At 46.3% G+C, this 143764-nt stretch overlaps 4 protein-coding genes across 4 annotated transcripts; 2 read left to right on the top strand and 2 right to left on the bottom strand.

The window, feature by feature from the left end:
- Positions 1 to 33440: 33440 nt before the first annotated feature.
- Positions 33441 to 39947, top strand: PSCA (prostate stem cell antigen). The gene is made up of 3 exons (XM_084847941.1): positions 33441 to 33492; positions 38876 to 38983; positions 39733 to 39947. The coding sequence occupies exons 1-3, from the start codon at positions 33441 to 33443 to the stop codon at positions 39945 to 39947; spliced, it is 375 nt and encodes a 124-aa protein (XP_084704067.1).
- A 19472-nt stretch (positions 39948 to 59419) lies between these two features.
- Positions 59420 to 62520, top strand: LOC146346515 (secreted Ly-6/uPAR-related protein 1-like). Its single transcript, XM_084847940.1, has 3 exons — positions 59420 to 59663; positions 60350 to 60469; positions 61607 to 62520. The coding sequence occupies exons 1-3, from the start codon at positions 59609 to 59611 to the stop codon at positions 61816 to 61818; spliced, it is 387 nt and encodes a 128-aa protein (XP_084704066.1). The 5' UTR covers positions 59420 to 59608; the 3' UTR covers positions 61819 to 62520.
- Positions 62521 to 101189: 38669 nt separating this feature from the next.
- Positions 101190 to 124413, bottom strand: LOC146346514 (ly6/PLAUR domain-containing protein 2-like). The gene is made up of 4 exons (XM_084848606.1): positions 124324 to 124413; positions 109024 to 109211; positions 103398 to 103517; positions 101190 to 101746 (listed from the first exon to the last, which is right to left on the bottom strand). The coding sequence occupies exons 2-4, from the start codon at positions 109100 to 109102 to the stop codon at positions 101535 to 101537; spliced, it is 411 nt and encodes a 136-aa protein (XP_084704732.1). The 5' UTR covers positions 109103 to 109211; positions 124324 to 124413; the 3' UTR covers positions 101190 to 101534.
- Positions 124406 to 130056, bottom strand: LOC146346513 (uncharacterized). Its single transcript, XM_084851407.1, has 3 exons — positions 129851 to 130056; positions 128141 to 128290; positions 124406 to 124726 (listed from the first exon to the last, which is right to left on the bottom strand). Exons 1-3 carry the CDS (start codon positions 130008 to 130010, stop codon positions 124521 to 124523), a joined length of 516 nt encoding a protein of 171 aa, XP_084707533.1. The 5' UTR covers positions 130011 to 130056; the 3' UTR covers positions 124406 to 124520.
- Positions 130057 to 143764: the final 13708 nt, after the last annotated feature.

The following is a 143764-nucleotide window of genomic DNA, read 5'->3' as shown; positions in this document are numbered from 1 at the left end:
CATTCAGGAGGAAGCTGGACAGCCATCTGTCAGGGATACTCTGACTTGGATTACTGCATTGAGCAGGGGGTTGGACTCGATGGTCTTATAGGCCTCTTCCAACCCTACTATTCTATGATTCTACGCAAGATAGGCCTACAAGTTTCTGACAACTGTGGTGTGTTGATAAGTACATGAACTGTATTTTTAAAATCTATTTTAAAAAGACAGCAAATATGCTTTGTTTCCTACATATTCTCATGTAAGCTCTCACATAGATAACTTTTATGGAATTCATTGCTGTATTTCCAAAACCAATATGTGAACTGTCATTACCAATATGTCATTCACTGTAAATACCTTCCATCTTTTGTGAAGATCAAGCGAAGAGGGGAGTAAATACCTGCTCATAGGCAAATCAAGTAGAAAACTGGGTATTGGGGCGGGTGGTGTTTGAGACCCGAAAGTCACAATTCCAAAAAGAATGTAACCTAATTTGAGTTCTACATATGGCTTACCATTTCCACAAGATTCAGACTGCAATCCTGAACACAGTTACTGGGGAGTAACCTCCATTGAGCTCAATTGACTCATTTCTAAGCATGCTTATTCAGCAGTGAGTCCCATGCTGCTAAGAACATATGAACATAAGAAGAGCCACACTGGATCAGACCAAGGGTCCATTTGGTCCTGCATTCTGTTCACACAGTGGCCAACCGGCTGCCCACGGGAAAGCCACAAGCAGGACATGAGTGCAGCAGAACCCTCCTGAGTATGCATGCTTAGAATTGCACTTTATTTATTGACTTACTTATGTATTAAAACGATTATAGTTCCTCTCTCAGTCAAAGATTCCTGAGGGCCTAACAACATACATCAAACTATAACATAGTAAAATCCTTAAGCCAAACATATTTTTATTTAAAAGACATGCATATGCACTAGCATTAAGATCTAATACTATTAAAAGCCAACAAGAATGAAATGTCTTTACCTGTCACCTTAAAAACCCTCAAGGGATCAGAGAGAGGAGCCATAGCTCAGTGGTAGAGCACATACCTTGCATGCAGAAGGTTCCAGGTTCTGGCTCTGAGCTCAGTTCCCAGATGATGAAAAATCCTATGGCTGTCTGGCCACTGTCTAGTGGCCATAGGATTGTGCTCTTACAAATACAGTTTCCTCCTGGAGAAGATAAATGCATAAGGTATTACTGGGGTTCCTTACTCATCAGCTGTTTCTTCTATACTTTTTCCCTCAAGTCCAACACCATAAATACCCAGAACACACATGCAAGGGCAGGAAAAGTTGTGGATGGTAGGGAGAGTGCACAGTTCAAGCTGCAAGTGATGGAAAGGAGATAAAATAGAGCAGCCTTCCCCACTCTGCTGGCTAGGAATGATGGGAGCTGCGGTCCAACATGTCTGGAGGACACTGGGTTGGAGAAGGTGATACAGACCTAGTTCACATGAAACAACATCCCACCATGGCTTAATTTACCCACGGGGGCTGTCAAGTCATGGCGGGTGCCCATGGGTGCCAATTTTCCATGGCGCTCATGGGCGCCAGGATTGCTGTGGCTTGTTGCATCATGTGAACCCAAGCGGCAGAAGTTGTTTGAGGTTTCGACAACCCTCAATTAGCCCATGGGTTGTTTTAGGGTTATTTGAGGCTTGTTGAACCCTCAAAGAACCCTGCTGCTTGGATTTGCATGACAAGTTGTGGAAAGCTGGGCACGCAAGGGTGCCATGCAAAGCTGGTGCCCATGGGCATCCAGCACAACGTGACAGCCCCTGTGTGTAAGTTAATTCATGGTGGGCTGTCGTGACATGCAAAAAGGCTCATAGAATGAGAGACCAATGGTGCTGTTTTCTGCAACTTTATGGCAACCAGTATTGAGCACCAAGCCTGGTGATCAGCATACAACTGAGGCATGCTGAAGCTTTTCCAACACACACACACACACACACAATTTGTCGTTTGATCCTTTCAGTGAATCCTCCAGTTTGTGCTAACATGGCAACAGAAATTCAACAGAAGTGGAGTGCAAGATTATTGCTGCTGTTTATTATTTCCATACAGATGTCTGCTGCAATCCTAATTTTAATGTTCAGTTTTCAGTATTTGGAAACTGAATCCCAGGCACACATGTGCACATGCTCACACTCAGGCTTCCTCTTCCTTAGGACTTAGGAAACTCAGGGACTAGCTCCTCTGTGTCCAGAGGAGGTTGTGTTGCCATCCTTGGATTCTGAGGACTCCAGCCATGAAGATACAACCACCTCACAGCCACTTCCATGTTGTCAGAGCCCAGGGCTTCCAAAATAGACCTGGGCCCTTTAAGGGAGAAGGCTTTAGTCAATAGGGAAGTGCAGCTAACCACTGTAAAGGAAGCCAAAACCATACTTAAGACTCAGTCACAATCCGCTGCTTGTTGGAGCAACACAGAGACAAACTTGTCTGGCTTTCAGACCCAGCATCGCTCTGAGCTCTCCATGGTGTTCCTCTATTTCCTGTCTCTCTGGGAAGCCTGACTGCTATTTGGTTAGAATCCACTGAACCTGACTTGCTCCAAGTCCTCAGTGTGAACCGGGCCTCATACTGCCCAACAATGCAAGGCTCTAGGGATGTCAGAGAATTTAGAATCCAGCCCCCCAGAATCCATTGTGGTATGGCTTCCCACCCACCCCCACCCCACGGAATCCCCCCGGGACAGAGCTTACCTGGGGCGGATGCGGCAGTGACGGCAGTGGCTCTGGCGGCGGCTCTGGCAGCGGCTCCGGCAGCAGCTCCAGCTGGTCTCCCGACTGGCCACTGCCAGGCTGCTGTGGCCACAAATGGCGGCCGTCGTAGCAGCCACCATTTGCATGCTTGCAGGCAGCCGTGATAGGCTATGTAAGTATTTACATAGCCTATCACGGTAAAGGCGGCCACACAAATGGTGTAGAAGCAGCCATTTGCGTGGCTGTCTTTACAATGATAGGCTACGTAAATACTTACGTAGCCTATCACGGCAAAGAGCAGGGGCACAAATGGTGTAGCGGCCGCCATTTGCGTCCCTCCTTTAGCCGTGATAGGCTACGTAAATATTTACGTAGCCTATCACGGGCTACCGTAGGGACGCAAATGGCATCCCCTACGCAGGACGCCATTTGCGTCTGCACCAGCCTGGCAGCGGCTGGAGGCCCTGCTGCGGATTGGCCTGGCCAGTGGCTCTGCCACATGGCCGCAGAGCGGAGCCAGCCAGACAGGATTTCGGGGGGGGGGAGGACTGGATCGCCTCCCCCCGCCCCAGCGGATGCTCCAACCAGAACCAGGTAAGGGATTCGTACATCCCTACAAGGCTCTAACTGCAGCAATGGGGCTTGCTGAGTGAAACAGAAAGAGGGCTCCCAACTAGGGGAGGGCCCAGAAGCAGGAAACAGTCATGTGCAAAGCAGCACACATGGCAACGGTGTGCAAGATGTGAGGGTTACTGGTTTATGCCCTCAACATTGTGAAAATTCAGATTGTTGTTTTTAATTTTGGCAACATTCCTTTTCGGTTTTCTTATTTACAGTGCAATCCTAAGCAGGTCTACTCAGAAGTAAGTTCCACTGAGTTCAATGGGACTTACTGCCAGGTAAGTGTATAAGATTGCACCCGTAGCCACTGAATGGTTAGATTTTGTTTATGTTCTTCTAGCAATGAAGAGAGCACTCCTGCTCTTTGCATTTTGTCTTGAACAGAGATGAAATAGCCCCTGTCCTCCTCTTGCCCTGCCTGGCTCTTACTGACAGGGCATAAGTAGGCGGAGGGCTCCAAACCTATGTCTGCGTTGACTGGTGGTGTCTCTCTAGGGTTTCCGACTGGGCCAATGGAGGCACTGAATCTGCTCAATGGAGGCTGGTGGCTCCAGTGTCAGTGGGGCAGTAAATCTGCCCTGGGTTTCAGCCAGAACTCTAAGGTGCAGAGCACTTTGAACAGCTCCTTTAGAGTTCTGCCTGGTTCTGACTGAAACCCGGAATGGATTCACTGCTCCACTGACATTGGAGCCACCAGCCTCCACTGGACTGGGTTCTTTCTCAGCCCTCCCTAGAGATGTGAGTGACTGAACCTTTGGTCTTTTACATGCCAAGCATGTGTTCAATTGTACATCTATGGCTCCCCCAACCCCGAAATCCACATGGTTCCTTGCAGCAAGTGTGTAAACACAAAATCACAGGTGGCTCAATTCCCAAATCCACACAACCAACCACAAGACGATAGCCATGCATGTTGATTGGAAAACTCACTCTTATTCTCCAGGCCTTCCTCTCCCTTCCTATAACCCCCAGTTACAAAACTAAAAATAATAATTCCAAAATATTTGTAAGCCTGGACATTGGAAGTAAATTATATCATGCAATGTAAATACGGATGCTTTGCTGCAGGAAGTAATTTGTGCCAACCCTCCCACCTCTATCAGATTGGCACAGCAAGGTTTCGAGCCGGCTCCCAGGGGTGCCTTTGTGGCGATGGATTGCTCACTGAGTCAGCAAACAGGCTAAATGTAGAAAATGACAATATGAACAAGCAGAAGAGGAAAACTCATTAAACAGCAGGGGGAAGAGAAGCGTCGGCCTTCTCCATACTAGTGCAAAATGATTAACATTGTCCAAAAGGAAACGGCGACTCACTGGAATGAAAACAACCCAATTGGCATTTTAAGAATTGAGCTACAACATGTCTCCCTTGTGCCTACTGCAGCCAAGCTGCAGGAAATTAACTGACTGGAACAAGAATGTCCAGGGTGTAGAGGAGGTCCTGAACCCGCTCCCTGTGGATGCTCAAGAATCAGTGTGTGTCCCCACTGGAATGCAGCCATGCCACCTTATGCAAGCGGTAGGGTAGTGTGTGAGCAAGGGGGAAAGGCTGGGGGAATAGCTGGATGGTCCTGAAATCAAGCTAGAAAGAAAAGGTGGAGTCAAAGAAACAAGAAGTATGGAAGAGCGAGTAGAGAATTCCTGGAGGAAAAGGCTCTCAATGGCTACCAGTTCCGATGGCTATGTGCTACCTCCAGTACCAGAGGTAGTGAGCCTATGCACACCAGTTGCTGGGGAATGTGGATGGGAGAATGCTGTTGCACTCATGCCCAGCTTGTGGGGTCCCAGTCGACAGCTGGTTGGCCACTGTGTGAACAGAATGCAGGACTAGATGGACCCTTGGTCTGATCCACCAGGACTCTTCTTATGTTCTTATGTAGAATGAAAGGATGAGAAGCAAGAAGGATGAACTGAGACACTGGCTCTTTGGCAAGAGCAGTGGGTGCTAAGCATGGAGTGACAGTGCTCTAGGATTCTGCTACCCCATTCTGAGGCCATCTTTGCTTTGGTTCTGCTTTGGTTTTCTACAGGGATGTTTTGTCCTCTGATCACCTCCCATTTGCCAAGGGTGGCTTTATCTGACCCCTGCAACAACCATAAGTCAGGGACGAGGCAGATTTAGGGGCAGGTGACTCAAGCAATTACCAAGGTCTTGGAGGGCACATCTCACAGGCTAGCTACTCAGCCATTGGCTCCACTGTTCATCTTCTCTTGTCAAGCTGTCCAACAGTGACTTGCATGGCCAGCAATGTAATAACCTCTTTTTTTAATGTATAGGGAAATGTGCAACATCAATGCCCATTCAGTAAGCTGTGCGTATGTGAATGTTTGCAGATCAATATGTGCAAATTTATCATGCTATGATAGGGAGAAATCATGTCTACACATTGTGTATCAGAGCTGTGAACTGGGCTATGAATGCAACACCAGAATAACCTGTTCAAAAGTTGAACGAATGGATCTGTGTGCTGAATGGATTCCTCGCCTAAGGCAGCATTTGATCTAGGGCAGGGATGTGGAACCTCAGGCCTGTTGGCCAAATCTATCCCTCTGGGGTTCTCCAGATGCCCAGGCCTCCTTCCCCTGGCTCCAGCCCTTTCCCTCAACCACCAACAGTTTTGTAGTTTTTTGCATTCCCCCCCCCATTCTAAAGGGTTGAAATGCCTCTTCTGAGGCTTCTTTACTGGCAATAAGAGCTTTAACCTAAAATATGCTGGAATTTGAGGCCCACTCATTTTGGTATTGCCCCTGCACTAGGCCTCTTAATTTAGAGGTGCCAAGATAGTGATAAATCAGATCCAGGTTTAGTTACAAAGAGTACTTTATTGAGTACCATCATCACACAGGCATACCCAATGGTTGGATCAGACAGCTTCTCTGAACACAGAGCCAAGGGGTACAATGAGTTTTATACCATACATGTTAGCAGTGAGGCAGCATGACAGCAGCAAGTGTTAATTAGCATTAATTCCCAGCATAGACTAACAGTGCTTGTTCAGAAGGAAAACAATCAGAACTTTTCCAGCACAGCCACCTGTAGCTCGGCATAAACATAGCTTCACTTCTCAGACACATCCTAGGCCCTGATAAGATACTAGACTTCGTCAGCATGGAATGTGCTGATGCCGCGCTATCGACCTTTGACTCATCTCACATGCTCAGAGGCCCACTAGCAAGGGAATTGCACTAATAATGAACCTAAGCAAAGCATTATGGATCTCCTGGCCCCTCTAAAACTACAAGTGACTTGGTTACAGGCCTGGGCCAATAAACCCCTTTTGCCTTCAGCTCCACCCACCACCGGGATGCAGCCCCTGAGAGCTTTTCTGAACTTGATTTTGGCCCTCAAGATGTTCAACACCTCTGGTCTAGGGCCATCGCTGAGTAAAGGCAACTTACTCACTGCTTCCCACTATCATTTGGGTTGTGTGCTGATGGTCTAGCCTAGTCAAGGACACTCTTGGTTTGTGTTGTGCTGGAAGACATATCAAAAGTAGGGATGTCAGAGAAATCCACTGTGGATTCAAATGAGGCCGGATTCCTTGGAATCCAGCCTCAGGAATCCACTGCAGATCGGAACCACTTACCTCCACTCCAGGAGGACTGGAGGCAGAACAGCACTTGGCTGCTTCTTGCCAGTCAGAGCCATTCGCCTCCTCCCTGTCCCTGCCGATTGCCATGTCTTTAAAAAAAAAAAAAAAGGCAATCAGGAGGATGTGCCCATAGATTTATACACAAATAGAGTCATGAATCTTGCATATAAGTCTGTGTGTTCATGGGCTTATACGCAAGATTCACAGCTCTATTTTGCATATAAGTCTATGAGCACATGTGTTCAGCAGGTTGTGCCCATAGACTTATACACAAAATAGAGCCGTGAATCTTGGAGATAAGCCTATGGACACATATATGCAAGATTCATGACTCTGTCTGCATATACGTCTATGGGCACATCCTCCTGATCACCTTTTTTTTAAAAAAAAAAGTCATAGCAATCGGCAGGGACAGGGAGGAGGCAAACAGCTCTGCCTGGCAGGAGGGAAGGTAAGCACCCCCCCCCCCAAGCCAGTTCCCCTCACCCCCAGAATCTGAGCAGAGCAGAAACACTCTGGAAGATTCAATGGGGGGAGGAACAGATCACCTTCCCCATCCACGAATTCCCCACCAGAACAGACGGTGGGGAATCCGTACACCCCTAATCAAAAGGTGCTATTCTGTGTGGTGTGTTCCCCATGCCAAACACATGTGCCTTGAAATGTATTGTGTTGGATCACAGAGGGCTTTTTAACATCTATGTATCTGAAGTAACTTCTCTAGAACTGCACTCTAATATTTCTTTGGCACGTTCAGCCTCGCTTCCTTTCTTCATTGGTCCCCAAGGAACCAAGGCCCAGCCTCTGCTGTGCTTGTTGATGAATCACTTTCTTGCCCAAGCTCTAATATTCTGAACCACACAAGAGCAGAGAAAGTGAACCTCGTCACATATAGAGGTGAAATGGGGTAGTTTTTAGAATAAGTCCTGCCTCTGCCTCAGCCAAGAGAGTAAGAATGCTGTGACTAGCAGCCTTTTCCTGCTTACAGTGGAGCTGAGACAGCAAAATACAAGGCAGGAAGCTAATACTCGAGCATTGTCCCAGCACCTAGTGCTTGGAACTGAAGGTTTTTAAGCCTGAGCCTTCTGAGCCCCACCCAGAGCACAGCTCCAGGCCATTACTGCCAGCTGAGGAAAGGTCTACTCATGAGCAGAGCCCTGCTCACAAATATACCTTGCCTCATGAGGAGGCCTTATTCCTCAGGCACACAGTTCTGCATCTGGTAGCTGACCGAGCCATGAGTTTTGGATGCCTATGCCTCCTGAGGCTAGGTGGTCACTCGGCATCTACTTCTGAGTCCAAGAGAGGGCTACCTGGGTCATGAGGGTGAGGGCCAGTGGCTGTCTCACCTGGAAGGCTGATCTGCCTCAAGGTCCCCAAACACAGGCAACTCCTCTGTGATGTTTGGCTCAGGAGATCCCAGGTCATCTTCCAGTGATGCTTGGCTCCGGGGACTCTAGGCCATCCTCCAAACAGGACTTTTCCAGTGGGGGCATGACAAGTCTTGCTTTTCTCTGTAAAGTTCTCTCCTTCCTACACCCTGAGCCAAGGAGATAAGCAATGGGATGGGGGTTGGCATAAGAATCGAAACATCCCATTCATCTCCCAGTGTTGAACGTCTCAACTGGTCATACCCACGTGCACAGGGAGAAAGCCCCAGGCTCCTCCCAATTGTGATACATACATCCTGCCTGTTACAATGCGGGCTGCCCCTTCTTTGGTCACATGGGAACTCTAGGCTAGAGGATAGGCTCTTCTTTCTGTCACCATAAGAAAAAGAAGGTCCCTTCAGCACTGCACAGCTTCTTAGCAGTGCACTGCCTTAAATTACTCATCTGTGGCTCTCCTTCCACTGACCCCCATCAAGCTGATTCATCTCTGCCTTGGATGGATGGAGAGATGGTGGATAGTGGGGACAGGAAATAATGGCAAGAGAAGTTGCAGAATCTCTTGCCTTGGACATTTCCAAGGAAACATTGGATAGACATCTGTCAAGGTTGATTTAGATGCAGGATATCCTGTCTAGGTGAGAGGAGGTAATACATGATCTACTGTTCCCATCTCACTCTGTCCATGAGCACGGAGCTGGAGGTAATGGCTCAAAGGGAGTGGTTAACCCAGCAAAGGTCTAGAGGGGACTGAGCGCCTTTATATAATCATTACCAGCCCTCTTCTTGAGGTGGTCCATTGTTTTTAGCTGGATCTTCTCCATCCCCCTGAATGGAGCAACAGAGCCTTCTGGAAGTCAAATGAGGCTCCTACAGAGACACTGACCTTCCCACCAGATCCCACTGCCACCTTTGCTCTTTAGGGCTGGGGAGTTAAGGAGGGCTTCAAATGGGACTAGAGAGGTTACTGGAACACCCAGGTGAGTCATCCCTGAGATGCGGCTCTTCAAGCTATCAAGATATGATAGCCTTCAAGTACCTGAAGGGTTGTCACAGAGAGGAAGGCTGGGATCTCTTCTCGATCATTCCAGAATGCAGGACATGGAATAATGGGCTCAAGTGACAGGAAGCCAGATTCTGGCTGAACATCAGGAAAAACTTCCTGACTGTACGACAATGGAACCAATTCCCTAGGGAGGTAGTGGGCTCTCCCACACTGGAGGCATTCAAGATGAAGCTGGACAGCCTTCTGTCAGGGATGCGTTGACTTAGACTCCTGCACTGAGCAGGGGGTTGGACTTGATGGTCTTATAGGCCCCTTCCAACCCTACTATTCTATGGTTCTATGATGCTATGAAGCTGCCTTTGGGCTACTGCAGGTTCCTCCCAGTCTTCAGTAGGAGGGAGATGCTTTGTAGAGTCCCAGGTCTCTTCCTCTGAAGAGGTTTCTCCAGGATCTCAGTCAAATGGGACCCTGTCACACTCTAACTGCTTTAGAGGGTGTCTCTAAAGCTTTGTGGGTTGTCTGAAATCCAGTGTTCTACATTGTTATGGTGGCCATACTCTCTTTTTGACCTATTGAATGAGCGCTTCAAGATCAAAGAAGCTGGGCGTTTGGAGAAACTCATGTTTCTTTGGGGGAGGGGAATGAAATGTTGTGGGGGGACAGACATCCAGCAATTGTTCTTTTTTGTCTAAGTGTGGTGCTTAGCCTAACAGCCTGTGAATATCAAGCAAACAAAACACCCACCTTGAACATTAAGCCTGCTCCCAGATGCTCGGGGGAACTGCAGTGCAAACATTTTCCTTTGTGATTATTGCATAAGTATACAGAGGAAAATCCCTGGCTCTTCCAAAAGCTTTCAGGAACTTTCATTCATATGCACAAGGAAATGAGGAGATGAAATATCTGTGCATCTTAAAAGAAATTTGCTTGTGTTTAGCAAAGAGGAGCTTCCAAGAAAGAGGAAGAGGAGTGCGGGGGCGGGGGGGGGGATGAACAACCACCCTCACCTAACAGGTTTCTTAATAGTGTGCTTAGATGAAAATTACAGTCTTGCTTGCTCATTTCTCTTTCTTCTAAACAGAAAAAGGAAACTGAAGGCCTCGCAAGCCATTAGGATAAATCAAGAGCTGTTAGGCCCAGTGAGGTATTTACAAGGCGTGTGTAATAGAAATTTTTGTCAAAGACAGTGTAATTACCTAGCAGACAGACCCAGGGCTTGAAATGGAACAGGGCAACAGGAAGGAGGGGACAACAGGAAGCATGTAACCATGCTGATGCACATCAAATAAATGGTGTACAGCTCCCAAAAGATTTCAATCCAGCTACCCAGCACCTTGCCATTTTTATCACAGGCCAGCAGACATCCAAATGGGCTTGCAAATGCAAAGGAGATCCGGAAACAACTTTATTGGGCAGAAATAATAAATACTCATGCCCCAGGCCACACATCAGTTTTGAGAGATCTCAAACATCATCATAATGAGACTACAAAAGGCAGGAAGAAACCTGCCCAGGCCAGGTTCATCCAAGTCACCCCATCATATTTCTCCCCAAGAACAGCAGTGAGGATGGCGCTGCATTTTCACCACGTTTCATGGAATTGTGAAATGTGCCATTTGCTCAGACTCCGAATCTGCCCAGTCTGGATTGCTGCTATTGGCCCCATCGGTGAGCTGTCTCATGATAAGAGTTCCCATCATGCTGTTTCCAGGCCAAACTACATGGTACATCAAATGCTTTTCATGCAGCTGACCCTAACTTTGTTTTCTACTCACAAGAAAGTGCACAGAGGCAGGATCCAGATCAGGACCACTGCACATGGATGGGAAAATTTAACCCACTCACCCCAATGCTTGATTGAGAGGCAGGACATAAATATTCTCAATAAAATCATGGTTGTACCAAAGGAACACCGCAGAGGTTCAGATCTTCTCACCCCTGCATGAGAAGATTTGGGGCAGGTGAACATGCTCAGCAGTATAGCACATGCCTTGAGTGCCAAAGATCCCAGGTTCAATCCCCCACATCTCCAGTTAAAGGGATTAACTAGCAGAGGATGGAAATGACCTTAGCCACAGACCCTGGAGCGCTGCCAGTCAACGTAGAATCTCCTACTCTAGAGTCCCCAAACTTTTTGGCTCAGTGGGCACATTTTTAATTTTGAGAGGATGTGTTGGGCACTCTCACACAATGGCTGCCATGGTGTGGGGGCTTGCCCATTCATTGAATGGCTAACATGGTGAGCATGGCTGGTCACAAAACACCAATTTCCCAGAAGGCAAACTGTTGCTGACTAAAAGAAAAGTAAGAACATAAGAAGAGCCATGGTGGATCAGACCAAGGTCCATCTAGTCCAGCATTCTGTTCACACAGTGGCCAATCAGCTGTCAACCAGGAACCCACAAGCAGGACGTGAGCTCAACAGCACCCTCCCACCCATGTTCCCCAGCAACTGGTGTACATAGGCTCACTGCCTTTGGTACTGGAGGTAGCACATAGCCATCAGGACTAGTAGCCACGGATAGCCTTCTTCTCCAGGAATTTGTCCAATCCCCTTTTAAAACCATCCAAATTGGTGTCCATCACTACACCCTGTGGTAGAGAATTCCATAGTTTAACTATGTGCTGTGTGGAGAAGTCCTTTCTTTTGTCAGCCCTGAATTTCCCACAAATCAGCTTCATGGGATGTCCCCAGGTTCAAGTATTTTGAAAGAAGGAAAAAAATGTCTCCCAAAAGTAACTTGTCCTAAATGCAAGACAGTGGAGTGATCTGAGCTCCAAAACACAAAGCCATTCTTTTTAACACAAATACAGATTGTGGGGCAGGGCAGCACTTCCCTTAGCAGCATGCTGGCTGCCCAGTTTTAAGAAAAAAGCATTTAAACATCTTCAGAAAATAAAAACAAAGTTCAGGAGCGGCAGGGATCCTGGTGGGTGCCAAGAGAGATGTCTGAGCCTCCAGGCACCACACTGGGGACTCCGGTCATGGACTGCACTGGGACAGAAGGACAAATATTTGAGCATGTGAAATTTTCCTAAACTGCACCTGATAAACATAGCTGTTAAATCATGTACAAAAAATCCCCATTTCCTCCTTTGCATCAGTCGTCATGTACATAGGCAGAAAATAATTTTTAACCATGTTGAAGGTTGGAAATGAAGCTGAATCCCAACTTTGGTTAGACTGAATAGCCCAGATCCAGCACAATCCTGTTCTCTGCCCAAGTATTCAGTATCTATCTTCCAGCACCTTTCAAAAGGCACAGACCTTTGCCCCCTTCGAAAGTCTTCTCATGGAACCCATGAATCCAGATTGATGCCAGCTCTATTCTGGTATTCAAGCAGTACCAGAAATAAACCTGTATTGTGTATCAGTGAGGCTATCAACATTCCGTGGGTTGGGCTGGATGACCTTTAGGTGGATCCCAGCTCTACTGGATAATCATTCCAACCAGAATAGTGACAAACATTGTGAGGTGCTCCTCAGCTATCTTATCAGCACTACTTTGCATTCAGTGCTCCAGTGATGTATATATCAATCAAGGTTTATTCTCCCAAATGTAACAAGACAGAGAGATCAATTACTGGAATTCAGATGAGTCTGTGAGGCTACTAACTGATCTGATTTACAGTGAATACTATAACTTACATGACTCCTTCTGTATCAAGTGTGCAGCCTTCACATCTCTAGAACCTTCCTTTTTTTCCCAGCAAACTTCTGCTGAAGCCTTCCAGACAGATTGTCCAGTTTGCCTGGTGTAGGGCTAAACCAAAATGCTGCCCCATTTGCATGTGAAAGAATAGGGGCATTTCAGTCAGTAAAGAATGGGGGGGTCAGGATGTGGGGAAAACCTGCCATCCTCCATGGATTTTCTCCCCATTCCCTCCCCAAAGGTCCCCAACAGCAGTACTACATTAGGGAAGTGTCATTTCCCCCCAGACCTCCTCATCAGAGAAACACTACATCATCATACAGCGATGGTCCCAGGGGCACTTGGGAGAAAAAATGGTAGCCTCATTCCAGCACCTGCCAGGAAGAGTGCTGTGGATAGTGGTTCATTTGGTCCACCCCCCAACTCCCACCTGCTGCTCCCAAAATTGGCTGAGAGTTTCAGCCCCTCTTTCACTCTGCCCCTAGCAAAACAAAACATTAGTCAAAAGTTCTCCATAGAGACAATTTGCCTCAGTCATTGCTTGGTGCATGTAAATGCTTGATGGTGCATGCTTGTGGGTTCCTGGTCGACAGCTGGTTGGCCACTGTGTGAACACAATTATTATTATTATTATTATTGTTGTTGTTGTTGTTATTTACATTGCTATACCTCCCCATAGCCGAAGATCTCTGGGTGGTTTACAGAAGTAAAAACATTAAATAAAATATAAAAAGTTTAAAAGCCATTTACATAAAAGCGCACAGACAATATACACAAGCAACATATAACTAAAAACAACTTTGAATTGTCAGTCATAACTAAAGGCATATCCAGAACCAATTAAAGTCATCATGTGCTGCCAAATGCCTGGGAAAAGAGCTAAGTCTTAACCTGGCACCAAAAAGATAACAATGTTGGTGCCAGGTGGACCACATCAGGGAGCTTGTTCCACAGATGGGGGGCCACCACTGAGAAGGCCCTCTCCCTCATTGCTTCCTTCCAAGCTTCCCTCGGAGGAGGCACTCAGATGAGGACCTTAGATGCTGAACATAGCGTACAGGTAAGTTCCTTTCAGGAGAGGCGTGCCATCAGGTATTGCAGTCCCAAGCTGTGTAGGGCTTTATAGGTCACAACCAGCACCTTGAATCGAGCTTGGAAGCATATAGGTAGAGTGCAAATGGGCCAGAGTCAGTCTTATATGTGTGGACCTTCTGGTCCCTGTGATCAATCTGGCTGCTGCATTTTGCTGGACTGGTGGACCCTTGGTCTGATCCAGCAGGGCTCTTCTTGTGTTCTTAGAGCAGGCTGGAGAACCACAGACTTAGGGGCAGAATTGGGGACCCATAACCTGGCCCCATCCTGTTTCCCCCTACCACTGATTGCTTAGTGGTTTCCCAGCTTTTGTGCAGTTCTTTTCTCCTATTCTAAAAGGATGAAAATCCTCTCCTAAGCCTCAGTTACTGGCACTAACAGCTTTAGTGTGTGGGCCCAACCCCCTTTTGCCTCTGGCCCCACCCACTGGAATTTGGACCTCAGGCTGAAAGAGGTTCTGCACCCCTGATCTAGAGAGAAGGCTGTAGGCAGAGATGGTAGGAAACCGATACAGGCGGCACAGCAGCTCTCCTGGTTGTTTTTCCTTGTTGGCTTTTGCTTTGCATGCAAGGAGCCGGGCGAGGGCAGAGGAAGATTGGTGGCTCATGTCGAAAAAGATGCACACTGCAGGCGAAACTGTTGTTGCTCTAACCTCAGTGCAAACAGTAAGGCAACAAAAGGGTTTGCAGTCTAAACCTTGACAGAGGGAAGACAACAAAGGGAGAGGAAGCAGACATTTTTTATTGTTGTTGTTGTTGTTGTATATTACCCATAGCTGAAGCTCTATGGGTGCTTTACACTGATTAAAAACATTAAAAATATGCAATATGCAAAATCTAAAAACGTAAAAAACACACAAATAGACAATATAAACAAAGACAACATATATCTAAAAACAACTTTGAGCAATCAACCCTAACCATAAGACAAATCCAGGATCAATTAAAGCTCATCATATGCTGCCAAATGCCTGGGAGAAGAGAAATGTCTTCACCTGGTGCCAAAAAGATAACAATGTTGGTGCCAGGTGGGGTGGTCTCTTTCACTGAGGAGATCACTCCAGAATTGGGAGGCCACCACCGAGAAGGCCCTCGCCCTTGTTGCTGTCTTCTGAGCCTCCCTCCAAGGAGGCATCCAGAGGAACCTTAGATGTTGATGGTAGTGTACAGGTATGTTTGAGCTGGGAGAGGCACTCTGTCAGGTATGGCAGTCCTAGAATCATAGAATAGTAGAGTGGGAAGGGGTCTATAAGACCATTGAGTCCATCCCCCTGCTCAGTGCAGAAATCCAAGTCAAAGCATCCCTGACAGATAGCTGTCCAGTTTCACCTTGAATGCCTCCAGCGTGGGAGAGCCCATCACCTCCCTAGGTAATTGGTGCCATTGTTGTATTGCTCTAACAGTCAGGAAGTTTTTCCTGACATCCAGCCAGGATCTGGCTTCCTGTCACTTGAGCCCACGATTCCGTGTTCTGTACTCTGGGGTGATCGAGAAGAGATCCTGGCCTTCCTCTCTGGGACAACCTTTCAAGTACTTGAAGAGTGCTATCCTATCTCCTCTCACTCTTCTCTTCTCAAGGCTAAACATGCCCAGTTCCTTCAGCCTCTCCTCATAGGGCTTTGTTTCCAGTCCCCTGAGCATCTCTGTTGCCCTCCTCTGAACCCTCTCAGGCTTGTCTGCATCCTTCTTAAAGTGTGGCACCCAGAACTGGACACAGTACTCAAGATGAGGCCTAACCAGTGCTGAGTAGACGGGAACTAGTACTTCCCCGGATTTGGAAGCTATACTTCTATTAATGAAGCCCAAAAGAGCATTTGCCTTTTTTGCAGCCACATCACATTCAGCTTGTGATGGACAACAATTCCAAGATCCTTCTCGCTTGTAGTATTGTTGAGCCAAGTATCCCCCATCTTGTAATGGTGCATTTGGTTTCTTTTTCCGGGGGAACAGAATTTGGCATTTATCCCTATTCAATTTCATTCTGTTGTTTTCAGCCCAGCACTCCAGTCTGTCAAGATCACTTTGAATTTTGCTTCTGTCTTCCAAGGTATTAGCTATCCCGCCCAGTTTGGTGTCATCTGCAAATTTGATCAGCATTGCCTGCACCTCCTCATCCAAGTCATTAATAAAAATGTTGAAGAGCGCTGGGCCCAGGACTGAGCCCTGCGGTACCCCGCTCGTTACCTCTCCCCAGTTTGAGAAGGTCCCACTGATAAGCACGCTTTGAGTCCGATCCTGTAGCCAACTGTGGATCCACCTGATAGTTGTTTTGTCTAGCTCCCTTTGAGCTAGTTTGCTCATCAGGATATCATGGGGCACTTTGTCGAAAGCTTTGCTGAAGTCCAGGTATATTATGTCCAGAGCATTCCCACAGTCCACAAGGGAGGTGACCTGATCAAAAAATGAGATCAGATTCGTCTGGCAGGATTTGTTCTTGATAAATTCATGTTGGCCTTGAGTAATCACTGCATTTTTTTCAAGGTGCTTACAGATGGATTGCTTTATAATCTGCTCCAGAATTTTCCCAGAGATTGATGTCAGACTGACTGGTGTGTCCTGAACCACGGAAGGCTTTATAGGTAAAAACCAGCACCATGAATCAGGCTTAGAAACATAGGTAACCAATGCAAGTCGGCCAGAGTAGGTCTTATATATCCAGACTTTCTGGTCCCCGTTATCAATCTGGCCACTGCATTTTGCACAAGCCGCAGCTTCTGATCCATCTTCAAGGGCAGCCCCACATAAGGGAAAGACCTGCATGAATGTGATTCTATGTGCTTAAGTTTATGTTCAGCAGAGGGAGAAGACAAATAGATTAAGTCAGCCTTCCCCAACCTCCTGCCCTCCAGATGTTTTGGGCTACAACTCCCAGCATTCCTCTCCTTTGGCCATGCTGGCTGCAGCTGATGGAAGCTGAAGTCCAAAATGTCAGTCTGGAGGGCACCAGCTTGGTGATGCCTGGGTTCAGGCAAAGAGATGGCACCACAAAGGTGTTTTGCGAGGAGGTTTCAGGTATAAGGAGCAGCAAGAGAGAAAAAGCAGAGCCATTGAATGGGCATCCTTTGAACGATCATTGGAACCCACACTCTGTTCCCAAAGCCCCGGACCCTCCTTCCCTTTCCCTGAGGCAATAGCGCTCTCTCTCTCTCTCTCTCTCTCTCTCTCTCTCTCGGAGAAGGTGGAGGTGGCAACTGATGGCACTCGCATAGACCCAGGGGGGTGACTTTTCCAGCTGAGGACTGGGACTGGGGCTCTCAGCAGAAATGTCATGCATAGAATTTGCTTTTCCACCAGGGATTCTGGGACTTGTAATCCCAGTGACAAAAGATGCTCCGCTATGTTTATGGAAACCTCTGCCTCTACTGTCTTCCCCAAGGTGAGGTGCTTGGCCTTCAGGAAGGGGGAGGGGGAGGAGGGGGAGGAGGAAGCAGCTCCCAAGCTTTCTGGAAGAATTAAGGTGGGTGCAGCAGGCTGTGCCTGCCTCAGTTCTATTTGGACGAATCTGAGGTGGGCACAGTCTGCTGTGCCCACCTAAGCAAGCACCTGCTTGAAATCTTGCAACACCAGAACCAGCACTGCTCCCGTGAGTAGGTAAGGGCAGAAGCATGGCTGATGCAAAGTTTTTGAGGGCCCCTGTCCACGGGCCCCCTACCGCAGGGAGTCCGTCTTCTTGCTGCCATCGCCTCCAGCCGCTCTTGCTCCTTCTCTTCCTCTGTCATGGCCGCCGCTTGCTTGCTTGCTTGGCAGGCAGAGAACTGGCAAGCAAGGCGGCCACGGCATCCGCGGCTCCTCCTCCTCACTGCCACCACTGTCTGGGCCGGAGCGAGAGGCAGGTGAGCAAGCAGGGTGCAGCGGGAAAGAGGAGGAGCAACTCCAGGGGACTCCTGTCCGTGGGCCCCTGCTGGGATGGATTCCAGTATGGAGGCGAGAGATTCGCTTCAGGACATAGAATCTAGGCCTGCCTGTCTTTTTCACGGTGGAACATCTCTAGTTACGCACTGGTGGGTGTGAGGGCTCCTGTGGCAAGGTTTGCTGTAGGATGATTAAAACTCACACACACTCCCTGTCTGTGCACAACTGGTAATTACTTTGCAACAAAGAAACATTTATTTAATACCCGCTGTTAGAAGCACAATGCATAGTGCCTGTTATCTATCCTCATTTTTCGATGACACCTACTGCCGTGGCATCAGTGTACCTGCCGAGGTGATAAAGCATATGTGCAAAAATATTCCTCTATCCAGCAGGGACTGCAGTGATTTTTGGGGGGGAAATGGATCTTGTTGGGGAGCTGCTCATTTGGGGAAATTAGCTTGAACAAAATAGTTTTTAGAGCTAGGGCTGAACCAAATGTTCTCCAAGTTTGCTTTTCATCTTGACAACAATGATTTCTGGCCTGGAGGTCAGTCCTACCCCCACCCATTTTCACCAAAAATGTGCCTCTTTCGTAGCTATTTGGTACTGATCACAGCCATTTCCCTCCTACTTTGCTCCTAGTTCAGTAGCCATACTTGGCACCATCTCATTCCTCCTCCAGTGATCCCAACCAACCAGGGATCATGCAGTGGACATGACAGGTCCTTTATGGAACCCCCAAGTTGACAGGTAGTATGCCACTGAATACCACTTGCGGGAGGTGAGGGTCAAATTGTAAGGATGGTCTTCATGTTCTGCTTGTGGGTTTCCCGTAAGCATCTAGTTGGCGAGTGTTAGAAGCAGGATGCTAGACTACACAGACCCTCAAGTCAATCCAACAAGGCTCTTCTCACAACCATCATTGTAGCCTGAAGAGCTAAATCATTGTCAAGGAGATCAGGCGGGGGGCGGGCAATCACAACACCAGCAATGACAGCATTTCCTTATTTGCACAAGTGTTTTATAACCATGTGGACAGGTATCCCACTTTCTGAAGTGTACTTTTTCTACACTAACGTTTAAGTAAGCTATAAGCCTCTATGACAGTCAAATGTGATAACCCTTCATGTGCACCACTTTCAGCTCCTCGAAGGAAAGTCAGTATACAAGTGTGATAGATTTATGTTCACTGTGTCTTTCATCCCCAAGCCCCCGGCACTGAACTTTGCAGCAAAAGAACTGGAGCCTGTTTCCTCTTCACTGGTGAAATGCTCCAAAGGGACTAGTGGTAACTTTATGAATTCCCAGATTCTGCAATTAGAGTAGATTGGGGGGGGGGGGTAGAGTAATGTTTTGTTCAGTTGACTTGTTGCATTTTGTGTCGTTATTTGTATTGTACACTGCCTAGAGTGGCTGGGTAGCTGGCCAGATTGGTGGAGGACGACGACAATGATGCAGTAAATGGCTTTCATGCCTTGACTTCTGTGAATTCAGCAGAGGCACAATTTGGTTTGTGGGGGTTTCATTTCTCAGAAGGCAAAGTGCCAAGGGGCTGAGCTTAAAATGTTCATGGGCGACCATTTTCAGTGCCAAAAGAGAGAGAAAGAATAAGAGAGCCCAAAAAGTTCTCCAAAAGGCCCTTGCTTCTTTACACTGTTTTATTCCACTTCGCTCCAGTTCAGTGCCCATCCTGGCAGCTGCTTCGTTGCACTGTTTTCTTCAGAAGGAGGATTCTTCTTGCTGGCTACATGACCCAGCCAATCAGGTGAGGAATCTCTGGCCTGCAGACCTGATCCGGCCGGTAGAGGCTCTGCATCTGGCAAGCAGAGGCTTATGCCGCCCTCATCAGCCCACCCCCTCATCCCCACAAGCCCTGCCCCTATCACAGATTGGCGATAACAACGAGGGTTCACTTGTGTGCCACCCCCATTCCCAGTTGAGGGAAAAACAACATGTAAGGGTTTTCCCGGGGAGGTGGGGAGAGGAATCCTTGCTGCTCTCACAGATCAAGGTAACAGCAGGGATCCCCCTGTACTGCTTTCCCAGTCAGGGAAACCCCGCACACAGCAACCCTGAGCTTGCCATTCCCCCTTCACCCCACCTCCTCCCCAGTGGGGAAAGGATGGGGTAGGCAAAGAGGAGTTGGCCACGTCCCCATCATTCCTCCATCAGAGAAGTGACAAGGACTCCACAGGCTCAGTTTCCCCAGCTGGGAAAGCCCAACACAGCAAAGCCCAGTCCCTGGATCAAGCGCGGAGTGGAGGATCCACGCAGTGCTGTGTCCAGGAGCAAATGATGTCAGGTGGGCGTGGCCATGCCCACCTGATGTCATACGGCCTGCAGAGGGCCAGGGGGCTCACCCAACCCCACGTGATTTTGTTTCTGCACCCCTGATGTAGCCAGTGCGGTGCCGATCAGAACTGGCTATGTGATGATGCCAAAAAGCCAAATCAGAGTGAGGAAAAGCTTCCTGCCCTTACTCTGCATGGGAGAACACATTTCTCTCATTTTGCAAAACCTCTGAATTAGTACTGACATGACAGGGGGCAGAGGTAATTCCACAGAGGGTGATTTTTTTATATATATGAAATACCACCAACCATTTTGGCTCAGCCCAAGGAATGTTGTAACGTTTCTTTGTGGAAGGCTATGCAAGAAGGCATTACACGCTTCGCTTGACCAAAGAGCATGAAGCTCTGGGAATTTCTCCTGCATGGGCACCATTGAAATGAATGGGAAGTAACACATTGTCTCACTTGAATTTTCATAACAGGTAGTTCACAAAGAAAACAGAACAAAACAGAACAAAAATGCACACACACAAGCATTCGGAGGGTTATTTGCTGTGACTGTGCATTGTACAACCAAAGATGGTTGCAGATCTTTTGCTTAACAGACTTGTGCTCTCCCCATGTCTACATGCGCACATCTGTATTTTTGCATGAGAAAGTACATCACAAAAACCCACTCCCAAAGGTCATGGAAGCACTTCTAGTAAAGGGTGACTGAGATCCTGAATGCAGAACTTTCTTTCTTTTTCTTTCAGCATCTGAAAAGAGTGCAGCTAATTAGCAAAATGACAAAAATGTCAAATGCCTTTTTGATGTGCGAGAGCTGCCGGGGCTTTAAACAAATCATTTTGCCATTCTGGATTGTGCTGCCCATAGAGGACTCCGAGGAGTGCATGGAAGTGCAACAGCACCACCTTTTGGGAAAGCACCAATCCAGCAAGTTCGGATCACGGCATCATGCAAAAGGATGACAAAATGGAAAACATGCAAAGGAGACCTATAAGGATGAAAAGGGGCTTAAGAACTAAGCCATTCAAAGATGCCTCCCCGCTGGAGGTTTGTGTCCCATGGCCTGGGTGAATAATGCAAGACTGGTGAAAATGCTATCAAAATGATCCATTCTAGCAAAGGCTGATTTTTGAAAAAAAAAATTCTGTTGTGGTGCTGGTGGTGATTGTGGATGAGGAGGAGGAGGATATATATTGCCATTGGTGTGTGTGTGTGGCACCTTACAGCATCACATGAGCAAAGAACAGACAGACCCCTGCCCCAAAGAGCTTACAAAATAAGATACATGGGGTTGGGGGACAGCAACAGGAGGAGAGGAAGTGGGAGGGATGAATGCTGGGAAATGTTATTACACATATGTAAGACTTACTTGAAGTTGGGAATGAGGATTACTGGGATACGCCAAAAGCCACATGGAAAAAGTGGAATTTGAGGAAGGAGGGAGGGAAGGAGGGAGGGAGATGGCACCATGTACCTTTTTCGGGGAGGGAATGCCATGCAAAGGGGCAGGGATTGTCTGGCTTTCACTGGAGCAAGCTCTAACTGCAGTGAAGTCAGGAAACCATCAAGCCTACAGTCGGCAATCCCATGGGGTTCAGGCTACAACAGAGGTGGTCTAAATCCAGGGAGAGGTCAGAACACTGTCAGTCAGACAGACAAAGAGGACCAGGCAATAGCAGGAGTGGTCAATATGACAACCAAGAGGTCGAACAGTGTAAATCAGTTGGGTACCTTATGCAGTCCAGAAGCAGGGTTGTTAGGCAGTCCAAAAGGTCAGGAAACAGAGCGTCAATCACAGGGCATGGTTCAGGAAGCAAAGTACACGGCTCAGAGGTTGGATGGACGATGTTGTTCCAACACTGGCTGGATTTCCAGTGAAGGCTTTCAAACCCAAAGCCTGCTGGACCCCGACCAGAGCTCAGTAATCAAAACTCCCTTTCCAGAGCCCTTTTTTGAGAAGTCATTTACTCCTGAGGAGACCTTTTCTGGAGGCAAACACTCCTTTGCACAGGAGCCCTATTAGCCTGTCACTTGAGGCGACAACACTCCTGGAGGTCAGGGGGTGGCTCAGCCTCAGAGTCAGAGTCCCTCTCTCCTGACAGGGATGGCCCCCAAGGGCTCAGGCTCCTGTGGGACTGGTGGCAATCCCTGGTCTGGGGTGCCCTGAGCTTCTGGGGCCTCTAGTCTTCCTCTGAGGATTCCTCCAGTTGGGGCATGACATCCAGTGGGGGCATGAAAGGGATGTGCGAATCAGCAAAATGTGACCTCACCAAAGTTCTCTAAATTCCATCTCAAAGCCCATTCCAACTTAAGTCCACATCAGATTGCAAGCTTTTTTTTTCACATTAAAATACATGTGTATTTCCATGTGCATTTTTCCAAAGGTATGCATCAGTTGTGCACATCTTTGAAATGTATGCATTCTTCTCCCAGTGATCAAAGCATATCTGTGCACATTTTTCAAAGTATACATTTTTTCATGCACATTTTTCAAAGGTATGCCTGCTGTCAAACGCATTGGGGGGGCGGGGTCCATGAATCATATTGCAGGCTTGGAAATGTAGAGAGTCGGTGTTCAGTTCAGAAGGTGCAAACGGGATAAATCCTGATAAAAAACAAATGCAAGTGAATTTCTCAAACATCCCTACAAAGGGAGCAGCAAGGGAGTACAGGCAGAATCATGACAGAGAGCAAGAGACCGCTGGGCAGCCGAGGGTGGTAAGAATTGGAAGAACAGAGGTCAAAGGCAAGACCATAACAAGAAACATGCCCAAAGGAAAGAGTGGAGCATGTCCATGGAGAGTTTTTGGGTAAGGACAAGAGGTAGGCACTGTATACATAAGGGTAGTAATAAATATTCTGCATAGACATTTGGGCTTAATTATTAAGGTGTGCTCCAGTTTGGCAGCCTTTTGGATCAAAGGTTGGAAGTAGAAATAAATGCCTGTCTGCTGAATCAGAAAGCGAAGAGGTGGGAGACGGGAGCAGAAGGAGAGCAGAACTTGGATACTTTTCAAAGATATATGCGGAGAAAGGTGAAGTTCAACAGGTGCAGCTTCTCTTGCCCTGGCCTGGCAGAATGTGCCTTCTAAAATTCTTTCCCTCTTCTATGCAGTTGTTAAGGGGCAGAATCCATCCACACCATCCTCATTTGCATTTAGGGTACAATGCTATGCATGTTTAGACAGGAAACAGTCCTACAATTCCCAGCATTCCCCAGCCAGCCATGCTGGCTGGGGAATGCTGGGAATTGTAGGACTTTTTTCTGTCTAAACATGCATAGCGTTGCACCTTTAGTCACTCAGTGGAGGGGATGACAACAGGAGGAAGAGAAGAAAGAAGAGGGAAAATGTACCATTATCCCATCCTCTGAGATTGAGGAGAGAAACCATAGTTATCACATAGAGACTGACATTCGGGAGACCACCCTAGTTTAGGAGCAGTTCAGCAACAGAACAGCTGTATGATATCTTTCTTTCAATGGCTTCCGCTCGAGTTGGTACAAACATTTGCATAGGACATTTTGGTAGGGTCTATCATGCCCAGGGGAGAGACTGGACTCCCTGCCCCCGCTGGGTCCCTTCCATCTCTATGAATTTAACAGGCTGGCACTGTGGAGTTGCTCTGTAGCAGATTTTGATCTGACCTCCACCACATCTGCTTTCCTACAAAAGCAGAGTGGCGGCTAATTCGCTGAAGGCCTGTGCATCCGGAAGGTGCTGAAATTGATTGGCAGCTGAATTCTCATGGTTCAGCATCAACAGGCATAAATAAAAAATGCCTGGGGTGGAGAATGTGGAGAGGGAGACCTTTTTCTCCCTGTCTCCTAATGCCAGAACCCAAAGGGGTCCTCCCATGAAGCTGATTGGTGGGAGATTCAGGACGGATCAAAGGAGGGACTTCTTCACACAGCGCATAGTCAAACTATGGAATTCACTTCCACAAGATGTAGTGACAACCACCAACCCCACCGTGAGCTTGAGCTAGTGGGCAGTGTAGAAATGTAATAAACAAGCAAGCAAAGAAAGAAACATGGATGGCTTTAAAAGGAGATTTAAAAAAATTATAGAGGAAAAGGCTATCAACAGTTACTAGTCATGATGGATATAAATTTCCTCCAGTTTCAGAAGTAGTGTACCTATGTACATCAGTTGCTGGGGAACATGGGCAGGAGGGTGCTGTTGCACTCGTGTCCTGCTTGTGGGTTCCTGGTTGGCAGCTGGTGGGCCACTGTGTGAACAGAATGCTGGACTAGATGGACCCTGGGTCTAATCCAGCAGGGCTCTTTTATGTTCTTATGTTCTTAGCAGCATGGGACTTACTGCTAAGTAAGCATGCTTAGAATTGCGTCCCATTGAGCTCAGTGGAGGTTACTCCCCAGTAACTGTGTTCAGAATTGCAGTCTAAACCTTGTGGAAATGGTAAGCCATATGTAGATCTCAAATTAGGTTACATTCTTTTTGGAATTGTGGCTTTCAGGTCTCAAAGACCCCCGCCCCAACACCCAGTTTTCCACTTGATTTGCCTGATATGAGCAGGCATTTAGTACCCCCCACTTTGGTTGATCTTTGCAAAATATGGAAGGTGTTTGCAGTGAATGACTGTTTTGGTTGAAATCCTGTTGGTTTTCTACTTTGTCAGATAACAGACCTTTGCTACGATCCAGCAGGCCTCTTCTTATATTCTTCAAAATGGAAGCGCTGCGGAGTTTCTTTTGTTTTCCTCTCCATATCCCCAGTTCTCTTATTTTGCTTCTGATGCCATCATTGTGATTCACTGAGGTCAGGAAGAGTTTTTCCCACATGCCGAAGATATTGAAGGAATCTGTTCTCATCCCCCTACCACCTGCCTGCCCCCCCCCCTTCCATTCCTGTTCTCAGGGGCTGCCACGGTTAAAGACAGAATGCAGGAAAGAGTCTTGTCCCCTGATAAATGCTATGAAAAAGCTTTGCTCCCTTGAACTGAGTTGGACCTTGGATCTGTCAGACCTGAGGGGGCTACTCCAGCTAGCAGCCAAGGTCGAAGGCAGAAGGTATCCTCTGCTAGGTCACCTGAGCTCCTTCCCGCCAGAGACTGGATGTCCCATGGGGCCTTCTGCATACGAACCATGTGCTCGGCCACTAAGCACACCAACTTTCCCACTTTTAAGGGGCTTGTCTACTGCTCGCTGTAGACAATGGTTTACATTGCTGGCTGGGAATTATGGGAGTTGCAGTCCAACACATCCAGAGGGCACTTGGGTGGGAAGTCTAGTTTCCGTTGTCTCGAGAGAAATCTGTATTTCTAAAAACAAGACTTGATGTAAAACACAAGAGAACCATAAACCAGAGTGATTTGTAGAAGTGCCTGACCCTGTGAGGGAGTAGAGGCAAGCATGTGTTCTACTCAGCTGAGCATACTAGGCATTGCAAAAGGCAGGGAGGATTTCAAAGAAGAAAAAGCTACAGGGCAGATGTGCATAGCTGCAGTGAAGGGTAACCGGCCGCGGCCGGCCACGTAGAACTGCTAGCAGTGCAAGGGTGCCATCCTGAGGAATCGAGGGATTATTGCACCATCCTTTAATGTATTCCAGAAGCTGAAGATGGTGTCCCAGATGACAGAATCATAGGGCTGATTCATTCATGAAGGAATCATGCATGCATGAAGCTCCCTTGATTTTACTATTCTTAATTGCTATATCCTTGATGACAGGCAACTGACCTTCTTTTTGAAAGTGTCCTCTGTTTGAATTGCTACCCAGTCCAAATTTGGTTTAAAGATTAAGAAGTGAAAGCAGGGGCCTTAACGTTGCACATCAACAGTTAGCACCTGGTCAGCAAACACCCAGGTCCCCTGGACAGCCTCCTCTAGGGACGTTGTGGGAATCCAAGAGGGGGATGGACTCCAGAAGACTCCTCCCATGCTCGGCCTCCTGGACCCCGCTCGCTGAGCTGCTGAGTGTTTACCGGGCTGTTCATTGAGCACCATGCGGTCCGCGATGACCCGGCAGCCACCTGTCCCTTTGCCCACCCGCCGTTTTGCGAAAAAATGGCAGCTTGAGTTTTTCTAGAAAAGTAATGCTGCATAAATGGTGGCCGTAAAGGGGCCATTTACTCAACGTTACAAGCATAAATGGTCCATTTACACCTGTAATGTCACGTAAATGGCCTCTTTACAGCCTCCATTTATGCAACATTACTTTTACGGAGAAATCCCAAGCTGCCATTTTTTCTCAAGGGGACAGGCAGCCACTGGGTGCTTGCTGGGCCATCCAGAGGCTCACATGGCACGTCTAGCAGGGGCAGGAGGCAGTGGTTCAGCGAGCGACCAACAAGGACAGACTGCAGTCCATCCATCCCTAGTCTTCTCTGCTGTAGTGAGATTTACTGCACTGCTATTCTAATTATACTAATTATTGCTATTTGTGCAGATATACATATAAATTAGCATATGCAATTGTATGCAAATCTGTGTCCTCTATTCTCTTTTGATGATGTGTAAGTGGCCACCCTTAAACAGGGGCATTTTTGTATGACACCTCTATCTCTCCACAGAAAGCATCACTGCCTCCGTCCCTGCCCCTTTTGAACCATAACCCATTCCTCAAAGCCTTCCCCTGCCTGCCACATGCTGCCAAGGTATTTAACTCTGCAACAGGCTGCCCTTCAGTGCCTTCTGACGCAGGTGTATGATTTAAAACTTCCTGACTGTTGGAGCAATATGACAGTGGAACCAATTCCCGAGGGAGGTGGTGGGCTCTCCCACTCTGGAGGCATTCAAGACAAGGCTGGACAGCCACCTTTCAGGGATGCTCTGACTTGGAATCCTGCATTGAGCAGGGGGTTGGACTCGATGGCCTTGTAGCCCCCTTCCAACCCTACTATTCTATGATTCTGTGAAAAAGACAAAGCCTCAAACATCAAATATTGAAAATATTTCCACTAATGAGCACCAGTTTGTCCCCACACACACACACCCCTTTCAGTTTAGTCATTGAAAACTAACCATATCAATGTCCTTTAAAAAAAAAAATAAGAATCTTAATAGAATAGGTAATCTCATAGTAGGTCTGGTTATGGCTACAAGACAATAGCAGCCGCAGCACAATTATATTCAGCAAGATTCATCCACTAGATACACTGTTATGGTGCCGTGGGAGTAAAAAAGAAGCTAGTGCACGTTTTGCCCATGGTAAGAAACTGGCATCCCCGAAACAGCCTCCCCCCAATAGCAAAACAGGGACAACAAATAACAGGAAAGGAGCTGTCCGTGGCAAATCAGGGATCTGTGGTATCTGGCTCTGTGGTTGAATCTGAGGACACGACGCTAGGCCCGTCACCATAGAAACCTGCCGAGCTGACTAAGAACACCGAACACTCTAGAAGAGCAGCCAGGTCGTATGTGTTTGTTTAGTCAAGGGAGGAGCCCTAGAGAGTCTCACCTACTTTGGGTGACGGTGAGAAAATCCTTCTGGAGGAAATCTCAAAGCCAGCCTGGGAAGTCCAGCCTTGGCAAACCCACCGCCTCAGGGGCAATTCAGAAAAAGTAAACCACAGCATCCAAGTGACTCCTTCCAGTGAACGGGGCCTTGTTAGGGTAGCCAACAACTTGTTTTGCCAGAACGGTGGCCAGCTAGCCAGCTAATATTTTATCAGTCCTACCTGTTTTCAGACAACCAATCCCGGCAACTGAAACCGAAAAGCTAATGAACCGCAGATTCTGGCAAGCTCTGTCCACACTCAACCAGATGCCATCCTACCTGTGGCTCAGCCCCATAAGATTCATCCATAGCTCTTACCCTTACCTTCTGAACTCAGTCCTGAATGCCACCACTGACCAGCTGATTTCCTTCAGGCTCCATCTCTCACCAAACACATTCAGCCCTGGCGCCACACATCAAACCCATTAGGCCCTTTATCCTGGATTTGTTCCCTGGGCCCACAAGTGGCCTTTATTTTTAAACTCCACCACTGCCATGCTGGAATAGGGGGCTAGGCCCAAACACTGTGTCTCCCTACACACGCATCTTAACAAAGCCCATTTCCCCCCTCTTGGGATGGAAACTGAAAGACCCATCCAGTATCACTCAGGGATCTGGATTTGGCCTAAGCGACAGTTGCCTGACCCCCTACCCTGTTCCTTTCCAAGCAAGGTAATGGCTGCTGAACATTTAAGAAGGTATTTGCAACACAGCTTCATGTGCTCCCAGTCCTGTACTCCTATGTCAGGCAGGACCTGCTGCGATGCCTAGAAGATATACCAGGATTCTCTGGTGACTGCTGATGTAGCCCACATCCAACCCTAGGGTTCTGCTTTGGGGTTTTCTTGTAGGGAAAGTTTATGGATCATTAGAGAGTACTTGAGCAGCATTGCCAACTTACTGGCCCACCAAACAACAATAACAACCGCCACCGCCAGCAGCTTGGTCTTCTCTGGATGCCTTTTACAGCACCTCAGTGTGCAGAAATCAGCCACCGCCCAACACAGTGATGAACGTTATCAGCTGCTAATCTTTGCAAACTAAGCAGTTGCTAAAGGCACAGCAACAGCCACCAGCTAAAAAGATGACAACCCTAGGAAAAAGCAGAGTCTGCCCATGTGTCTGCTCAGGGAAGGGCCCTTTACACGAGAGAGATCTAGGAGCTCAGCCAACACAGGAAGATACCAGCCGATGACGTTGCTGAAGGTGGGTGAGCTGTGGAAGCAGTGGGTCCTTTTCCAGGGCTGAAGGGCAATGCAAAGGCTGGATGGGGGCTCCCCCCCCATCACCACAATCTTTGTGGCCATCACAGAGGCTCCCTTTTGCTGGAGGCCACGTAGGGAGGTCAGGGTTCCTTCTTTCCAGAGGGCAGTCCTCTGTTTTGAAGAGCACACTCCTATACTGAAAGGTGTCCTCTACTTGAAGAGATGTCCAGTCCAAGTCTGGTTTAAGATCAAAGAACCAGATGGAGGGAGTGCAGAGGCCTTGAAGTTGTCCATCCACAGTTAGCGCCTAGAGAGCAGATGCAGCAGACCCACAGGTCCCATAGTCAGTGTTCCCTATTATGGTGAAATGTGTTGTCTTTTTATTGAAATTAGAGTTATTTCTAATTTTACACTGATACACATACATTTGCATATGCACATGTTATGCAAATGAGTGCCCTCTTTGGGGCTGTGATACATTTCTTCTTTTGGGGTGATGTGTAAGGAGCCACCATAAAAGCCAGCAAGGTATAGACACGGGGAAGAGCACTATCTTTGCGTGCAAAAGGTTGTCGGTTCATCCCTTCATTATCTCCAGCTAAGTGGATCTCAAGTAGAAGGGCTGGGAAAAGCAGAGTGTACTCTGTGCATGAGGAAGGGCCTGATTTAAGCAAGGATGGAAAAGTCCTCCTTCCTCCAGAGGTTTTGGAGAACCACTGCAATTTGGAGTAGACAAAACTGACTGGGCTAGACAATCCATGGCTGAACTCAGTACAGTCACAATCCTATGCATGTTTAGACAGAAAAAAGTCCTACAAAAGTCCAACCAATCAGTGTCCTACACAGTTCATTCAGAATCCAGAATTTGGAGCTTTGCTTGCTGCAGAATTTGAATGGAGGACACAGTGGAGGCTGGTGGCTCTGATGTCAATGGGGAGGTGAATCCACTCCAGGTTTCAGTCAGAACCAGTCAGAACTCCGAGTACTGAAGGAGTTGCACTGGTTACCAGTTGTTTTCTGGGCCAAATTCAAGGTGTTGGTTTTGACCTTTAAAACCCTATATGGTTCCGGCCCAGCCTATCTTAAGGAGCGCCTCCAGCAGCACCAGACAGGCCGCTTAACAAGATCAGCCTCGGATGGCCTTCTCTCTGTCCCATCAGCCAGGACAGCTAGACTGGTGGGGACGAGGGAGAGGGCCTTTTCTGTAGTGGCCCCCACTCTGTGGAACTCCCTCCCTAGGGAACTCCGTCATGCCCCCTCTTTAATGAGCTTCCGTCGTGCATTAAAAACATGGTTGTTCAGGCAGGCATTTGGGGTGGGTTAGGGTATTTTAGAAAATGTTTTTATTGTAGAATTTTATTGTTTTAAACTGTTTTGTTGTATGCTGTACATCGCCCAGGGTGGCTGGGTGACCGGCCAGATGGGCGATTAATAAATTTAATAATAATAATAATAATAATAATAATAACAACAACAACAACAACAACAACTCTAAAGGGGAATGCTAGGAATTGTTGGACTTTTCTGTTTAAACATGCATAGGATTGTGCCCTAAATGGCAACTGTATATATAAATATGACAGAGTTCAGCCGTTTCAGTTCTGAGGAAGGCAGAAATGCCACAGGCATAGCTTCTCCCTTCACAGCGATAGGAAAACTTGGCCTCCAGTTGAATGTCACTCTGCTTCTCAATTCCTACATTGGGGGAGGGGGTGGAAGCAGAGAAATTCCATATCTGAGTTCTAAAATTTGCGGCTGGGGGGAAGGGGAGATTTCCAGGTCTTGTCATCACATCTTTCCTACACGTGGCATGCATGCCCTGGATATCTGGCAACCCTGCCCTAAAGGCTGATGACCCAGGAGGCAGTATTTGTGACACTACATCCAGCACTACTGATGTCAGACCCAGCAGGCTGCTGAGCCAATAAAGTCAGAGCCCAAGAAGGACCTCCAGTGCCGGACAGACAAGCCATCAAATGTACGTCTAACACATTTGGCCACAGTTAGTTGTACAGAGCCTGTTTTTATACGTTGATAGTCCCAGGTTGCCTCTCTAGTTAAAGCAGCCTTCCCCAAGCTGGTGACCTCCAGATCTTTTGACTACAACTTCCAGCATTCCTGACCATTGGCTATGCAGGCTGGGGCTGATGGCAGTTGAAGTCCCAAACATCTGGCGGGAACCAGGCTGGGGAAGAATAAAAGAACCCAGGCCAGGAAAACCTCTGACTCACTAGGGAAAGGCAGGATAGGGCTGCTCCTTATAGAACCTGGGTTCCTGTTGTCCCTCTGCAAGTGTCCTAAGTTACAGAGAGCTGCTGTAGCTGCCATGGCTGAGTGTGAGTTAGGAAGCCGCCAATTAACATTTCACTTCATTTATGAAATCTCTATGCTGTAGCCATCTGTCTACAACAGGGGTTGTAGGAACCTCAGGCCTGGGGGCCAAATGTGTCCCTCCAGGGTTTCCCAGAAGGCCCCACCCACTTCCCCGGCCCCACCTACTTCCCCCAACCACTGATCACTTGGTGGTCCTCCAGCTTTTCCCACATCTTAAAAGGCTGACATGCCTCTCCTAAGGCTGAGTTACTGGCTGTAAGAGCTTTAAGCTACAGTATGCTGGAATTGTTTATATTTTTGGCCCACCCATTTTTCATTTGCCCCGTCCACCACTGGAATGCAGCCTCTGAGAGCTCCTCTGAAATTGGATTGGGCCCTCAGGCTGAAAGAGGTTCCTCAGCCCAACCTACAATATGGCCATACACAGACCAGCAAATTTTACAGGACTCTGTTGTGAGGATTACAAACGTAATGTCTGTGGAGAGATTTGATGCAGCTGTAGGGCCCAAAGCCCCCAGTATGATAGGCCCAATTATTCTTTATGATAGGCCTAATTATTTCATTGTTCGAGTCCCATTGAGTTATGCCTTCCCATTGGCTGCTGGTACTGTGGTGACTGGGGCATTCAGTATCCCAGTGCATATATTCCATCTCTGTACAAGTTGATGAGTCAGGTGCCTTTTACTTGTTGATGTTATCAAAACTTTTATTATATTGTTCCTGCCTTTCATTTGTAAGATGCCTTGGGAAAATGTGTTCTTAAAGGTGGGATATAGTTACTTCAAATCAATAAATCAGGGTTGCACCTGCTGGCCTTCATGCATCGGTTGAAACTTCTGCAAAAGAGCCCAGTTTGAAAGACAGAGAGATTTGCCTTTCCCTATGTGACCAGCTCTCCCAAGAACTACCAGTCCCAAGAGTTCCGTGTGCATGGGCAAGAGGGAGGTACAGCTGGTGGGAGGGGAAAAGCACCATAATCATCAGGGACATTGATCCTAAGGACAGTGGAAGCCAGCCCTGCTGATAGGATTTACAGGCTTAATTACAGACACATGCGTGTGCACACACACATATAGCATATGCCCACATCTGACTACAAATACAAATCAGCCAGCCAGAAGTGTAAGGAGCTTAAACAAAAGGATCTAAAAGAAGTTAAAAGACACCAATCAATTAGCGTTTAAAAAAATCAAAACATCAATAATACCTTTATTAGGACCAATCCAAAAGTTACAAACTAGTCCACAAGCTTTGTAGGACTCTTCTTTAGGCTGGATGTTATATTAAACAAAAATGGCAACAACAAAAAGGAGGGGGGCACTTGGAGACATGGTAGAAAAGCCCCAGTGTCAGCCATGATGTAATTTCAGAAAGGTAGAAAATGTAATTTCAGAATGAAAATAGGAACATCTCCTTCATGATTCATGAAATGGTATGTATGGGATGGTGTTGTGGTATAGGTGTGTGGAAGGGGTCTCATGTTACAAGTTTGTACTGGGCCCCTCCAAAATTATGCTTGGCCCTGGTGTGGCTTTTCTGTGCTTGTGTGGAAGCAAACATGCAACCCTGGCTTCTGATCCTAGGTCTGAACAGCTCTGGCTTTGGGTCTCTTGGCTACCAGCAGAAAGCCCATTAGCAACTAGGCCTTCCCACTCCTTTAAGGTTTCTATTTTTACAAAAACAGGCTGGGCAAATAGCTTTCTGGTGTAGATAAGGTTTAATCCATGATGGCTGAGATGCCCTCAGGCCTCCTCCAGCCCCACCATGGTATGCATACATGGAATTCAATGGACCATAATCTGCATTAATTGAAACCAGTGGACCGAGTTTACCTGAGCTTGATAGGGCTGGTTTGGATGAGCAAGAGCATGTCATCGTTTTAACCTTTGAACAGGAGAAATCTCACCACCCTCTTTGAGAAGGGAGAGGACCATTCACAAAAACTGTCCACCCCATTCCTTAGAATCTTCTTTTGGCTAATTTACACTTCCCTAAAGGGGATCAGCAGTGCAAAGAAGTTCAAGGAAGCAGCTGTTGAAAGAACAGATTTGTAGAGGAGGGGTGTTTATGTCTAACACTATTGTTGGTGTGACATAAAGAACTTGTTGATCCTGTATGGAGTTTTGGTTGAACCTCCCAGCCTCACGTGGTCATACAGTTACTTTTCAGAGCATATAAAGCAACCCCAAGGAGAGAGGATGTCCCATTCCCTGCATGACGGATTCATTTACCAACAATGAAGGTACTTCTGATCTTCGCGTTGGCTGGAAGCCTCTTCATACAGCCAAGTAAGTCTTTCAAATGGTCTTCCTGTATTCCAGCATTATCTTCCCTGGGAAATTCATCTCCAGCTGGGGCCTGCTTGTTCTTCTCCAGACATCCCTCTGGAGAATGAGGTTTTTATGGAACATCATTCTTCTGATGCCAATCTGAGGCTTTGAAGGTGGAGAAGAGGTTATAGACAATGGGAGGGCAGCTGACTCATGATGGGAGAAGGATTAGATGGCAGGAGAACACACACACACGTACCCGTCCAGCTGACCAAAAGGGTGGTTGTGAACAAGCTGAGGATGCTGTACACCCATTGGCCACTGAACTTTTATCCCCAAATGTGCATGGGAGTGTAGAATGCTGACCATGTCTGGGGCTACCCTGATAGGCAAAGTAAGGGTACAGGAATCTCCAAATGAATTTGCTCCCAAAAATCTTCTTCGAGAAGTTTGCTTTTAAACATTCCCCGGATGTTCTCTGCATATTTTAATAGTCATCAAACATTTGGAATTATAATTTTACATGCAAGCAACTTTGATTTCAATATTCAGTAATTGTCAGGGTTTTATAGTTGGCATGCAGTGGTACTCAGCATTTGGCAGTTGTTGGTATTTGGCATGCAACAGAGTTTAAAATTACCGTGTTTGTTACTTGGCATGTAACTGTATTTAGTAGTGGACTACAGTTGCTATTTGAGATACAATGCTATTCAGTATCTGACAGCACGCAAAAACTGATGTGCAGAGGCATTCATAATTGACATGAAATGGTATGTACTGAGAGTATTTGACAGTCGGCAATTTCGTATTTGGCACCTGCCAAAATCAAAACAACCAAGAGGTGCTAGCAAGTCAAAAGCATGCAGATTTCAAATGTGAAATGTTGCCAAATTCCAAGTGTTTGCAGCATTTCATTTCTGCTCCAATCCAAACACAAGCAGAGTGGGCATATAAATCAGCCCCAGGACATGAGCATGCCAAGGGAATTAGACAATGAAGGGAGAACACAGCATGGCCTTTCTCCCAAGTCTGCATTCTGAGCATGTCTGTGTGGACCATGGCCAAGAGGCAGAGCATTTGTTTGTTTGTTTATAATACTTTTATACCACTTAATATACTAAAATCCCTAAGTGGCTCACATTAAAAATAGAAGATAACAAGATAAGAACAAGATAAAATAATAACTAAAAACACTACAACAAAACAACAATAAAGCAGGACAGCAACATAATCCTTTACAGGTCAGGGAAAAGTGTGTGAACAGATATGTTTTCAAGGGAGATTTAAAAGTTGCCACCTTTTCTGCTTCTCAAATTGCATGTGGTAGAGTATTCCAAAGGGTGGATGCCACCACTGAGAAGGCCAGCTTTCCTGCCACTACCTGGCAACATTCCATTGGTTGCAGAACAGCCAGCAAGGTCTCCTCAGAAGATCTCAGACGTCAACTGGATATGTACATATTTTTATTTATTTTTTATTTACAATATTTATATACCACTCCACTTCAAAGATTTCAGAGCAGTGAACAAAAAGATAAAAGACTAAACCCCCATAATTAAAACAATTAAAACATTTAAAAAGGAACACATTCTGAATTTATTAACCACTGCTGGTCACTCAAGAAAGGCCTCTTTAAACAATAATGTCTTCAAGGGGGGCCAAAAGCAACACAACGTTGGCAACTGCCTGATCTCCAAAGGCAGGGAGTTCCACAGGAAGGGGGCCATCACACTGAAGGCTCTTTTCCTGGTGGACTCCAGCTGGGCCATAGGTCCACGTGGAACCATCAGGGACATGCCCTCCGATGACCTCAGTGACTGGGCAGGTTGGTAAAGAAGGAGGCGCTCTCTCAGGTATCCTGGTCCCAAGTTGTTTAGCGCTTTGTAGACTAGTACTAAAACCTTGAACCTGGCCCGGTAGCAAATAGGCAGCCAGTGCAGTTCCCTCAGCAGAGGAGTTGCACACTGAAAAGGGGCAGCTCCTGTCAACAGCCGAGCTGCTGCAATCTGCACTAGCTCCAGCTTCTGGTCCAGCCTCAAGGGCAGCCCCACATAGTGCGCATTGCTGTAATCCAGTCTTGAGGACTGGATTAGCGCCTGTACCACCATGGCCAAGCTTTCCCTGTCCAGGAGAGGCCACATAGGGAAAGGTGGTCGGCTTGGCAGTCATGATTGCCTTCTGAATGCTCAATAATGACTGTCTTTCTCTAGGGCCATTTTGCTCAGTGTGACACTAAGCATCCCTCCATGACCTTGACAACTCTTAGACCTGATCCTGATATACATTCCCATTCTTAGATCCCAATATGTCCTTGCCCATGATCTTCACTCCTCCACCTCCACCACCTTCAGCTGCCCAAAGATCTCCTACGTCCTCAAATGACTCTACCTTGTATCTCTTGCTGCCCCTTATGCTTGGAACTGTCTTCCAGACCACCTGTATGATGCCTCCTCTCTTACTACTGTGAAATCCCTCCTCAAAAACCATCTTTTCCAGGAAGCCTTTGCTATAGCACCTTAATCCCCATTCCCAACAAGATCTTGATAGACCCAGTGGGCTCCCATGAGTTCAAGGTCAAGAGGGATGAGATTTTTGCTGGGAGCTGGAGGTGTGACTTTTCTAGTCTTAGAATAAGATGTCTCCTCCCTTGTTTATGTGAATAGCTCACTCAAATATCTCATCTGGCTTGATGAAAGCTAGATCTTTGTGTGTATCCTTGAGAACAAAATTGCTGATTGAAAATGTAAGGGAATGTTCCTGAAGTCAGAGATTCACAGTCAGAACTTCAAAAATGAGTGGGTAAGGAGGTAAAGAAATCTCTTGTCCTTGAGCTCAGTAAACATTCAAAGACACAGAGATCTTCATGGTTTCTAACAGAAGTGTGCGTGTTTTGCAGAGCATGGTTCTTCCTGTATCCAGTCCTCAGAATATGTCCACTCTTCCTTCAGCAATAATTGCAAACTAATCCAGACGTACTGGATACAGCCACACCATTTCCAGAAAGCTGCATGTTGGTCAAGCATCACAGCATAGCACTGAATGTGCACATTTCTTGTGCTGATGGACAGCAGTGCCCAGCAGCTATCCAAAGTACCCAAAAGCCATATAGAGGAATATCAGATCTTGCATTTTTATTATCACTTTTATTTCATCGTAACTTTATGTGCCCTATTTCGGCTCATTTCCTTAGTTCTTCAACACAGCCCTCCTTTCAGAATTGCAACATGGCTTCTAATGTTACATGGTGATGGAGAGCAATGACCTAGGACAACTGCAACAGGACCTTGGGGCATGTGTACGATATAAATTTTAATCCATTTCAGAATTGTTAACAACCATGACTTCCAGGCAGAGGTCTTTCAGCTCCATATTTCTCATGATCACAAGCAACAGAATATGTTATATTAAAAAGGAGTTATTTCTTTTGCTTTCTTAGCATAAATAGAACTCCCCACTTACCAGGGAGCTGAAATTTGGGGGTGGAGGTCCAGCAGCTGATGGAGGAAGGGGATAGGAGGGAGCATCCATGGTGCTGGAGCCTTCTGGGGTGGTGGGAGGCCCACTGAGTGTATAGGTCTTGCAGTGGACAGATGTGTCTCGGAAGGAATTTTGCCTGCATTCCCCCTAGTAATAAGGACAAGGTGCAGGTTTCTTGCCTTCCCCATTGCAAGATTACTTCTGTTGTAAATAAGTCAACCTGTCCTGTAGATAAACTCTCCAAGGATGCTTCATCTGATGATGTAACCCATGTTACAACTTAGTAGGCATGGTAGGCATTGGACTCCCACTTGTGAGGGGCAGGTGGGATTGGGCTCCCCGCTCCCCCACAGTGGGGATCCCCTTAAGGAATCTTGGGGGTGTGGCAGACCAGACCTGCATGGGGGTTGCAAGCTTACCACATCCAGGGTGGTGGAAAAGGGGTTCAAATTAGCAGTCTGTGCCAGGATGAGCCCCTGTTCCCTGCCATCCACCACCAATGCTCCTGGCATGCGGGCCAGGTGAGGGGAATCAGCCAGCAGGCAGGCTGCCCGATGACAGGATCCATGTTCTGTGCCTCTGCCAAACCTGTTCAAGCTGAAAGCAATAGGAGATGTAGCCAATTTTTGTTAACCCTTCTAAGTCTGTGCGTCTGTGTTTCCCTTCCCCTCCCTTTGCCGCCTGGACCCAACCAACCAGTGCCCCACACAGTTCATTCAGAATCTAGAATTTGGAGCTTTGCTTGCTGCAGAATTTGAACAGAGGACACAGTGGAGGCTGGTGGCTCCAATGTCAGTGGGACGGTGGATCTGCTCTGGGTTTCAGTCAGAACGAGTCAAAACTCTAAAGGAGCTCTCCAAGGTGCCTTGCGCAATTCTATGCTTCACACCTATGCCACCAGCCTCCAGTGAGAGGACACATCACCCAGCCTGTGTCTTGTGTTCAATTTGTTTCTCAAGACTTGTCCTCAAGAGCTGAAAGGAAATGTCTTCACCCTTAAATGTGACATGCAGGTGTGAGGATACACACCCAAGCCAATATCAAATGTCCATTGTTAGATCTAGCTAGATTTTTCATCCTAAATTGAAAACCGATGTGGCTTAGGCATCTTGAATTACTGGGTCCAAGCTCCCACCTAAGAACAAGGAATCCCTCCATGGATTCCATCTTGTCAAGCATTGTGGGTTGGATCCAGACTTAGTAATACGTAGAGTAGACCCACTGAAATCAATGGGACCTAACTGAGTCATGACTAACTCGGGTCTGAATGATTTAATTGTGTCGGTTCTAAGCATGACTAAGGGTGCAATCTTATGCTTGTTTAGACAGGAAAAAAAGTCCTACAACTCCCAGCTAGAAGTTGTAGGACTTCTTCTGTCTAAACATGCATAGAATTGGATCCTAAGTCTGGATCCAACCCTCTGTTTCCAACAGCAGCCAGCCAGACACCACTGGGAAGCTCACACGGAGTGCGTGGAGGCACTACACTGGTTGTCCCCACCATTGGCACTCACTCCCATGTAACTTCCTCTGCACATGAATTATAGAATCATAGAATAGTAGGGTTGGAAGGGGCCTATAAGACCATTGAGTCCCTGCTCAATGCACATGGAAGTCTCTTTCTGCATCTGCAGCCCCTTGACTGTAAAATGGGAAAGGACTCGACCCACCAGGCTTCAATGAGGCCAAATGCAACCAAGACCATGATGCACGTTACAGATGAGAAATACTAGACTAGACATGGGAGATTGTAGCTTTTCTGAAGACATTTTGTTTTGAAACATCCTTGTGATCATTTGTTTCTGACAAGGCAGCTATACAACAGCTCCCAGCTGAATCACCTCTTGCAGATGTGTCTTCTTTGCTTGTAAGTTAGATTTTCCCTTCCCAGCCTCTGCCATTAAAAAATTTCCCTCTCCTGCAGCCGGCTCACTGGAGTGTCACACGTGCAGCACGCAGCTCAGCAACTCCAACTGTAAAAAACCAAAAACCTGTGATGGAAATTCGAAAATGTGCAAAACAGATGTGATTGGTAAGACAAGCTCTTGGCCTTGCCTCAGTTTCCTTCCCCTTGGTCTGTTGGGTTTTGCTGTTCCTTCATCCCTTGCAACGTAAAATGTTGGGGTTTTGTCTGTTTTCATTTTTGCTTTTCCAGAAGCTTTTATCTCCCCTTTTCAATGCAAAACTGGCAAGACACCAAATTCTTTTTCAGTTTCATTCTGTTTCCTCTATTCTTATTCATGAAAGTGTTGTTGTTTTTTAAAGAACACCCATGTCCCTTTAACCCTTGGCAACTTCTGCCAAATTATGTTATCCCCAGCAGCATGCACTTCTTTTTGTTTTCCCCTCTGTGTCCTTCTCACTCTGCCAAGTACTTTCAGTTTTTATAATTTTTAAATGATATATCTATACTTTATGATGCTGTACATGGTTATTCAGAAGTAAGACCCATTGAGTTCAGTGGGACTTACTCCACATTAAGAGGACATAGGACTGCAGCCTTAGAGATGATTTCTAAAGTCCTGGTAGACAATAAAAATTACAAATGTTTGTATGTGTCCAAACAGTCATATAAACCATTTCAGCAAATGAAGCTCCATAATTGATACCAGGGACATGACATTTACATCTGGAGGAGCCATTTCATTGTCCAGACCCACATGGTTCCTGAATCCAAATATGTCATGGAAAGAAGCCCCAGGCTGTTTCAGCTTTCATGCCAGCAGGATTGTAAGAAGCTCCCCTCATAGGCATCATCAGTTCTGCCTTTCTTCTTTTCAGCTGTCGTGGGGGTTTTCAATATCATCTCAAAAGAGTGTGCTTCAACATGTGAGCCATACCTCAAGGACTTCACCGTCGGCAGAAGGAATGTAACCTGCTGCGACACTGACCTCTGCAATGTCAACGGGGCCCACAGCTTCAGAATGAACTATGCCCAGGTGGCCTTGGCTGTTTTCACCAGCATTGCCTGCATCTTTCTCAAAGGCGGACTGTGAGGGGCAAGACAGGGGCAGGGGGCATGTAGCTGTGCAGAAGCGAAACAAAATCTAGATTCTTTCCCACCAAAGCTACATTAAAAATCACACTCTAAGATTTCACTGCATATGTCTGTTTTGTAGCATTAATGGGTTGCTATTGCTTGGAATGCTGAGAGCTTTTTAGAGCTCCTTATAAGTGATTTTAGGGGTTATTTTTGTACCCTTTGCATGCATCAGAGATGGTAAGCACCCTAGCAATGCATCTTCTCTACAGATGTTCTCTTTAATTAGATGATGGCTGATAAGGTACTGGCCATTTGGGAACATCCTTGGGGTCTGTATCAGTCAAACAAGGCCACCATCAGCACAAGCTTGCAAGCTCAGAACTGTGGGGTCAAATACCATCTAGATCAAAATGCCATTACTGGGTAATGACAATGGGCAGGGGTATTCAAGAACCAAACCAGTGCTTGCTGGGGATAGATGGCCCTGGTCAGGAGTAATTGGAAGTCTGCATACCTTCTGGCATTTCATGACGGAAGGTAGGTTTGTATTATCCACTGCTCACCATGTGAGATGGTGGCCTCCATGAGTGACACAGCCTCACCAAAGGATGCTTCTTGAGACATGCTCTTCTAAAGAACCCTTCAGCCTACAGAGCAAATTCTCACACTTAGATGTCATCACTTGGGGTTTCACACAAGCTCTAAAATATTTGGGATTGAGTACACTTTGGCAAAGTTTCCAAGTATGACAGTTCTCCAAAACAAGAGATGAGGTAGTAAACCCGTGTATTAGGGATAGGGAAGAAATTGGTTCAGTTTGCATTTTAATTGACGCTTATTTGATTTCATCATTTCAAACCATTATGCAAACTGAAACTCAGTTCTCCTTGGAAATCTGCAGTTCTCCGAATTTTGCAATGGAAAAAAATGCATATACAAATGCATATATTAGGGAAAATAACATTTAAACATGCATTATATTAGGAAAATTGCTTACAAAACATGTATATTAGACAAAGGGGCATACAAAAGAGCATGTCCTAGGAGAAATGTGCATAAAGATGCTTATGAATTTTCATGCAAACTTTTTTTTGATCTCAAAGTCTGGGATGAAATGAATTTAAGACTAGAGAAATTCTCAAAGTTTGAGATGAATCAAGCTTAAGATTGGAAAAATGAGAAGCTGAGAGAAACTGAAATTAACAGATTCATCCATTCCTACTGTGTATGGACTATACCACTGTGGACTGCAGATGGGGGCTCAAATGATCGAATACCCCTTCATGGCAGAGAGGGACTATTCCCACACACGTTGGAATGCTATAACCTTTCTCGGTGGTATCTCAGCTTTCTGTATGTGAACGATTTGTTTGTATGAAGGAGCATCCTATCGTATGTGGATAAGCATATGTGGTTGGGGCTGTGGCTCAGTGGCAGAGCCCCTGCTTTGCATGCAGAAGGTCCTAGGTTCAATCCCTGGCATCTCCAGGTAGGGCGGGAAAAACTCCTACCTGAAACCCTGGAGGGCCACTGCCGGTCCTTGTTGACAGTACTGGGGTTGATGGACCAATGGCCTCTGATTCAATATATGGCACCTTCCTATGTACCTATATTCCCATTTCCTCAGGGTAAGAGCCATAGATCCATGGGAGATGGTATGCAGGAGATCCCAGATTCAGTATCAGGCAGCATCTCTAGTGAAAAGGATCTCAATTAGTAAGGAGATCCAGGGGGGAGGGGAGCTTGCACTCACACCCCACTGGAACAGGAGTTCCAGATGGCATGGTTATTTTTCAGGCACCTCTGGTTCTAAGAGAGGATGGACTAACTGGAGCTGGAGCTGAGATCTCTAGAGCCCTACAAGGTAGTCACAGAAAGAGGAGCAGGAGTGGGGAAATGGAGAGTGAGAACTGGCTAAGAAATATTTCACAGGCATCACGAGGGGCTGAGAATTTTAGGCAAGACCATGGAGGAGGAGTCTGGCAAGGAAAGAGGTAGGCTAGCTGGGGAAATAAAAAGTAGCTTTGACAGACCTGCTTGCATCCTTGGCAACCTCTCCCAAGACAAACAGGCCATGTTGGATAAAGGGTGAGCCAGGTCTCATATGAAGAAGCTTTTACTTGCTGATCAGACTTTATGACTGATCCTGTGTTCCGTTTTTGTCTTGTATTTTTATTCTTATTGGTAGGCCATTGTGGAAGCATTTTATGTTGAAGGGCGGCATAGAAAACCTTTAAAATAACCCACGAGATTTTAAAAGATCTCCATATGCTAAAATCGTAACTATCCTTCTTTAAACAAAAAAGAACTGCATTGCTATGAACATTGTGATGAGGGGGGAAATCATCAAAAAAGCGGATGGGAATTATGGTAAGACAAAAGCATCAACAAATAACCAAAATAACCAAAATGGCGTATGTAGGTTATTCAAGAAAAACACATGCTTTAAAAAAAACCTTGTGATTTTTGACTACTAAGATTGCCAGTCTTGGATTTCGCATTGTGCAAAGGATGTGTAAAGAACTGTAAATAATAAATTGTTAAAAGTGTATGCACATGGGGTTCCATTTTGTGTGGGGTCGCCATGCCTTGCTTTCCAGAGGATTTCTGCTGTCCTTCCCACACCTTTCTACATCAGTTAGGAGGAAAATAAGAAACTGGATGGATGGATTTTTGATGTTTCTTTCAAAAGAACTGACTGTCCCAGTAGAGATTCGGGGGGGGGGGGCTTGGGCAAGGTACCCTGAGTGGGCCCACCTCCATCTGCTGCTGCCCATTCGCTTGCCCTTTTCTGGGCCCAATCCACCTGGCCACCCGAGGAGAGAGTGCAAGGTAAGTGGGAGCTGCCACCCCTCCTCACTCAACGATGGCAGGCGCATGGCAACCACAGCAAGGAGGAGCAGCCACAAGAGGGCCAGGGAAGCTCTGTTGAGGCATGGGCTGCTAGAGGTGCCCAAGCACGACCCTGGCAACAGTTTCTGGGGATTCTGGGTCTAAACCATGCCTGTGCATTTTAGAATATCTCTGTCCGAAACTGAATCTGCCAGATTCCTTAGGCATCTGGACTCATCGGTCCAACCACTGTATTTGGTTCGTCTGTGCAGTGAGCTGTACACAGCCTGCCCAAGAGTATGTCCAACTCAAGAGTGTCCTTAGAGAAAGGAAGCAGCTTTCTTGATATAAGCTTAGATATGAAGGCAGCTTAGAAAAACTTTGGCCTAGCCCAATTATCTATTGCAGCAGGCTGCCAAACGTAATGAGGGAGGCCTGTTTCCGGTGGGGGGTGGGATTACTTCAAAAACAGCCATGAAATTAGATGTCTGGCTAATGGCTGTCGATATCACCCCACCACTCCATTTTCTGGTTAAATACTCCCTCCCCCATTTTCCTGGCTCTGGAGGAGTTCTAAGCATAGTACTATCGGGCTTATTTTCCTTTGGGTCAATGAGCATGCTGGAGACATAGGCCATCTTTGTAATATTGGCTTTATTTACAAATATATAAGCAGGACATGAACAGCATCACAGACACCAGTTCTTCATTGGTTCATGCCACCAAGAGAGTCCCCCAAGGTCACTTTCACTTTCACCCAATTCACAGCTCCAAAACCTTTCTCAGTCTACCTCTCTCTCTCTCACCAAATTCAAAACTGCTTTGAACTGTTTCCCTAAAAAAAAAAATCTTTAGGGAAAAAACCCTAAGGGGGGGGAACCCCTTAAAACAGTCCTGTAAGAACTCAATATCTTGGAATGTTGAGAGACTGAGAAGGACAAAACTGACAAGTGGATGGGAGTGGGAATGGAATGGCTGGAAAGAGGAGGGAAGAACAGACACAAAGATACAAAGAGTACAGAAAGCACCATCTTATTATCTGGATAGGTCATTTCTTGCTTCACACAGAGTTGCTATATCAAAATGTCCCCAGGGACAGAAGTGACAGCCACATGGAAATCAATTAGTCCACTTCAAACCCCTGCCCCAAGAGGTAGCAACAAAGAGAAGCACTTTCTAAATCAGCTCTTGTTCTTCATATTGCAGGTTGGAAGGGGGGTTGGCTGGGAAAGAGTGGCTTATGGCAGCCCTGCAGTGTAATTCACACTGCGTATGGTGCATCAGGCTCTGCGTGGTTTACAACAGTCCTGCAGTGTTCTTCAGGGGTATTAGACCCCTATTGCAGGTTGGGCTGACCAACCATGCCTCCTGGCCCTGTGTTTTGTGTTATAATTTTATTCGTTGTAATAGGTCTTCTGTTTTAATCTAGTGTGATGCCTTGGAAGGGGTAACCCTGAAAGTTGGCCAATAAATAATGACATAAATTAAAATATATTAAAATTCGCTAAGAAAGGATGGTCAGCCAGCAATTATAACACCATCATGGGGGATGGATTCAGAATTAGGGGCGAATGCAAGCTGAATGGGGCTCTGTGTCCCAAAGAGACCAAAGCCCTATTCAGGCATTCAAAAAAGAGTTAAAATCAGCAAGTGTGGAGGAGCCTCGCCTCTCTCTACTGTTGTGTTTTCTGCCCTGGATTCCTGGAGGGTGACGGCCTGGAGAGGAGAGCCTCCGGTATCCATGAAGGCTCTCCACGTGAGCCAGAACTCTGGAAAATCTGCATTCTCCATTCGGGCACTGGGCCATCCCCGTATGCTTCCTGTCTCCCTAAAACCACGTGTATCAAAATGGTTTTCAGTTTGATGACAAATGTTCAGCTGTTTCTCTCCACATTTGGAACAACTATGGAGAACCATCCATTTGGTGTGGGCATTTTGGCTATTTGTTGTGCGGATTGTCTCCAATGATTGGGGGATTCCTTTTATTTAGCACACATCTAAGTAAGGGGAATCCCCCTGACTCCTCCCTGCCCCCAGGATCCCCCTGGCTCCTCCAGGCTCCTCCTCCTGAATCTCAGGTTCTGGGGTTCTGGAGACTTGCCAAGCCTAATAATCGCTGCTGCCTTTTCTGCCCCACCACCACCACAACTGTCACCAAGCGTGGCCAGAAAGAGGGACGGTTGCCCCACACAAGCATCCTGTTGCATCACGGCATCCCTCCAGCCCCAGCTGTAAACAACCCCGAGTCAGCCAGCAGAGTGAGTGGGGTCCAGCTGGGAGCTGGATGAGGCCTCGGCCCCCGGGGGCAGTGGTGGCACCAGAAGTATGCACAAAGTGCCATCCCCTCATAGTGGTCCAGGGACAAGTTACTTGTTTGGCCACATGTCCTACTTTATAGAGGACACTCCTGTATTCGGAGGGCTGTTAGAGGACAGTCCTCTGTGTGAAGGGCTCTCCAGCAGAAGTCCAGTGAAGAACCATAAGGAGCAGGGGCCTCGGAGTTACCCATCAACAGTCAGGACCTAGAGAGCAGACTGAGCAGATGAGCTCCCAGGCCACCCGACCACCGTCTTCCCCCACTGTGGCGAGATGTATTGCATCTCTACTGCAGTTATTTCTAAATGTGACGGACGCGTCATTCTCCAGTTCTGCACAGATAAGAGCCATCAACTGTTCTTGGTTTTTGCTTTGTTTTGTTTTAACTTTCTGTCACTGTCATAACATCTTTCTGGGGTGGAAGGGGTGTATTTTCTTTCAAGTGATGGATTCTACTGAAGGAAGAGGATCTTGTTCCTCTTGTTGCAGATTTTGGACTGTAACTGCAGTTGTTGTTGTTCAGTCGTTCAGTCGTGTCCGACCCTTCGTGACCCCCTGGACCACAGCACGCCAGGCCTTCCTGTCCTGCGCTCTCTCCCGGAGTGTGCTCAAGTCCATATTCATTGCATCCGTGATGCTATCTAGCCATCTCATCCTCTGCCGTCCCCTTCTCCTTTTGCCTGTAATTGTAGTATCTGCCAAAAATAAGATACTTATCACCTGTCTCAGCAATCCTGCATTTTAATGGCATGTTTCAGATTTTTAAAAAACCTGGTTCCGTAGATGGGCAGACAACAGAACAAAAGGCATCTGACAATCTGAGAAACACAGACGGGGGGGATTTTACACAATCCCAAGAAAGCCTGCTTACGCGCTGTTACCTGGTGACACAGTAGTTACCTGATTGGGATGACCAATCAGACGGTCTCAGGGGTCGATGTGGTCGGCTGGGCATCCTCGTCCTGAGTCAGTGAGAGCTGTGGAGTGTTGTTCAATGGATAACGCTCAGTGCAGCCTCCTCCAATCTGATGCCTTCCAGATGTTTTGGGCTACAACTCCCAAGATTCCTGAGCATTAGCTATGTCAGCTGGGGCTGATGGGAGTTAACATCCAAAACATCTGGAGGGCACCAGGTTGGGGAAGGTTGGCTTATTGTATAAGTACATATCACTCCTTCAAACATGCCAGTGGGCACAATGGAAATACACCTGCCACAGAAAGGCTGACATTTTGGTACCCCATTTTGTAGCTCTCCTCAGGGAGAGCTACAAAAGACCCTTGTCTGAAACCCTGGCCACCACAGCCAGTCACAGTAGACAATACTGGGCTAGATATAATGCAGCTTCCTGTGTATTGTGTGCTTGAAAAAAACATGGGGAAGCCCCTTTCCACTCTTCCCCCACTCTTTAACACTGATTGTGAGTACCACATAGTGATTACGGAGTAGGGATGTCAGGGACATCCATTTGTGAGGTGGAGTTTGATGAGTTTTCCCAGGTTCAGCCCCCTGGACGTCGTTTCAGTTTTGCTGCAGCACCCAACTCGATCCGCAGCAAGTCAGGCCAGTTTGCGGATTTTCTGGGAATTTTGCGCATTTCGTGTTGAGGGAGGTTCTGTAATTTGCGCAAATTTCTGAGCAATTTGTGCAAGTTGTGGCCGAATTTGTGTAAATTACGGCTGAATTTGCGTACTTTGGGCAAACTCGGTCATAATTTGCACAAATTGCTTAGAAATTTGTAGAAATTGCAGAAACTTTGCCAACACACGCACATGCAAAAAATGCTCAAAAAAGCTTCCAGAGTTCAGGGAACAGCCTACAGTTTGGCTTGCACATGCAAGGCAAGTTGATACATGCCGCAGAACTCCATCAAGCGAAAAAAGAGCCAGATTTCCCAGCAGCAGACATCCCTGTTAAGGAGTAACAAATGCATATGAAGCGTGCACTTTTTAGCCTTTTAATCTGGGGAGAGGCCATAGCGGTAGAGGCCATGTTTTGGATGCAGAAGGTCCCAGATGGAAACCCTGACTTCTCCAGTTTAAAAGAGGATCCAATGGAAGGGAATATGCAAGACCTCTCTCTGCCTAAGAACCTAGAGAGCACTGCCAGTCAGAAGAGACAATACTGGGCTGGAGAGTCAAATAGCCTGACCTAGTGTGAGGAAGCTGCCTGTGCTCTAGTCAAGTGGATCGAACCTGTCGAAGACAGCTCCAAGTTTTTGAGGGCCTTTGAGCAAGGCAGTCTTGATGGCCCCGCTCCCGCAGGGAGCCCACCTTCTCCCCACCACTGTCATCAGCCGCTATTGCTCCTCATCTTCTTCATTGCTACCACTTGCTTGCTTGACAGGCATAGAACTGGTGAGCAAGTGACCAGTGGCATCTCCTGCTCCTCCTTCTCACCACCACTGTTGCCTGGGCCAGCGCAAGAGGCAGGTGAACAGGCAGGTTGCAGTGGTGAAGGGGAGGAGCAAGCCCAGGGGGCTCTTGTCAGTGGGCCCCTGCTGGGGGGTGGGCCCTGGGCAGCTGCCCAACCATGCCTACTCTTGAGGCCAGCCGTCGTCAGAGGGCACAAACTCAATATTATTTTGCATGGTTGCATGACCCTTTGACACCTGCTTTTGACGGTTCTTTCATACTCACATTGAGTCTGGTTAAAGACTGGAGCAGGGAAGCTTTCAGGCTGAGTCACACTGCGAGAGCACCGTCTTGCATAAGCAATGAATGTTGCACACAGCCATGGGTGGTGTAAAGGAGAGGCAATGTTCTGCCTGAGAGACTTGGAAAAATACACGCCCGCCTGCAACACCCTGCCCCGGAGGGCCTTGCCTTGGCAATTACATACCCCCTGATTTGTCACCTGAACCAGCTAGGGAAGGTTCCATTGTTTCATTTCATTCTCCCCTCAGCAGAAACGGAGTTGTTTTATAGGTGCCCACCCTGCCCTTTTGTTATAAAGCTTAAGTGCAAATATCAATATCCCAGAGGCAACATCACATCACACCCAAACCCGTATGGAGGTGTCGCAGAAATACCATCACCCTGTCTTCCACCCAACCCCCTCTCTCTCCTTGTCCATTCTTCCTTCTCCTGAACACCCCCAATTCAAAAATTCTGGTAACTTCAGAAAACCCCAAAGAAGAAAACCCTGCCTTGCCCTTGAACTCGCTGCCTTACATCCCCATCACTTAAGTCAGTAAGGGAGGAATCCTATGGCTGCTAGACAGTGTCTATGTGCCATAGGATTTTTCAGTTTCTGGAAACCAAGCTCAGAGCCTGTGCTCCAAGCTCGGTTCCCAGAAACCCAACTCCCCGGCCCACCACCACCACCTCGTAGGTGGCGCAATTTGACCCTGGCTCCGTGCTTGTAAGAGCAGTGCACAGTGGCCAAAAGGAGGGAATTCCTGGCGGAGGGGAGGGGACCGTGGAAGTGCCATCACGATGTCTCCTATGCACTGTCTGCCCCCCCCCATCCTCCACTCTGACGTACCCTAGCTAGACAGCCAAAATTGGCTGTCTAGCCCCAAATGCAGGGTGGCTGGAGCATGGAGAAGATCCCCTCTGTGCTCTGCCCATTTTGCATTGGATAGTCAGCTGCCTCCAAGTTCAAAGGTGGCTGACTATCCCCATAGGATTGCGCCCTAAATGTGCATCATCGTACATACTAATAGTGATCTCGACTATCTAACTGTTGGTCCTTATGTAGCCAAAACAGCACCAATGGCTCCAAGGGTGCAATCCTATGCATGTTTAGACAGAAAAAAGTCCTACAACTCCCAGCACTCCCCAGCCAGCAGCTGGCTGGGGAATGCTGGGTATTGTAGGACTTTTTTCTGTCCAAACTTGCATAGGATGGCATGTCCAAACATGCACGTCTAAACATGCATAGGATTGCACCTTAGGGAAGAATGAGTGGGTTTCCTCTATTCCTTTGCTCTGTCTTTCCCTCGGTTTGCTTTCCTCTGTGTTTCACTCAGTTTACCAGGAGAATTACAAAACTTTCCTCTGGAATATGCGCACATATCTTCTCCTGCCGCTGCCAGTTCCTTCACATCCATCTAAGGAGATCGCTTCGTTCCTTTGCCCTTCCACCCCCTCTACAATGCTGAGAAAACCGTGCAAAGAAGCTAGAAAAAGCAACCTTAGGATATGACTGTGCACATGAAGAATTATAAATGGTGAGGTCAGAAGGAAATTAAATGCAGAAAGTGACAATCACTCACATCATTAGCATTCACAGTGCAGTTGTTGCTGATAACACAGCCATCCCGTTTGGGTTATCCTGCTTGTATTTGTGTTATTGCCAGAGGCCAGAATCCGGATAAAGGATTTTTATTTTTATTTTATCACACTGCATGTGTATTTTGGCTTACCTAGTGCTAGGATGTTTGTTGTTATCAGCAACAACTGCTGTGAATGATCTCTGTTAATAATGTCATTGTCACTTTCTGCATTTAATTTCCTTCTGACCTTACTGTTTACAAGTCTCTCCCTCCACACCCACACATGCACACACACAACCATACACACTGTTTAGAAACCAGAAAGTCGCCATTATAGCCCATACATTGGATGAAGTGAACTAATCCACAAAATCGTAAGCCAGAACGACTGTGTTCATCATTAAGGTGTCACAAGACTTGTTGTTGTTTTGCTGCAGGGGACTGACATGGCCGCCCTCTGGAAACCAATAAGCGAGAGGTTGGGAAGGACACAGATGGAAAAAAAGGAACTGAAGGCTGTGGAAAACTGTGCCACACTCTGCAAATAAGTCTGGAAATCTGGAAATAAGAAACGGAACAACATGGTAGTCCTCATCCCTCACTTGTCTTCAGAAGCAAAAAGAGAATTTCAAAGACATTCCTTACCAGGGCTGAGACCAAATGCTGCCACAATTGTGGGGGGCCATTTTGGCAATTTGCAGGAGGTGGCAAAAGGAGGGCTTTACTGTCAGTGGTGCTCCTCCCAACCACGGTAGCTGCCATCTTTTTTTTCCTACCTAGAAGTCCCACCAGAGTTGAACAGGTCATGGGAGTAATATCAGACAGGCCAGGGTGGTTTCACCAGTACCCCTTCGGAGCCCCCCAAAATCCAAGACAAAGGTCTTCAATCCATAGAGAATGTTTGACTCAGCCTCACCAAAAATAAAAGGGCAGTTGTATGACCTCCTGGCAACCTTCCATGGGCTTAATGCATCAAGCAGTTTCAGACTCCTCCGTGCCTAAGATATTTATTATTCCTCCCTGCTATCCTGTGTGATGAATTATTCAAATTACCTGAATTATAGGTAATAATATTATGGATACAAGCCCTGGAACCATAATCCTAGATAAGTCAATGTATTACCTCTCCTAAAAGAACTTTTTATATACTGGACTTATTAGAACTTGTGTGATTGTCAGTGCAACCTTATACATGACTACTCAGAAGTACATCCCACTGAGTTCAATGGGCCTTACTCCCAGGTAAGTGGACGGAGAATTGCAGCCTTAGACTTTAAGTGGCTTCTGGGGCTTCCAAGACAATCCTATTCATGTCTATTCAGAAGAAAATCCCACTTTTCAGAAAAAAAAGGGCTCCCAGGTAAATGTGTGTAGGATTGCATCCTGGAGGCATCAAGCCAGGGACTTGCAGGAAAAACAAGAAGATAATGGGCCCAGACAAGGGCATTTTGGGGAAATATGTGGCATAATGTGTGGGAAGGAAGAAAACCAAGATAAGAGGTAGAAAGTCAGCTCCAGAGATGAAGGCACATGCCTGAGCTCAGGGCGAGCCCTAAGATAACCAGCCCCCCAGGCATTTCCCTCACCCCCAGTCGGCAATATTACGAAGTTGTGCTTATAAGGCTTACAGTATTTATTGTGCTTATACAGCCAGTTAATATCACTTCAAAGTAAAGCCCTGTTCTGCTGATATTTATCTAAAGCAAATGGCATCAAACTGGAACTTTAAAGAAGTTAAAAAAACTTTAAAAAACTTTAAAAAAAGAAGCATACTTTAAAGCTAACTGATGGAAATTCAGTTTCCCACCAACAAACTGATGGAAATTCAGTTTCCCAACCATCACTAACCCAACAACCTGTAGAAGTGCGCAACAACAAAAACAAGGTTATAAACGCTTACTGCTTTTTTCACAGACAGGGCAACCGACAAACCCTGAGGCACTTGAGTTAACCTTCAGTGTGGTGCCTGGGGCAGCCGCCCAACTCACCCACCCATGAGGCCAGCCCTGCCTGAGGTTTGGCGGATTCAAAAGCACCTACGTCGATTTGAGGGCCCAAGTGACGATGGACACCCAACAGAAGCACATACCTTTGTCCGTTCATAAGAAGGCAAGGAAGTGCTTTGACTGGGGACCCAGCTTTGCCTTCCCAAGCTTTCCTCCAGTGGGAGCCACCCCAGTCAAGATGTCGGCTGGAGAAGCTTTCCCTGCTGTGCACCTTCTCCCATTGGGGAGGACAACGGGCAGGCAAAGTTCTTAATGTGCTGCTCCCCCTCCCAATTGGAATGGGGGGCAGCATTCAGGGAACCCCTGCTGGCCCTGAAGGGACCCTGGCTGAGCCCCTGCAGGGCAGACGAGCTGGCCTGGTGGGCCAAATTGGCCCGCAAGCTTGAGGTTCCCCATCCCTGCCCTAAACGGCTTGAGACCTAAATCCCTGATGGAGCACTTCCTTCCATACCAGCCTGCCTGTGCATTAATATCTTCCCTTTCTCCAAGTACCATTGGTTGGCGAAGTGCATTATGCATGTAGAAGGCAAAGAGCCTCTCCTGTAATGGCGCAGCAGTTTCACTATATTCTCCCCCCAAGCAAGTGTGACTGGTGAGGACGCTACAATCTTTTCATCACCAGGTCAAGAGATTTTTATTGTCCTGGCATTTAAAATTGGTTTTATGTCCCCCTGTCAGCTTTATAGTGTTGTTGCCTCTTTGTTTGTTGTTCGTACCAAGAATATTTTGTTTTTGTTATATTGTATTTTTTTATAATTGTATGCTTCCCTGGGATACATTTTAGAGGAAGGGCAGATTTTTTTAATAAAGAAATATATGTCCTACAGTAATTCAAAATATACCCCAGCTGTTATGGTATGTAGAACAGCTGGTGGAGTGCTCCATGCGCCTTGGGCTGCTATATTTTGCACATTTAGCAGATAGAAGGGCTGGCTGAATGCAGTGGGACTTACTTCTGAGTAACCATGCATGGGATTGCACTATTCGTGTCCATCTGCAGAGATATGACTTCTAGGGATCCAGAAGAGGGAGCTAAATTCTGAAGAGCAACAGTAGCCACTTGCGGTAACAACATTTTAAACAAGGCATCTCCAAGGAACTAGAAGAGGGACTAAAAATAGGGACTGGGACTGGCCATCAGTTAACAGCTGATGGGGCTTATGGGCGGGGGAGGACTACAGTCCAGAATATGTCTGGAGGATAAGGCCTCAGCCTCTGGAATTGGAAAATGGGACGCCAAAGATTCACTTGTAGCTTTTTACACAGCCCATATGGGCAATTCCAGTTACACTGGTTGCCACTCTAAGGCGTCTGTACATCAAGCAAAAATCCCGCATCCTTAATGGGGCTTTCTTCTTCCAGAGTCTTTCCGAGTTTACGATGGGCTCCTTTAGAAGGCGAACACATGATTTGGAATTGAAAACTTCCCTTCAGCAATGCTCTATATGTTCAATGAAAGAGCACCATCTAGTGGCTGAATTATAACGCAACAGTGGCATTTCACACTGCCAATATGGCACCATTACGGTGCACATATCGCAGCTTATCTTCAATCTTTTTGAAAGCAGGGTAAAGGGGGGAAAGCACGGGAGCTGTTCTGGAGGCTGAGAATGTCATGTAATGGACCTGCAAACCTCGGTGAGTGGCCAATTATGAGGGTGCAATAAAAGCCTCATATAGAAATGCCCTAAATGCCAATATGAAGCCAGAGCAAGAGGCAGGTGAACAAGCAGGTGAAGAGGAGGAACAGGTCCAAGGGGGGTTGTCAGTGGGCCCCTACTGGGGTGAGGGCCCTCAGCAGGTGCCCAGCCATGCCTATCCTTAACACCAGCCCTGTCAGTAAAGCAGATCTGGGCCTTCTCCCTGGAATGCACATCTAATGCCAGTCCACTTTCCCTGCTTGTGCTTCACATGCAATAACAACAACAACAGTCCATGCTTATTTGAGAATGCAAGCTGGCATAATTATTGGTGATGCTGTCTAAATGTTACTGAACAATCCTTCTGTATTTATTACTTGCTGTTGGACTGTGTGTGTTTTTAATTGACAGTTATATTCATGGTTTTAATTATGTATTATTTAGATTGTTTTGTTATTATTGTGGCTTTATATTTTGCCCAGCACATCTAGCACTACTTGCAGGAGAGAACTGCCGCCTAGCAATGCTAAAAAATAAACACATGTTGAAAAATAAAGAGTAAAATGCAACCTAATGGCCAACGACAGCTTAGACAATTTAATACCTACGTTCAGGCTTTTTCTTCTTATTCCCTTACTTAGCATGGCTCTTCTACAAAAATGTGGCTCCATGATTTTACAGTTCAATGATGGATACATTTAGGGTGCAATCCCATGCATGTTTAGACAGAAAGAAGTTCTATAACTCCCAGCATGCCCCAGCCAAAATGGCTGACTGGGGCATGATGGGAGTTGTAGGATTTTTTTCTGCCTAAACATTCATATGACTGTGCTTTTAGTGAGTCAAACATGGAGGCTGGTCCCCTCATGACCGGCAGCCACCCAGTTCTTGACAAAACCCTGCAAGGGTGACACTAGCTTGATGTGTCTAACCCATAAACTCTGGTCTGAAATGAATTTGATTCTGTCTGTTTCATAACTTCACCCCAAGGCTGCTGAGATAAGAGAGGAGTTTTATCACCACAGGACCTAGGAAATTATGACCCTCTGGTAATGCTGGAGGCCCTTTTCAGAAGATGTGGCTTGCATGGTCTCTGTCATTGATTCTTTACATGACACTTTGGAAACAGAACCCACACAGGTTATGAATCTGGGATTGGCTCTGGAATTGCCCATGCAGTGTTCAGACTATCCAGCATGTGATGGCCACATGTGAACAGCCTTGGCATGGTGTACACTGAAGAGTATGAGCACAAATTCCAGTTCTTGGGGAAACCGATGACATTCTCACAGGACGTTAATTTCTGCTGGGGCACAAACCTCCCTAAAAGTCACACCTTTTTATCTGAAAGCCCAGCTTGCTTAATCCCAGCCGTGAGTGTTACTCAGTATTGAAGGGAAAGCACTCTGCACATGTACAAAGGTCAGAGATGTGCTCAAGTCCACAAGCATACAGAAACAAATAGCTGTGGTGGCGGTACTCCAGTTGTAGAACTCTCTCTCTCCTGGGACATTCTCCAAATTGTCTAAGGCTGAATCTACACATAGCAGTTATACCGTTATTGTACCGTCATCATAACTATTGGTACACATGACACCAGTGGGCAACAACAGTTATGAAAGGTTTTCATTTGTCCAAGCTTTTATTGATTAATGATGGTGATTTCTTAGGGCATCTAAGCATTTTCTAAGTTTTATTTGTATGTTGTTCTCTCACTGTTTTTGCTGTTGTTTGTATTTTTAATGTATCAACAGTGGAGTCTCTTTTATAATTGATTATTAAGTAGAAGCCACCTTGGGGGCTTTTTAGAATGGAAAGGTGGATTAGAAATCAACAAACATGCCAACAGCAGTGTGACGGTTGGTTCAGCTGTAGCCCCTTCCCCATCTCCTTTAATCTATCACCCTTCCGCCCTGTCCTCTTGGACAGAGAGATCCTGGTCACTGTTATCCATGCTCTGGTAACGTCCAGACTAGACTACTGCAATGCATTTTAAACAGGCTGCCTTTGAAGGGTTCTCCAAAACTGCAGTTTGCCCCAGATACAGAAGGAAGCTAGGTTGCTGACTGCCAACTGGAAGACGCCACGCTGCTTTTATAACGTTCACACTGGACGTTGTTTCCAAGCATATTTCAAAGCACTGCTGTTAACCCTCCTCTGTGGCTTGAGGCAAGAGGTGGGCGAGCTACTGGTGGATTGCCCCAGATTGGGTCAAAAAGAAGCCACAGCATTTCTCCACGAATCAGGAAATGGATCTGAATTCAGCCGGACCTATCCCAAATAAGCCCCAGGGATGAGGGACAGGAAGAATGGTGGCTTTGCATATGTGTGATGATTGGCTGAGTGAGTGAAGGAGGGAGGTGATGTGTGTGTGCTATATAAACTGTGAGCTGGGCTGTGAGTCAGGCAGGGTTTAGACTAGAGCAGAGACATGATTTGCAAGGATCAGAGATAGAGAAGTGTTAAGATTTTCCAACTGAGGGGGGAGGTCTGCGGTGATTGCAGAGTGCTTGATTTGAGAGCGTGATCTGAGAGAACATACACTAGTAGTACTATTAAGAGTTGTTTATTTGTAGTTCAACAACTGATTTGCTGTAATTAATGAAAAAAATGTTTATACAAATCCTACACCTTCTACTCTTGCCTACATAAAAGGGGAAGGTAATAAAGGAAACAATACAGGTGAAAATATAAACAAGTGTGTCCTCGCAGACAGAGGACCGAGTGTGGGTTGGACCTGAGCCTGAAAGGTCCTGGTGGCAGCATGGTTGTGTGTGAGGAAGGTGTTTCCTGCTTGGAGTGAGAAAGGCCTTGGAGAAGGGGTAATCTCACTAGGAGAAGACAGGAACATCACTGTCCTCTTTCACAGAGGACCATCCTCTTTTTGAAGGTGCCCCCTATTTGAAGGGCCACCCTGTGCAATTCTAGTTCAAAGGTAAAAGACCATAAGAACTGTTGCCCATCACCACTTAGCCCCCAGACAGCAAACTGAACAGCTAAGCCACACCGGTCACCTGGCCACAGTCTTCCACACTTCGGTGAGATGCACCGTATTTCTATTTAAATTACGCTTATTTCTAAATGTTCATCTATGCGTATAAGTTAGCACATGCAAATGTTATGCAAATCACTGGCCTCTTTGATCCTCCTTTTTGGTAATGTGTCTCCTCTTTTTTGGCGATTCATACACAGCCAGCCTAATTATGAGCCCGCAAAGTGATATCAAAGCCCCAGAAGTATGAATTTTGCTTGAGACCATGTACCTGAGGGACCATCTCCTACATGAACCTGGCCAATTATTAAAACTGGAGGCGCTTCTCCCACTATCAGAGTTGAGGTGGGAAAGAGCTTCTAATTCATGGTGCCCCATTTGCAGAACACCCTCCCCCAGGAAGCTTACTTGCCACCAGCGTGGCCACTTACCTATCAGCAGAAGAGAAGACAAAAGAAGACACTGATTTTCATAAAATTGCAATGTGCTCATTGCATTGCCCATCTCAGGGAGAGGTGCAAGTTGAGAAAGAACTGCTACAATTAAAATAGAAAAAAGTATGTCTGGCCATGGTTGAGAAGACTGTGACCAGGTGAGGTGTGAGCCTGCTGTGTCTACTGCCCAGATGCAAAATGTTGATGGGCAACTTCAAGGCTCAGCTGCTCTCCCTCCTTAGGGTTCTTTATCTTTAAACTGGACTTGGGCTGGATCAATGAGGCAGTATATACACACTCATAATAAATAAAGTAAATCAAATAGAGGACTGTCCTCAGAGAGCCCTTCAAACAGAGGAATATCCTCTGTAAAATAGGACACGTGGCTATTGGCTACCCTACCTGCCACCTGGCTGAATGACTTTTAGTCATGGCGGAAGGCCCCTTCCTTTACCCAGACCTTTTAAACTCTTTGGGTAAAATCAAACCCAAGCCCTACTTAGAGTAGGCCCATTGAAAAATGGGACTTAAGTTAGCCATGACTAACTTAAATACCATTTGCTTCAATGGGTCTGCTCTGGATTTATCCTTTAACCCTACCAATGCTGCTTCATTCTTTTAAACTGCTCTCTTTCAAATGTTGTCATATTTTTCCAGGGATGATTTTAATATTATTTTATCTTGGTTGTCATAAGCTGTTGAAGAACTTCATTCAAATAAAGGGCTAGGTCCTTTTTTTTTCTTTTTTTTTAATAAGACTGCATACACACCAACCTGAGAGTAAGCCCCATTAAACGCAGTGGGACATACTTCTCAGTAGACATGTGTAGGATTGCATTATAAACCAATCCATCATGCATAATAAATATTTTGGATTCCAGCAAAGAAAGGAAAGGCAATAAGACAAAGAAGCTGTTGTTAGCTCTACGCTTCAGGCCAGGAAAACTCCCTTTTGGGTACATTTTCTGGGAGGCAGTGTGCTCCAGAGGCCACAGAGAGAGAAAAGTGCCCTACCCAGGTGAGCCACACCTGTTACACACACACCTGCCTCTTTGTTGGTGCTTTTCTGTCACAGACAGTTTCTCCTAAACCCAAGTGACAAGAGAAGGCCCCATGATTCATGATGTTCAGCATTTTTGTAAGGCCACCTCAGTGGCCTAGTAAAAATTCATATATTTTTGTGCCTGTTCATGATGATTCATGTCACAATACTGGGCTGATTTCCAAAAGCTACTGAAAATAGGATTGCAGTGCTTTGGACTAGAGCTTGCAGCATCTTCTCTCTCCCAATTTCTCCCAAAAAACTGAGAGTTGGGTATGGTCCACAATAATTGTTTAATTATTAATTTAGCTATTACAGGATGGTAAGATGTAATTAGACCTGTTCTGCATCCAGTGTTTCCCCTTTAAAGCTTTCCATGGCTTTGCCGCTACGTTCTCTGCCTTTAATTCCTGTGGCATTCCTTCCGGTGACCTTTACTCCTCAAACTCAGCCGTCCTCAGTTGTCTGAAAGACTTCTGCTCCCTCAAGCCACATTGCCCATTCTCTCTTGCTGCCCCCTATTCCTGCAGTTGCCTCCCAGCACACCTACATGGTGCCACCTTTATCTCTTTGTCTTCCTCGAAACCCACCTCTTCCATGAAAGCCTTTCGCTTAACCCTTTGATCTTATGGATTCACCTCTTTCAGCCCAAGGACTGATTTCAGTTTAGGAGAAGCTCTTGGAGGCCACATTCCAGTGAAAAGTGAGGCCAAAGGCTAGCCCTAGGAGAGGCATCTCAGACTTTTAGAATAGGGAAAGTGGGGCAAATGCCAGGAAGCCGCCCAAGAATCGGTAGTTGAGAGAAATGGGTGAGGCCTAGGGAAGGGGTGTGGCCATCTAAAGAATCCTGGAGGGCTGAATTGCATCTCCAGGTGGGCCAGATTTGACCCAGGGCCCTGAATTTCAACAACCCTGCTGTACAGCTTTATGTGCATTGATGGTCTAGACAGTGGAAGCTGGTGGCTCCGATGTCAGTGGGGCAGTGAGTCTGCTTTAGGTTTCAGCTAGAACCAGTCAGAACTCTAAAGGAGCTATCCACAGTGCTTCTGGACTGAAACCCGGAGCAGATTTACTGTCCCACTGACATCGGATCCGCCGGCCTCCACCGGTTCTAGATAAATAACAGACAATAATGATGACAACAATAGCAATAAAAGTAAGACACCTATGAGAGATGCTTCTCCAGCCTCACAGTTTAAAAGGTTCCCTTTATAATAATGTTCCCTTTCTTTGTTCATGGACACAAATTCTTGTAGACGCAACCATGTAAGCTCCTTGGGGCAGAGAGTCTGTCTTTTTTGCTCATGTAACTCGTAAAATGCCACATACGGTGACAGTGCTAGATCAATAAATATAAATAAGAACTGCCTATGCTGGATCAGGCCATGGGTCCGGGTAGTCCAGTCATCTCTTTCCAGCCCTGGCTAAGCCAGAAGAGCTAAAATGAGGACAAGGAGTGACATGATAGTGTTGTTATTTTCCACCATTGCTGCTAATACAGATAATCAGTAACTTTCAGGAGCAGTGGGAAGGCGGTGGAAAATCCATTTTCCATCACTGTTTCTACCAGGGAAAGATGTTTAACTGAAACCAGCCAAACCCACCTTTCCATGGTTCCATCAAGAGTCATCTCCCATATGAGGTTTCTTATATTGGCTCTGGTTTTGTTAGTCGCCTTGAGTATGGCAATGGGACGGCGGAATAACAACCTCACAAACAAGCAAATCTTTTTGGAGATTCTGCCTGGCATCGGATGCGACATTAACGAGCACTGCAAGTTGTTTATCATTAGAGGCAAATGGGCGTTCCAGCGGAGAGATGCATCAAACAGGCCAGCCTGCGTCATTCTCCGACAACAAGCTCTAGGCAGTCTTTGAGGGTTCAAGTCCATTTCCGTCCTGGTGCAAGCCTGGGTGCTTTTCTGACTAAAGCATCCTCTTTCCACTCTGTTCCTTCTGGGCATGTCCCTAGAAGAGCAGGGCGGGGAAGGCAAGAGGTGGGGCCCCAGAGAAGGGATATCTTCTTCTCAAGAACTGAGGGAAACTGTTCTCCTCGACTGCAGAAGATCTGCAGTCTACCAGATCAGGAAAGGGTCTGTGAATGCACAAGGCTCCAGCAGTGCTCATCAGGGCCTTGGGAAAAGGACACAGAGGAGCTGCCTGGATTAGCCAAAGCCTGCAGATTTTGTGTGCAAAATGATGAAGGCATTCCCAGCTGCTTGGCTGATTTTTGTAGCGTCCTTAGAACTTGGTAAGACTGATTTTCATCAAGAAATATTTGTGAGCTACCAGGGTTTGGCTGTGAAATTGGAGTTATTATGTAAGGGCGGGGGGGGGGGGCACTAGGGCTGAATCTTGCTCAAAGATGCTATGGCTGGTTGTGTTTATTCAATGAGTGAGAAAGGCACACTGCACTAGCTCAGAGGTAGTCTTTTCTTTACATTGATTCGACAAGGTTGAGCTCTAGTTGATGGATGCCAGTGGAGAACTCTTGGTTGGCCTCTGGAGCTGGGGACTTTGAACTGATTATGATTTGTAGTAGTAATATTACCACCACTATTGCTACTACTGTAGAGCTGGGCAGAGGGTAGATCTGGATCTATTGTTAAATCTCCGGGTGATTTGCAGTAGATCAGCAAGAATTTCTGACTCTCGGTTTTTTAACAAGAAGAGCAACAACATGATGCTCATCCACTGACCACCACCACAAGTATGCTGCTAAAATGAAGAAACCCTTGGGGTGACCATGAGTGGATTTTTATGTGCTCTGTTCAGTTCTTGTATTCAAAACAAAGGGCTAAACTCAGGAGTTTTTAATTCTACGTGTATACCCTTTGCACCAGGCTGTTTGGCCGCTCTGTGTGGAAACTGTCTCCGCCCTGAGGTGCAAATGCAGCTATGGCCTGAGTGCTCTAAAGGTGCTCTCTTCCACTGCAGTTCTCTCTCTGCAATGCTACACCTGCAAAGAACCCACAGACCTTGGCAACTGTGTGTCTGTCGCCAACTGCTCATCGGAGGAAACCACATGCAAGACGACCGTGCACTCTGTGGATTCAGGTAAGGGGGAGCCCATGCCACGGAAGGCCTAAATGCACCCCTTGTTTCTTGGGTCACTTGTATTCAAAGCCACAGTCACATCTCTCCATTGATCCCGTGGCAACAGGCTGCACAGAGTTGCTCCACTCACGTCCATGTGCAAGTTTCCATTCTCTTTGATGGGAGGGGGTGTTTGCATGCTCTGAGCAGCCACCTCCATGGAAGGGAGATTCCCAGTCACGTGGGAACCCTGGTGAACACTGCTATACCACAGGGCAGCCTTCCTCCACCTGGGGTCCTCCAAATGTGTTGGACTACAACTCCCATCATTCTCTACCAGTGTGCCCTTTGGGGAACACTGCTGTAGGAGCTCTGAACAGAGGCTAGGGAAGTGTCCCCAGTGTGAAATAACAAATTGGGGGGGGGCTTAATGTTATGACTATTCATGGTTTGCCTATTTAAGTATTTTTATCACGCTCCTCAGCCAAAAAGGCTCTCAGTCAGTTAAACAAGACAGTTCCTGCCCGCATGGCTGCAATCTAAAAAGACATGACACACAAGGAAGAGGGGATGGGGAGGGAAAAGGCAAAATGAAGCAGCCTTTCAGCAGGGTTGGTGGAATGGCCCTGCCTCCCTTCTGGTCACTCATTCCCCACTTCGGAGCAGTGAGAAGCCTTGGGACAGCACTACAGGGCTTTGTTTCCTTTGGATGAAAGAGCACTTAGCACTGACGGCTTCTCTGCAATAGCTCTTTATGTACAAGCAGGGCACTGTGGAGGCAAATATACCACTGCAAGCCAGCACTGCCAGGGCTGCACCAGGTCCCCAAAGAGAGGCCCAAACTGCACCTCGAGGATGCTTCTGCCAGCTCACCATTCTCTCTCTGTTTCTCTGCCCCTCTCCCCTGGGCATGTGGCCTTCTCAGGCTCTCATGGGCATCGCATCCCAAGGCTGGAGAGAGATTCTCAGTGAACAGTTCCCACTGGTGAAGCATCCATCAGATCATTCTGGACCATTAGCAAGCCTAGCAACATCCACAACGATAGGACCAGGTTCTGAAAATAGGATGTGCTTGTTTCGAGTGACAAGACGGCAAAACAGCATTACTGATTTTTTGTCCACCTTCTCTTACACTGTCTTCTAATAAATATCTTTCAGGATACCCCTTTTTCGGAAACATCACTGTTACCAAATTGTGTTCCAAAACCTGCGTGCCCTCTGAGCCGGACGGAATTGGCGAGAGTCACCCGGACTACTGCTGTTCCACTGATCTGTGCAACCTTGGTGCAGGGCAGCTAGCCTCTGCCACTTTCTCTGCCCTGGTCTTTACAGCTGCCGTTGCTTTTGCCCTCCTCTGGACCAGATTATAAGGCTTCAAGGAGAGGGCAGGTTGGTTTGGAGGAAGAGCATCCAGAAAAGAAACCTGTCCAGGTAATCCAGAGCAAGAAAACTGCAGAGATGTCCAGGCACTTTGGGGGGACTTCTCTACAAGTCTGTTGATGCTTTCACGTCAAATGGACATAGAGCAGGGAGGTCAAGAAATCATCCAGATTTCAACTTCATGAAAAAATGAAGAATAGGGCTATCTTATTAGGATCCAGCATGCCGTCTGTGTCCATACCTGCTTAATAGTTGAAAACAACATTTCTTTTCCTTTAATGTGTGCCAGTTGGCAGTGTGAACGTAATATTGGAGCCGTTCTTCAGAATGTACCCATCTGACTGGTAGGATATCAGGACCTTTTCCTTGGTATTGGCTCCAATCACTTGACCTGTCTATACTCATCTTTGACGTTATGAGACATGTAATATTTGGGATCTTGATGTGTAAGGCAGACAGGAAAATAGGCGTGTTTGCCCTGTCTAGATGTAAAAGATAGGACACTGGGAGATGTATGATTTCCATTATTCTTTTATGGGATGAGTCAGTCACCAATCCTTCTGGAAGTGCATGGCCTGCTATCTAATGGCCAGTCCAGTCCCTTTTCATGTTAAAAAAAAAGTATAGCTATTTTCAGTTGACAACTGAGGGATGCAGATAAACCTGAAGATCAACTTCTTAAAAATGTATTTTAAAAAAAAAATGGTTTTGCCCTCATGGCTACTGCATAAAGCGTAAAAAAATGCTGGTTGCTTTGGCTAAAACCTAAAATAGATGGTCTGTACAGGGATCCAAAAGGGTTTGAAGGAGGGGGTTGTCCTACTTTTGTCCCCTCCTAATAACACAGCCACTGTCTCCCCACCACCAATGTGGCTCCCATTCCACCTCCGGCTTTGCCCTCTGCAGCCCTGATCTATACTTGGAAGATTGCAGCAGGAATACATTGTGCCCATCAAACAGGATGGTCTAAAGCTGCAAGTTCTGAGCTCACAATTAAGGTGAGCTGAAGTAGGATCCTGGGGAGAGGGGGGCAAGAGAGGCCTGACGGAGCAGTGAATTTGGTTAGTGGCCTCGGGCAAGACACTAATCTCTCAGCCTTTGCTCCTTTTCTGTAAAATGGAAATGTTGCCTAACCTGCAGGACTATTGCGGGAGTGGCAGAGGTCAGGAGCATCACACCCCTTCATATGCTGGAAGTGCCAGAGGCATGCTGAACAACAGATCAGAATGGTGAGAGTTGTATTTATGTGCATCCTTCCTTCCTTACCAATTGGTGTCCACAGCATGCTTTAAATAAAAACAGCAACAATAACAATGCACAAGGAAGGTACATTTTACAATCTGATTTCTGAAAAAGAAAGATGGGAGGGGAAGGGAAGGGAAGGGAAGGGAAGGGAAGGGAAGGGAAGGGAAGGGAAGGGAAGGGAAGGGAAGGGAAAAGACAGAGGATCCCTGAAATGCCCCTGAAGAATTGCAGTGTTCAGCTACTTTGCCTTAAAGCAGGGGTGTGGAACGTGTGGCTCTCCAGATGTTGCTGGACTACATCTCCCATCAGCCTTCACTGTTAGCTATGCTGGCTAGGGCTGATCCCTGGTCCAGCAACATCTGGAGGGCCACACATTCCCCACCCCTGTTTTAAAGGACTGGCTTCCGATGGCCAGGGGGCGTTGTTCGATTGCAGGGTCGATGCCATGAGGATACGGTTCCAGGGGTCAGGGTGTGTCACATACACCCAGCAGGGACCACTTGGAAGACAGCCTGCCACTGAAAGCTGGGAATGACTGGGAAACTTTCAGAATGGTTTGAGGGGAAAATAAACATTTCTGCTCCAACAGCATTTGCTTCTTTCTTATCAGAGAGCATGCATGGCAAAGATCGTGCTTCCTAGAAATACACTAGCTGTCAGAGCAGATGTGGTGGAAGCAATCACCTCTGTGTCCTCATCTTGTTCACTTTCTGAGGATGGCAAAGGTAGCCGGGATAAACAGTCTGCAGTAACACTCTCAGTGCCAGGTCTGTACTCCATCTGGTATGTAAAAGCCAACAGTTTAGCAGACCATCTGGTAATCCTCATTCCTTGCCCTCCCCAAGCCTTTAGTTGTAAGCAAGGTAGCCCATGGATTGTGATCAGTACGCAATGTGAATGCGCAACCCCACAAGTAGGTCCGCCATTTCTCTGTAGCCCATACACATTCCAGTGCTTCCTTTTCTACCGTAGAGTATGATATTTCTGACCCTTGCAATGTTCTGGATGCGAAAGGAACTGTCCCTTCACTCTTGTCTCCATGAACATGGGTACGTACAGCCCCAAGACCACAGTCAGAGGCATCTGTAGTCACAAGGGTAAGTGATGCTGGGTCAAATAAGGCCAATGCTGGGCTATGTACAATCCATGATTTTACTGTCTCAAAGCTGGTTTGTGCAGCAGATGTCCACATCCAGGGTATACATCCATGAAGCGACAGACGTAGGAGTTCTAATACAGATGCATAATCGTGCACAAATTCTGCATACCAAGACATAAGGCCTAAGAAGGAGCACAGCGTCTGGATATCTTTAGGTTGCAGAACGTCTGTAACTGCCTTGACATGGTTGAGGTCAGGTTTCAATCCATTTTGTGATATAATATGCCCAAAGAAAGGTAACTCCTTCTGTGTGAACACACATTTGGCAAGGTTCAACTTTAGTCCTGCATCCATTATGCATTGCAAGACAGTTTGCTGACGTCTGCCATGTTTTGCTGGGGTCTGTCCAACTGCGATGATGTCATCCAGATAGCACTGGACTTCTGGCTGATGCTTAAGACGATCAGGCACTGGGGGAGGATGCTAAACCATATGGGACAAGTTTAAAATGAAACGAGCCATCATGGGTGATGAATGAAGCGAGGTGTCTACTATCCTCATGTAATAAGACTTGATAAGCCCTTCGTAGGTCAAGGATGGAAAGTAATGTGGCTCCCTGCAGGTCAGTAAAGATTTCTTCTATGTGAGGGAGCAGGTGGCTATCAACTACCACTGCCTTGTTTGCCTCCCTCAAGTCCACACAAAGACAGATATTTCCTGTCTTCTTTGTAATTGGTAAGCTGGTACAGAGCGCAGCGGCTTGCCTGATTAAAGGCAGCCGCCGGCGAGATCACATCACTCCAGTGCTGCAGGAGTTGCACTGGCTACCAGTTGTTTTCCAGGCCAAATTCAAGGTGTTGGTTTTGACCTTTAAAACCCTATATGGTTCCAGCCCAGCCTATCTTAAGGAGCGCCTCCAGCAACACCAGACAGGCCGCTTAACAAGATCAGCCTCGGATGGCCTTTTCTCTGTCCCATCAGCCAGGACAGCTAGACCGGTGGGGATGAGGGAGAGGGCCTTTTCTGTGGTGGCCCCCACTCTGTAGAACTCCCTCCCTAGGGAACTCCGCCATGCCCCCTGTTTAATGAGCTTCCACCGTGCATTAAAAATGTGGTTGTTCAGGCAGGCATTTGGGGTGGGTTAGGGTATTTTAGAAAATGTTTTTACTGTAGAATTTTATTGGTTTAAACTGTTTTATTGTACACTATACATCACCCAGAGTGGCTGGGTGACCAGCCAGATGGGCGATTAATAAATTTAATAATAAATAAATAAATAAATTGCAACAATTGGGGAAATCCACTCAGAAGAATCATCAGCCTCAATGATGTCATTCTGCACTAATTTTTTAAGTCCCTGTGTTACAGCACCTCCCATAGCAAATGGGAACCGGCGTAGTTTCTGTTATACTGGCCTCACATTGTGTCTAATTTTAACTTTGTGAATAAAGCCCTTTGCCCAGCCTAACTCTCCTTCTGTGTTGTCAGCTATTATACTTCCAAGGGAAATACGAGCTGTGGTATTGTTGAGTGGTATTGCGATGATCATCCCGTCCAGTACTTGCATAAGCAGTGCAGCAAAAAGATCTCTGCCCAGGATGGGAGTTCCCTCTGGTACAACGCAGAACTCCGCTGCCACACAATTTGTCTCAAATGCTACTTTGGCTGATGGACAACCAAGAACTAAAATTAGATTCCTTGAGTAACGTATGAGATGCAATTTAGGTGCTGTTAAGTGGTGAGCTACTGAAGTATTTATAGATATAGACTTGGGCAGTAAGGAGACTGCAGAGCCTGTATCTAACATCAGCTCAATGCCCTGGGGCTTCCTTGCTGCAGGGACAGACACTGTAACAACGCATGTCATTCTGTCCACTGTAGTAGCTTCAGCAAGGTAGCAATAACTTCTGGTGCAGCAACTTCACTTATAAATTGTTGAGATTGGGCACTCCGGCATACCCTAGCAAAATGTCCTTTCCTTTTGCATCATCTGCACTGAGCCCCCTTTCAGGGCAGTTAACATAATTTGCTGTGTGTTGTGTTGATCCACAATGAAAGCATGCTGTCTGTACACATTTTAAGGGCTGTGGGCACTTATTTGCACCATCTTTAAACTTGTCCAAAGACCTTGGGATTTTATTTTTTTTTTAGAGGCTGCACAGCCTGCACTGGTTCTATCTTGCCTTGATCCATTAGCTTTGCCTCTGCCACTGCAGTTTCTATCTGCTTGGCAACTGTCATGGCTTTCTGCAAGGTAAGATCCATTTCTAGCAAGAGGCGTCCCCTGATGTGGAGCACCACCATCTTCTCCACAACTGATCCCGAAACATTTCTTCTGCCGTATCTCCAAAATTACAAGTAACCATTTCTCTCAAAACAGCAATAGATCGATCTGCAGTTTCTCCTTGTTTCTGTCCCCGCTGGCGAAATTTATAGCGTTCCACCACAATATTAACTTTAGGCACAAAAAAGTTTCTTAAAGCAGACAAAGCTGTCTCATATTTATCACCCACAAGAGGAACGTAAATGATAGAAGATTCTCTGAGCTTCTGCTTGCAAGCGGAGATGAGTGATGCACACTTCCTTGCAGCTGGGAGTTCCTCATCATGAATAGCCAGCACATAGGTCTCAAACATTCTAGTTTCACAGAGGCTTGGGTTAGGAAGAGGCAGTGTGCCAAGATGAGTCCTGGAGCCTGGTCACTGTGATGAAAGCGGAGGGCAAGCTGGGGTTATCTAGATCTAATTCACACACGCTCTCCAGTTATCAGCAATCTCTCCTGGTCTCCTTCAATCAATCTTTGTTATTAATAGGCCCATTGACACTTTCTTCAGAAACTAGCTGGATCACAATGAGATGAAGATGCAGGGAATGCTGATCAAATTTGCAGATGACACAAAATTGGGCGGGACAGTGAATACTTTGGAAGAGAGAAACAAAATTCAAAGTGATCTGGATAGACTGGAGCGCTGGGTAGAAAACAACAGAATGGCATTTAATAGGGAGAAATGCCAAGTTCTGCACCTAGGAAAAAGAAACCAAAGGCACAGTTACAAGATGGGGGATATGTGGCTCAACAACACTACAAGCGAGAAGGATCTTAGAATTGTTGTCGATCACAAGCTGAATATGAGCCAACCATGTGATGTGGCTGCAAAAAAGGCAAATGCTATTTGGGGCTGCATTAATAGAAGCATAGCTTCCAAATCCCGGGAAGTACTAGTTCCTCTCTACTCAGCATTGGTTAGGCCTCATCTGGAGTACTGTGTCCAGTTCTGGGCACCACACTTGAAGAAGGATGCAGACAAACTGCAGAGGGCTCAGAGGAGGGCAACAAAGATGATCAGGGGACTGGAAACAAAGCCCTATGAAGAGAGACTGAAAGAACTGGGCATGTTTAGCCTGGAGAAGAGAAGACTGCGGGGAGATATGATAGCACTCTTCAAGTACTGGAAAGGTTGTCACAGAGAAGAAGGCCAGGATCTCTTCTTGATCATCCCAGAGTGCAGGACACGGAATAATGGGCTCAAGTTACAGGAAGCCAGATTCCAGCTGAACATCAGGAAAAACTTCCTGACTGTCAGAGCAATACGACAATGGAACCAGTTCCCTAGGAAGGCGGTGGGCTCTCTCACACTGGAGGCATTCAAGATGAGGTTGGACAGCCATCTGTCAGGGATCCTCTGACTTGAATTCCTGCATTGAGCAGGGGGTTGGACTTGATGGCCTTGTAGGCCCCTTCCAACCCTACTATTCTATGATTCTATGATTAAGATCCTGGCCGACCGGCTCTGCTCCGCAGGGATTCTGCAGAGCTGCCGGCCAGCTCCGCCAGCAGCCAGACATCCGGCCGCTGGCTAGCAGGGACACAAATGGTGGCAGCCATAGCCGCTGCCATTTGCATCCCTGAATTCAGACTTATGTAGCCTATCACTTCTGGGTCTTTAAAAAAACCGTGTATGCAAATGGCGGCGGCTACAGCCGCCGCCATTTGCATTCCTTATTTTTGGCCGTCTTAGTCTACGTAAATATTTACATAGACTAAGACGAAGACAAGAAAGGGGAACACAAATAGCGTAGCAGACGCTATTTGCGTTCCCCTTTATTTTCACTGTCTTACTCTATGTAAATATTTACGTAGACTAAGACGGCGAAAATAAGAGGGAACGCAAATAGCGGCGGCCGTAGCCACCGTCATTTGCATACGAGTTTGGTTTTTTTTAACCCAGATGTGATAGGCTACGTAAGTCTTTATGTAGCCTATCACGAATGGGTGGGGGGAACAGACTGCAAATGGCGGCGGCGGCAGCAGCCGGTCAGAAGACCAGCCGCCGCAGCCGCCGCCAAAGCCGCCGCTGGAGCCGCCATCGTCCGGAACATCCACCCCAGGTAAGTCTCGTCCCGGGGGGGATCTGCGGGGGGGCGGGGGGGCAGGCCGTTCCACCACAGAGTTCAGTGGTCCAAATGCACTGGCATTTGGCCTTACTGAGATCTGTGGCAGAATTCTCTGACATCCCTTTTCATGACTCAGAGTGATTTTGCAGAGTGAGCAAGAGCCAATGGAGGCAACTGGGGCTAACTGGGCTTGTCACACAACCAGAGAATGAGCACGGAATCCTATCTCTGTGGGGCCCCTAGGAAACCAAGTGGTTTCCGAGGAAGGTACCTGCCTTGGGTGGCCAGGCCCTAAGTCATTTCAGCAGCTTAGGGCCAGCTGGAGATCCCGTAGCAACGCGATTTCAGCAATAGTGATTTCAGCAAGTGGGATCAGCCAGAGTTACCAGAAGACTGAAAGCTTGACGCCCAGGTTTCTTATAAGGTTTAAACAAAGCTTCAAAGGGACAAAAGACTCTGAGTCTGAGGAGGACAATAAGACAAAGGGCTAGGGAGAGACTCTCAGGTTCAGTCAAAAGTGGTTTCAGATGCCTAACCAAAGAATGGAATGGCTTGCCATTCAAGCCAAAAAGGTTAACTTGGGAAGGGTGCAATCTAAAAAATGCTGCTTTGCCTCAACATTGTAATGCTCCAAAATTAGGAAATTCACAGTCAATAATTCAGCCATACCTGGAGAAAAATCACTCAGCGTTTGAAATATGCATGCATATCTTACAAGCTAATTATTGCTCAACTACTCCGAGGGCACTTGGATAAGTGGTTTGATCTGAGCGTTTTACCTAAATTTAGCCTTGCATACATGACTCGGTATTGCTTTGCTTCAGGCAAGATCACTGGGTCAATTGTCCTGTTGTGACTCCAAGCCCCGGATCTGCTCTATTTGAGGGTTGGGCCTCTTAAAGTGAACTCACCAAAGGTTGTCACATACGACGGGGGCTGGCTGTGCCTCAATCGGCTTGCCCACATGGCATAGCAAGACCCCCGGAGGCATTCCTTGACCCGTTGAAGGCATCCCTTGTAACTCTCATGCCATCGTCACAGGATGGTGTACATACAAAGTTCTGACAAGGCTTGTGTAGTCTGCTGAAGCTTGACAACAAGTTCCATGAAGGTACTGGTAACTTAACTGGTGTGTTAAACGGGGGCTATATGCTCAGTGGCATGGCTCTTAATGCAGGCCTGCAGAGGGGTGTCTCCTAGGCCAAAAGAAGATAGGGTGGGTGGAATCTGAAGGCTGGGTTCTGCTTGTGGGGACAATTCTCATTGTACCTGAAAACCACACCTCTCCTCTGGAAAGCAAGAAAAGAGGCAGCAATACAATACTACCAACACCTCTGCTCACACATGCATCAAGAAATAGTCCTTCCATTCTTTGGGCCTCAGATAATGGAAATAGTCTATTTGTTTATTATTCATGTTATGTTATGTTATGTTATGTTATGTTATTTATTATATTTTAATCTACCCAGTTAAAAAAAAGCATTATCTGGGCCGATTCCAAACAGTTAAAATAATAAAATACAATACAAATATTTAAAAGAATAAGAGACAATGCAGTACAAAATGATAAACCGTGCAGGAATAGATAAATATAAAAATACATATGAACAGCCATAAAAATCTAAAAACGAAGTCTCTAAAATGCTTTGGGGGAAAGAAAGGTCTTTGCCTGGCACCGAAAAGATAACAATGTTGGCACCAGGCAAGCCTCCTTGGGAGGAACATTCCAAAACAGGGCACTACAACTGAGAAGGCCCTGTCTCTTGTAAAAACCTGCCTAACTTCATTTGGCAAGGGCAACGAGAGGAGGGCCTTCTAAGATGAACTATGTGTCTGAGCTGGTACATACAGGCATAGGTTGACTGGAAAGGATGGGAGTTGTAGTCCAACACATCTGGAGGGCACCAACTTGGGGAAGGCTTGTTGACACTGGCTGGCAGTGACTCCCCGTTGTTTCAAGCAGGGTTCCAATCACCTGGATATGCCAGTGATTGAAACCGGGACCTTCTACATGCAAAGCACAGGCCCTGCCACTGAGCTACAGCCCTTCCCCTGACTACTGATAGGTACATTAACAAGGTGGTATACTGCTCCCTAGCAGGGGCCCTCTCTGGAAGATATTTACCAGGGTCAGGGCCTGAAAAATAGAGTTAGCCCCAGATAAACAGGGACGGGGGGGTGTATGCTTGTGGCCACTTGACTACCCCTTGAGCCATTCTTCCTGCCCCCAATTAGCCAACCATATTTGGAAGAAGAATTTCATAAGCTGTCTCTTTATTGGGAGAGGCTGTAATTAGTATGTTATAGGAACAAGGTATGCATGTTATGGGGGCTATTTCCTCTGAGATTACGAGAACTCTGTTCTCTTATCAATTTCCAGCTCCATCCTGAGGTATGAGAACCTTGTCCATTATCATACTGTTCCCGGACACCACATATTGTGGTGCTGTTCTACCCCTGGCAGCCGAGGCTTTTTCATAAGGTGGCTGCATTCCAGAAAATGGCTGGAACTTGGTTTAAACATTCTAACACACAGGCCAACAAAATGGCAATGGTAGAGATGAAGATGGAGCAAGATGGATGCACGTTGGGGCAAAAAATCCCAACTTCAGGTATAACCTTGATGGGATCTGAGCTAGCAGTGACTGACCAGGAAAGAGATCTTGGGGTTGTGGTGGACAGCTCAATGAAGATGTGTATTGGCCCCAGGAGTGTAGCCAAGTCATTTATAGTGTTAGAGGGGCCTAGAGATCCATAATTCTTGCTTAAGTTCATTATTGGTGCAATTCCCTTTTTAGTAAGCCCCTTAGCATGTGCAGATGAGTCAAAAGGCCGATGACAGCCCCAGCACCTTCAATACTAATGACTGCTAGAAGGCCGTATCAGGCCATGCCTGGGAAGTGAAGCCATGTGTTTATGCTGAGCTACAGGTGGCTGTGCTGAGAACCTAGTGCTGTTAGTCTACGCTGGGAATGAACGCTGGAGGTGCTTGCTAGTGTTGTGCTGCCTCATGGCTAACATGTATGCTATAAAAACCATTGTGCCCCATGGCTCTGAGTTCAGAGAAGCTGTCTGATCCAACTATTGGGTACACCTGTGTCCTGTAAGTTACCCAATAAAGTACTCCTTGTAAGTAAACCTATAGATCTGATTTATCACTATCTTGGCACCTCTAAATTACGAGTTCAGAGCCTACAGCTGGGGCAACACAAGATGTCAACCCAGTGTGCGGCTGCTGTAAAAAAAGGCAAACTCCATGTTAGGCATAATTAAGAAAGGAACTGAGAACAAAGCTGCAATATCATACTGCCCTTATACAAATCCATGGTGTGACCAAACTTGGAATACTGTGTACAGTTCTGGTCACCACACCTAAAAAAAGATATTATAGAGCTGGAAAAAGTGTAGAAAAGGGCAACTAGAATGATCAAGGGGCTGGAGCATCTCCCCTGTTACAACAGCTGGGATTGTTTAGCTTGGAAAAAAGGAGGGTAGGGGAGACATGATAGAGGTGTAGAAAACTATGCATGGTGTGGAGAAGGTGGATAGGGAGACATATTTCTCCCTCTTTCAGAATACTAGAACGCAAAGGGCTCATCCCAGGAAGCTGATTAGTAGGAGATTCGGCACAGATCAAAGGAAGGACTTCTTCACGCAGCGCATAGTCAAACTATGGAATTCACTACCACAGGATGTAGTGATGGCCACCAATTTGGATGGCTTCAAAAGGGGGTTGGACAAATTCCTGGAGGAGGAGGCTATCAATGGCTACTAGTCCTGATGCCTCTATGCTACCTCCAGTATCAGAGGCAGTAAGTGTATGTACACCTGTTGCTGGGGACCATGGGCAGGAAGGTGCTGTTGCACTCATGCCCTGCTTGTGGATTTCCTGTTGACAGCTGGTTGGCCACTGTGTCAACAGAATGCTGGACTAGATGGACCCTTGGTCTGATCCAGCATGGCTGTTCTTACGTTCTTATGTTCTTATACCCAGTGTTACAAAGTATACCTAAACTCTGCTGTTTGGGGGAAAGGTAGCCTGCATCCAGAAAGAAGGGCTCTATTCCAGTCTTGGAAAAGTACAGGAAGAAAATCCAGTCCAAGCACTGTATACGTGACCTCTTGCAAGTGCCTTTATGGTGAGCCTTGTGTCTTCCAATCACCTCTATCCCTCCATGTTAACACTTGCAAAACTGCAGATCTTGCAAAATTGCAGAATTTGCCTTGGAGCGACAACCACAGAAGTACCCACCAAGTAATATTTGATGTTGATTTTTAGCCTTCCTGTTTAAGCCAGATGGAAGGGGAAATGAGCAAGTTTTACTCTGTTTAAGCCTGTCTTCTCCAACATGGTGCCCTCAGTGTATTTTGGACTGGCATGTGCCTCTCCCTTCGAGAGCTAGTTTTTATTTACTGTTCTGTTCTGATCTCTGCTTGCTAGGATGCTCAGAGCTTGAACTAAAACTGTCCATGACCAACAGATGTGTTGGGGAAGGCTATAGATCAGCCTCCCCCAACACATCTATAGATTAGGGAAGGGTGGGCCTTTCGCGCTTCTTTTACACTTTTTCAGGCTCTCAAGCCCCAGTGTTATGTCAGAACTGAACTGGGAGGAAAGGGGTATGGTTTGCTTCAGAGAGTGGCACTGGGAAAAGCCTGCCATTCCAAAAGCTCGTGCCGATTACAAGCTGCTGATGTGACCGGCTTTGTCTCATTTCAGCTAAGTCCTGTCTTTAAAGTGGCAGTCGTATCCTTCCTCTCACATCAAGCACCTGTGAAAGGTTGGAAATCTGTCTCAGGCTACGGTTAGAGATGCTAATGAAAGCCCACTTCCTTTCTGTCTCCTGTCCTCACCACCCTTTCAGACTGGGAAGGAGGTAGAGGAAAAGCCATTTTTAAAAATTTCTCCCTGTGTGTCTGGAATCTTCCAACCTGATGAGCCCTCTTGAAGGGAGAACTTGGCTTTTGTTTTATTTTCTTATTAAAGCCCTGAGGTGGGCCAAAAGGAGGACCACAAGTCCCTGGGTCGCTGGGACTCTTTTACTCCAGGAGAGCTCCTCACACCTGATCTTCTCTCTCAATCTCTCCTTCTCGACCCTGAAGACGCTCAGCAGAGCTTCCTATGCACCAAATTAGCAGATGATAGAGATATTCTTCACACTGACGTTTCTTCTTCTAATTGCTCTATAAGCCAATTAGATCTTTCCTTCTGTTTACCCTAATATTCTACCACAAGTCCAGCACCCGCACAGGCAGAGTAATTTGCTTCCTTCTGTCTAGGGCTTTGGTACTTCCTCAGTTGTATCACAACTGAGCTGTTCCCTACCTCAAAATCTGCTCCCTGGCCTGGCTCTTGCTCCAATTCCTCTCTCAGACTGTTCCCTAAAAACCTGCCAGGCTGCCTTTCTTCCTCAACCAAAGCCTGAACAATTTTTGGCCCAGGGATGGGACTGGAAAGCAAATGTGATGATAAGCAGAACTCCACTCTTTATCCTGAAAAGTCTTCTGTCTAACTCAAAAGCTTGCAGATTCTTACACAAATAGAAGTTGTCCCCACAAAATAACATGACCAGGACAGTGTGCAGTGTGCAATTCTGTGCTGTGCAGCCAAAGCGCAGGCTTTGGTACTGGGGTTGGGAGAAGCACTCAGCATCCAGATAATCTCAGCTTTCACTTTTCTAGACCTTATGGCAATGGGTGTAAGCTTTAAAATTCATGAGTAGCGCCTGGTAATATCTCACAGGAGCAGGTGGGCAGGCTGAGAGGTACTTGTGACACTCAGTGGGCAGTGCTTCAGAGCCCTGCCCTACTCTGCGGTGGAATAAAGAAAAATAAATTATGGAAATTGCCCAATTTGCATAATTTATGCAGTACCCAGTAGTCTGCTCTTCTGGGTGCATTTTCTATCCCTCCCAGGCCCCCCCAACACCCTGAAAAGAGCAAGCATCTACACATAATAATATGTTTATATTCTATTTTATATCATCATAACATAAAACAGATATAGGAATGTGGGCTTTTGAAAAAGAAACCTGTCATTTGAGGAGTTCAGCCTTTAACTGAGAAACTTTATGCGAAACAATAACTGCATGTCTGTTCTTTTACATGCAGATGGTGCAAAAATACCAGGCTGGGTTGTTGCAGGTGTTTTGTTTTGTTTTAAGTTAGCCTTCCATTAGAAATAGAGTCCTGGTTTCTTTTTTTTATTTTGTGGGGCAGCAGGAACACATGGTTAAATGGTGGTAGCGATCTGCAAGCCATCCAAGTCTAAATATTCCAAAATAAAGGATGGTTTCCTCAGCCTCCCCTGCCCCCCTAAAAAAAAAAAAATGAAAAACTTTGTTTGAACCATATAACTATAAAAATAATAACAAGCAATAAATATAATAATAATCTATAATAATAACAAGCAATAAATATAATAATAACCAATAATAAATATAATAACCAATAATAATAACCAATACATATAATAATAATAGTAATAATAGCAATAATAACCAATAAATATAATAATAATAATAACCTATAATAATGATCCCCTTCATGGATCACTGCCTTGTTGTGGAGAAGAGGCTTGCGTAACTCAGTGAAGCCATAAGCTATGCCGTGCAGGGCCACCCAAGACGGACAGGTCACGGTGGAGAGTTCTGACAAAATGTGGTCCACTGGAGAAGGAAATGGCAACCCACTCTAGTATTCTTGCCAAGAAAACCCCATGGAACGTAACACAAGGCTAAAAGAGATGATGCCGGAAGATGAGCCCCTCAGGTTGGAAGGTGTCCAATATACTACTGGGGAAGAGCAGAGGGTATTTCCAAGTAGCGCCAGAAAGAGTGAAGCGGCTGGGCCAAAGCCAAAAGGACACTCAGCTGTGGATGTGTCTGGTGGTGAAAAGAAAGTCCGATGCTGTGAAGAACAATATTGTTTAGGAACCTGGAATGTCAGATCAATGAATCAAGGTAAGCTGGAGGTGGTCAAACATGAGATGGCAAGACTGAACATCGACATCTTGGGAATCAGCGAACTAAAATGGACAAGCATGGGTGAATTTAATTCAGGTGACCATCATATCTACTACTGTGGGCAAGAATCCCTTAGAAGAAATGGAGTAGCACTCATAGTCAACAAAAGGGTGGGAAAAGCAGTACTGGGGTACAATCTCAAAAACGATAGAATGATCTCAGTACGAATCCAAGGCAAACCATTCAACATCACAGTAATTCAAGTCTATGCACCAACCACTGATGCCGAAGAAGCTGAGGTTGATCGGTTCTATGAAGACCTACAACACCTTGTAGAACTAACACCAAAAAAAGATGTCCTCTTCATCATAGGGGATTGGAATGCTAAAGTAGGAAGTCAAGAAATCACCGGGATAACAGGCAAGCATGGCCTTGGTGTACAAAATGAAGCAGGACAAAGGCTAATAGAGTTCTGCCAAGAGAACACACTGATTATAGCAAACACTTTTTTCCAGCAGCACAAGAGGCGACTCTACACATGGACATCACCAGATGGTCAATATCGAAATCAGATTGATTATGTCCTTTGCAGCCAAAGATGGAGAAGCTCTATACAGTCAGTAAAAACAAGACCTGGAGCTGACTGTGGCTCAGATCATGACCTGCTTCTTGCAAAAGTTCAGCTTAAATTGAAGAACGTAGGGAAAACCATTAAACCATTCAGGTATGACCTAAATCATATCCCTTATGAATATACAATGGAGGTGAGGAATAGATTTAAGGGATTAGACCTGATAGACAGAGTGCCTGAGGAACTATGGACGGAGGTCCGTAACATTGTTCAGGAGGCAGCAACTCAATCCATCCCCAAGAAAAAGAAATGCAAGAAAGCCAAGTGGCTGTCTGAGGAGGCTTTACTAGTAGCTGAGGAAAGAAGGGAAGCGAAAAGCAAGGGAGAAAGGGGAAGATATATCCAACTGAATGCAGAGTTCCAGAGAATAGCAAGGAGAGACAAGAAGGCCTTTTTAAATGAACAATGCAAAGAAATCGAAGAAAACAGCAGAATGGGAAAGACTAGAGATCTCTTCAAGAAAATCGGAGATCTCAAGGGAACGTTTTGTGCAAAGACGGGCATGATAAAGGACAAAGAAGGCAGGGACCTCACAGAAGCAGATGAGATTAAGAAGAGGTGGAAAGAATACACAGAAGAACTATACAGGAAAGATCTTAATGTCCCCGATAGCCATGATAGTGTGGTCACTGAACTTGAGCCGGACATCCTAGACAGTGAAGTCAAGTGGGCCTTAGGAAGCATTACTAACAACAAAGCTAGCAGAGATGACAGTATTCCAGTTGAGCTATTTAAAATCCTAAAAGATGATGCTGTTAAAGTGCTGCACTCAATATGCCAACAAATCTGGAACACTCAACAGTGGCCACAAGACTGGAAAAGGTCATTTTACATTCCAATTCCAAAGAAGGGAAACGCCAAAGAGTGTTCTACCATACAATTGCACTCATTTCACATGCCAGCAAGGTGATGCTCAAAATCCTACAAGCTAGGCTTCAGCAGCATACGAACCGAGAACTACCGGAAGTACAAGCTGGGTTTCGAAGAGGCAGAGGAACTAGAGATCAAATCGCCAACTTTCGCTGGATCATGGAGAAAGCAAGAGAATTCCAGAAAAATGTCTATTTCTGCTTCATTGACTACGCTAAAGCCTTTGATTGTGTGGATCACAACAAACTGTGGCAAATTCTTAAAGAAATGGGGGTACCAGACCACCTTACCTGTCTCCTGAGAAACCTGTACGAGTGTAAAGAAGCAACAGTAAGACCCGGACATGGAACAATTGACTGGTTCAAAATTGGGAAAGGAGTGCGACAAGGCTGCATATTGCCACCCTGCTTATTTAACTTATATGCAGAGTACATCATGAGAAACACCAGGTTGGATGAATCAGAGGTCGGAATTAAGATTGCCGGGAGAATTATCAACAACCTCAGATACGCAGACGATACCACCCTAATGGCAGAAAGCGAAGAGGATCTAAAGATCCTGTTGTTGAGGGTGAAGGTGGAGAGTGCAAAAGCTGGTTTGAAACTCAACATTAAAAAAACTAAAATCATGGCATCTGGCCCCATCACTTCCTGGCATATAGAAGGGGAAGAAATAGAAGCAGTGACCGATTTTATTTTCTTAGGCTCCAGGATCACCACAGATGGTGACTGTAGCCATGAAATTAAAAGACACTTGCTCCTTGGGAGGAAAGGTATGGCAAATCTAGACAGCATGGTATGAAGCAGAGACGTCACCTTGCTGAGAAAGGTCCGTCTTATCAAAGCTATGGTTTTCCCAGTAGTAACGTATGGCTGTGAGAGCTGGACTATAAGGGAGGCTGAGCGCCGAAGAATTGCTTTCGAACTGTGGTGCTGGAGAAGACTCTTACGAGTCCCCTGGACTGCAAGGAGGTCAAATCAGTCCATCCTAAAGGAAATCAACCCTGAGTGCTCATTGGAAGGACAGATACTGAAGCTGAAGCTCAAATATTTTGGCCACCTAATGCGAAGAGAAAACTCTCTGGAAAAGACCCTGATGCTGGGAAAGACTGAAGGGAAAAGGAGAAGGGGACGGCAGGGGATGAGATGGCTAGATAGCATCACCGATGCAATGAATATGAACTTGAGCATGCTCCGGGAGAGAGCGCAGGACAGGAGGGCCTGGCATGCTGTGCTCCATGGGGTCACAAAGAGTCGGACACGACTGAACGACTGAACTTCCTTGTAGGAAACAGGCGATGCACCAGGGGGCGCTGCCGGCCAGGCCGATGGGGTTACATAATGCCGAAGGTAGGAAAGAAAGGCTGGAGCTCCGCAGAAGGGAGGGGAAGGTGGGGGAGAGCAGGACGGAACCAAAGCGCGGGCACGGGGGGAGGAAAGGGAGGGGAGGTCGCGCTTCCTGCCACCTCCGCCCCCCCCCCCGCGCTCTGCGGCTGGCTGCTCCCGATGTGGCAGAGCGCGGAAGAAGCTGGGAGCGGCGCCTCGCGTCGCATCGGAGCCTGGGCAGCGGAGGCAGGAGACGGTGGTCCTGGCCGTGGGCGCTGCCGCCGCGTTCTTCACCTTCGGAGCACCGCGGCAAACGGACAAGAAAGCAGGGCAGCGGCCCGATCCGTTGCCGGTCAGGGAGAGCCTGTGTTAACTTGTGTTTCCAAGGGGCGGTTAAAACTGGCCGCTCTTTCCGCCTCCCGAGCCGCACGTGGGAGGGGGCCACCACTGAGCAGGCCTGCTTATGTGCCGTCACCTGGCAATATTCCGTTGGGCGTGGAACGGCCGGTTGAGCCCTTGGCGGGCCATTTTCCCTCCCAAGGGCACTCAGAGGGGCTAACGCAGCGAAAACATCCAAATCCGGCAATACTACTGTCCCCAAATGAAAATTAAAACACCAAGTGGCAGAATACTTCCACAAATCCACTGTGGCAATGAAAGAAAAGATAAGCAGCCAAGGCAACGGAAACTCAAGCTCAAAGGCCTGGCAGAAGAAAAGGGTCTTTGCAGCTTGACAAGAGGCCTGTAATGATATGAATCTCCAGGGGGAAGGGGTGCCACAGCCTGGGCACTGTTCCTGAAAAGACCTTGCCCAGAATGCCTGTCAATCACACTTCAGTGGTGGCAGGATGCAGGAAGTAAAAAAAAAACCCTTCTGTATATGTAAAAAAAAGATACCCACACTGTATATGCGACTGGAGCCGCTCCTTGTGTAAATACACATGGGTGTTTCCATTGTGTCTTGTTTGGCTATGACAAACAGTGAACTCTTTAATACAGGGACCTGGGGCAGCGCTCTTATCGAAGTTCATAACGCAGTTCAGCACAGAGGTGCTTCTGGGCGGAGGGCTCCTAGCTCTAGCAGTCAAAAGGCACTGCATTTATCTTGCCTTTTCTTCCTGAAGGGCACATTCCTATGCATGTGTGGACAGAAAAAAGTCCTGTGACTCCAACATTCCCCAGCCAGCCACAGATGGAAAAAGTTATAAGACTTTTTCCATCTAAACATGCATAGGACTGCCCAAACATATTTTTTTCTGTTAAGAAAAAAAAACACAAAGCAACAGCAGGAAAATGCAGGGAAGGCTAGAAACTGATGACATCTCGACCCCCAGTAAAAGTCCATGAATGAGGCAGCGTAAGTGCACAATGAATGCCTCATGTAGAAGCACCCAGAATGCCTCCTTTCCAGATAAAGAGTTACCCCAGTTGAAATAAGTCACCTGTTTGGTCATGCTGTGCAGAAAAGTTTCAGCTAAAGTTCATGTTTAAGGAGGCACCTGTTTCATAACAGGCTCTCAAATGTTGCAGGAGAGATCCTCCTCACGCCCACATGATGCAGCTCCTGTTGTTCAGCTTGGGAAAAGCCCTCTCCATTGGTTTTTGCAGCATGATGCACAGAATCCAGGCATCATCCAGGCTGTGATATTTCAGCCCACCCTATGCTGGTCCTTTTTCAAAACTGTTGCTTTCTGGATAGGGTGGAGAACCAGGGACAGGGTTTAAACTGGACTGGGCCCAATTAAATAGGGGCTTCTCAATTTGCAGATCTTGCATTTTTAGACTGCACAAAAGATGGTTTCCCCCTCAGCTGTACATGGTAGCAAAGTTAGGAGGAAAGTCTCAAGTGCCAGAAAATGTAATGCTGGCACCTAGTGAGCAAGCTGGTATTTTACCCATCTTTGCACAAAACTGGCACCTAAAAGAGAATGAGAAAGATACCTTCCACCTGAGCTTCTCTTGGAAACATGTTTTTATTTTTTAAAAAACTTAGATTATGCTTTTCAACTTGAAATGGACATCCAAAGTGGTTAACACGTAAAACAAATACACGTAAAACAACCAGATGTGATAAGACAAACATATACAAATAATTAGAACAGCGGAGAAGTGAATTAAAACAAGCAGACAAGGCTGTCCCCTACCCTCTCCAAAAGCTCTCTGAAACAAATGAGCAAAATACGTAGTTCCAGAAGACTAGGAGAAAACAGCTCCATGGACAGTGAGCTGGGGTGGTAACAGGCTTTAGGGGAAAGCTGGTTTGGGAAGAAAAAGGTGATCCTCACACGAGAGATGGAGGAGGAACAACTGGGAACGAGGTTGGTGGAGTGTGGGCATGGACGGAGGGAGTGCAGGACAATGGAGTGAAGGCCCACACTGGTCCAGGTAGTTGTGGTTTGTGATTAAAGACGTATGAGAAATCCGTTTCAGTTAGTTTCTTATCAGTCTTTACCCAATTCACACCTTCCAGACTGAACACGGATTTAGACGCAATCTACAGTTGAAGTCCGTATATAACACTTTTCTTCAGGGTCTCTAAAGGGACTCACAGCAAAGGCCTTGTAAAGAGACAATTAATATATATCATTTCAATTTCTTAATTAAAAGCAATAATAATGCACATGTAGTAATTTTACATACATAACAATTCACTTATCACCAAAACAATAAAACAGAGCATAGCCCTCCCAAAGTTCTGTCTTTGGCTTGAGTCCACAACAAAAATAGAAATAAAACTTATCTCTGAAGCTTGATTTTTCTGCTGGCCATAGAAAGAAAACAGTCTCTACTCCGTTCACTCCAGCTCCGCAGCAATCTTCTCAAAAATGGATCGGGATCCAGCAACACAGGAACAACTTCTTGTTGTTCAGTCGTGTCCAACTCTTCGTGACCCCATGGACCCGCCTCCCAGCTGAGGGTTTCCCACCTCCCAGCTGAGCAGAGCAGAGCAAGCTGCTCCAGCTGGTCCAGGGACTACAGAAGCAGGCAAGCTCCCAGAGAGCGAGCGAACAGAGCGAGCGAACAGGGGGAGCAAACAGGAGTTGGCCAGGGGAGTTGCAGGGGTTGAAGAGACAAAGGAGACAAAGGAGACAGAGGCTAAGAGGTAAGTGGGTTGCAGGAAGCCCAGGGGGCTGCCCTTTATCCTTCTGATTGGCTGTGAGCTCACCAGGAGCTTCTGAGAGCTCCAACTGGATTGGGGGTGTGTGGCCTGAGTACTCCCAGCAGCTGACTGGGCGGGAAGCTTCAGTCTGTTTCCCGCCTCCCAGCTGAGCAGAGCAGAACAGAGCAAGCTGCTCCAGCTGGTCCAGGGACTACAGAAGCAGGCAAGCTCCCAGAGAGCGAGCGACCAGAACGAGCGGACAGGGGGAGCAAACAGGAGTTGGCCAGGGGAGGTCAAGGGGGAGGCCCCTAACATTTTTTTTTAATTATTTTAATTTTTTATTTTAACTTTTTTCCATTTATTTGTCTTGTAACACACACTTTCACACCAGTGGGACTCTGCTTTTAACCTCTACTGAGTAGAGGAACAGGCACAGGCTAGTCTAGAACAATCACAAAGCTAGACACAAAAAGGGAAAAGAGGCTATGGAAGGACAAGACTCTCCAGTGGTGGTGACCTGCAAGGTGTGTGCAATGTTTGTTTTCTTGCCGGAGAACAACATGGCCTACACCTGCAACAAGTGCAAGTTGATCACGCTGCTGGAAGAAAAAGTAAGTGGACTGGAGCGGCGACTGTCGACCCTCCGGGGAATAAGAGAACACGAAGAGTTCTTGGACAGAATAGGGGAACTACAGCAGCAAAGGGCAGACCAGAAGCTTGAAGAGCAACAGCAAGATGAGGCAGTGGGAAATGCTGAGGTGAAGAAAAATGGAATAGAGGATACTCCCTGGAAAAGGGTGACGGGAGAAGAAGAACTAGACGCCACTCTGCACCGGTGGAAGCAGTGGAGCTGTGGAACCGATTCCAGGTACTTGCAGATGAGACTGGAGGACAGCCTGCAGAGGAAGAATCACAGGGGAACCTGCATGAGAATGAGCAAGAGGCTAAAGGTCAGTCAAACAGAGGCGATGAAACCCAGGCCTACAAGAAGAAGAAGAGAAGAGTGGTAGTAGTGGGAGACTCCTTGCTGCGTGGGGTCAAGACCCAAGTATGTCGTGAAGACCCATGGACTCGCCAGGTATGTTGTCTTCCGGGAGGACAGATTAGAGACGTGACTGAAAGGTTGCCTGCACTCATAGAGCCCACTGACAGGTATCCCTTTCTTCTCATCCATGTGGGAACAAATGATACCGCCAAGCGGAGCTACGAAGAGATCACGTCAGACTTTGAAGCTTTGAGAAGGAAACTCAAGAACTGTGGGGCCCAGATAGTTTTCTCATCCATCCTTCCAGTAGTTAGAAGAGGGATAGAAAGGGAACGAAAAATACTCCGGGTGAATGACTGGCTACGAAGGTGGTGCCGACGAGAGAGATTTGGATTCTGGGACCACGGGCTATACTTCCTGGAAGATGGGCTGTTGGCTAGGGATGGGTTGCACCTCACAAAGGATGGGAAGAATGTGTTTGGCCACAGCATGAAGAACTTCATCAGGAGGGCTTTAAACTGAATCCTACGGGAAGGGAGATGTAATGTTGGGGGTAACGATGGACGTAGGCGCATGCACTGCAATGGAGAGAACAGCGCTGATAGCGCCCAATAATAGTCTTCAGACACATGTAGGAAGAAAGCCAGACTATGAAGCACATGGTCTTCGATGTCTATATACTAATGCCCAGAGTATGGGAAACAAACAGAACGAACTTGAACTCTTAATACAGGAGGGAAATTATGACTTGATAGGTATAACTGAGACTTGGTGGGATGACTCTCATGACTGGAATACAGCAGTTGAAGGATATAACTTGTTCAAAAAGAACAGGAGGAACAGAAAGGGAGGTGGGGTTGCACTGTATGTGAAAAATACATATCTCTGCACAGAAATACAGGAGGAGGAGCTTGGTAGCCCCATCGAGAGCATCTGGGTTGAAATAAATGGAGCAAAGAATAAAAGGAACCTGGTGGTCGGAGTCTACTACCGGCCACCCAATCAAGGAGAAGACAAGGATGAAACTTTTGAAAAGCAAATAGCCAATGTTTTAAGGAAGCATGATGTAGTAGTAATGGGGGACTTCAATTTCCCCGATATTTGTTGGGAGACAAATTCTGCAAAACATGGCCCCTCCAGGAAATTCCTGACTTGTGTGGCGGATAACTTCCTCCTACAGAAAGTAGAGGAAGGAACTAGAGGATCGGCTATCCTTGACTTGATCCTAACCAACAGAGATGACTTAGTGGATAAAGTAGCAGTTACAGGAACTCTGGGGGAAAGCGACCATGTTGTACTTGAGTTCTTGGTTCTAAGGGAAGCAAAATCCGAGTGTAGTCAAACGCATACCCTGGATTTTAGGAAAGCTGATTTTCATAAACTCAGAACAATGATCAGTAAGGTCCCATGGCAAGCAATGCTAGCGAGAAAAGGAGTCCAAGATGGGTGGGAGCTTTTAAAAAAGGAAATTCTCAAGGCACAATCACAAGCAATTCCAACAAGAAGAAAAGGTGGAAGACAACAGAAGAAGCCAATGTGGCTTCACAAAAAGCTTAGGGATGACCTGAAAACAAAAAAGGACACATATAGGAAGTGGAAAGAAGGCCAAGTAACAAAGGAAGAGTACAGGCAGGTAGCACAGAATTGCAGGGATGGCGTCAGGAAAGCTAAAGCTGAGAACGAGCTGAGGTTAGCGAGGGAGGCTAAAAGCAACAAAAAAGCTTTCTTCAGATAAATGTGTAGTAAAAGATAGAGGAAAGAAATGATGGTTCAGCTACTAAATAAGGATGGCAAAAAGATAACAGATGACAAAGAAAAGGCAGAAGTGCTCAGTTCCTACTTTGGCTCAGTCTTCTCCCGAAAGAGGGTCTATCAGCCCCCTGGCAAAGGCGAAGTACAGGCTGAAGGGGCAGGATTGCAGCTTGAGATCGATAGGCATATGGTCAAGGAACACCTAATTACTTTGAATGAGTTCAAATCTCCAGGGCCAGATGAGCTGCATCCTAGAGTCATAAAGGAACTGGCAGAAGAACTCTCAGAACTACTGTCTATTCTCTTTGAGAAATCATGGAGGACGGGGGAAGTGCCAGATGACTGGAGGTGGGCTAATGTTGTCCCTATCTTCAAAAAGGGTAAAAAGGAGGAACCTGGGAACTACAGACCAGTCAGTCTGACATCAAGCCCTGGGAAAATCTGGAGCAGATGATAAAGCAATCCATCTGGAAGCACCTTGAAAACAATGCCGTGATGACTCGAAGCCAATATTGATTTGTCAAAAACAAGTCCTGCCAGACAAATCTGATCTCATTTTTTGATCAAGTAACCTCCCTTGTAGACCGTGGGAATGCTGTAGACATCATATACCTCGACTTCAGCAAAGCTTTCAACAAAGTGCCCCATGATATCCTGATGAGCAAACTAGCTCCAAGTGGGCTAGATGAAACAACGATCCGGTGGATCCACAGTTGGCTACAGAATCGGACTCAAAGAGTGCTTCTCAATGGGACCTTCTCAAACTGGGGAGAGGTAATGAGTGGGGTACCGGAGGGCTCAGTCCTGGGCCCAGTGCTCTTCAACATTTTTATTAATGACTTGGAGGAGGAGGTGCAGGGGATGCTTCTCAAATCTGCAGATGTCACAAAATTGGGCGGGATAGCTAATACTTTGGAAGACAGAAACAAAATTCAAAGTGATCTGGATAGACTGGAGTGCTGGGTAGAAAACAACAGAATGACATTTAATAGGGATAAATGCCAAGTTCTGCACCTAGGAAAAAGAAGCCAAATGCACAGTTACAAGAAGGGGATACATGGCTCAACCACACTACAAGCAAGAAGGATCTTGGAATTGTTGTCGATCACAAGCTGAATATGAGCCAACAATGTGATGTGGCTGCAAAAAAGGCAAATGCTATTTGGGGCTGCATTAATAGAAGCATAGCTTCCAAATCCCGGGAAGTACTAGTTCCCCTCTACTCAGCACTGGTTAGGCCTCATCTTGAGTACTGTGTCCAGTTCTGGGCACCACACTTTAAGAAGGATGCAGACAAACTGGAGAGGGTTCAGAGGAGGGCAACAAAGATGATCAGGGGACTGGAAACAAAGCCCTATGAAGACAGCCTGAAATAACTGGGCATGTTTAGCCTTGAGAAGAGAAGACTGAGGGGAGATAGGATAGCACTCTTCAAGTACTTGAAAGGTTGTCACAGAGAAGAAGGCCAGGATCTCTTCTTGATCATCCCAGAGTGCAGGACATGGAATAATGGGCTCAAGTTACAGGAAGCCAGATTCCGGCTGAACATCAGGAAAAACGTCCTGACTCTTAGAGCAATACGACAATGGAACCAATTCCCTAGGGAGGTGGTGGGCTCTCCCACACTGGAGGCCTTCAAGACGAGGCTGGACAGCCATTTGTCAGGGATGCTCTGACTTGGATTCCTGCACTGAGCAGTGGGTTGAACTCGATGGCCTTGTAGGCCCCTTCCAGCCCTACTATTCTATGATTCTATGACCATAGCACGCCAGGCCTTCCTGTCCTGCACTGTCTCCCAGAGCGTGCTCAAGTCCATATTCATTGCATCAGTGATGCTATCTAGCCATCTCATCCTCTGCCGTCCCCGTCTCCTTTTGCCCTCAGTCTTTCCCATCATCAGGGTCTTTTCCAGAGAGTTTTCTCTTCGCATTAGGTGGCCAAAATATTTGAACTTCAGTTTCAGTATCTGTCCTTCCAATGAGCACTCAGGGTTGATTTCCTTTAGGATGGACTGATTTGACCTCCTTGCAGTCCAGGGGACTCGTAAGAGTCTTCTCCAGCACCACAGTTCGAAGGCATCAGTTCTTCGGCGCTCAGCTTTCCTTATAGTCCAGCTCTCACAGCCATACATTACTACTGGGAAAACCATAGCTTTGATTAGACAGACCTTTGTCGGCAAGGTGATATCTCTGCTTCTTACTATGCTGTCTAGGTTGGCCATAGCTTTCCTCCCAAGGAGCAAGCATCTTTTAATTTCAATGGCTACAGTCACTGTCTGTGGTGATCTTGGAGCCCAAGAAAGTAAAATCTGTCACTGCTTCCATTTTTTCCCCTTCCATATGCCAGGAAGTGATGGGGCCAGATGCCATGATCTTAGTTTTTTTAATGTTGAGTTTCAAACCAGCTTTTGCACTCTCCTCTTTCACCCTCAACAAGAGGCTCTTTAGATCCTCTTCGCTTTCTGCCATTAGGGTGGTATCGTCTGCGTATCTGAGGTTGTTGATAATTCTCCTGGCAATCTTAATTCCGACCTGTGAGTCATCCAACCCGGCGTTTCTCATGATGTGCTCTGCATATAAGTTAAATAAGCAGGGCGACAATATGCAGCCTTGTCGTACTCTTTTCCCAATTTTGAACCAATCGGTTGTTCCATGTGTGGTTCTTACTGTTGCTTCTTGACCCTCGTACAGGTTTCTCAGGAGACAGGTAAGGTGGTCTGGTACCCCCATCTCTTTCAGAATTTGCCACAGTTTGTTTTGATCCACACAATCAAAGGCTTTAGCGTAGTCAATGAAGCAGAAATAGACATTTTTCTGGAATTCTCTTGCTTTCTCCATGATCCAGCGAATGTTGGCGATTTGATCTCTAGTTCCTCTGCCTCTTCGAAACCCAGCTTGTACTTCCGGTAGTTCTCAGTTCGCATACTGCTGAAGCCTAGCTTGTAGGATTTTGAGCATCACCTTGCTGGCATGTGAAATGAGCGCAATTGTACGGTAGCTTGAACACTCTTTGGCGTTGCCCTTCTTTGGAACTGGAATGTAAACTGACCTTTTCCAGTCTTGTGGCCACAACTTGTTAAACAGCCCTTTATACAATATAAAGGAGCATAAACAAACAAGGAACTCATAGCATTTGTAAAAAAAAATCATGACCCTTTAAAAAAAAAATTCAAAAGGAAACCTCCCTGCTAACCTGTCTCAAGGGTTCAGGGTCTTACTGGGAGGAGAAAGCGCCTTCCACACTGCATTTTGCTAACTGCCTAAAATGGTGGCCTCTCCCTATCTCACTCTTTTACTGAGCATGTGCAGGAATATTCTCAGAATTCTTAAAGAATTTTATTAAAGAAAAATATACCAGTATGTGTACACGTACATTTCTGAGCTTGCAATGTGATTCATGGACCAAAAAAAATGTGTTCAACTGCACGTGTGCATTTGAAAAATGTACATACAGATTTTCATGCGAAAAGAAAAACACAAAGCTTGCAATCTGATACGGACTTGGGTTGGAATTCAGAGAACTTTGAGAAACTCAAGTTTTGTTGATTTGCACATCCCTGTTTGTGATACTTCAGTAGAAACTGCCTTGTACCAAGTGGACTAGGAACCTGCCCCCTTTTTTAAGGCAACGAAAGAAAAAAGATGGCCTTGATTCCATCAAAGGCACCATATTCCAGATCATCAATCCAGATAATTTACCATAGAGTACACATTTAACCATAATGATTTGCAGTCAAACTGAAACATAAATTTAAAAACTGAACTTGAAATTTCAAAACTTGTTTTCTGGGTTTAAATAATCTTAAACACAGGTAAGAGCTCACTATCGAGCCTACTCTGTGGCAGTGAGGGTGGCAAAGAGACGGTTCTTTTCCACCAGCATTGCATCTTCTCAGTGTCATCCAGCGGAGATTTTCCGAGTGGATTGTGGCCTGTTACATTCTGGGCCAGGGAGAGAGATGGTGGAACCCTCAGTGGCATGCTGCGATGAGTTTGCACGGCACTTTGAAGATAAAGTCTCTCAGATTCGTCATGAATTGGACACCACAATTAATTCAGTTCCATTGGTAGAGGCATTCAGAGCACCGTCTGGTCCAGTTTTATTGGATGGGTTTCAGTTATTGAGGCCTGCGGATACGGACAAGGTGCTTGGCCATGTCCGGTCGACCACTTGTGTGCTTGACCCTTGCCCTTCATGGCTTATTAAATCAAACAAGGAGGGGTTGTCCGGCTGGGTCCAGGAGGTTGTAAATTCCTCCTTGAGAGAGGGAGTGGTACCAGCTGCTTTAAAAGAGGCAGTAATCAGACCATTCCTAAAAAAGCCTAACCTGGACCCAGAGGATGTTAACAATTATAGGCCAGTGGCCAACATCCCCTTCCTGGGCAAGGTGCTTGAGCGGGTGTTTGCAGGAAAGCTCCAGGCACTGTTGAATGAAACGGATTATCTAGATCCATTTCAATCCAGCTTCAGGCCTGGTTTTGGAACAGACACTGCCTTGGTCGCCCTGTGGGATGACCTTTGCCAGGAGAGGGACAGGGAGTGCGACCCCATTGATTCTTCTGGACCTCTCAGCGGCTTTCAATACCATCGACCATGGTATCCTTCTGGATAGGTTGTCTATTGTGGGAATTGGAGGCACTGCACTGTGATGGTTCCACTCCTATTTGGATGGCTGATTCCAGAAGTTGGTGCTGGGGGATTATTGCTCTGTGCCATGGCAATTGTGCCATGGGGTTCCACAGGGCTCTGTTTTATCCCCCATGCTGTTTAACATCTACATGAAACCGCTGGGGGAGGTTATCCGGAGGTGTGGGCTGAGGTGCCATCAATATGCGGATGACACCCAGCTCTACCTCTCTCATCAAACACAGGTGAGGCAGCAGCTGTTCTGAATCAGTGCCTGGGCACGGTAATGGACTGGATGAGGGCCAATAAACTCAATCCAGACAAGACTGAGGTGCTGTTAGTGGGTGGTTCATCTACCCGGCTAGGTGATATTCAACCTGTTCTGGAGGGGGTTGCACTCCCCTGAAAGGATCACATTTGTAGTTTGGGGGTGCTCTTAGACCCAGAACTGTCACTTGAGGCACAGGTGAACTCGATGGCACGGAGCACTTTTTATCAGCTTAGGCTGGTATACCAGGTACGCCCTTATCTGGACAGAGATAGCCTAGCTACAGTTATCCATGCTCTGATAACTTCTCGACTGGATTACTGCAATGCGTTATACATGGGGCTGCCTTTAAAAATGGTCCGGAAACTTTAGCTGGTCCAAAATAGGGCAGCAAGATTGTTAACAGGAACTGGCCAGCGAACTCATATTACGCAGTACTTTTCCAGCTGCACTGGCTGCCAGTCCATTTCCAGGCCCGATTCAAAGTGCTGGTATTAACATTGAAAGCCCTTAACAGTTTGGGGCCAGGTTACCTGAAGGATCGCCTCCTCCAATCTGTGCCTGCCCGTACCTTAAGATCATCCTCAGCGGCCCTTCTCCGTGAGCCCCTGCCAAAGGAAGTGAGGCGGGTGGCTACTAGGAGGAGGGCTTTTTCTGTTGTGGCACCCAGGCTATGGAATGAGCTCCCTAGTGAGGTTCACCTGGCACCTACACTGTATTCCTTTCGGCGCCAGGTGAAGACCTTTTTATTTTCCCAGGCATTTTAGCATTTTAGCTTTCTAGACTTTTAGCTTTGCTGTTTTAAATCTGTATTTTAAATTCCTGCACTGCTGCTAGGTTTTATTGTGGTTGCATTGTTATAGCGTAGTTTTAATGTTCTATATATTTTATATTGTTTTATTGTGTGCCGTTTGGTTTTAATTTTTGTGAACCACCCAGAGAGCTTTGGCTATTGGGCGGTATAGAAATGAAATTAATTAATTAATTAATAATTTAATAACTTTAATTTTGCTGAAAAAAATTTGCTCTTGAAATGTGTGTTTTGGCAAACAAGAAATCGGACACCTTCCCACACCAAACCGCACTGGTATTCGCTGAAGATTAGACATTTTGCTATCAAATTAATTTTTTAACCTTTTTCTGCATTTAAAAATGGATATCGAGAATTGGATTGCAATGTTTTTGTTTCTCATCAGTATCAAATTTAACTTGTTCTCCTTTGATGTCTATATAAGATCTTTACATATTTTATTTTGCTTCTGTTTTAATGCAGGTGGAGTCTCCAGAACTTCCTGAAGAGGTCCTGCATTGGTTGAAATACAATGAAGCCAGCAGCCAGAGCCTGAGGGCAGAGAGTGACCTCCAGAAAAAAAGCAAAGACCAGTAACAGGATTCCTGAAAGCTGCCCCCTGCTTCATCTACGCTGGACCATACATGCACCTCAGCAGAATTGCTACGGGTTATGACACCTCTTCTTCGCTACAGCTGAAGGGAAGCCAGTGATGATCCCACCCAATGTTTTTGGCTACAACAACAACAAAGCCAGCCATATTGATGGGCAGTGTCAGCCCCAAAGGATTGGGCCTGAACTGGCAGAGCAATTAATTAATTAATTAATTCCATTGCCCCGAAAACATCAGCAGCCATTAACATTGGCATAATGTTACACTGGCACAGCTGTGGTACATAGATCCTCAACACTGGCATATCTTCAGGCTGAAACACAGGTGGATTTAATAGCAATCCTGTCCTCACCCAGCAGGCATACATTGCGGGTAGGACTGCATTATAATGCCTTTAAGCCTGACGTTAGCTTCGCAAGGCCATAGTAGAGTCCTCTTTATAGAAAGCCAACTCTAGTGACTACCATGGCCCAGACAACTTAGGAGACTTGTGTCTTAGGTCTACGAAGGGCGGTTATCCGCTTGATTTGAGGTCACCACTGATCCAGGTTCTTATAGAAACCAAAGTGTAAATAGAACCTAGTCTTACAGTGCTGGGAAGACCGGGTTGTCTGCCTACAGACAAGAATTTGGAATGATAGTCTACAGTGGTGTGATTTGCTATTGTCTCCAGTTTACGCACACGTGCCTTTATGGTAGCTTTGCTTCCTCATGGATGTGTTAAATGGAAATATAGGTGTGTGTTCATCAGTGGTCAAATGGACACACACACACACACACACACACTTCCCTACCTGCTAGAATGTCAACTGTGCAAGGAACATCCCACCCATGCCCTTGCCTAGCTGATTTTGTGTGGAATGGAGGTTAAAAAAAAAGCAACCCCATTCCAATATTCCGACTTACTCCTTTAGCACATCCTGTTCCCAAGACCTTGCATGAGCCAACATTGGTCTAATAAAGCAGAACCAGCCAGTTTGATATTCACATTGCTGAATATAAAGAATGAGCACAGAGTTCTTCCATGTTACATGGTATTTTCATTTCACGTGGATTTCTCCCATACTTCTGGTTTGACAGTATAGCAGTGAACTAGGAGCAGGAGAAATTCCCATGCAGATGGGAGCCCAGTACTGAAGATTGGCTGGTGGAGTTCAGTAACTTAAAAAGTCGAATCGGTTAGCATAGAAATATAGAAGCCTTTTGGGGAGGGAAAAAAGGAATTATCAGGAATTGTGATGCACATGTGTTATTTATTTCTGTATTTATTGATTTCACATGTATATGCTGCTTTTCTTTTACTGTGTCCGAGGGGGTTTACAATTGGAAATGATAGCTTACACTCCAGTAGGCATGATACAAAAGGAGAAGGTGGGAGAGGGAAAAGGAAAATAATTCAAGTACCAATTCTTACATAATTTGGAGAGCAATCCTGTGGTCCATGGGAGAGCGTCCCAGGAAACAGAGGGTTGCTCAGAGTCCCTCTCCCCAGGCTGCAGGCACTGCTATGAACTCAGGAGCAGGACTCTGAGTTCTGAAGCCCCACCCCCTCACAGTAGCCGTGGAAAGAGCTGCAGTAGCTGCTTCCCACGGTCATGTTCCGGTGGGCAGAGAAGGGAGGGAGAGGCCAGGATATGACAAATCCTGTGGCCTCTCCATCCCGTGCCAGCATGCCTCCTCTAGACGGGATCAAAGGCTCATCTCAAAGGACCGTCTGGAAGAACAAATATAAAAAGGAAGACGGAAAGGCGAAAATTGCACCCGTCGTCCCACTCCGCCAGGAACAACCTGCTGGGACACTGGATACTCGGAAGCCTCCAAGATCAGAGGCCTCCTTCTAAGGGGAGCAGAATCCATAGGACTCCACTTGTAAATAATAGTTACATATTGACCAGGAGTGGGATGGACACAAGTTTGGGAGGAAAGGAACCAAAGACGGACCTAGCCAAGCCGGTAGAGCAAGCCTTGCTATCCCTACTATCTCGGTGATACAGCCTGGTTGAAGCTATGTAAGCAGTAGACAACCTAACCCCAGTCTAAAGACGGGCGAGTGCTCCCATGCTCACCTCAGATTAATTTGGAAATGGTCCAAGATCTCCCCTGTCCCCATCCCCCCAAATCCAAAAAGTTTGGATAATTTTTCCAAGCCAAAGGCTTGGGAAAATGTTCCCTATCAGAACCCACCATGGTGGTATCTTTGAATAGCCATAAATAAGGGCGCAATCCTATGGGGACAGTTGGCCGCCTCTGAACTCCGAGGCAGCCAACTATCCAATGCAGGGCGGGTGGAACACGGAGGGGAGCTTCTCCTCCGCACTCCGGCCACCCTGCATTTGTGGCTAGACGGCCGATTTGGGCTGTCTAACTGGGGTGTCTTGGAGCAGGGGGGGATGCCAGACGGCACATAGGAAGCATCATACCAGTGCTTCCACAGTCCCCTCCCCACCTCCAGGAATGCCCACTTTTCAGCCCCTCCACACTGCTCTTCCGAGCGCAGAGCCAGGGACAAACCGCACCTCCTACGAGGCAGCGGGGAGGGGGGGAGTCCATTTTCTGGGAACCGAACTTGGCTCCAAGCTCCATTCCCATTAACCAAAAAATCCTATGGCCGTCTAGATGCTGTCTAGTGGCTTATAGGATTGCACCCTAAGTCTATTAAAATAAATACCTATAAATAGTTTGATCTGGTGCTACTGCATGAAAACAATGTGCTTTGCTTTGCTTCTATTTGTGTTTGTTTCGTTTTTCCAGGGCAACTTCTACTATTTTTTACCCCTACTGTACAACCTATATTTCCTTCCTCTCGAATACTTTCAAGTATTTACTTCTGGTCAGGTATATCCTATACAGAGCATCCTTATGTTGGACTAGATCTAGGCAGAGCTTTATGACATCTGTAAGAACTGCCATGCTAGGACTATGGTATAGAAAATAAAGTGGAATATTAAATTATACAGTGGCTTTGAATAATTTTGCTGGTTATTCTTTATGGGCATGCTCAATTAAGCTACTTCTCCCCCTCCCAGGAACAGTTTTTTACATTTTTTTAAGCAAGAGTGGGGACATGCACATATATGTTTTTGCCAAACAGAAGAAAAGATCTCTGGGCCTAAGAATGAATGGACAACAATTCACACTGATGCTAGGCTCAGAGCTAGCAAATTAGAAAATCCTGTCCTCACCAAAATGGTAATCCGGTTTTGAGGATAGATGCCCCAAACACACACAGCCGTTTTCCTACAAAGTGGAAATATCTGCAAAATTACCACGTTTTCACACAACCCCATAGAGCTGTGTATCCACTTTGGAGAAATCCCAATCAGCCCACTTCGGAGAGATTTGGATTGCCTTTAAGGCAACTCTTCCAAAGCAGTCCAACCTGAAATGGGCTTGTCCCAAAGCTTCAGACCCTCTTCAGAAGGTGGTTTTTTTTAGTTGTTGTTTGTAAACCCAGTTTGGCACAGTTTAGTTATGCAGTTTTCAAGGAACAGGTTTTTCTCAAAAAGGGGAGGAGACAGAAATCAGTGGCAGGACATTGCACCACCAGCAATTAGCCAAATTAGACAATCCCGTATTTAAAAGATATTGTGGTGTCCAATAGAAACGAAACAAAAGTTTTTGCTGAATATGATGCAGCTTAAAATCCATAAAAGCAACAGGTATAGACACCAAAGCAGCAATCCACTGATTTGGCAGAATGGGACAATCCTATTCCCTGTTCCATTCCTGCTTAAAACCCTGTATATTGTACTTCTTCAGCAATAACAAGTATTTATTGACATGGATCGTGGGTCGCTTTGTCTGACCAGCCTCAATAAGTGCTTCCAATAATGATGGAGACTCTGATGCTATAAGAGTGGCCAGGCCAACCAATAATAAAAGGCAAAAAAAGAAGAACGACCAGAGCACAACATAAATTGTGTGTATTTCCCTTTGCCCACTGCTTAAGGTGTTTTCCTTACAGACCTAAGAACACTCAGATTATTTTACAATAGAGGTACCCTCTAGAATTCACCTTGACTACTGAATTGGCCTCTTTCGCTGTTTTTGGCTACTGTGGTCTTTTTCAGCAGCTACCCATAGCTTATGCATTTCACAGGAAGCCTCAGTCTTATCTATGGGGCTGTGTATCCACTTCAGTGGGAGTTTGGATTTCACTTGGGCCTAGTTGACACATGCACCTGATGAAGAGCTAAACTCATATCTGGACTCTGCTACAACAGACAGCAGGTGAGGGTTCACATGACTGAATGCTCCTCCATACAAGGAGGCCCAAGAGATAAAGGTTTTAGGGGTCAAGGTAGAGAGAGAAGGGCAGAATCAGAAGTTTTGATTTGTTGGGAAAGTAACAAAAATAAATGGTGCCCCCTTGGAATATAAGAATTGTTGGAATATAAGGAGGATAGGAGAGCTATCGAACCTAACTTTTAGGCTTCAGGGGCAAATTACACGTTACATACAGATGCATGTTACAAGGTCCACACTTTAAAAAAAAAATAAAAGTAGCCTTGGGAAGTTGCAATCTGGAGTAGAAGATCAGTGGGAATTCTTTTCCCATGGACATTTTTTTCCTTACAAATTTATCCTTCAATGCTTACACACACACACAAACACACATACAAGATTATGTTCTTTGTGACAGTGACAGAAGAGGGTCGGCTTCCTCCACACTTTTAAATAACATGCCAGGGTTCGTGGGGCTACACAGGCTAGCCCAAGCTGTGCCTGGCAGCCACACTCCATGCTGTCTTTTCATTTGGAGCAAACATCACACTTCTCCACAAGATGGGGAGCCTGAGTGGTACGCTCTGAACATGCAGTTGGGTGGAAGGGACATGTCTCTAACTGAATAGAAAGTGAGGCGTTTTTAAAGGTAATTGCATAACACCATTTGTTTGCTAAGCATTCACGCCTCTCCTCATGTGGCAATCCCTTCCTCCAAATTGCAGCCTAAGCAACTGTATTTTATAAAACTAAAAAACATTCCTAAAAAGGCTCACAGAGCATGCAGTGCTGCACTTAAAAATATCCATGGAACTACACGGAATGTATAATTCTGCACTGATTTTATCATATTTTGGAACCCCAGAAATACGAACTTGATGAACTATGGGTAGTCATTAATTTAGGGCACAATCCTGTGCATGTTTAGACAGAAGAATTCCTACAACTCCCAGCATTCCCCAGCCAGCAGTGCTGGCTGGGGAATGCTGGGAGCTGTTGGACTTTTTTCTTTCTAAACGTGCACAGGATTGCATCTTTCAAAAATTCAAAAATAAAATTCTGGGGTTCACAGCTTCTGGGAGTTATGATGGTCGTGACAACAGCAACAACACCAAAGCCACCATATTTATGAGGCCCCCAAATTGGAATCTGTGCATTTTCTGAGATAGCCTTTTATTTGACAATGACTGTAAAACTGATAATTAGAGTCCTGGAAATGCTTAGCAGAAGTTTGATTAGGATCACCATCATTCCATCTAGCATGCTGAGTTTCATTCACTCCGTTCAGAAGTGCTAGATCATGGTAATAAACACACACCGCATTTCCTCCTGATCCAGGTCAATGTCAAAATGACTGCAGCCAGTATGGCAGGCTCTCTCCATTTCCATGTTCCTGAAGCCCTCACAGCCCAGCAGTTTCCCCTTTGTTCGATTCATTGTGTGCAGAAGGTTTAACAAGGAAGCTTCTGCAAGATCATTGGTTGCTGTCATCTCAGTCTTTGCTCAGAGAAACCAGTGGGACAACCTTTTCACCCAATTAGACAATGCAAATAACAGGTTGTTCCACAAAACAATGTAAAGTGCTAATGCTCTTTCATGGTGATCAATCCTTCATTCCTTCAGTGGATTTGAAGGTCATTAGTGCTTTTGTCATTAGACATCAGAGAAGGAGTGGCGCCTAAAGGGACAGTTATAAAACAAGGCTTAGCAGGAGAAGAAGCGGGGGGGGGGGAGCAGGATACTATTGCAGTAATAACAATATTAAGAGCTAAACCATCCTTTAGGGGGAACTGACCTCTTGTGACCTGCTTTATAATAAACCTTGGTTGGTGGAAGTTCACCATCTATTAAGGAGATGTGGAATCTCAGAGGAGTTCCTTATGGAGCAAAGCCCAGCTTGAAACTAGACTTTTTGAAACTAAGCTTCAAATAGATGTTGCAGCAGGTCAAGCTTCTATGATTTCAGGGGGGGGGTGTTCTTGGAAACAGCTCCCCAAAATGAGAAATTTTACCTGTTTAAACTGAATTCCCTTAGCTTAAGTAAGCACTTACTTCACTCTGCTCCCTATCAGTGGTGACTATAGTGTTTTCATGTCCTACATTCTGAATAGACTTGCCTATGTGATGTCAGGGATGGGGAGATCTTAAAGAGCAACAAAATTGTATTCTGCATATTATCATTTGTACAAAATCTCTAGAAGGCAACTCTTATGTCCCTCTTCTGAAAGATGCAGAATTGATCATCTTACCATAATTTTTTTTCCCCACTGAATAGGAATGATGGATACGTTCTTCTTAAACTGTATAATTTTCTTCACAAACTGCTAAGATTAGGAAAGGTTTTGTACATCTTAAACTAGTTTAATTGCAAAAGTGATTACATTGGTAGCATTTTGCATGAGGCAAATGATCGCCAATTGTTTTCCCAGTATATGACCTTGCCTTAGAGCGGTGCGCAAATGGCCTCTTGAAATTCTCCACCCGATCTGTGGCCAGAAAAATTGTGGTGCCAATTTCACCGAATTTCTCCAGAGAAAGGATAAATTCTCTACAGCTTCTCACGGGGAGGGCTCACATTGGCAGGGGTCGTAGCACAACTTCTTTCTTTTTTCCGAAGGGCTTTTGGGGTTTTCATGCTGCATCAACTGTGTTGGCAGCCTGGCCTCCATTTTGCATCCACCGCAATGTAGCTATGAGGGGGGTAGTGTTGTGCATAGCTCCAGGGAAGTGGTGGAGTGCGTGCTGAGCCAAAATCTGCCCTCCAATTTCCTGGAAGTTTTCTTCCTCCATGAAAGAGGCCTCTGCCTCATTCTCAGGGTGTTTCATAATTTATTTTTGCTGTGTTTTTGAGCTATCTAATCCCTGCAAGGTGGCCGAGGGTGCTGTGTGTGTGTTTTCTTTCTCTTACACGTCTCTCTATTGCAGTGCAGGCTGCCTGCGCTTCCTGATCTGAAAGAAAGGCCCCATGGGAGGAATTACCTCATGATGTCTTCCTCTGGGATTTATTGAAATATAGGAAGCTGAGGAGGCTACAGACTGCCAGAGAGATGATTGTACAATGAAAACAGGACACTTGCACTTGCTCCTCAGCCACCTCCTAAGTAAAGCAAGCACAGGAAACCCAAACTCAGCCCATCGTAACCCATAAGGATTTTTCCTAAATGTCTTCATCATTGAAATTCTTTTTTGAAAGCAATTTATTTTCTGTCAAATTGAATGAGAATGGTCTTAAAAATGTGGTCTTTGTTTTGCTAAGGGGGGGGTCTCCACAGCGATGGGTTTAGTTCGCTCTCCACTTTGCTGTGGTTTTTACTGGAGTCGAATGGGGACACACAGGGCTTGAAAGCCTGGATTATCCCAAAGCTAGAGTATCTGCAGGTCACATGACAGTTTACCATGAATTGTTTGGGTGGCTACTGGGTGGCGTTTCATCCACATCATCACCTAGAGAGCCTGTTCCCTCCCACCAACTCTCGCCTTGTTCCCCGCTTTCTGCTTCCATAGAATCATAGAAAGTAGGGTTGGAAGGGGCCTACAAGACCATCGAATCCAACCCCCTGCTCAATGCAGGAATCTAAGTCAGAGCATCACTGGCAGATGGCTGTCCAGCCTCGTCTTGAACGCCTCCAGTGTGGGAGAGCCCACCACCTCCCCTATGGAATTGGTTCCATTGTCGTATTGCTCTAACAGTCAGTGTCCGGATTCCTTTAGCCCACACTTTACTTCAAATGCCCAAACATGTGCAGACAAGACGCTTCAGTCTACATCTTTTAATCCATTACTTCACAGGGTCACACAGATGCAAATTCTCAGTGACTCTCAGTCTACAAAGGAATGCATTCAGGGGATTCAAAAGGAAGTTACGAGAGTTGCCCTCCGTTTGAAGAGGGAGGCAGTCTCACTAGCTTAACTTAAGCGGGGGAGGTCCCTCTCTTCTCGTGAGGCCGCTAAGCACAGCTTTTCACTCAACGCTAATCGAGTAGACTGTCTGAGTTCCGCCCCTGCCTTCTCTCTCTTTGCTCTGCACCTGGCGTCTATTAGGTCGTACTCTCCAAACCCCGCCTCCTCCTGTTCGCTGCCTCTCACGGGGGGTGCGGTGAAGAGGGACCTTCATCCTCAGCCAGCTGGACGTTTGTAACCTGAGAAGCCGGCCTACTATCTGGACTAGCCTGGGAACACACCTCCCCCATGTCTGGTGGTTTTCTTTCAGAATCTGAACTGCTATCCCACTCCCTGCTCTCAGAAACACTCCTGACAGTCAGGAAGTTGTTCCTGATGTTCAGCCAGAATCTGGCTTCCTGTCACTTGAGCCCATGATTCTGTGTCCTGCACTCTGGGAGGATCGAGAGGAGATCCTGGCCTTCCTCTCTGTGACAGCCCTTCAAGTACTTGAAGAGTGCTATCCTATCTCCCCTCAGTCTTCTCTTCTTAAGGCTAAACATTCCCAGTTCCTTCAGTCTCTCCTCATAGGGCTTTGTTCCCAGTCCCCTGATCATCTTTGTTGCCCTCCTCTGAACCCTCTCCAGCTTGTCTGCATCCTTCTTAAAGTGTGGTGCCCAGAACTGGACACTGTTCTCCAGATGAGGCCTAACCAGTGCGGAGTAGAGGGGAACTGGTACTTCACAGAATTTGGAAGCTATGCCTCTGCTCATGCAGCCCCAAATAGCATTCGCTATTTTGTTTTCTCTGGCCAGTGTGTGTTAGCGTCTGCCTCCGCAACCTGTGCCTGATTCCCCCATGTTTTTTTTTATTACTGTCCTTCTAAAACCGCAGTAGCTCAATAGCAGGTATAGGCACTCCTGTGCAAATGCACTGTTTTGCAATAGCACTATTTCACGATAGTGCTATAGTGCTATAGCGGCTATAGCTACTCCTGTTCAAATATGCTATTTCACAATAGTGCTATAGCGGGGATAGATATTGCTACACAAACGCTCTATTTCACTATAGTGCGATAGGGATATCTTTTAAATGCTCAATTGCGGGTTCCCCAGTAACTACTTTGGGAACTGTGATCTCCCGCAAATGGCGGAAATATTGGGGAAACTTAGGTGGGAAAAACATTGGGGAAACACTCCTTGACCGGGGTCAGTGAGGTCATGGCCGGGCAAAAAAAACACCCCTGGGCAGGGGTATCATGCTAGAGTAAATGCAGAGGGTTGGTGCACACCACAACGGAAGTGCAGACAAGCTGAATTAAGAAAAACAATTGGACCAAAGGTAGTCCCAGAAAAACTGTTTTTTCAGTGCAAGACTCCATGGTGGCTGCGGGATGGTTATGATATCATGTGCCCCAAATGACCTCCAAACACGGCAAATCACTCGTGGAGACACCCTCTTAGACATGTAACAGTGTGTGACAATTTTGACCATAGGGAAAAAAATTGCCTGGCTGACCAACTAATGATGGTGGCATTTAATCTATGATTTAAGTGTTACAAGAGGATGCCAGGCATTTCCTGTTAAGTATTGCTCAAGAAAGCCACTTGGCAATGTTATAGAGTGTGGCTATGTCTGTTCAATATGTGTTGCCTTTAAGATGTGGAGATTGCTTGCAACGGATCATAAATTTGTGCAAGTGATCTTGTACATGCAGGTGTAAGTGCTATAAATAAAAATAAAGGTAATATAACATGGCTAAATAAAAGTGGTATGGCAATAGAAAGATGTGGGGTTGGGTTGGGGAGGTTGGAAAAATCTCTCTACTCTGTATGTTCAGGCAACATAATGGCAAACAGCATAAGAACATCAGAAGAGCCCTGCTGGATCGGACCAAGGGTCCATCTAGTCCAGCATTCTGTTCACACTGTCGCCAAGCAGATGCTTATGGGAAGCCCACAAGCAGATCATGAGTGCAACAGCACCCTCCTGGCCATGTTTCCCAGCAACTGGAATAGTGAGGCATATTTCCTCCAATACTGGAAGTAATATATAGCCATCACAATTAGTAGCGATTGGTAACCCTGTCTTCCGTGGATTTGTCTAATCCCCTTTTAAAGCTCTCCATGGTAGTGGCCATTATTACATCTTGTCATAGCAAATGCCATAGTTTAACTATGCATCATGTGAAGAGGTGTCAGATTCAACCAATGTAAGTACATGATTATGCTTTTACAAACAAAAAGTCATCACCTCCCATGTTACACTGATGAGACAGAAATTATCTGAGACCGCTCTTTAAAAAGCACTTCGGGTCATAGCAGAAAGCTCACAATGCAGCAGCCAAGGCACTAGAAGAGGCAGAATTGGGCACACTGTGATAAAAGCATGAAACTTGGCATATTCAGAAAGTACCATATACAGTTCAATTAATTCCTAATATACCCAAAATAGCAAATGGCAGCTGGTCAATAGTTGGGAAGGGAAAGTTATAAATGAAGCCTGGGTTTTTTACTCAGCCAGGTTTTTTACTCAGCCAGTTTTAAAACATGCCTCACCGAAAATCTTTAAAACTAAGCCACAGGGGGCTGACTGGCATCACCAAACAATATTTACTTATTTTATTTATTTATTTATTTATTTATTTGATTATTTATTTATTTATTTCATTTCTATACTACCCAATAGCCCAAGCTCTCTTTAATTTAAAGGTCAAAATTCTGGATTTCTTTGCTGCTGTGAGCAGATAGGGTAGCTCTTCTCTAAGCATGTAGTTCTGCCGCAGTTTCTTTGCTTGATGAAAATGGGGTCTGCAACTGCAGGAGACACACAATCCTCATGTCTTTCTAGGAGGAAAGGGGGGCGGTAGTTGAGATAGCTAGGCCCACTGGGGCTTGGTCAAATGGATTCCTTAGCATCTGCTGCCTTTGCCTTTGGCATCACAGTCCAGGCCTGAGGAGGATAAAGAAAGAAGCAGTTGAAGTCCCCACTGCAATGTAGTTGACCTGCACGCTGCCCGCACCATCACGGTTGCAGAGGTCAGTATTGCAGCAGGTGACTGGGCGTGTCGAACCGATTTCATCTGCATCAGATGGGATGCATCTTGAAGAACAAGACCGTGTGACCGTTGCATCGCCCATGAAAGGGTACACTGCAAAAACAACCAACAAAAAGAGGAGAGATCAGCACCCGCTCTCCACCCCTCCCCTGAGGCCAAAAGAGCCCTTGTGTGCAATGTTGCCGCCATCTTAAATATAAATTAAACTGGAAACAGTGGCTGTTGATGTCCTGCCACTGGGTAAGGGGATGGCCCAATACAGAATCTTGAAATCATCTTGTAGGCCAGGAGATGAAACGTAACTCTGCAACCGAAGGGAGGATCATACCCCACCCACTCTCTAGCTTGCTGTGAGTAGACATGGGATGGGTAACATGCAAAAAAGAGACTACAACATTTCAAATAACTCTGCAGGAGGACTAGAGATGGAAATTTCTGGAAATTTTGAAGCCACAAGGGGGGGGGACTTTTTTCCGGGGGGGTTCAGGAAAAAAAGGATTTTTTTTTAGTCCAGCGTTCTGTTCCCACAACGGCCAAGCAGATTACCGTGAGAAGCCCAAAAGCAGGACAGCAGTGCAACAGCACTCCCCTACTTGTGTTGACCAGGAACTGACATTCTTCCCCATTCAGGACAAAAAGATTTACACACATAGAGGGCTCCTTCACACAGGGCTTTTATCCTGCTATGGAAATTGCTTACTCACAGAAGTTTGCAGGTCCTGTACACGATGCAGTCCTCCTCCAGGGCACCTCTTGCTCTTTGTCAGCTCTATTAGGTTGTTTTTCATGATGGCAAAAGTCGGGCGTTTTCCCTCCTCCCACCATGGAGTCAATATAAATGAGGGTATACTGTTTAAAGTTACTTTTATTGCAAATGAAACAACAGCGCCACCTAGTGGCTTTGTAATGAATCATAGACTAGTAGGGTTGGAAGGGGCCTACAAGGCCATCGAGTCCAACCCCCTGCTCAATGCAGGAATCCAAGTCAGAGCAGCCCTGACAGAGAGCTGTCCAGCCTCGTCTTGAACACCTCCAGTGTGGGAGATCCCACCACCTCCCTAGGGAATGGGTTCCATTGTCAGATTGCTCTGACAGTCTCCTGATGTTCAGCCGGAATCTGGCTTCCTGTCACTTGAGCCCAGTATTCCATGTCCTGCACTCTGGGATGATTGATAGGAGATCCTGGCCTTCCTCTCTGTGACAGCCTTTCAAGTCCTTGAAGAGCGCTATCCTATCTCCCCTCAGTCTTCTCTTCTCAAGGCTAAACATGCCCAGTTCTTTCAGTCTCTCTTCATAGGGCTTTGTTTCCAGTCCCCTGATCATCTTTGTTGCCCTCCTCTGAACCCTCTCCAATTTGTCTGCATCCTTCTTAAAATGTGGTGCCCAGAACTGGACACAGTACTCCAGATGAGGCTTAACCAGTGCTGAGTAGAGGGGAACTAGTAGAGGGGAACACATAACCCTTATGGAGAAGTTTAGTGCACTTTTTAAGCCACCTGAAAAGAACCCAATCTAATCCCACAAAGATTCCGGAAGCAGAAGCCCTGGTAAACTGCAGGATTTTTTGGCCTTGTGTGATAAAGCCCTGAGAAAAGGAAAGGTGGTCTGCATTGACACCAAGTTACACAAGTTGGGAAATAGTCCATTTCTTTCCTTCCTGGGAAGGCTTGCTGTGAAGTAATTGGTTATCCCTGGCCCAGAAGGGCCACTACATAAAGGCACTCCTTGTCACCAAGTCCCTCACCTTCCTCCCGGGAGTACATCGTCGTCTTGCACATGGTGTCATTCTGCATGCAATTCGCCACTGTCAGGCATTTTTCGGCGGTTGTGGGCTCCTGGCATGAGTAACACTGCAAAGCTTGGACTGCCATAAAACGAAAGAAACAATGTCCTCATTAACTTAGGCTGTCTGCAGGCCTTCATTGGAGCCAAGAGCACACTAGAGCTCAGCCCTCGAACCTGTTGCCAAATTCTAAAATGCTGAAGAGCATTTCAGACATGAGGCTTAAACCAACTTGGATCCTTTCTCTTCCTGTGTTGTTAACATCTGACCATTATTCATGCAGAAGTGAAAGCAGAGCAGGGGCAGTTGTGTTGCAAATCTGGGAATGGCAGTGTTCAGTGTATATTTGCATTATAAGCCCATTTAGGCAAACACTCTGAGAAAATGTCCCGAGCCTCTTATGCTGTCCAGTGGGATGTGAATTCTGCAGGCAGAAGGAAGGCAAAAACATCAACATCCCTTATTTGATTGGTTATTTCAGATCAAGCATTTGGCAAAAATAAAAACCTATTCAATCCACATTGTGACTCAGTGCTCACCTGAACCCTGAAACAAGGAGAGGGTCTCACAAAGCATATGGGGTTGAATTTTTAAAAAATATATTTGATGCTCTATATATTTTATTAATCACATTTGAATTATATTTTAAAGCTTTCTCAGGAAGCCCATTACGTTAGAGAGAAATGTAGCATTGCAGTAAGTAATTAATCTAGACCTGTGATGGGAAAAACCTTCCCACCTAAATTTGGAATAGGCTGAGTCCTTCCAAACCACTGTCGCCAACCTTGTCAACCAACATTTTCCCTCCCTTCTCTTTTATCCAGTTTCTGAAGCTTATCAAATTGCAAGGTAGGTGTGAGGGAAAATAGCAGGAAACTGTACTCGTAATACTAGAATGCAGGGTCAACCAATGAAATCAAGTGGCAGGAGAATCAGGACAGACGAAAGGAAGTATTTCTGTACACAGTGTATCTATGGAATTATCTGCCACAACATTGGTGAAGGCCTAGCTTTAAAGGGGGTGTTAGAGTAATTCATGATGGAGGAGAGATCTGTCAGTGGCCACTAGTCATGATAGCTAAATAAAGGCTCTATGATCACCAGATACTAGAGACGAAAGGCAGGAGAGGGATATTATCTTATTGTGGGCTTCCCAGCATCTGGTTGGCCACCGTGGGAAACAGAGTGTTCGACTAGATGGGCCTTTGGTCTGACCTAGCTTCAGGACTCTTCTGATGTTCTGAAGACTGAGCAGAGATTTGAATCCCTCAGATCTAATCCCACCCTTTATGCACTGACTTGACAGCTAGCAAAATGAATACAGATATCTCTGGCAAAAGAGACAGATAACAAGTTTCTCCATAGCTACTATCACTCCAAAGAACACAGAATACCATCTTTAATGCAGATGCTTGCTCACGTCCTTTAGAGAGATAAAACTCGTGTTTCTTTCTAGGGCTTTAAGAGATGAAGGAAGAAGGCTCCTTGACTCAGTACAGTTAACAGTCCATCCCAGAAGTCACCCATCCATCCCTTTCTCCATGATCTAGGGGCACAATCCCATGCATATTTGGACAGGAAAGAAGTCCTACAACTCCCAGCATTCCCCAGCCAGCCATGGCTGGCTGGGGAATGCTAGGAGTTGCAGGACTTTTTTTCTGTCCAAACATGGATAGGGTTGTGCCCTAAGATACTGATAAATCATCACCAATACTATTTCCAAAAGTCCCAAGGCATTTTTATTCCTTAGCCCCATGAGTGGCTGGTACTGAAGGTTCTGTTTCCCCAGATCCTCTGTGTCACCCCAAATTGCAATTGTCCATTCCCAGTAAGCCAAAACCAACCATGGCTCTGCACATGCACACATCTCCCTGACTGTTCTGGAACTTCTGTCTAACTGTTGACTGACACACTAGAGCAGAACCTTCAAGCCTGTTCAGCAGAAAGCAACAACTCTCCAGCAGTGAGAAAGGGAGAAGTGGGGGTCCTGAGTAACAGTCTGGTAAAAAAAAGAAAAGAAAAGAAAGAAAGAAAGAAAGAAAGAAAGAAAGAAGTTCAGTTGCTATTGCATGACGTCACAGAATTTGGAATGTTCCAGAATGTACCAGACCATCTCATCGTCATATGTGGCAACCTTCATAGCCATCCTGAGCCTAACTGAAAAATGGGGGAAATATGCCAATTGGAATCTGAAGATCCAAAGGACAATTAGCCTTAACATTTGCACAGCTGATTTCGAGTGTTTGAAGCACACTGTCTCAAACATCTTCACAACTGTAAAGACAGGCCAGTATTATTACCGCCCTATTGCAAATGGGTGAGGTGGGAGTCGAAGCCAAGAGGACAGTGACACACATAAGTTCACCTGGCCTGGAACTACACGTTCAGTGAAGAATCATAGAATCATAGAATAGCAGGGCTGGAAGGGGCCTACAAGGCCATTGGGTCCAACCCCCTGCTCAATGCAGGAATCCAAGTCAGAGCAACCCTGACAGATGGCTGTCCAGAATCTGCATGTGGAAGCACAGATCTCATCCAAAACATCCGCAAAGTGGCAGAGATGGTGCGATCTGAGGTAGAGAAGCAGAAGGCAGGACTGGGGAGGGGGGAGACTTATTTGCTCCTTGCCTGCTGATATTATTTTGCAGCCCCCTCCCCCAGCTAGCCTCCTATGATGCAGGATACACAGACCCTGAACCCTGGCTATGGAAAATATCTCTGGAAGGGGGGGGCTAGAGGGAAAGGGCAGGCAGGGAAAAGACTGAGCACCCCCCATGTCTGCCCACCATTTCAAATTGCCTCCCCTTCCTCCTCCTGCGTTGCAGCTGTTTGGCAGAGTCTCTCAGACCCAAGCAACTTTGTGGCTGAAATGGCAGCTGAGCCTGGGATTTCCTGATTCACAGCATACACACAGGGCCAGATTAGATGGGACCGGAGTCGCCAGGTTTCTTCATGGCAGTATAAAGTGGAGGGTCTAATTTCACACATGAGGAAAACTGAATTCTCCCCCTCCCCTCTTAGCCTCCCTGTATTCCATTATAGCAGCTCATTCCCCCCAGAGCGCATCCTGATGGAGGCTTCATCCACTGTAATCTACAAGCAGAACTGTAACTGACCATCCACACTTCAGGGGTTCTAGCACTTTTTGGGATGTGTGCAGGTGGCTAAGTTCTTTCCATGCAGTGGGCATGGCATAGACATCTGGGTATGCGCCCCCCCCCCCGCTTTACTCACTAGGGATGTTGAAGAACTCTGCAATGGAATCAAATGAGTTCGCATTTTTATGAATCCAACTTGTGGATTCTGCTGCGGGCCAGCTTTGGCCCAGTTGGGCAGATTCCACAGACTTGTGGACCGCTTTTCTAACTTTCCTGAATTTTGCACAAATTTAGTAATGGAAAACTATGCAGAATTAAAAAAACAGCCAGAAATGTGCATTTCCCCCATATAGGCTTAAGCATGAAAATGCACATGGGGGGGGGGATTTGCACATTTGGGGGGATTTGCGGATTTTCACAAGTGCACCTTTGCACAAATGTAAACATAGTTATGAATTGGACTGTAAGTCACATGGACTTCACCTGAGAATGCCTAATCTTTAGTCTTGTCAATTTCTCAGCTGAATGTAATTGGACAGCCCAACCTATCACAACTGGGCTAGAAAACCTGCTAGCCTAATTTTCCTGCTTGTTAATTGGCTCTGAACCCAGAAATGTGTGGCAAGCACTGGGGGGGGGGGAAGAGCACATTATTCACCTTCTCCAGGGACAACTCCTTCCACTGTGCTTCAGTCATGCCTTTACTATCCACACCTGCAAAGAGATGCTGCTGCGATTTTGCTCTTTTCTTCCTTCGCAGATTTTCTCCAGTAAAAAAAATGATGGAAGAATTATTGGGAAAATATGGGGGGGGATTATAGCTGTCATCTGAAATTTGCATAATATCAAAAAGTGATACCAAACGTGAGCCAGGCTGGGGAGAAAAGTTCCTGGATGAATGGAGAGCCAAGAGGAGAGAGAGTTCAGCTCCGCTGCCCTATACACTTCTTTCCACGTTACAAGAAGGTTCTACCACCACCTTTATCTGTGAATGGGGCAGACATGAATAAACTATTGTGAATGTCCCATCACTCCTAGTTTGGTCCTAAGCCTCTTTGCTGCACCAGTTGTCCTCCCCACACCCCTCCATTTCAACTAACTTATCAGCACCTCAGTGACTTCATACTCCAGGGAAGGGACTATGCCTCAGAGGAAGAGCACTTGGTTGTATGCAGAAGGTCCAGGCATACCCAGTTAAAAGTTCAGACAGCACGAAAAGCCCAGTCTCTGCCTGGGGCCCCGGACTACAGCTGCTGCCAGTCAGAGGAGGGAATACTGGGCTGGATCTCGTATCAGGCCAGATCTCCTACATTACAGCAAGCCAATTTCTGTAATTACACCACAGGGTGAGTAAATTATGGACCTACGGAATGGTCAACGCATTCACCATTTGATGACAGAAGTCTTCGGTCTGCAGACAGAACTTTTGTATCAACTCATGCCACCTCCGACCCAATGCTTTGCAGTGGAGGCTCAGCTTGTACTTTCAGCTGTGATGTGATCGGCAGATGAGCAATCTCAGAGGGACGCATGAGTAATTCGGCCTCAACACACACACGTCAAATGCTTTTGGAGCGTTCAGCCCACTGAAACAACTTCACTTTGGTGGATACCATCTGTGTTCAGAGCAGAAGCAGTGAGTTCATGCCTACTCCTCGGATAGGATAATGGTCTCTGCAAATGCCTTAGTGTGGCCCCCAAATGTACAAATGCATCCATGTTCCCACCCTGCTCTGACCCAACTGCTGATCAGCAAGTCAGGTGTGGGACATGAGCGTGGAGTCGGTCTATAGCAGCATACCGAGAGCTGTGAATGATACCTTCCCTGAAGACGCACCCAAGCCACTCCCCTGGTTGCCGCAGATTGCAGACTCTGCCTCCCCCCTTTTGTGGTGGTCTTTGCAAATACGGGAACTAAGGACTCGCTCTTTCAGAGTTCCTAAAGGCAGAGGTACTCATAAATCTGATGAATGCATTGGATATTGCTTTGATGGCCACGCGGTAAGCAGAGCACTTCATTTATTTATTTATTTATTTATTTAATCTATTAATCGCCCATCTGACTGGTCACCCAGCCACTCTGGGCGATGTACAACCCACCATAAAACAATTTAAAACAATAAAATTTTACCATAATTTTTTTTTAAAATACCCTAACCCACCCCAAATGCCTGCCTGAACAACCACGTTTTTAATGCACGACGGAAGCTCATTAAAGAGGGGGCATGACGGAGTTCCCTAGGGAGGGAGTTCCACAGAGTGGGGGCCACCACAGAAAAGGCCCTCTCCCTCGTCCCCACCAGTCTAGCTGTCCTGGCTGATGGGACAGAGAGAAGGCCATCCGAGGCTGATCTTGTTAAGCGGCCTGTCTGGTGTTGCTGGAGGCTCTCCTTAAGATAGGCTGGGCCGGAACCATATAGGGTTCTTCAAACGTCTTCTCCCCCTGACCTAAACATAAAAGGGGTCTTCTTACGTAAGAAGAGCCTTACCAAATGCAGCATACAAAGCAGCAGCCAGCAATGTAGAGATGAGCACCTCCATCTTGCCTCTTGCAAAATTCTTCACCATCTTAGTATTCCAGTGTTGCTGCTCAGTTGCCCCAACCAACACACAGTCTGTATCCTCTGCCTTTCACTGCCCGTGATGGTATTTTACTACCCTCCTCCCTGGAACTGTGCTGTATTGAAAAAGACAAGTGTGCTTTCAATCATGGGGGATTAAATTTTCTGAAACCAAAAGGACACACCTCCCTCCCTGGCTCATTCTCTCCTGCATACCCAAGCATTTCTGGAGTTTCCCACACTGCTCACAAAGGGAAATCAACCCGTTCTCTCTTTTTTATCAGACAATAGCAATGTTCATTTTAGCATGCTCCTCTCACATCTGCTAGGGAGACAAAGCAAATGTTATCTAATCCCAAGGATCTCTAGATTCTTGCTCAACCGTCGGTCTTTGGTTTCTTTGCCGTTCTCTGGTTCACATGAAACATACTTTGTGAATTCACTATGAGTGGCTTTGTCAGTGACGTTACGGTGTTGAATGGGTCTTGGGAATAGGTTGTGAGCTAAACTACTCCCCATTTGTTTGGGGGAAGCTTGTGAATGTTCTGAGCAGCCCCCCCCCCCCCACGAAGCTGAAGCAGGATCCGGACATCCAAATCCCACTTCACCCCCCATCCACATGCTGCCTAGTCCCCAGCTCCTTACCTGGGCCCTTGTTCCGGGGGATGGAGCCTGAGGCCCGGGTTGCTGCTGCCATTGCTGCCAGGGGAGCTTCGGGCCGAAGCAGTGCACAGCCCTACTTTAGAATTCTGACTGGCTCTGACTGAAACCTGGGTTCAGGCAGATTCACTGCCCACTGACATCAGAGCCAGTACTTCCACCAGCCATGCTGGCTGTAGGATTTTTTTCTGTCTAAACATTCATAGGATTGCACACTTCTTTGCTTAAATTGCCCTCAATTGCCCTCACCTGATTTGCTTTCAGTGGCCATCGTGTAGCCAAATCTGATGGCATTTGTCAACCCACATGTTTTTGTTTTGTTTTCTTAAATCCAGTGATGACATCATTAGAAATATGGCATCATGACATCATGCTGCTCATAACTTGATTCCTGATTGGGTGGGATCATCCATAAGCCCAATTCCAGAAAAAGGACATCGCTGCAATTAGGAAAACAATGGGGTTGATTGTTATTTCCAGGAAAATTTTCTACCTGCCAAATGACTGTTTTCAAGCCAAAAATCAGAACTCTGGAAAATATTCAGTGCAGTCTTAGTCATGACTTAACTTCTCTTGGAGATCCTCCAAACGTGTGTCAAACCAAGACATGCTGAGAGCCCTATTTTGAAGCTCAGTGATAGAGCACATACTTTGCACAGGGAAGGTCCATCGTTCGTCTCCATTTAAAACGCCTCAGGTAACAGGGCTGGGGAAGACCTCTGCTTGAAACTTGGAAGAGCTGCAGCCAGTCAGAGTATACAGTCTCGATCTGTATGTACCAGTTGTCAGCATAACTCGGCTTCATATGAAAACATATCAGATTGTCATATTTAAAGGCTAAACACTCTCTTGTGGCGGGTATCACAGGGGAGGAAGGAGACAAATGTCCCCTGCTCTGAGACAAGCATCTCCCTCCCCTGTTGAATGCATTACTGAAAACTATTTGGCATTTCTTGTTCTGCAACCACCATGGGCAACTTTTTGTTGCACTGCCATTATAAGGATGTCTGTCCCTACTATTTCGCTCAAGGCTGCAATCCTGTGCACACTTACTTGGGAGTAAGTCCCAAGGAAGTCAGTGGGCTTTACTTATGACTAAACATGCATAGGATTGTGCTGTGAATCTACCTTGCTCTAGCTTACACCCACTGAGCATGCTAAGAAGCAGCCTAGCCTGCCACGTCACAGTGTTCAGATGCTGAGTGGGATGTGGAAGTGAGGACCTCTTTAATATGGGAGCTATTTTCTCACAGTGGAAACACAGAAATTAATGACTCCACCTAGGATGTGGTGTGAACTGCATTAACTGTTTCCTGGATATATCAGAGGTCAAGTGCAGTGAACGCCACACCCATCCTCAAATGTTCCAGGTGAATTCACCATGGAGCACTTTAGAAGGCCCAAAGAAATGGCATCATTGCCGCCACTTTGGTTCATTTTATCAACAGTGTGAACTGACACTTGCGGTATTTTTCTCATGTTTAATAGACCAGAACAACATGATAACAACACAAGAAGGGCAGTTTTGTGCATCTTACCTGAAACTGGCCGACTCCTGGGTTTCTTTATTTTCTCAGCTTGGGTGTTTTACTGAACATGCCTGCATTTTTTTTCTGCCTCTTCGATTGGCAGGAATTTTACTGTTTTCTGGTGAATGCTGAAAACCAAGGTGGGGTGATCTGGGCAACATCTAGCAATGGTCTCAGTTTGAACTGCACCTCTGCTTGTTCCCGACTATTGTTTCTTTTAATGTATCCACTGTCAGTAAGCTGCATATCAACTCAATTTTGGCTAAGGACAGGCCTTTAATACACTAAGGATGCAATCCTATGCATGTTTAGGCAGAAAAAAGGACCTACAACTCCCAGCATGCCCCAGATAGAATGAGTATCATTTACTCTGGGGCCTAAAGCAGAAACTTTAGAGTCTGAGGAAGGACTGAACCCAAACAGTGGCAATTTTTATGAACATTTTTATCAGCATCAGACACCCTTTTCCTTTCCAGATAAAGGTGATGAAAGTGTAGACCTGTTCAGGAAGCAATGACTAGAAGTCCTGATGGCTATATGCTACCTCTAGTATCAGAGGCAGTATGCTGGAGAACATGGGCAGGAGGGTGCTGTTGCGCTCAAGTCCTGCTTGTGGGTTCCCAGTAGACAGTTGGTTTGCCACTGTGTGAACAGAATCATAGAATCATAGAATAGTAGGGTTGGAAGGGGCCTACAAAGCCATCGAGTCAACCCCCTGCTCACTGCAGGAATCCAAGTCAGAGCATCCCTGACAGATGGCTGTCCAGCTTCCTCTTGAACACCTCCAGTGTGGGAGAGCCCACCATTGTCGTATTGCTCTAAGAGTCAGGACGTTTTTCCTGATGTTCAGCCGGAATCTGGCTTCCTGTAACTTGAGCCCATTATGATCGAGAAGAGATCCTGGCCTTCTTCTCTGTGACAACCTTTCAAGTACTTCAAGAGTGCTATCATATCTTCCCTCAGTCTTCTTTTCTCAAGGCTAAACATGCCCAGTTCTTTCCGTCTCTCTTCATAGGGCTTTATTTCCAGTCCTCTGATCATCTTTGTTGCCCTCCTCTGAACCTTCTCCAGTTTGTCTGCATCCTTCTTCAAGTGCAGTGCCCAGAACTGGACACAGTACTCCAAATGAGGCCTAACCAGTGCTGAGAAGAGGGGAACTAGTACTTCCCGGGATTTGGAAGCTATGATTCTATTAATGCAGCCCAAAAGAGCATTTGCCTTTTTTGCAGCCACATCACATTGTTGGCTCATATTCAGCTTGTGATCGACAACAATTCCAAGATCTTTCTCGCTTGTAGTGTTGTTGAGCCACGTATCCCCCATCTTGTAACTGTGCATTTGGTTTCTTTCTCCTAGGTGCAGAACTTGGCATTTATCCCGATTAAATGTCATTCTGTTGCTTTCTGCCCAGCGCTCCAGTCTATCCAGATCACTCTGAATTTTGTTTCTGTCTTCCAAAGTACTCATTACCTCTCCATTGATTATGCCCTTTGCAGCCAAAGATGGAGAAGCTCTATACAGTCAGTAAAAACAAGACCTAGAGCTGACTGTGGCTCAGATCATGAGCTGCTTCTTGCAAAATTTTGGCTTAAATTGAAGAACATAGGGAAAACCACTAAACCATTCCGGTATGACCTAAATCATATCCCTTATGAATATACAGTGGAGGTGAGGAATAGATTTAAGAGATTAGACCTGATAGACAGAGCGCCTGAGGAACTATGGAGGGAGATCCGTAACATTGTTCAGGAGGCAGCAACGAAATCCATCCCAAAGAACAAGAAATGCAAGAAAGCAAAGTGGCTGTCTGATGAGGCTTTACAAGTAGCTGAGGAAAGAAGGGAAGCGAAAAGCAAGGGAGAAAGGGGAAGATATATCCAACTGAATACAGAGTTCCAGGGAACAGCAAGGAGAGACAAGAAGGCCTTCTTAAATGACCAATGCAAAGAAATCGAGGAAAACAACAGAATGGGAAAGAATAGAGATCTCTTCAAGAAAATCGGAGATCTCAAGGGAACAAAGTTTTGTGCAAAGACAGGCATGATAAAGGACAAAGAAGGCAGGGACCTAACAGAAGCAGATGAGATTAAGAAGAGGTGGAAAGAATACACAGAAGAAGTATACAGGAAAAATCTTAATGTCCCTGATAGCCATGATAGTGCGGTCACTGAACTTGAGCTGGACATCCTAGACAGTGAAGTCAAGTGGGCCTTAGGAAGCATTACTAACAACAAAGCTAGTGGAGATGACAGTATTCCAGCTGAGCTATTTAAAATCCTAAAAGATGATGCTGTTAAAGTGCTGCACTCAATATGCCAACACATTTGGAACACTCAACAGTGGCCACAAGACTGGAAAAGGTCAGTTTACATTCCAATTCCAAAGAAGGGCAATGCCAAAGAGTGTTCAAACTACCATACAATTGCGCTCCTTTCACATGCCAGCAAGGTTATGCTCAAAATCCTACAAGCTAGGCTTCAGCAGTATGTGAACCAAGAACTACCGGAAGTACAAGCGGGGTTTTGAAGAGGCAGAGGAACTAGAGATCAAATCTCCAACATTCGCTGGATCATGGAGAAAGCAAGAGGATTCCAGAAAAATGTCTATTTCTGCTCCATTGACTACGCTAAAGCCTTTGATTGTGTGGATCACAACAAACTGTGGCAAATTCTGAAAGAGAAGGGAGTACCAGACCACTTTACCTGTCTCCTGAGAAACCTGTACGAGGGTCAAGAAGCAACAGTAAGAACCGGACATGGAACAACCGATTGGTTCAAAATTGGGAAAGGAGTACGACAAGGCTGCATATTGTTGCCCTGCTTATTTAACTTATATGCAGAGCACATCATGAGAAACACCGGGTTGGATGAATCACAGGTTGGAATTAAGATTGCTGGGAGAATTATCAACAACCTGAGATATGCAGACGAGACCACCCTAATGGCAGAAAGCGAAGAGGATCTAAAGAGCTTCTTGTTGAGGGTGAAAGTGGAGAGTGCAAAAGCTCGTTTGAAACTCAACATTAACAAAACGAAGATCATGGCATCTGGCCCCATCACTTCCTGGCATATAGAAGGGGAAGAAATGGAAGCAGTGACAGATTTTACTTTCTTGGGCTCCAAGATCACCGCAGACGGTGACTGTAGCCATGAAATTAAAAGACGCTTGCTCCTGGGGAGGAAAGCTATGGCCAACCTAGACAGCATAGTAAGAAGCAGAGACATCACCTTGCCGACAAAGGTCCGTCTAATCAAAGCTATGCTTTTCCCAGTAGTAATGTATGGCTGTGAGAGCTGGACTATAAGGAAGGCTGAGCGCCGAAGAATTGATGCTTTCGAACTGTGGTGCTGGAGAAGACTCTTACGAGTCCCCTGGACTGCAAGGAGGTCAAATCAGTCCATGCTAAAGGAAATCAACCCTGAGTGCTCATTGGAAGGACAGATACTGAAGCTGAAGCTCAAATATTTTGGCCATATAATGCGAAGAGAAAAGTCACTGGAAAAGACCCTGATGCTGGGAAAGATTGAAGGCAAAGGGAGAAGGGGACGGCAGAGGATGAGATGGCAAGATAGCATCACTGATGCAATGAATATGAATTTCAGCACACTCCGGGAGAGAGTGCAGGATAGGAAGGCCTGGCGTGCTCTGGTCCATGGGGTCACGAAGAGTTGGACACGACTTAACGACTCAACAACAACAACAACAACAACAATGATGAGCTAATGATAATGTCATCACTATGTGATTCCTCATTGGTTAATCCTTAATCCAGAAATATATGGTGCTGAAGAAGCAGCAGCAGATAGGAGAAATAAATGGCAGTGAACAGGCAAAGGAATCTATTCTTTGGAGAGAGAAAAGGGTGAACATTCACATATTTACGGGATTACTTTAGGAAATATATCTGCCCCCCTGAAAATACTCCTTACTGGTAGAAGAACTCTCAGAACTGCTGTCTATTATCTTTGAGCAATCATGGAGGACGGGGGAAGTGCCAGATGACTGGAGGAGGGCTAATGTTGTCCCTGTCTTCAAAAAGGGTAAAAAGGAGGAACCTGGGAACTACAGACCAGTCAGTCTGACATCCATCCCTGGGAAAATTCTGGAGCAGATGATAAAACAATCCATCTGGCAGCACCTTGAAAACAATGCCGTGATTACTTGAAGCCAACATGGATTTGTCAAGAACAAATCCTGCCAGACAAATCTGATCTCATTTTTGGATCAGGTCAGCTCCCTTGTGGACTGTGGGAATGCTGTGGACATAACATAACATACCTCGACTTGAGCAAAGCTTTTGACAAAGTGGCCCAGGATATCCTGATCAGAAAATTAGCTCAAAGTGGGCTAGATGAAACTACAATCAAGTGGATCCACAGTTGGCTACAGAATCAGACTCAAAGGGTGCTTATCCATGGGATCTTCTAAAACTGGGGAGAGGTAACGAGTGGGGTATTAATAGAAGCATAGCTTCCAAATCCCGGGAAGTACTAGTTCCCCTCTACTCACCACTGGTTTGGCCTCCTCTGGAGTACTGTGTCCAATTCTGGACACCACACTTTAAGAAGGATGCAGACAAGCTGGAGAGGGTTCAGAGGAGGGCAATAAAGATGCTCAGGGGACTGGAAACAAAGCCCTGTGAAGAGAGCCTGAAAGAGCTGGGCATGTTTAGCCTTGAGAATAGAAGACTGAGGGGAGATAGGATAGCGCTCTTCAAGTACTTGAAAGGCTGTCACAGAGAGGAAGGCCAGGATCTCTTTTCAATCATCCCAGAGTGCAGGACACGGAATAATGGGCTCAAGTAACAGGAAGCCAGATTTTGGCTGAACATCAGGAAAAACGTCTTGACTCTTAGAGTAATACGACAATGGAACCAATTCCCTAGGGAGGTGGTGGGCTCTCCCACACTGGGGGCGTTCAAGACGAGGCTGGACAGCCATCTGTCAGAGATGCTCTGACTTGGAGTCCTGCATTGAGCAGGGGGTTGGACTCGATGGTCTTATAGGCCCCTTCCAACCCTACTATTCTATAATTCTATGATTCTATGAAGAGGGCCTTTTCTGCTGTGGCACCCTGGCTGTGGAATGAGCTCCCTAGAGAGGTTCACTTGGCACCTATGTTGTACTTCTTTCAGTGCCAGGTGAAGACCTTTCTATTTTCCCAGCATTTTAGCACTCTAGTCTGCTGTTTTAAATCTGTATTTTAAATCTCTGCATTGCTGCTAGGTTTTATTCTGGTTGTACTTTTATATTGTGGTTTTAAGCTTTTGTATTTTATATCGTTTTATGCTGAACTTCGTAGTTTTAATTTGTGTGAACCAGAGAGCTTCGGCTATTGGGTGTTATAGAAATGAGATAGACAGACAGACAGAGGCTTGAGCCTGGTGTAAAAAAAAAAATACTAGGAACCTATTTTTCTCCTCTTGCTTCCTTGATCCAAGCATTGCATTCTGTGTGCTGCACCAGAGGCTCCCAGCTCAGGCTACTGACCTCAGGGGCCCAGACCTGGAGAGCTCACCCTCCAGGTCTCGATTTGGGTGTGGCTGCCCACAACCCTGCCTGGTCCTGACACCATGTATAATAAATGCTTTGTGCCTCTAGCAACACTCTTCGTCCCTCCAAAGCAATTCCACGGTGGCCATGGGTCCTCCTTTACAGATGACCACCCTCTGTTGGAAGGGCTCTCCAGTCCAAGTCAAAGATAACAAACCATAAGAACCATAGCCCAGCAACACTGAGCATCTGGGTGGGAAAACAGACCACCTGGTCACAGTCTTCCACACTATGGCGAGATGTTCTGTATTTCTATTTAAATTGTAATCATTATTGGTAAATTTGCATCTATGCATATACATGAGCGTATGCAAATTGGTCTCTTCCTTTGTACTCTTTTTTAGCAATTCAGAAGTGGCCACCCCATTCAGGGCATCCTTCTTACTAAGGCTGTTGTAGTGAAGGAGGAGGAGGAGGTTATTAACACAGAACCATCACACACGCACACACACACACCTGCCCCTGCTGCCCCAGAAGCTGGAAAAAGGTTTCTTTTGCAACCCTAAACCCTCCACTCCTCACAGAGGTAGGAAATGTAAAAGTATTGAATTGCATGGACAGATTTAAAGAGTTTAAGACTGTAATCCTTTACCCACTTACCTGGGTGTAAGCCCCACTGAAATTAGTAGGTCTTACTTCTAAGTAGGCATGCATAGGATTTCAATGTAAATAATGGAAGTCTAAAATGAAAGCAGGCAAAATGGAGCGTCAACCAGAAGTACTGGGAAGAAACCAATTGTCCCAAACTAAGAGGAAAGAGAGTAGAAGTAAAGGCCATTTTATCTGACTTTCTGGGAAAGTTTCTTGACATTTCTTGCTACAAAACTGAAGAATATTTTCAATTCTGTCTTATGCTTTGAAGAGATAACATAAAGATATCTTATTTAATCACAACACTTCTTTGATGCATTTTTATCACCCATAAGCATAGAAGCTTGGGTTTTTAATGCTAAGTAAACCAAAATAGCCCCTTCATGGATCACTGCCTTGTTGTGGCGAAGGGGCTTGCGTAACTCAGTGAAGCCATAAGCTATGCCGTGCAGGGCCACCCAAGACGGACAGGTCATGGCAGAGAGTTCTGACAAAATGTGGTCCACTGGAGAAGGAAATGGCAACCCACTCCAGTATTCTTGCCAAGAAAACCCCATGGAACATATCACAAGGCTAAAAGAGATGACGCCGGAAGATGAGACCCTCAGGTCGGAAGGTGTCCAATATGCTACTGGGGAAGAGCAGAGGGTATTTCCAAGTAGCGCCAGAAAGAGTGAAGCGGCTGGGCCAAACCCGAAAGGACACTCAGCTGTGGATGTGTCTGGTGGTGAAAAGAAAATCCGATGCTGTAAAGAACAATATTGTTTAGGAACCTGGAATGTCAGATCAATGAATCAAGGTAAGCTGGAGGTGGTCAAACATGAGATGGCAAGATTGAACATCGACATCTTGGGAATCAGCGAACTAAAATGGACAGGCATGGGTGAATTTAATTCAGGTGACCATCATATCTACTATTGTGGGCAAGAATCCCTTAGAAGAAATGGAGTAGCACTCATAGTCAACAAAAGGGTGGGAAAAGCAGTACTGGGGTACAATCTTAAAAATGATAGAATGATCTCAGTACGAATCCAAGGCAAACCATTCAACATCACAGTAATTCAAGTCTATGCCCCAACCACTGAGGCCGAAGAAGCTGAGGTTGATCAGTTCTATGAAGACCTACAATACCTTCTAGAACTAACACCAAAAAAAGATGTCCTCTTCATCATAGGGGATTGGAATACTAAAGTAGGAAATCAAGAAATCACCGGGATAACAGGCAGGCATGGCCTGGGAGTACAAAATGAAGCAGGACAAAAGCTAATAGAGTTTTGCCAAGAGAACATGCTGATCATAGCAAACACTCTTTTCCAACAGCACAAGAGGCGACTCTACACATGGACGTCACCAGATGGTCAATATCGAAATCAGATTGATTATGTCCTTTGCAGCCAAAGATGGAGAAGCTCCATACAGTCAGTAAAAACAAGACCTGGAGCTGACTGTGGCTCAGATCATGAGCTGCTTCTTGCAAAATTTCGTCTTAAATTGAAGAACGTCGGGAAAACCACTAAACCGTTCAGGTATGACCTAAATCATATCCCTGATGAATATACAGTGGAGGTGAGGAATAGATTTCAGGGATTAGACCTGATAGACAGAGTGCCTGAGGAACTATGGAGGGAGGTCCGTAACATTGTTCAGGAGGCAGCAACGAAATCCATCCCAAAGAAAAAGAAATGCAAGAAAGCCAAGTGGCTGTCTGATGAGGCTTTACAAGTAGCTGAGGAAAGAAGGGAAGAGAAAAGCAAGGGAGAAAGGGGAAGATATACCCAACTGAACGCAGAGTTCCAGAGAATAGCAAGGAGAGACAAGAAGGCCTTCTTAAATGAACAATGCAAAGAAATCGAGGAAAACAACAGAATGGGAAAGACTAGAGATCTCTTCAAGAAAATTGGAGATCTCAAGGGAACGTTTTCTGCAAAGACGGGCATGATAAAGGACAAAGAAGGAAGGGACCTAACAGAAGCAGATGAGATTAAGAAGAGGTGGCAAGAATACACAGAAGAACTATACAGGAAAGATCTGAATGTCCCTGATAGCCATGATAGTGCGGTCACTGAACTTGAGCCGGACATCCTCGAGAGTGAAGTCAAGTGGGCCTTAGGAAGCATTAGTAACAACAAAGCTAGCGGAGATGACAGTATTCCAGCCGAGCTATTTAAAATCCTAAAAGATGATGCTGTTAAAGTGCTGCATTCAATATGCCAACAAATCTGGAACACTCAACCGTGGCCACAAGACTGGAAAAGGTCAGTTTACATTCCAATTCCAAAGAAGGGCAACGCCAAAGAGTGTTCAAACTACCGCACAATTGCGCTCATTTCACATGCCAGCAAGGTGATGCTCAAAATCCTACAAGCTAGGCTTCAGCAGTATGCGAACCGAGAACTACCGGAAGTACAAGCGGGGTTTCGAAGAGGCAGAGGAACTAGAGATCAAATCGCCAACATTCGCTGCATCATGGAGAAAGCAAGAGAATTCCAGAAAAACGTCTATTTCTGCTTCATTGACTACGCTAAAGCCTTTGATTGTGTGGATCACAACAAACTGTGGCAAATTCTTAAAGTGATGGGAGTACCAGACCACCTTACCTGTCTCCTGAGAAACCTGTACGAGGGTCAAGAAGCAACTGTAAGAACCAGACATGGAACAACCGATTGGTTCAAAATTGGGAAAGGAGTACGACAAGGCTGCATATTGTCACCCTGCTTATTTAACTTATATGCAGAGTACATCATGAGAAACACCGGGTTGGATGAATCAGAGGTCGGAATTAAGATTGCTGGGAGAATTATCAACAACCTCCGATATGCAGACGATACCACCCTAATGGCAGAAAGCGAAGAGGATCTCAAGAGCCTCTTGTTGAGGGTGAAAGAGGAGAGTGCAAAAGCTGGTTTGAAACTCAACATTAAAAAAACTAAGATCATGGCATCTGGCCCCATCACTTCCTGGCATATAGAAGGGGAAGAAATGGAAGCAGTGACAGATTTTACTTTCTTGGGCTCCAAGATCACCGCAGATGGTGACTGTAGCCATGAAATTAAAAGACGCTTGCTCCTTGGGAGGAAAGCTATGGCAAACCTAGACAGCATAGTAAGAAGCAGAGACATCACCTTGCCGACAAAGGTCCGTCTAATCAAAGCTATGGTTTTCCCAGTAGTAATGTATGGCTGTGAGAGCTGGACTATAAGGAAGGCTGAGCGCCGAAGAATTGATGCTTTCGAACTGTGGTGCTGGAGAAGACTCTTACGAGTCCCCTGGACTGCAAGGAGGTCAAATCAGTCCATCCTAAAGGAAATCAACCCTGAGTGCTCATTGGAAGGACAGATAATGAAGCTGAAGCTCCAATATTTTGGCCACCTAATGCGAAGAGAAAACTCCCTGGAAAAGACCCTGATGCTGGGAAAGACTGAAGGCAAAAGGAGAAGGGGACGGCAGAGGATGAGATGGCTAGATAGCATCACGGATGCAATGAATATGAACTTGAGCACGCTCCGGGAGAGAGCGCAGGACAGGAAGGCCTGGCGTGCTATGGTCCATGGGGTCACGAAGAATCGGACACGACTGAACGACTGAACAACAACAACAAAAAGGGAGTTCTTACTAACTTTTTCTAGTTGAGAGCGTTAACAAGCAGATGGATATGGATAGAGGTGATCTGATAAACACTGTTTATTTGGCCTAAGGCTTTTATCAAAAACCCTCCCAAAGACTCCCGAGAATCTTAGTAGTCGTGGGATAAGGGGAGAGGTCCTTTTATGGATCAGTAATTGGTTGAAGAACAGAAAGCAGAGCGTGGGGAAAAGCAGACAGTTCTTGCAATGGAGGGATGTGAACAGCGGGTTCTCACAGGGATCTGTATTGGGAGCAGTGTTTTTGCATTTGTTCATAAATGATCTGGAACTGAGGTGAGCAGTGAGATGGCCAGGTTTGCTGATGACACCAATTTATTTAGGGTGGCTAAAACAAAAGGGACAGCAAAGAGCTCTGAAAGGATCTTGCCAAACTTGGGGAAATGGTCATTTACATTACAAATGTGGTTCAGTGTAAACAAGTGTAAAGTGCTGCACATTGGAGGGAGCATAACTTCACATATATGCTGATGGGTTTTGAGCAGGCAGTGGCTGACCAGGAAAGGAATCTTGACATTATGATGGGTAGCACACTGAAAAACATCAAACCAGTGTCCAGCAGCTTGTGAAAAGGCAAGCTTCATGCTTGGCATCATTGGGACAGGAACTGAAAATAAAAGTGCGGGACTCAGTGCTTCATGCCTTGGAGAGCTCCTTTAGAGTTCTGACTGGTTCTGACTGAAACCCAGAGTGGATTCACCACCCCACTCACATCGGAGCCACCAGCCTCCTCTGCCAGGACTAGATCCAGCAGGATCTGATCCAGCAGGGCTCCTCTTATGTTCTTATATAAATAACTGCAGGGCTATCACATAGAAGAGAGCAAATATATGTTCTCTACTGTCCCAGAGGACAGGACGTGTGATGTAATGGGCTTAAGTTATGGGAGGATAAATTTCGGCTGAACTTTAGGAGAAACTTCTTACTGGTCAGAGCAGTTCGACAGTGGAACCAATTCAGTGTTCATTTCAAACACACACCTTTTGTTTGTAAACACTGAGATTTTTATCACCATTACCCTGTGTGGCAACTTGCTATTCCAGCTTGACCCAAAGCCTTCCATGTAGGTCTGCGTTGTGACCCTTGCCTTGCTGGAATAGCGATGGCCAGGGGAACACACCAAATAAAGTTGCTAAATTAACTAAGGGTTAATTTGCTCCTGGGAGTTTTTAAAGCAGTTATTAGATGCAATAGCAAGAGTCACTCAGGGTGCAGAGCTAATTAACAGCTCTGGATGCGTCCAGACCCTTGGGTGCAAGTAGTGATCACAAGTAAGGGGGGGATGTTCCCTTGCTGCTAGGTGGAGCCAAATAATTTTCATTTTAGACAGGCTTTCTTGTGCATAAAAAATTAGCATGTTCACTATGTTCTGTAGTAGTGGTGGTTTCATTTTGTAGAAGCCTGGATAGATTTGCTCTGCTGTTTTATCCTTCTGGCTGCTTAGGACTATCTGTTTATGTTTTCCAAGTTAAAGATTTCCAAGCCCCTCATTTTTTTTGGATTCAATCTACTTTACTCAGCCACTTCTGCTAACATGCCTCATGCACAAAGCATGCCAGGATAGCTGCATCTGCACAAGTCATTCTCTGCACCACATCAACTGTGCATGCCTGTGGGATTGCAATGCCCCACATGTTTATTTCAGACATCTCTACTAGTGTAAACACCCAGGGTTGATTTCTTCAGCATGGTGCAATGGACACGGTGCTGGATGAGGCAGACCTGAGTTGAAATGCCCACTTAGCTATCTGGCTTTGTGTGAGTCAGCATCTCTCACTCAGCCAAGCCTACAAAAGAATTGTGAGGGTTAAAGAAAAGGTGGGAGTGGTGAAACCATGTATGCCACCAAGAGCTTCTTTTTGGAAGTTGCAGAGATAATGCACCAATTATTCCCTGGGAAACCATCTATGATCTTTTTCTTCCCTTTCCCCACCACCAGGTCAGAATTTAGACCTGAAGACACTACAGAGTGGAGGGCTATCATAGGATTATATTATTTTGTAACATTCCATGTATGGTGGGTTGATGCTGTGGAAATATAACAAACCCAGAGAGCGATGGCCTTCACATCTGCTCCTCAGAGGCTTCCATTGGCCACCGTGGAAAACAGGGTGCTGGACTTGTCAGGCCTTTGGTCACTCGCAACCGGGTTCTTCTGATATTCGTATAATAATGAGATCCAAAATGTTGGTGGAGCAATAGGAAGTGTTGGGTTAGGGTTGATGCAGCTTTTCTTGGACTCTGATACAGTCTCAAATCCCATCTTCAGATGAAAAAGAAAAGTGGGCTGGCCTCTTTACAATAAGCAGCAGACCAATTCATAGAACAAATAAATGTCTCATTATAGAAAAACAGTATGTATGAACCACAGAGTCCAAGAAAAGCTGTCCCCCATAAGATCTTTTATAGTTCATTCCTCCTTATAAGACCATATCACACTGTTAACAGGCTGGACTCTATATCCGCTGTGCACGCTCTTCCATTTTCCACCATTATGTTGTTCTTTTAACTGTCTGGGATATAATCAACTAGTGATTACATTCTCATCCAAGATGTGATCTTGGATCACTTAAGGCAGTAGTGGGCTCTCCCACACTGGAGGCATTCAAAGCGAGGCTGGACAGCCATCTGTCAGGGATGCTCTGACTTGGATTCCTGCATTGAGCAGGGGGTTGGACTGGATGGTCTTACAGGCCCCTTCCAACCCTACTATTCTATGATTCTATGATCTTCAACATCCCCAATACCATTTGAGGATCAAGGAACGTAGGACTCTGCCTTATATCGAGTCAAACAAATCTAGCCCAGTATTGTTGACACTGACTGGCAGCAGTGGCTCTCCGGGGTTTCAGGCAGGGGTTTTTCCTGCCCTACCTGGAGAAGCCAGGGATCGAACCTTGGACTTTTTGCACGCAAAGCAGCTGCTCTACCACTGGGCTATGGGGAAGCCACTCTTCCTTAAGTTACCCTACCTGGTAAGGTAGATCAAAATAACAAGGCATTTTGTACAGTTGGGGAGAAAAAAATGACACTATGTTTACTACAGATGATATTGCGTCCCATTTTTCTGGCGGGTGCAGCAGTTGTGAACTTACAGGAGCAAGTATGGATCAGCCAAAAGATTCTACATGATGAAATTATCCCTAGGCTGATCTGGGCCGTTGATTCCCCTGTTAATCCAGAACCATGGAAAGACCCCAGGTGCCCAGCCAGCGAGCGATCAAGCGGTGAGCTGTTGGAAGGGCCCATGCTTACTTGATCTTGGGTCAACTGAAGCCACAGAATTGCCCACGGGCCACTTCCTGTTGTGAACCAGTCTGTGGCTGCTGGGGTTGGATGTTGTTCCATCCAAGCCTGTGGCTAAAAACCGAGCAAAAGACTCTTCAAGGAAGGAGCCGTATGACTTGCTGATCAGGCCGGGGCTTCCGCACGGCTCCTGCCCGCTTCTCCTGTCAGAGTTCCATGACCATGAAGGCCCTGAGGAAGCTGGCAAAGATGGCTGTGGCGAGGACGGCCGTAGAACTTTGTGCATCTTCTGCACTGTTGCACCTGTTCTCCTGGCAGCACGTTAAGGTGTATAGTTCCGGCCAACCTCCTTTGGAGATGGGGCATTTGTCTGCACAGCCTTGCTCTAGGACAAAGCCGGACACGGAGGTAGCTAAATGTGGAGGAAAGAACCGTGGTTAAAGGGCTAGCATGTTATTAGTCAGACAGTATCCAAGCTACGGTGGGTCTAAACCAGGGGTCTAAAACCTCAAGCCCAGGGGCGAAACCCAGCCCTCTGGAAAGGTGGAAGAAGGTCATGCAGCAAATGCTTTAAGCTCAAACCGGCAGGTATGTTTCGTATTTTTGACCCCACCCACTTTTCCCTCCAGCCCCACCCACCACTGAAATGCAGCCCCTGAGAGCCTCTCTGCAATGGATTTAGGCCCCCAGTCCATAAACCATTTTTGCATCTGTGCCTCTCCAGCAAAAAGATCTTGCTGTCATAATGGACACCACTCACTCAGAACTAGTGCCATGCCGAAAATGTCTCCCACATTATTTTCGACCATTCTCGTTGTATTTGATAGAAAACAAACTGCTTTCGAAAAGAAAATTAAAGGAGAAGAAATTCCGGAGAAATTCCCATGGGTTGGGTTCAGGGTTCTTGTGCTTCCTTTACTTAGGAGGTGACTGCGGAGTGTGTACGAGTGTCCTGTCTTTCACTATACAATCATCTCTGTCATCCTGCATTGGAGATGAGATGCATCCACAATCACCCCTCAGGAATTTAACATTTGGAAAGTCCTGGGGAAAGTGCTGAACCCTGAAGAATGACAACTAGAGCTGAGCCAACGTTTCTCAGAAGACATTTTTCTCAGAAAAGTCCTGAGATTACCCCCTGCCCGCCCCGGAAATAAAAGGCCACTGTGCAGAATTTCCCCAAGTTTTCTTCCCCATATTTTGGCAGGGTTTGCGTTCCCTCTCCCTGCCCCCAGTGCCATGGGACAATGCTAGGTATGGGGTATTGTGAAGAATGCAAAATGGGGGCCAGGCTGCCAAGGCAATTGCTACTGTTACCACTTGCAGCGTCCGTGCAAAAAAACAAAACCCACTAGGAAAAAAGAAGAAGCTGGTCAGCCCTACCTGTGAGAAATTGTTGGAGAATTTCTCCACCCACTGGAGAAATTCAGAGAAATTCTCCTCCCAATTTCTCGGCCCACAAATAGATTGGAGAATTTCAAGAGGACATTTGTGCACAGCTCTACTCAGAATGTTGCCATCATGTGCAGCAACAGTGAAATGTTGGGGGTTTATGGGAAACGGACTGAAAATGAAATGGCCAGTACCCTGTTTGATGCAGCCACCTCTGCAATGCTGTGTTCAATTCCAGTCACTGCTTCTCAGGCAGGATCAGGCCTGGTGCCACCATGTGGCATCTTCAGGCTGTACCCAGAGACTCAACATCACAGCAGAGCTCATCAGCAACACCTGCCCTCCGCACACACACCCTTTAAATGGTTGGTTTTCTGTGCTCAGCGCTATCCCGAACTGACACTAGATCAGAGGACTGTGGGAAATTTAAATAGCGGCTGCACAGCCCTGGAGTAGTGTCACCACTAGCCAGCACTGCCAGGTTAGCCTGTCATGCAGCCCCACAAGCATAGGGCACAGCCCAGCAGAGAGCACTATGCCAAGCCAGCCCCGAAACAGGATATCGCAGATTCAACCCAGAAGCAAAAAATCAGGTAGAGAGGCAATTTGTGATTAAAACTGGATGGAAGGTATGGCAAAGACAGAACCTCATTATACAGGCAAAGTAAAAGTAAAAAAAACACACAACCAAAATGGCCAGGGGTTGAGCACCTCCTGTATAAAGAAAGGCATTTGTGGCTTTTCAGTGTGTTTCTTTACAAAACAGATTACTTAAGGGGAGAGACATGTTTGAGGTATATGAAATGATGCCTGGTTCAGAGAAAGTGGGTATTCTCCTCTCTGCCTCATAACATCAGACCCGCAAGAAGGTGAACAGCAGCAGGGTCAGGAGAACAGAAAAGAAAGGCCTTCATCTTCACACAGTACGTAATTCAGTAGCTTAACAAGTGGAGCATGATTTTATTTTTTTTAAAGTACTGCAGTATGGAGTTTTCCTGCTCAGGGTTTCAGCCAGCCATAGCCTTTTCTACAGTATTCCATTCCATCACCATCGGGTTTTCCATTCTTTTTCTTCCCAAGGGAAACCCGGCATTCCATGGCCACTGACTGTCCTCAGTCCCCATTGGGCTGTTTGAGATTGTTTAGTTTTGTTCTCCCCCCGCCCCCCCTGGGGGGGGGGCGTCCTAAAGGTTTTTTCATATATCAGCAAATGAAGCCTGCTAATATCTCCCTCTCATTTCTCAGTGGACCCAGATGTGTTCCCTGTTTGGGTGAGTGATAGCCACGGTCTTAGACACGATCTACACATCACTTGCTGTTGCTTTTTTAAAAAACGCTACTGTTGTTGGCATCACTGTAATACAGGTAGCCTATACCAGGGTGAAAGAAGAACAGGCTTATTTCTCGGTCTTTCTTCATACCGTTCTCAGTTTGGCATCCATCTTGGAGCTGCACGGAAAAGCACAGACCTCGAGCATGGCAGTTCCAACTTTTTTAAAGAAACTCTTTTGCCTTTTGACCCCGAGGTGGCAACAACATAAATATTGCAATCACGGTGTGCAGAAAAGGGGATTTCACCTTTTTCTCTCCCACTGCAATCCTGATGAAAATCACCTGGTGCTGTTAGCCCTAGGAGAGTAGCGCCCATTGACATCCATGGAAGTGCTCCCCATGCCTCCCCGCTCCAGCCAATAGCAGCCACAGGGAGGGAAATTTCCACTGGGGCCGTGGCTGGAGAGGAATGGACTCAAGCTCCTCCCCACATGCCAGGATTCCGACGAAAATCGCTATTAATTTCTTTGAAACACATGCACACTTGCCGCTCAGCAGCAAGCGGCACATTTAGCACCATCTCTAGTTTGGCCCTTACGTGCCTACGGAAGGGATTTGCACACATTCGTAGAAGATACCAGTGAGAATTAGTCATGAGAGTTAAATAGAGCCCCCATATTCAGAGACAATATAGTTCTACGTGCCACTTGCTGGAGAGCAAACAATGGGGGCCATCCAGAAGGCATCTCTCTGTCCACTGTTGGAATCAGGATAGTGGACCAGATATATCTTTGGTTCGCTCCAGTAGGGTTCTTCTGATATCTTCCCAAATCCCATGGCAGGGAATGCTGGAGCCCAACTCTTGGATCATGCATGTGTCCTCTTAATGGAGCTTGTGCCAGAGAATGTCCCGATGGAGCTGTCCTTTGTTAGCAAGCTAAACAGTCTAGAATACACCAGCAAAGTCAAACTTCAAATGACACATTTTCCATGCAGCTGTAAAGGTTACACAGTGCAAAGCTCTTAGCGTACAACTTAGTGGTATAGTCTGAATTTGGAGTAGAGGCGAAGGGGCCTCTTATTTTAGGGAGAAGCACTCAAGCTTCCCCTCTTAGAGGGTTTTGGAAATTGGGTGCTACACATTGAGACCCCACAGGCTTACCTGTGTATCTCGTGCAGAAGTGATCAGTTGCAGAGCAGTTCTCAATACTTGGGCAACCGGAGTACTTCGTGTCATTGCAGACATAACATTCCAAGGAATGAGCTGCAGAAGAAGAAGGGCCATTAAAAAAAAAAAACACCCAATTTCTTGTGTTGTGTCAAAACAGGAAGGGGACTCCATCTAGGGATATACGGATGTCATTAAATCTGTTTCGTCTGTGTCTCGCGGACTGTCGGGTGTCTTTCATTCCATTATCCACTCATTGATGGAACTGTATTATTTTTAGGGATGTACGAGAATTTTGTTTCACTTGCACAAGTGCATATTAGCAGTAATGTGCATTAGCGCAAGTGTGAAGTTGCACAGACCATCCAAAACCTTTTTTTAAATGGTCCACAAGTCCACAGTATCCACGCAACTTGGAAAAAGCCAGTCCACTGCAAGATTGGCAGGTCGGGTTCATAGAATCTGAACTCATTTGAATCAGTTGTGGATTTCTCCGACATCCCTAACTCCATCCCATTTCTCTGGGAAGCCTGGCAATTGTCCATGAAGTCACTCTGACCAGAAAGTGAAAAATCCAGAAAGTCAAGCAGTGTGGTGAACACCTCCCTTGAGGAGGGAGTGATGCCATCAGCACTCAAGGAGGCAGTGATAAGACCACTCTTAAAGAAGCCCTCCTTGGATCCCCAAGTTTTCAGCAACTTTCACCCAGTCTCGAATCTGCCATTTTGGGGCAAGATCATTGAGTGGGTGGTGGCGATGCAGTTGAAGGCACACTTGGAAGAAGCCCATTATCTAGATCCTTTTCAGTCGGGCTTCAGGCCTGGGCATGGGAAAGAAACAGCCTTGGTCACTTTGGTGGATGATATGAGGAGGGCTTTGGATAGGGGTGAATGCTCCTTCCTTGTTCTCCTCGACCTCTCAACGGCTTTTGATACGCAGCGGCCACGGTATCCTCCTGGACCACCTGGAGAGGTTGGGCATTGGAGATGTCGTATTACAGTGGTTCCAGTCCTTCCTCTCTGGCAGGCACCAGAGGGATTTTATATATATAAAATCTCCCCACATATTCACATGTTCACCATCTTGGAAAACAGTTATTACAAAATTAAGGTTTCAAAAACTGAAACAGATCCCACAGAGCTGAACCAAATGATGCATTAGACAGCTCAACCGATACTCTACTACAAGCAGCACTCAAGTCAGCATGGAGCCAAGCTACAGACACAGTTTGCTCAGAAGATCCAGTACTAACTGCAGAATCACAACCAACCAACCCCTACAAGTCTGTGCATTCCAGCTGTCCCTATTTACCAGTACCATTTCTGGTCCCAGACCCTGAGAATCACTGACCTTGTTTGGTCTCTCTTTTTGCCTTTTGAGGTGCTAGGCTTCCCATTTAGCAGGATTCATCTCCTTTGCTCTAATTTCTTTGGAAATTACATCCCTGAATCTGGGCGATGGAGGAGATGGATGCAGCTCATCTCTAGTGCACATAGATGTAAATCAGAGTGGACAACTTGTGGCCCTCTAGATGTTTTGGCCCACAACTCCCAGCAACCCTTGCCAGCATAGCCAATGCTGAGAGATCATGGGAGTTCTAAACCAAAACATCTGGAGGGCCACAAGTTGCCCATCCCTGATGTAAGTGTTTGTGAATGCCCAAGTTCAAGGACATCAGAGCAACCCTCCAGCTTGGCTAGTTGCTGAGCAAATTGTGTCTGTGCATTCCTTCCAACTTGGAGCCCTTCCCTAATGCCCCCCCAAAGGTCACTCCACTAGCAAATGACCACCATGTCAAAGACTCACCACTCTTTGCCCATAGGGCAGCAACAGTCAGCAACTGGAGGATTGGAAGAGCCTTCATCTTTTCAGGTCTCCTGGGATGAAGCAGCCTGTCTTAAGAAGTCTCTTCTTCCTTTTATTGTACAAAATTATCATGCTAATAATTAAACCAAGTACACAATTCCATGTTGCCCCCAGCACATTTGCTATGTGCAAGCAGTCAGAGCTGGGCCTCCAATCAAGGCCCAAGGGGAGGCACCGTACCAGGCAATGGAGTGGGAGGAGCACTTCCCACGCCACAAGGGTCCACTGCTGCATTGTCTCCAACAGGTGCTCTAGAGATTCCTGCCAGCCACTCTCCCGCTGTGGCACTTGCTGCAGTGAGAGAGTGGCTGGCAGGGCTCTCTGGAGCAGCCACCCACCCTCTATTTCCCTCTTTGCATACACCCCTTCCCCTTACATTTGCTGAGGCAGCAGCAACAAATATAAGGGGAAGGGGGGTATGCTAAAGGGAAGGGGAGCATGATGTGATGGGTGGGAAGGGATGCAGTGCATGGTGGCATGTGTTCTCCCACCTCAGGAGGCAAGAGAGCTTGAGCCAGGGCTGCAAGCAATGGGATGAGATGGAAAGGGAGGCAGCACAAATCAACTCAAAAAGGCAAATAGGAAGATCCCTACTCTTTTAGGACAAAAGTTCCTAAACGCCTTACTTTGTGGGAAAGATTTTAAACTGTAATTTTATTACTGGATGTGGAAAAGGGGCTTTAAGTGAAACTGACATATCTATTGCTGAGAAGAAAGAAAAAAATAACGTCAGATGAGAGCCCAGTGCTGATCATTTCCTCTGGCCAGGAACCACCATTTGGGCTAGTATTGGACTTCACTCACTATCCTCTATAACATGCATCCAGAGTTGCCCTTTAACCCGCCCAACCTCTGTGGCACTGCTTTAGTCACATGGGGCAACCCAAAATTCCAAGTGGCAAGTACAGATTCTTTCTGGCCACATGAGTTTCACTGCAAAGAGGTGTTCCATTTCTAGGAGACATCCTCCCTTTCCCAGACTGGGAATCTTGCTTGTATGGAAATCCTGCGCACACATACAAAAGACTGCCAGGGAGTTCACAAGCGCCAGTCAGGTGGGACGGCATTCACAAGTTAATCAGGAGATGTATTTCTCCTGGTTCAGGAGAACCTGGGGAGCATTTTCAGCCCTGTAGTGCCTCCTTGTGGTCGTGGTCTTGCTCCTTCAAAGATCTGAGTTCTCCAATAATTTTTTCTGACTGGCACCACTGCCGGGGGTGGGGGAGGTTTTTCCATGTGATTGCGCACAGGCCCAGACACGGTAGCTAGAGAGAGGTGAGCAATGACAGCATGTCTTCTGAGGATCTGAAGGACTACCTTGTCCCTTCTGAACATGCCCATTTCTTGAGAAGGTCATCTGAGGTCCTGAGGCACCACAGCAGTGACCCACCCATGTTCAGGTCTAGGCCTGTCAACGGGCGAGTCACCCTTTTCCTGTCTCCCTATTCCTTCCATCCAGCGGGCTGCCAGAGGACAGACAAACAGCTCTTGCCAGCGATCTGAATGGACAGCATGCGGAGGGATCGCATGACCTAGCAGGGATGTATTGGATTTGTTTCAGAAGAATGGTGGGCAGTCAGGTGTGAAATTGCCCAGAGATATGCAGTATTGAATGCAGTATTTAACAGCATAAGTACACCAATTTGCTAGAACCATTGGCAATTTTCACGGTTTTAGAGTTGGTTCTCATTGCTGTATTCACATCCAGTGAAGGTGACGCTTTTTGATACTAACAGAAGCTAAAACAATGCACAGTAGTTGCTTTCCACAGTCACTGTGTGGTTTGTACCTTCTGGCTGATAAGGGATGCGTCCTTCTGTACTGGGAGAAACTTATTTTGCCGCCAGGGGAGAAATGCCTTGGTAAGGGGGCGGGGGTGCATTTCCTGATAGTTTCCTAACTCAGTGAGACTTGCTCTGTAAAATCCTGAGCAGACTGACCTGCTCCCTGATCTTGTTTGAGATGGGGAAGGCATGCCACCTGCTCGGATAAGCAGCCCCACAGGATGGTGCCCATTGCTCCCCTGGGAACCAGAGCGACTGAACCGAGAGCTAAGGGCACGTGTAAGCTTTCTTCGCTTTTGCTTTCTCCGCATCCATTTTCCATCAATAAGCTCTGTCATTCTTTCACACAAGTGGACTTGAGTCATGTCGGTATCCTCCAATCTGGTTAGCGTGCGTCCTGAGTGCACCAGGCCCCAGTTTAAGACAAGGAGGAAGACGCAGCACAAGCCAAGAAACCCAAACCACCAAGCGGTGGGTTTGCCAGCCCACTTGCAACCTCTACAGCTGCTCCTCAGTTTGCCTCATGTTAGGTCCTCCTCCAAGTTAGGCACAAGTGATAACAAGTGATTACCACAAGTGATTATGTGATTACCACAAGTGCTTACCACAAGTGATTATGTGATTACCACAAGTGATTACCACAAGTGATAACCTGCAACAGGCCCTGCCCCCTGCAAACCCAGAAGGTTATCTGGATTGCCTGCCCTTAAATCTGCCCCTGGAGATAGGTGGGGGGGGGGTCTTCTCTTCCTTGCTGCGCAAAAGAAGAGACCAGGCAGTCAAGCAAGCTGGGCTACTGCTTCTTCTGGCTTGTGAGATCTATGATCCCACCTCTCACATTTTCAAAGAAAGACCCCGAAGGAATCTTACTCCCACCCATCCACCCCGCAATCTGGCAGACTGCATCCTGACAACCTCATCTCAAGGATATGTTGCTCCATGGAAGACCACAAGCTTTGCATCCCTGATTCAATCCCCAGCATCTCCAGTTATGCAGCTACACAGTGTGAGAAAACTCTTTGAGACCTTGGACGAACTTGGGATAAGGCATATCCATACATTCACATATGCGTCCAGAATGGAGAAAGTATGTTTCCCCAGACTGTGGGGGAGACACCTAGTTATTATGAGTAAAAGAGACATGTGTGATGCTGATTTAGATGGTCAAAGATCACAAAGCACACTGCATGGGGCCTCGAAGAGACAATGTGGCAGGATCAAAATCCCAAAGATAGTACTGGATAGAGCAGCACATCAGCAGCAGGGTTGCGTGGGTTTTCTGCTCGTGCGCACTGCAACTGCACCAGGCAAATGAGGAACCTGGTACCCTGTGCAGAACTCAAGATGCTGAGGTGAACCTTAGATGCCAGAGCAGGCATAGAAGGACTTCCAGAGGTTAAGGAGTGGCAATTTGTTGTCCTGTTTTCTCTTTGCCCCTCACCAGCATAAAATTATACAAAACTAAACAAAACCTTATCTGCAACCTGAACGTGTATTGCAGCTGCGCCATATTGGTTTTGGCAACAAATTCAGATTCCCTCCCAAACCCACACTTTTTGTTTAATACTGTGTAGATATTGTGGCGTCTGGGCTTTGGGGCTCCTGGAAAAAAAACATGCCACATGTAACTCCTCCATGTGTTTTGCCCTTGATGCCACTCAGTCCTGGCTTCCTTCATGCAAGCCAAGCAATGTCAGTTTGCCTACCGAAAGCCTTCTTATTTCCCTGTGGAAATAGCCCCTGAATGGAGGTGGACCAGAATAATTGCAGTCTAAAATGGGCTGACAGAGGACAGGTTTTTTCAGAGGGTTGATGATAGACTGGTAGCATTTTTGCCTGGGGTGCAAAATCTGTCTATTATCTCTGCTAAACAGGTATTCTGCTGTGGCACCCCAGTTGTGGAACTAACTCCCTAGAGAGGTTTGCCTGGCGCCTACGTTGTACTCTTTCCGGCTCCAGATGAAGTCCTTTTTTATTTTCCCAGGTATTTTTAGCATTTTAGCATTCCAGTTTTTTACCTCAGCTGTCTTGTATCTGCTATTGCATTTTCAGTATCTGCACTGCTGCTAGGTTTTATTCTGGTTGTATTTTTATTCTGTAGTTTTAGGGAGCAATCCTATCAGGATAGGCATCCGCCTCCGAACTCGGAGGCGACCGCCTATCCAATGCAGGGCGGGCGGCACATGGAGGAGATCTTCACCTCCACACTCCAGACACCCTGCATTACCTGCGACACAGCCAATTTCATCTGTCTAGCTGGAGCGGAGCGGAATGGGGGGGGCAGACGACACATAGGAAGCATCGTAATGACACTTCCACTGTCCCCACCCCTCCCACCCCCTTCCGAGCGCAGAGCCAGGATGATCCACGCCACCTATGAGACAGCAGGGGAAGGGTGGGAAGGCAGTTTTCTGGGAACCAAGCTCGGGGCACAGGCTCTGAGGTCAGTTCCCCCAAACCAAAAAATCCTGTGGCCATCTAGCCACTATGTAGGGGCCACAGGATTTTGCCCTTAATCTATTATATTTTATATTGCCTTTCTGTTGTATTTTTGTGGTTTTAATTTTGTGAACTGCCCAGACAGCTTCAGCTATTGGGCAGTATAAAAATAAGATGATGGGAGGGATGACAGACAGATTTTGGTCATGCTTCAAAAACCTACAGTAGTGGGACAAAAGAAGTCAGTGTGCCCACATCATAGGCAAGAGGGACTTGATTGTATCACGGCTTTCTCAGCCCTTCTAGTGTGGACATCAAATGCAGACCACGATAGCTGAGCAAGCCCTGCACAGGCCTGTATGTCCTCCGGGTGCACAGCTCTCAGCATTCCATTTTATTCCCCATCTCTATAAAACTGGAAGCAGAGGGGGAATCAAGCCCACATGCTTGTTACAGTATACCTCCTGGTGCTGACACTAGAGCAGGTGGTGGACAGGTCAGCACATAGACACTCCCCATTATGGGGAAGGGCCACAGCTCAGTGGCAGAGCCCCCGCTTTGCAGGCAGAAGGTCTCCGGTTCAATCCCTGACATCTCCAGGTAGGGCTGGAAAACCTCCTGCCTAAACCCAGGAGAGCCACTGCCGCCAGTCAGTGTCGACAGTGCTGAACCAGATGGAACAAGGGTCTGACTCAGTGTAAGGCAGCTTCCCATTTTCTCATCATGGAGGACAGGCAGGTTCGAAAGGATTCAGGAGAACTGCAAATGTCACAAGCAGTTAGACTTACCGAAACCTGCCATTTCCTGCAGGGTGGCTTGTTGTTGTTGTTGTTGTTCAGTTGTTAAGTCGTGTCCATCTCTTTGTGACCCCATGGACCATAGCACGCCAGGCCTTCCTGTCCTGCGCTCTTTCCTGGCGTGTGCTCAAGTTCATATTCATTGCATCGGTGAGGCTATCTAGCCATCTCATCCTCGGCTGTCCCCTTCTCCTTTTGCCTTCAGTCTTTCCCAGCATCAGGGTCTTTTCCAGGGAGTTTTCTCTTCGCATTAGGTGGCCAAAATATTGGAGCTTCAGCTTCAGTATCTGTCCTTCCAATGAGCACTCAGGGTTGATTTCCTTTAGGATGGACTGATTTGACCTCCTTGCAGTCCAGGGGACTCGTAAGAGTCTTCTCCAGCACCACAGTTCGAAAGCATCAATTCTTCGGCGCTCAGCCTTCCATATAGTCCAGCTCTCACAGTTACTACTGGGAAAACCATAGCTTTGATTATAGGAACCTTTGTCGGCAAGGTGATGTCTCTGCTTCTTACAATGCTGTCTAGGTTTGCCATAGCTTTCCTCCCAAGGAGCAAGCGTCTTTTAATTTCATGGCTACAGTCACCGTCTGTGGTGATCTTGGAGTTCAATAAAGTAAAATCTGTCACTGCTTCCATTTCTTCCCCTTCTATATGCCAGGAAGTGATGGGGCCAGATGCCATGATCTTAGTTTTTTTAATGCTGAGTTTCAAACCAGCTTTTGCACTCTCCACTTTCACCCTCAACAAGAGGCTCTTTAGATCCTCTTCGCTTTCTGCCATTAGGGTGGTATCGTCTGCATATCGGAGGATGTTGATAATTCTCCCAGCAATCTTAATTCCGACCTCTGATTCATCCAACCCGGCATTTCTCATGATGTACTCTGCATATAAGTTAAATAAGCAGGGTGACAATATGCAGCCTTGTCGTACTCCTTTCCCAATTTTGAACCAATCGGTTGTTCCATGTCTGGTTCTGACTGTTGCTTCTTGACCCTCGTACAGGTTTCTCAGGAGACAGGTAAGGTGGTCTGGTACTCCCATCACTTTAAGAATTTGCCACAGTTTGTTGTGATCCACACAATCAAAGGCTTTAGCGTAGTCAATGAAGCAGAAATAGACGTTTTTCTGGAATTCTCTTGCTTTCTCCATGATACAGCGAATGTTGGCGATTTGATCTCTAGTTCCTCTGCCTCTTCGAAACCCAGCTTGTACTTCCGGTAGTTCTCGGTTCGCATACTGCTGAAGCCTAGCTTGTAGGATTTTGAGCATCACCTTGCTGGCATGTGAAATGAGCGCAATTGTGCGGTAGTTTGAACACTCTTTGGCGTTGCCCTTCTTTGGAATTGGAATGTAAACTGACCTTTTCCAGTCTTGTGGCCACTGTTGAGTGTTCCAGATTTGTTGGCATATTGAATGCAGCACTTTAACAGCATCATCTTTTAGGATTTTAAATAGCTCGGCTGGAATACTGTCATCTCCGCTAGCTTTGTTGCTACTAATGCTTCCTAAGGCCCACTTGACTTCACTCTCTAGGATGTCCGGCTCAAGTTCAGTGACCGCACTATCATGGCTATCAGGGACATTCAGATCTTTCCTGTATAGTTCTTCTGTGTATTCTTGCCACCTCTTCTTAATCTCATCTGCTTCTGTTAGGTCCCTGCCTTCTTTGTCCTTTATCATGCCCGTCTTTGCACAAAACGTTCCCTTGAGATCTCCAATTTTCTTGAAGAGATCTCTAGTCTTTCCCATTCTGTTGTTTTCCTCGATTTCTTTGCATTGTTCATTTAAGAAGGCCTTCTTGTCTCTCCTTCCTATTCTCTGGAACTCTGCATTCAGTTGGGTATATCTTCCCCTTTCTCCCTTGCTTTTCGCTTCCCTTCTTTCGTGAGCTACTTGTAAAGCCTCATCAGACAGCCACTTTTCTTTCTTGCATTTCTTTTTCTTTGGGATGGATTTCGTTGCTGCCTCCTGAACAATGTTACAGACCTCCGTCCATAGTTCCTCTGGCACTCTGTCTATCAGGTCTAATCCCTGAAATCTATTCCTCACCTCCACTGTATATTCATCAGGGATATGATTTAGGTCATACCTGAATGGTTTAGTGGTTTTCCCGACTTTCTTCAATTTAAGCCGAAATTTTGCAAGAAGCAGCTCATGATCTGAGCCACAGTCAGCTCCAGGTCTTGTTTTTACTGACTGTATGGAGCTTCTCCATCTTTGGCTGCAAAGGACATAATCAATCTGATTTCAATATTGACCATCTGGTGACGTCCATGTGTAGAGTCGCCTCTTGTGCTGTTGGAAAAGAGTGTTTGCTATGATCAGCATGTTCTCTTGGCAAAACTCTATTAGCTTTTGTCCTGCTTCATTTTGTACACCAAGGCCATGCCTGCCTGTTATCCCGGTGATTTCTTGACTTCCTACTTTAGCATTCCAATCCCCTATGATGAAGAGGACATCTTTTTTTGGTGTTAGTTCTACAAGGTGTTGTAGGTCTTCATAGAACCGATCAACCTCAGCTTCTTCAGCATCAGTGGTTGGGGCATAGACTTGAATTACTGTGATGTTGAATGGTTTGCCTTGGATTCGTACTGAGATCATTCTATCATTTTTAAGATTGTACCCCAATACTGCTTTTCCCACCCTTTTGTTGACTATGAGTGCTACTCCATTTCTTCTAAGGGATTCTTGCCCACAATAGTAGATATGATGGTCACCTGAATTAAATTCGCCCATGCCTGTCCATTTTAGTTCGCTGATTCCCAAGATGTCGATGTTCAATCTTGCCATCTCATGTTTGACCACCTCCAGCTTACCTTGATTCATTGATCTGACATTCCAGGTTCCTAAACAATATTGTTCTTTACAGCATCGGATTTTCTTTTCACCACCAGACACATCCACAGCTGAGTGTCCTTTTGGCTTTGGCCCAGCCGCTTCACTCTTTCTGGCGCTACTTGGAAATCCCCTCTGCTCTTCCCCAGTAGTATATTGGACACCTTCCGACCTGAGGGGCTCATCTTCCGGCATCATATCTTTTAGCCTTGTGATACGTTCCATGGGGTTTTCTTGGCAAGAATACTGGAGTGGATTGCCATTTCCTTCTCCAGTGGACCACATTTTGTCAGAACTCTCTGCCATGACCTGTCCGTCTTGGGTGGCCCTGCACGGCATAGCTTATGGCTTCACTGAGTTACGCAAGCCCCTTCGCCACAACAAGGCAGTGATCCATGAAGGGGGCAGGGTGGCTTACAGGCTAGGAATTCAGTGGCCCAGCTAGAATTTCATCCTCGTGCCCAATTTGAAGAACACTGGGCACGCTAGTTTTGGCAGGAAATGGCAGGTTTCAGTAAGTCTAACTTTTTGGGAGAACTTTTCCAGAACTACAGATGTTAATCCAAACTCCTTTTTAAGTGGAATTCAGAGGCAACGTGAGCATCTTTCTGGTTATCAGATGTTGGGGGGGGGGATGGTGACCTCCATCACACCCGGCTTGTAAGCTTCCCTAGCAGGCCACAGTCAGAGACAGGGTGCTATAAGTGGACCTTGGGTCCTCCCAACCTTGTAGCTTTTATATTCTGAAATTAAAATAAGACTCAGTAAAACTGGATTTCAAGCAAAATAGCTCCACCTACTGTTCATTTTTGAGGAGCACTTCAAGTGGCCAAGTTCCATTGAATTTTTATCCCTAGAACATTCCCTAAATGTTGAGATGGCCAAGGAAATTCCACTAATGGCTGCTAATGGCTTTCCAGCATTAAAAGAGGGGTGCACAACCTACACCAGCCCAGGCCTTGATTGGGGGCCCCATGGGAGCTCTGACAGTACCCCAAGCCTACCACCACCACCCTTGAAGGGGGGTCGGTAGGATTCTTGCATGAGCCAGGAAGGCAAGAGATGCATTCTGAGGACCAGCATCAGAAGCAGATGTCGAGACACAGCAGTTCCAGAATAAAAAGTGGCCCTCCGGTCCTCCATATGGGTTCCATAATTCTTTTGTACTTTTCATTTTGCATTTATTACTGGCCAAATCATGCCCACTCAGGGTACCTTAGAATACTTTAAAAGCGTGTGCGTGTGTGTGTGTGTATGTAAAACAGATGAACATCTTTATACCATCATCACATTGCTACAGAACGTTGTTCTGGCCACTGCTGTTGAGTAGTAGTTACTATGGCTGAAAATCCAGTTGCTACTTTCTAATAGATTAGCAATAGGAGGTGGGCAGTCACCCGGTATTCCCAGCTTCTGAACCTCCATGAGGCTCTTGACTGTAGGTAGGCATATTGAGCTAGGTCAGGGGCAGGCAACACACGAGCATGCACCCTGGCCATTTTTGTGGCTAGATAGCATCACCGATGCAATGAATATGGACTTGAGCACGCTCTGGGAGAGAGCGCAGGACAGGAAGGCCTGGCGTGCTGTGGTCCACGGGGTCACGAAGAGTCGGACACGACTGAACGACTGAACAACAACAACCCACCACCCTCCACGTCATCACTTCCCAATGTCTTCCAGGAGCACAGTTCTGCATGAAAAACAAGGCTCCCGCTCTCCGCACAACTTGTTTTAAAGTGAAGAGGTGGTGCTTTTTTTGCCACCGCCCAATTTCAGTAGTGAGGGATGTGGTCCAGGACCCTCTGAAGTTGCCCACCCCTGGGCTACATAGACCACTGGGTGAGATGATCCTTGCAGAAGGATTTCCTTAGCCCACTGGTTAATAGCACTCAACTCTATTTAACCCCCAGCCCTGGAACATACATCACACAAAGCACATAGCTGCCCACTGAGCTTCACCATTTTGCCCTCATCCGCAAGAGTGCCGCCTCTCAGCCCCTTTGGGTTCAGTGCCTCCCGTCCCCTGTCCCTCTTACCTGCCTTCAACTGTGCGGTCTCTTCCTAAAACCACTCTGCCCAGAAACACACCACCCCTTTTCATCAGGCACATGGCCTGCTGACCACCACGGAATGGAACTCTGTGGCTATTGTTCTACTGGAATCAGAAGGCAGGATCCCAATAGGTTCTAGCTTGGGAACTGGCCCATTAGGGTAACAACTGGAGAAGGTGGGGGGCATTCCTTACAATCCACTGCCTGAGCTGCCGTTGGGCAAGGAGAAAAAGTGGGGGCCTCCAGAAAAAGAAAAAGCATCCAGGAACCACAACCTGCCAGTTCCGTCGCTGCATTACTCCCAGTATGTTTTTAAACACCAGTGGAGGGGGAGGGGGGAAACAGAATCTCCTCTACAATAGTATAAAGCATTGATACCAGCCTTCTCCAACCCGGTGACCTTCAGATGTGTTGGACTATAACTTCCGTCATCCCCACCAGAATGACCATTGCCCCCGTCCCATTAGAGCTTTTCTTCCTAAAGGTTTTCTGTACCTCTGTAAACCTTGGGGGAACCTCCAAGACTGCTGGCCTCTTGTGCGTAAACACACTTGGGTTACAAAACGGCTGGCACCCAGCTCAGAACTTTGGAAAGAGAGGAAATGCTCAATAAACATGTAGCTCCACTTATCCACACAAGGCGGAGAAAAGAGTCAAGTGGCAGGAGCGGAGGGAGGGCGGACCGAGCAGAGAGCACAAACTGAATATGTTTTGCTTATGTGCTAGGACAGGGTAAACAACCCTGCTGCCCTCCAGATGTTTTGGACTGCTTCTCCCATCAGCCCCATCAGTGGGTTGAGCATTATGTGAGTTGTAGTCCAAAATATAGCGTATGCACGCCGTTTGGAGATGCGACTGGTCCCTGTGCTCTCTGCAGCCTGGAAGAGGGTCAAGCCACATCTTTTTAACTTTGCTGTTTAAATTGACATTACGGTTTTAAAGGTTGAGTTTGTTTTACTACAGCCTTTCCCAACCTGGCGCACTCCAGATGCATTGGACTACAACTCCCATAATCCTCAGCTAGCATGGCCATTGGCCGGGGACTGCTGTGACGAGTTTGCATGGCGCTTTGGATAAAGTTGCTCAGATTCGTCATGAATTGGACACCACAATTAATGCACCTCCTTAGTAGAGGCGTTCAGAGCACCGTCTGGTCCATTTTTATTGGATGAGTTTCAGTTATTGAGGCCCGAGGATGTGGACAAGGTGCTTGGCCAAGTCCAGTTGACCACCTGTGTGTTCAACCCTTGCCTGTCATGGCTTATTACATTAAATAAGGAGGGGATATCCAGCTGCCCCTTCATGGATCACTGCCTTGTTGTGGAGAAGAGGCTTGTGTAACTCAGTGAAGCCATAAGCTGTGCCGTGCAGGGCCACCCAAGACGGACAGGTCATGGCAGAGAGTTCTGACAAAATGTGGTCCACTGAGAAGGAAATGGCAACCCACTCCAGTATTCTTGCCAAGAAAACCAAATGGAACGTATCACAAGGCTAAAAGATACGACGCCGGAAGATGAGCCCCTCAGGTCAGAAGGTGTCCAATGTACTACTGGGGAAGAGCAGAGGGAATTCCCAAGTAGCGCCAGAAAGAGTGAAGCGGCTGGGCCAAAGCCAAAAGGACACTCAGCTGTGGATGTGTCTGGTGGTGAAAAGAAAGTCTGATGCTGTGAAGAACAATATTGTTTAGGAACCTGGAATGTCAGATCAATGAATCAAGGTAAGCTGGAGGTGGTCAAACATGAGATGGCAAGATTGAACATCGACATCTTGGGAATCAGTGAACTAAAATGGACAAGCATGGGCGAATTTAATTCAGGTGACCATTATATCTACTACTATGGGCAAGAATCCCTTAGAAGAAATGGAGTAGCACTCATAGTCAACAAAAGGGGGGGGAAGCAGTACTGGGGTACAATCTCAAAAACGATAGAATGATGTCAGTACGAATCCAAGGCAAACCATTCAACATCACGGTAATTCAAGTCTATGACCCAACCACTGATGCTGAAGAAGCTGAGTTTGATCGGTTCTATGAAGACCTACAACACCTTCTAGAACTAACAGCAAAAAAAGATGTCCTCTTCATCACAGGGGAGTGGAATGCTAAAGTAGGAAGTCAAGAAATCACCAGGACAGGCAAGCATGGCCTTGGTGTACAAAATGAAGCAGGACAAAGGCTAATAGAGTTTTGCCAAGAGAACACGCTGATCATAGCAAACACTCTTTTCCAACAGCACAAGAGGCGACTCTACACATGGACATCACCAGATGGTCAATATTGAAATCAGATTGATTATGTCCTTTGCAGCCAAAGATGGAGAAGCTCTATACAGTCAGTAAAAACAAGACCTGGAGCTGACTGTGGCTCAGATCATGAGCTGCTTACTGCAAAATTTTGGCTTAAATTGAAGAAAGTCGGGAAAACCACTAAACCATTCCGGTATGACCTAAATCATATCCCTTATGAATATACAGTGGAGGTGAGGAATACATTTAAGGGATTAGACCTGATAGAGTGCCTGAGGAACTATGGACAGAGGTCTGTAACATTGTTCAGTAGGCAGCAACTAAATCCATCCCAAAGAAAAAGAAATGCAAGAAAGCCAAGTGGCCATCTGATGAGGCTTTACAAGTAGCTGAGGAAAGAAGGGAAACAAAAAGCAAGGGAGACAGGGGAAGATATATCCAACTGAATGCAGAACTCTGGTCAGAGTTCCAGACGCCAAGCGGAGCTACGAAGAAATCACTTCAGACTTTGAAGCTTTGGGAAGGAAACTCAAGAACTTTGGGGCCCAGATAGTTTTCTCATCCATCCTTCCAGTAGTTAGAAGAGGGATAGAAAGGGAACGAAAAATACTCCGGGTGAATGACTGGCTACAAAGGTGGTGCCGACGAGAGAGATTTGGATTCTGGGACCACGGACTATACTTCCTGGAAGATGGGCTGTTGGCAAGGGACGGGTTGCACCTCATCAAGGCTGGGAAGAATGTGTTTGGCCACAGCATGAAGAACTTCATCAGGAGGGCTTTAAACTGAATCCTACGGGGAAGGGAGATGTAATGTTGGGGGTAACAATGGACGTAGGCGCATGCACCGCAACGGAGAGAACAGCTCTGATAGCGCCCAATAATAGTCTTCAGACACATGTAGGAAGAAAGCCAGACTATGAAGCACATGGTCTTCGATGTCTATATACTAATGCCCAGAGTATGGGAAACAAACAGAACGAACTTGAACTCTTAATACAAGAGGGAAATTATGACCTGATAGGTATAACTGAGACTTGGCGGGATGACTCTCATGACTGGAATACAGCAATTGAAGGATATAACTTGTTCAAAAAGAACAGGAGGAACAGAAGGGGAGGTGGGGTTACACTGTATGTGAAAAATACATATCTGTGCACAGAAATACAGGAGGATGAGCTTGGTAGCCCCATTGAGAGAATCTGGATCAAAATTAATGGAGCAAAGAATAAAAGGAACCTGGTGGTCGGAGTCTACTACTGGCCACCCAACCAAGGAGAAGACGAGGAGGAAACTTTTGAAAAGCAAACTGCCAATGTTTTAAGGAAGCATGATGTAGTAGTAATGGGGGACTTCAATTTCCCCAATATTTGTTGGGAGACAAATTCTGCAAAACATGGCCCCTCCAGGAAATTCCTGACTTGTGTGGTGGATAACTTCCTCCTACAGAAAGCAGAGGAAGGAACTAGAGGATTGGCTATCCTTGACTTGATCCTAACCAACAGAGAAGACTTAGTGGATAAAGTAGCAGTTGCAGGAACTCTGGGGGAAAGCGACCATGTTGTACTTGAGTTCTTGGTTCTAAGGGAAGCAAAA

This window comes from Heloderma suspectum, chromosome 4 (genome assembly GCF_057233095.1).
Source record: "Heloderma suspectum isolate Gila_16-S chromosome 4, 16-S_ref, whole genome shotgun sequence".
Taxonomy (NCBI): Eukaryota; Metazoa; Chordata; class Lepidosauria; order Squamata; family Helodermatidae; genus Heloderma; species Heloderma suspectum.
Note: the sequence above shows the minus strand (reverse complement) of the source record. Positions and strands in the feature narration are given on the sequence as shown.

Coding starts and splice junctions, on each gene's coding strand:
- LOC146346514 (XM_084848606.1), bottom strand. CDS start 109,102: ATGGTGAAGAATTTTGCAAGAGGCAAGATGGAGGTGCTCATCTCTACA. Junction 103,518..109,023: donor TGCTTTGTATGCTGCATTTG/GTAAGGCTCTTC, acceptor GTTTTATGGCAG/TCCAAGCTTTGCAGTGTTAC. Junction 101,747..103,397: donor GATGTACTCCCGGGAGGAAG/GTGAGGGACTTG, acceptor TTGTTTTTGCAG/TGTACCCTTTCATGGGCGAT.
- LOC146346513 (XM_084851407.1), bottom strand. CDS start 130,010: ATGAAGGCTCTTCCAATCCTCCAGTTGCTGACTGTTGCTGCCCTATGG. Junction 128,291..129,850: donor GCACAGACACAATTTGCTCA/GCAACTAGCCAA, acceptor TTTGACACAACA/CAAGAAATTGGGTGTTTTTT. Junction 124,727..128,140: donor CTTCTGCACGAGATACACAG/GTAAGCCTGTGG, acceptor CTCCACATTTAG/CTACCTCCGTGTCCGGCTTT.
- PSCA (XM_084847941.1), top strand. CDS start 33,441: ATGAAGGTACTTCTGATCTTCGCGTTGGCTGGAAGCCTCTTCATACAG. Junction 33,493..38,875: donor AAGCCTCTTCATACAGCCAA/GTAAGTCTTTCA, acceptor CCTCTCCTGCAG/CCGGCTCACTGGAGTGTCAC. Junction 38,984..39,732: donor GTGCAAAACAGATGTGATTG/GTAAGACAAGCT, acceptor TCTTCTTTTCAG/CTGTCGTGGGGGTTTTCAAT.
- LOC146346515 (XM_084847940.1), top strand. CDS start 59,609: ATGATGAAGGCATTCCCAGCTGCTTGGCTGATTTTTGTAGCGTCCTTA. Junction 59,664..60,349: donor TGTAGCGTCCTTAGAACTTG/GTAAGACTGATT, acceptor CTTCCACTGCAG/TTCTCTCTCTGCAATGCTAC. Junction 60,470..61,606: donor CGTGCACTCTGTGGATTCAG/GTAAGGGGGAGC, acceptor AATATCTTTCAG/GATACCCCTTTTTCGGAAAC.